This window comes from Neoarius graeffei, chromosome 7, assembly GCF_027579695.1.
Source record: "Neoarius graeffei isolate fNeoGra1 chromosome 7, fNeoGra1.pri, whole genome shotgun sequence".
Classification (NCBI taxonomy): domain Eukaryota; kingdom Metazoa; phylum Chordata; class Actinopteri; order Siluriformes; family Ariidae; genus Neoarius; species Neoarius graeffei.
In genome coordinates, this window is record NC_083575.1 from 55,421,639 (window position 1) to 55,565,817 (window position 144,179).

Below are 144,179 nucleotides of genomic sequence, written 5' to 3' on the forward strand. Positions count from 1 at the left end.
CCGCCGTTGCCAGCTAAAACTCTATAGTTCAAAGAAGAAGCCGTATCTAAACATGATCCAGAAGCGCAGACGTCTTCTCTGGGCCAAGGCTCATTTAAAATGGACTGTGGCAAAGTGGAAAACTGTTCTGTGGTCAGACGAATCAAAATTTGAAGTTCTTCATGGAAATCAGGGACGCCGTGTCATTCGGACTAGAGAGGAGAAGGACGACCCAAGTTATCAGCGCTCAGTTCAGAAGCCTGCATCTCTGATGGTATGGGGTTGCATTAGTGCGTGTGGCATGGGCAGCTTACACATCTGGAAAGACACCATCAATGCTGAAAGGTATATCCAGGTTCTAGAGCAACATATGCTCCCATCCCGACGACATCTCTTTCAGGGAAGACCTTGCATTTTCCAACATGACAATGCCAAACCACATACTGCATCAATTACAGCATCATGGCTGCGTAGAAGAAGGGTCCGGGTACTGAACTGGCCAGCCTGCAGTCCAGATCTTTCATCCATAGAAAACATTTGGCGCATCATAAAATGGAAGATACGACAAAAAAGACCTAAGACAGTTGAGCAACTAGAATCCTACATTAGACAAGAATGGGTTAACATTCCTATCCCTAAACTTGAGCAACTTGTCTCCTCAGTCCCCAGACGTTTACAGACTGTTGTAAAGAGAAAAGGGGATGTCTCACAGTGGTAAACATGGCCTTGTCCCAACTTTTTTGAGATGTGTTGTCATGAAATTTAAAATCACCTAATTTTTCTCTTTAAATGATACATTTTCTCAGTTTAAACATTTGATATGTCATCTATGTTCTATTCTAAATAAAATATGGAATTTTGAAACTTCCACATCATTGCATTCCGTTTTTATTTACAATTTGTATTTTGTCCCAACTTTTTTGGTATCAGGGTTGTATTACAGTAGGTTTGTAATGGCTGGATGTGTGCGTTTGTATTTTACTGTTATAACAATGGTTGCTGCTTTCTTGGCCAGGTCACTCGTGAAAGTGATTTTAATCTCAATGAGTTTTTTACCTGGTTAAATAAAGGATGATGATGATGTATACGTGCTGACTCGTGCCATTTTTCTGAGTTTAAACTGACATTGACTGTTAAAGATAGCTGAGGTGAAATATTCTGAGGTCAAGGAGGTGACATTGAAGAAGGCATATAAAATACCCTTGAAAGCTTTCTCACAGCCTGAATACCTAGGCATGGCATGGCTTATTTGTTTCTGTGTATTTGGTGCAGTAATCGTAGTGGCACTTTATCTGGGGAAAATCCATGGCTTTCTGGTAGATGATAGAGCTCCTCCAAACCTTCCTTCTCTCCCAATTATCGGGAGTCTTCTGAGCCTAAGGAGTGACAGCCCGCCACATATTTTCTTTCAGCAGCTGCAGAAGAAATATGGAGATATTTATTCGCTTATGATGGGCTCCCATAAAGTTATCATCATCAACAATCACCACCATGCAAAAGAGGTCCTGCTTAAGAAAGGGAAAATATTTGCAGGAAGACCACGCACTGTAAGTAACCTTTATTAGTCTGAGATCTCTGGAAAAAAAAATCAATCTGTTGGGCAACCAGAGATGAAGTCATTCTTAAAATTCCTCTTTTCAAGATTACTACAGACATTTTAACACGAAATGGGAGAGACATAGCATTTGCTGACTATAGTGCTACATGGAAGTTTCATCGAAAAATCGTACACGGGGCTCTGTGCTTGTTTGGAGAAGGAACTGCATCTATCGAGAAAATAAGTATGTGAAAAATATATAAACGTCTGATATAGTAAAACTCCATAGCGTCATATAAACCCTTCAATCCACATGCTAAAGACATTTATTGATATTCTTGAGAATTATGTAATGTTACCGTACAAGACTCATCACCTTTCTTCTTATTCCTCCTAGTTTGCCGAGAAGCGAGCTCTATGTGTGAAATCCTGACTAACCTGCAGAGCTCTGCAGTAGACCTGGCCCCGGAGCTGACCCGTGCTGTCACAAATGTAGTATGTACCCTCTGTTTTAGCTCCTCATATAAACGTGGAGATCCTGAGTTTGAAGCTATGCTCCAGTACAGCCAGGGAATTGTGGATACAGTTGCCAAGGACAGTTTGGTGGATATCTTTCCATGGCTCCAGGTGAACCTTCCTCTCAAAATGTTCCTCACACACTACTGTATATACAATACGCACTTCACACCAGAATATCTATGAACCACTCATTGTTTTGTGTGTAGCTCTTTCCAAATCAAGACCTCAGAATCCTCAGGTGTTGCGTCTCCATTAGAGACAAACTCCTTCAAAAGAAATATGATGAACACAAGGTAAAATACACCTATCGACACGTTCCTTTGAGTCACTTTCTGGCGTATTGACTTTACCTTACTTGAGATGTGTCTCCATCTGCAGGCAGACTTTAGTGATAACATCCAGCGAGACCTGTTGGATGCTCTACTGCACGCCAAACACAGCTCAGAGAATAACAACACGAGCACTCAGGATGTTGGTCTTACTGATGATCATCTACTCATGACTGTAGGGGATGTTTTTGGCGCTGGGGTGGAGACTACAACCACTGTGCTGAAATGGTCCATTCTTTATCTTATACATCATCCACAGGTAACTGGTTATTTCCCCATTATGTCTAATTAGTCACGAAATTCCAAATAATAATGAGTCTAAAAACACACGGCACCATTCTAATCAGTATCTCCTTTCAACCATTACTAATACAGCTGGATGACCCCATCACATCCAACATGCACCACACAAGTGCCAGTGGGAAAGTGATTTATTATACAGTATAAAGTCAGTCAGTATTCTCTTTGTATGGTTTCTAGGTTCAGAGGAAGATTCAGGAGGAGTTGGACACTAAGATTGGGAGGGACCGGCACCCCCAGATTAATGACAGAGGAAATCTGCCCTACTTGGAAGCCACCATCAGGGAAGTGCTCCGAATCCGGCCAGTCTCGCCACTTCTCATCCCTCACGTAGCTCTCTCAGATGCCAAGTAATTCCACAGAACAGTACTCACAGTAAAACAGGAGAAATATGTTGCCACTTCAGACATGCGCATATCTCTAATCCTGTGTGCTGTGTTACAGTATAGGAGGGTACACGGTGCAGAAAGGGACACGAGTCATTGTCAATCTGTGGTCTTTGCACCACGATGAAAAGGAGTGGAAAAACCCAGAACTATTTAACCCAGGTAAGTAAAACAGAATTGCAAATTAAGTGTTCTATCCAGTCTAGAGCTGTTGTGGTCTGTAAAATATTCTCCAGAGTGATGGTTTTGCCTAATTCACTCTTTATTTTACACCCAGAGCGGTTCCTGGATGGGGAAGGCAAGAGTCTGTGCTGCCCGTCACTCAGTTATTTACCGTTTGGTGCTGGAGTGCGTGTGTGTCTTGGTGAGGCTCTGGCCAAGTTGGAGCTCTTCCTCTTCCTGTCATGGATTCTGCAAAGGTTCACTCTGGAGGTGCCCACTGGTCAACCTCTGCCAGAGCTGCAGGGTAAATTCGGAGTCGTTCTTCAACCCCAGAGATATAAAGTCCTTGCCACACTCAGAACAGGCTGGGAAAAGAAGCTACAGAGCCAAGAGTCTGAGTCAGCCTAAGATGTAATCGTTTCTTTTTATACTCCAACTACTTTCAGAGATTGGCTAGTAAAAGATTAGAACAGAAGAGTTTTGTTTTTACAGATTGACTTAACCCTTGCATTCAATTCGCTTCTTCGCAGTGGATGTGCTGGTCATGGGTCGTATTGACTTTGGGCAGCCGAGACAGAAAACAATATGAGAAACAGCCAACCTTGTAAAACAAACCCACTTCTCATGCCTGGAATCACTCCTACTAGCAGGCGTGTGTAACCAGGTATGAGTGCAAATGAGACATGGAGGTAGGGTAATACAGTAACGGTGAATTCACCAATTTGTTTTATTTTTGCAAAAAGCAGTTGGTGTGGCTTGATATTTTCACTACTTTTGTAATCTGCTTTATTCTCAGGCCAAAATGACCAGAAAATAATCTGTGTAATATATGCAAGAGACTCATCTTTAATAGAGAAGAATGAGCCAATCTGCTCCAAATCACGAGCCAATATCATGGTGTGGGTTTTGATTTCATTATTTACATAATATGAACAACAGGCTTAATCCCCCCCCCCCCGACTTCAGGTCTTGTTCTGTTTGCCATATTTGTCTGAATTCAGAGAACATAACCATGAGTAAAACAGTTATCACAAAACAATTATATGGCATTTAAAGTTGTTTTATTTATAATGTACATTATTTGATGTTCATTCATTTGGTTGAGGCTTTATACAAAAAAATGTTACCCATAGCAGAAAATGCAGTTTTATAAAAGGCAACTACAGATACAAAACTAAAATATAGTACCAAGTCTCATATCAGAGCGAAACTTAAAGAGCAATTTGAAGAAGTTGGCTTCTAAAGCCTTCGTCACCTTTGAGCAAATCAACTCTGCAGCGATTTAAAAAAACAGTGCAATGACACCTTATTAAGGCCCCCCAAAAAAGAAAAAAAATTATTGCAAATGATGAACTAATTTTGATTTCCTTTTTTTTAAAAAAAACAATAGGTATTTTTGGTCTCAAGATATGAAATGGGGAAAATGGACACGAGTACATAACCATTTTAACATACTATACAGCATAAGCACCAACAAGAACAAAAAAAAAAAAACGAAACAAGTCCATCTATAATGACATGAATGCTTCCAAACACAAAAGACTTGGTGTACAAGGGAATTACATCTTTAAAATGTTTGAACAAGTCTTTTAGGTTTCATTTTAATTTATTTGCAGAATTTTTGTCTCCGGCAAACTCTGCATGAGGAGGAAGCTACAGTATCTGCTGTATAATGTTTAAGATGTTTGTCCTTCACTTATTCAGACACCCTCACCTGGCACTATCTGAGGCCAACGTGTGCCCTTTGAACTGAGCACTATCTAAAACACCCTGTATCGCTGGAAGCCTTACTGATTATTCACACCAAAAGGTTAAAAAAAAAACCTACCTCAAAGAACAAGCAACTGTAAATTGCTTCTCGAGCTCGGTCTGTCTCCTACTCTCACTCATACACACACACACACACACTGTAGGAATGCAGTGAACAGCTTTGAGCAGTCTCTATTGCCACAGAAGCACAATAACCAATGTCTTCATGACCACCTTTAAAAAAAAAACGGGGGGGGGGGGTGTTTACAGCACCAAAAGTTACCCTATGTCGATGCGTTCCAATTAAAGAAACAAGCTGTATAACCTCTTCTGCGATCAGCATAAACTGCTGTTTATAGCACCGGTACACTTTCAAGCTGGGGGGGGGAGGCATTACTGAATCAGTACCATTACAAGGCTGCTATTTTCGAAACTGGTGTATGGAGAAAAATAAATTACATTACTCCTTAAATCAAGTTAACTATTCAGCTGAGAACACAGTCTTGATAAGATTACAGCAATCAACACCTGATACACTCCGCTTGACTGAATCTTGTATATGAAGCTCTGTTAACCCTCACTGGATTTGAATTCTGATTTCTAGACGAATCCTTTTGAAAATGTTCCATTAAAGCGAATGGGACAACCACAACAAAGGCACCAAACTACACAAGCCATGTTATCAGCATATAAGCGAACACAGCGTAAGGGTTGTTTTACAATCAGGGTACGCAAGCTAAAAATCACATTTAACACTTATCTTCAATATCAAAAGGCTTGACTAAATAAACGCGGTTGTTTATTGTAGCCCTGTGATGGCTCTATTTACCATGCAAAAAAAAAAATTGTGATAACATTATTTTTGGTGAATGTATGGCAATGTGTGTCATATTTAGCAAAATTACTCGTGTCATTTAGAAAAAGTGCTTTTTTGACCACAGGTAGCTCCAAAAGGGATGCACTTACATCATTCTTTATACCATAAAACAAATATTTGGCTCCATATCATTGGAAACATAGTTAAGTTTTAATGTTGAATGCCAGTAAGTTTTCAGACTATTTTGATCAAATTAGTATGTAATTGTGTCAAAAAAAAAGTCCTCTCCGAGACAGCTAATTTTTCAATATAAAATAACATATCTAAAATGATTATTTTCATCCTAAAATGTGGTCAAGATATTGGGACATAAATATTAGCGACAACTAACACAAAGCCTACAGCCTTATATTTAAAAGCACTATGGAAGTAGTGGATTCTGAATTGTCAAAAAAAAAAAAAAAAAGTCCTCTCTCTGAGAATCACTTCATTTGTTTCTCCCAGCCCTGCTTAAAGCTACACTTAATCTTGTTATAATACAAACTATTACACATGCCTATCTGTTCTTTAACTTGTCCTTCACTTAAAAACTGGTACAAGAACCAGTTTGAATCAATTTGAATTTTGGACCCATGTGACACAAACTTTGTACCCTGATTGTAAAACAACCCTCATGCAATTTTGATTTGAATTGCTCTGCTTAATTAATGCCAGCCTTTACTGCTCACTTACTGAATGCAATAAAGTCAGATTCTTTAGAAGGTACTATTAAAACAATGTCAAAGCCTCGTCCACATATGTGCACACAAAAAGAAACATAAGACCAGCCAAATTAAGAGCACATATACCAAATACATTAATCCTGAAAGGAAGCGTTACCAGGCCACTGTTACAGTTCTGTCTAACCTCCGAGTGTCTATTACAAGGAGACGGGGAACCTTAACTGACAGGAACGGAGAGGCTACACAGTAGTTCTGCAGTCTGGAAAACTGTGTGATCTGCAGAGACCGTCCCTCACATTTCTTTTATTCCCCCCTGCCTTGCATTTACACAGTGCATAATCTTGTGCCTTTGAGAGGGGCATGGCTAAATATTCATATTCAAATATCAGATTTGTTATTCCTCTTCATATTCCTTGTTGAGATGTGACCTTTTTTAAAATAGCAAAGATCCAGTTAGATTGTTTACGATTTAGATCAGATTTTTGTTGAACACACACTACATGGCCAAAAGAAATGTGGACACCTAATCACCCTCCCCTTTGCTGTTATAATAACCCTCACTCTTCTGGAAAGGCTTTCCAGTACATTTTGGAAGGTGGACGTTAGGACTCGGCCATACAACCACAAAAAGCAGCCGTGAGGTCTGGCGCTGATGTCAAGTGAGGAAGTCTGGTATGCTGTCAGGTGTTCAGTGGGGTTGAGGTCAGGGATCTGTGCAGTTCACTTGAGCTCTTGCACGTCAACCTTGGCAAACCATGTCTGTGCATAAAGGTGGTCCATAAATTCATTAAAAGAGGCAGATTTGGGCCTCTTTGCTCCAATGAAGGGAAATTGTAATTCTACAGCATGCATAGGAATCCTATACAATGGTGCGCTTCATATTTTGGCCATATGCTGCATGATAAAATTCAGATTACAGCGCTGAAGAAAAGTGTCAACATTTCAGAAACCATTGTACCAATTACAGTGTTGGACCGATATACTGGGGCAGATTTAAAAAAAAAAAACCCAAACCAACAGCTTGTACATACACAGCTAGCAGCTCGTTTCCATAGTCGTTTGTGAAAACTTGTATTTGCTTTGCCTAACTTTATAAAAACCTTAAAGAGGGAATAACAAACTGAATGCCAAAAAAATGCATGTATTAGGGGTTTAAATAAATTAATTCCAGTTTAACATTTAGACTGAATTTCCCTGTACAAACAATGTCAGCTTTCAACAGCAGCTTCTAAATTACACATTAGTTAAATACGTATCTGTATCAGCCTTTGAAACCCCTTGTTTGTTGACCATGAGCAGTGATGCTTATTGGGTCTATTACATGGAAAATAAAACTACTTACACCTTGTTCAGAATGGTAAGCAAAGTTTGTAAGCCTAGCAAATGGAGTTTCTTTTGTGCAGTGTCCTTGAGCATAGCCCGTCTTTGAAAACATCTTTACTGGATTCTTAGATGAATAACAACACTGCGCAACATTCACACTTCCAACATAGCCAAAGCAAAAGTACAGTGAGAAATTAAAGGGAGACATCACACCACAGAGAGTCACTTTATTGCATTGTGGTGCTTAGCTTTGGGGATCTGCACTGTTGCCATGCTGAGGAGCCTCCTGTTCAGTGATGGTGTGTAAATGAAGGCTGATAGGGAGACGCTGGAGAGGAGGTTCCCTGTGCTCAGAGCTCCTCTCTGGGCCAGCAAAGCCCTGCTCCTCATCATCTGGCTCTTGAAGGCTATCATTATGGGGATTACAACTATCACAGAAGTCCTGCTTCTGTAACTCCTCTCTGTCCAGAAGTCCCTCAAGTTCCTTCATCTCATCCTCTTCCTCATCCTCTCCTTCCCCTGGTCCGCGGCTACAAACGCACACCTCGATTCCTGAGTCTCCGGTAAAGCGTCTATGGCGCCCCACTGTCTTGTCCTTGCTCTCGGGACAACCATCAAGCCCTTGATCCCCAGACTTTGACGGCTCTTTGCCATTCTTGGTTATCTCGGGCGAAGTGGCTGATGCAACCTGCTGCTGCTGGCTATCGTCCTCAAAGCTCAGGTAGGGTTTGTGCGCATCACCCGTTGGCCGATGAGCAGGAGGACAATTGGTCTCATCAATGCAATGCACAGTGGAGTTGCTCTCTGATGCAGTGGCTGTGGAGCCTGCCTGTAGTGATGGGCACAGCTCATCGGCTTGCTCAGGGCTGACTGAATCTGTGCTTTGACCTGGTTGAGAGGCAGTGTATGGAGGAGGAGGAGACGGGGGTCTGTTCTCGACCTCCTCATATGCAGGTAAGAGGTAGCTTGGCAGAAACCCTGCAAAGCAAAATAATAGTTTTCAAGTAACATTTTTAAAAATTGCCAACCAACACGCTGTATACTTAGCCATTTTGGTGATTACCCCTTATGTACATTTCCACTGATCAACAAAAATTCTTACATAGCAACCCCAACAACCCCAGGAAATTTCATATTTTCATTAAAATATCACAAAACCCCCACAATCTTAGAATGCAGCATTCTCTCTTAGTTTTCATGTCTGACTTTTACTAACACGCGTTCCCGCCCCCCCATGTTAAAAATTAGGGCTTTGGATGAGAGTCAGAGACAGTAAAGTCTACTGGTACACCAAATGGAAGCACAGGCTTATTTCCTTCACATCCTGTATAAAGATCTTTTTGCTCGTCTCCTCACCATTATTTAGACAATGCTGAAAATCAGCCCACATAAAAATATTGTTTGAGAGGGTCAGGTAGCGATCAGGTTTACTGACAAGTTATAAGCGAAAAGCTACCGATGTATTTGTATCAGTACATAAATTGTTGCAAAACTTGTGTTCTTTTTTTAATTTAATATTTTTCTAATGGATTACTTCATTTTCCTGAATACGGTATAATACAGTTGGCTCTATGTTCCAACATGAACACTTTGCATGCTGCATGCGTGGATACTGATGACAAAGTCCACGGAAAATGCTGCAGGGCTCGACATTAACGGTTGTCCGCTTGTCCGGGACAAGTGATACTTAATGTCAGACAAGTTCATCGTCTCAGTTACTTGTCCGATCGGACAAGTGCCAAAATACGCCGATATTCGGGTTACATATCAGATTTATCAGTTTATTCACATGATTTCCGAAGCATCTCACTCGACATATTGTTTTGATGAATTGCTGGATGTTTCTATTCGGAAAGAGCGATGTGCGCATGTGCAATACTCCACTTGCGAAACCAGCCAATACCGCTTCATTTATTTGAGCTGAAAAGTAAACGGTCATTTATGATTGGTTTTAATCATGTCATACACGTGGATTTGTTAACATTTCTGTTGGCGGGATATTATTCAACTGTATATTTACACTAAGTATGTGGTAATTTCCAAATCTTTTAATTGTTGTTGATGGTGTTCATTATATAGCCGAGCGTGTGGCAGAGTATGCTGGGCTTGGAATGTGCGCCTGCGTGCATGTGGATTGACAGGGAGTGAGGTAGAAGTGGGGAAAGTTATCTATGAAATACCAAGCTGTCAAATGGCTGCTAATTAGGTTACCGGCTGTATTAATTAACTAATTAGTAATGGGGGTTTAGGAATTTGAGACAGGGCTCTATAATTTAGCTATAATTATGGATTATTTGAAGTTATCTTTTTTTGACCATTAAATACCATACAGGAGCCACACTGAATAATTAGACAACAACAATTAATCAGTGGAGGATATATATTCAAAATTAATAATTTAAAAATGAAAATATATATAATTTTAATTTTCTGGTTTTCAATTTCTCAAAATAAATTAATGATTGATGGAGTCCAATTGATGGAGCAGAACTCAAGGGTTGATGGATGAAGATGAATAGACACTTTATTTGTATCCATTCATCTGTGAGTCAATAGAGGTGTGGAGGTTTCCATAAGATATATTATCTTGTCATTTGATGACTAGATTTCAGTGTATAATAATCAGTGATTTACAGTATGTCAATTTTGTTATCAGTTGTTTTTATTTGTAGCATTGTTGTTTGTTTCTCTTGTCCAAACTAGTGATATCTCATCAAGTCATAAATTTTGTGTTACTTTTTGTGATATTTGTTACTGAACTGCAGAGTACTGATGTGTATATATAATGGTTAGTGTTTCTGGATCTCATAGTAGTTATTTTGTTCTTAATTTTATGTTCATAATTTCTATTCTATTGGAATATATTGCTTCTGAACTTCAGCATAATAATTGGTGAATTATGGTATCAGTCAGTCTGTTTTACTATATTTTTGAACTTTTGCCTCAGTATATCAAGTATTGATTACTTTTGATTCATAGATGATATGCATATATGTTGTGAATTTGGAAACAAATGCCATAAAGATTGCTGGGTTACAAATATACTAAGTAACTTTAAAAACGCACAATGGAATTCAACACGATATCACTTTAGATCCATGCATATATTTGAAATTTATGATATTGTATGTAATGCACACATCTTGAAACATCGATAAAGGACATTTATTGTCAAACTCAAGAATTAATTCACAATAAAAAAATTCAAAGTGACAGTTGGTCCATGTTCGGACCGTCATGCTGGAGATTCTGGGTCTGTGTCGTCCAGGGGTCTCAGCAGCAGTGACTGAGGGTGTCAGGAATCTGTCACGGAGGTAAGCTAGCCTGATGTGCTGATCCTGAACTGGCGTCGTGACTCGAGGCTGACCAGGGCGTGGACGATCCCTGGTGCTCCCTGTCTGTCTGTAACGCTGACTCAAACGGGAAATGGTCGAATGATGAACACCGAAGTGCCGGGCGACCTCTGTCTGTGTACTTCCGGCACGCAACATCCCGATGGCCTGTTCACGTTGATTTTGGCTTAGGCGTGGCATCTTCAATAATGACAATTTTCCCATCATTTCCCCCGGGTATTTATAGGCAAGATTGTGTGTGTACAGTGTATGCAAAATTTGTTTGAAAATTAAAGCCTGTCCATGTCATTGACTACCCGAGTCATATTGTACGTTATTGAGTACAACTCCCTTAAATTCTGATTTGAGCACAGATTTGGAACTTATTCGGGCGGAACGAAGTTATTTTTCCATTGTGATATATTTCTTTTCTTCTTGAGATAAACTCAGCACGAATTCAGCAAGTTTTATCAATGTGCGTTTTTAAAGTTACTTAGTGTAGTTTATTTGTGTTTTTTTTTTTTTCTCAAATATTTCTTCGGACAAGCCAACTTCACATTCGGACAAGTAAATTTCCTTTCAACTTGCCCAACAGGACAAGTGGTTTCAAAAGTTAATGTAGAGCCCTGTGTTGTGTGGAAAATCTTTTACCATAATGGGTGGTTTTTTTTTTTTTATTTAAAATTTCTCTTATTTGGGTGTTTATTCACAAAGGTTATTGTTTTCATAATTAATTGATCATGTTGTGGGTTTCCCCCCCCCCTTTTATTTGGGTACCTTCTGGCGTATGTTCCATCATTTTTGACTGGACTGGCATTAAAATAATTTTTACTACATGTTAATTTTATTACAATTTCCATATTTTCCCCTGATATCCTGATTTGTAGCTAAGGCAGAGAATGTTTTATTGCTGAAGCCCTACACCAGGGAAAAGACCACTGTTGTTCCTATTATAATACAGCTCACTGCTCAATAAACACTGTACTAACATACAAAAGATAAAGCCCTATTAGCACCGTACAAAAAGTTTAGTTAATTTATTACCTCTTTTGCTTTACTTGAAATATAGCTGAAATGTTGCCGTTTTAAGATGTTCAACACAAACACAGATATTGAGTGACATCCTGATAGCACACCCTACACAATGGGCAAAGGAATGTGTAGTGGGGGGGGGGGGGGGGGGGGAAGAGCAGAAATCATCAAGTTACTCACTGAAGTAAAAGGGCAGTGAGGTGTAGTTGTGAACCTCTCTGTAGGCAATGAGGTTGATTTCATGCTGCCGCTGCTGTTGTTGCAGGCGATGTTTGCTGCGACGATGGTGGCACACACAGCAGCAGCTCAAGATGATGATGACCGTCCATACCAACCAGAACCCTAAAAAAAAAAGATTAATATGCCTCGTGTTTGCTAGTACTGTACATTCCTTTCATTTTCACTAACTGCCTTTTCCTTTATATCATTTATAATTACATTTTAATGTTACGGAACACCCATGAAACAGGTTAATGCCAGTTATCATGTAACAGCTATTAACGATAGGTTATGCCCTATATATCATGGCTGACTACTGGATGAACAGCATGAGAGCACGACTCTGATCTCTGCTATGCTGTGCTTTTCACCACACTCTTGGACATCCGGATCGATTCCTTAGAGGTTCTCTGTGAGGAATCTTTGCCCTTGGGCCTCACCATCAGCTGGGCAAAGACAAAACTTTAGTCCTGGTCTGACTTCCTGCCACCACAGGTAGTCAACATGAAAACTGAGGTGGTCGAGGTGATCAACGAATTTGTCAACTGTGGTTCTATGATCACCAGCAACTGCTCATCAGCCCCTGAGACAGATCACCACCTCCAACTGGCCCACAGAACCTTTGGCTGACTTGTCCAAGTGTGGCACAGCAGCAACATACACACGGTCCTCATCTTCAAACACCCATGTCCCTCAGGTCCTTCTCTATAGCTGGGAAACATGGACCCACTCCACTGCAACTAGTCGCTGCCTTGGTGCCTACCACCAAACCTGCCTACGCTACAGCCTAGGTACCCACTGGTACGAGGTCTATTCAAGTGGCGATGAAGGGCCCTCGTACCTCTGATGCCATCACAAGATTAACACAACAATTAAGAGTTAGTTTTTTAGGAAGCATGCAAAATACCTCCTTACATCAGTGAATTAACAAACACCGTTAACACATTCTAACCACATAAACCGACATAGTGACCCTTGTCTGGAATGGGGTTCAAGTCCCGGCTGTGCCCTTGCTTATAAAAGTGGCTAAATTATTAAGTACAATTTCTTAACATTTCCCAGTTACACCACACATCATGCTCAAACCACTTGCTGAGGTACTGGCAACCAAATATGAATGTTACTGTTAAATTTCATGTTCATTTGCCTCTTAAGACAATATAAACATCGGTGTCATGATGCAATATAAACAAAGCATCATAGCTTTACTGGGTTAAAAGAGTCAGTTTTTAATTAGCTGGTGAATTAGAATGGTGACTTCGCAACATTGCTCATATCATGCTATAAACAGAATCATCACACTGGGTGACGTCATGACCTAAGCACGTCTAGACCAACCCCCAAGCTACTCATTCATTGATTCGTTGAAATCCTGGTCAGTTATCAAACTAATAACCTGAAAAATCTGTTGAAAGGTACCCAAATTCATCCTGTTCCCATGACTACATTGTTCAATATATCAAAAATCCCTTCACAGTATAAAGTCAGGAGACTTGTCGCTTCGTGTCCACCAAATCGGACACAAATCTGATGAACCGTCTGAGAGGAGCATAGCCAAGATGGGTGAAAAAAACCACTCTTTCTATTGCCAAATGGTGGCGCTATACCAGGGTATCACTCGACATGTGGATATCATATCATAACCAATAACCTGTGAAGTTTGAGCTGTATCAAGCAATGTATGGAAAATTTATGAGGCACTTCCTGTTTGCCGGGCGAGACGTAAATTCATCATGTCACCATTTCAACACCTTGCAAGATATCAAAAATCCCTTCACAATTTAATCATCTTGATATTATGTATACCAAATCTGACATGAATCCAATGAACCGCTGAGGAGGATTTCAAAACGTAACGCGTCAAAACGCACAAAATCCAAAATAACTCACTTCCTACTGGGCATGACGAAAGCAATGTATAATTAAATGTTAGGGAGGCTCACGTGTGTACCAAATCTGGTGCATGTACGTGAAACTATATGCCAAGCACAAGACTCAACTCCAAATAGTGGTACTATGGTCTCACTGGACCACACCCAGGGCCAAAGCTTGGTCCCTGATTAACTATCACAAGCCGTGGGGGGAGCCAAATTTCATGAGTTTTCACACATGGGAACCACCTCAAAAATGGTCAAGTCTTGAAGAAAAGAGAGAAATCTTGACAAAACCAATTCAATCCTTGGTGCTCCTACGGTGCACAGGCCCGAATTAACCAAATATGGTTGTGTGTCAACTTGTAGCAAGATAAAGAGATTAATTAAATACGGTAAGTGCTTTCTGATAGTAAAACAAGCCACTTTATGGGTTTTAAGAGTGAGCAAAGAGCTTAAATTATTACCCTGTATACTGAAAAGCCTTTTCAATAAATATGGTACTGGCTGGTGTGCGCACACAAGTTTTGCTAAGATAGGGAAGAATTTCCTGTTTGTTTTCCTTTCCATTAATTACAAATTAACCATGTTCTTCTTGCAATCTTTCTACCATTACATCACAGCATGTTAGTTTATTGCATACTTCAGTTTTATTAACAAATACTGAGGAAATCTTTATATGTTAAAAACTTGTGTTAAAAAACCTTCTGTAATTTTCTTCTGGTCCCAAGAAGCATTGTTAATAAGTAATAAGTTAATGCGGATCGCAGCGAATTTCTGTTCGGCAATTTTCGTGACCACTCTGTGCGTGACGCCATTCAAGACAAACAAACAGCTTAAGTTGAGTCCACTTCCGTTTACTTGCACTGCTGTTCAGCTTGAGTGCAGACATGCGTTCGGGAATTTCCAAAGAAAAACCATGCCTTATTGTTGTGCAGTGAACTGTAACAACGGGACCGGTTCAGGAAGAAGTTTTTACCTTTTTCCGAGAGAGAAGAGGCAGAGAGAGTGGATCTCATCCACCCCCGGTGCCTTGCCACCGAGGAGCTTGCAAACCACCTCAGTGACTTCAGCTTGGGTAATGGATGAGTCCACCTCTGAGTCATCAGCCTCAGTCTCCTCAGTGGAAGACATGACGGTGGGATTGAGGAGATCCTCAAAGTATTCCTTCCACCGCCCGACAATGTCCCCAGTCGAGGTCAACAGCTCCCCACCCGCACTGTAAACAGTGTTGGCAGAGTACTGCTTCCCCCTCCTGAGGCGCCGGACGGTTTGCCAGAATTTCTTCGAGGCCGACCGATAGTCCTTCTCCATGGCCTCCCCGAACTCCTCCCAGTTCCAAGTTTTTGCCTCCGCAACTGCCCGAGCTGCAGCACGCCTGGCCTGCCGATACCCGTCAGCTGCCTCAGGAGTCCCGGAGGTCAACATGGCCCGATAGGATTCCTTCTTCAGCTTGACGGCATCCCTTACTTCCGGTGTCCACCACCGGGTTCGGGGATTGCCGCCACGACAGGCACCGGAGACCTTGCGGCCACAGCTCCGAACAGCTGCGTCCACAATGGAGGTAGAGAACATGGTCCACTCAGACTCAATGTCCCCCGCCTCCCTCGGAAGCTGGGAAAAGCTCTCCCGTTGGTGGGAGTTAAAGACCTCCCCAACAGAGTGCTAGGCCAGACGTTCCCAGCAGACCCTCACCATACGTTTGGGCCTGCCAGGTCTGTCCAGCTTCCTCCTCCGCCAGCGGATCCAACTCACCACCAGGTGGTGATCAGTTGACAGCTCAGCCCCTCTCTTCACCCGAGTGTCCAAGACATGGGGCCGGAGATCAGATGAAACAACTACAAAGTTGATCATCGACCTCAGGTGTCCTGGTGCCACGTGCACTTATGGACACCCCTATGCTCAAACATGGTGTTCGTTATGGACAAACCGTGACTAGCACAGAAGTCCAATAACAAAACACCACTCGGGTTCAGATCGGGGAGGCCGTTCCTCCCAACCACGCCCCTCCAGGTGTCACTGTCGTCGCCCACATGAGCATTGAAGTCCCCCAGTAGCACAATGGAGTCCCCAGTCTGAGCACTATATTTTAACCATTTTATTTAATTTTAGGGTGCAAATTAGACACTAGGAAGACTGAATTCGCTTTTTGGGTTGTTCTTCTAGACAAAGTTGATATTCTACGTTTCACCTCCGACCACTGCCTATGACCTTTAAAAAGGTAAATGCAGACTTGTCAGACTGTAATTTCACAATAATCTGAATAAATCCTTCAACAACAAGCATACCATGCTATTTTTAGGCACTGTGATGCAAATGACTAGCCCAAAAAAACAAAACAAAAAAACGACAGAGTAAAACAAAAGTATGAAACATACTACTGATATTGTAACATGTACAGTAAGAATGATGGGTTGTTAAATTTTTATGATGCTTTCAAATAAAAGGTCGTAACTCATGATTTCCAACCAGGAAAAAAACAAAACAAAAAAACCCCCCGCTCAACTCAGAATTCTTACTCAGTAACAAAGTTTCCTCAACCCCAAGTTCAGCAAGTGGCATCATATTAACACTGGCTGTTAATATAACACTAACTATACAGTGTTTTTAAGGAGATGATTAAAAACATCACAGTTAACCCACACAAACATGGAGGTGTCCTTGGTTTTTCTCCCCTACTCTGTTGCTTGAACGCATTAAGGTTGAAAATGATGTAATGCTGTCATCTAAGTTCCCACTTCTGAGGTAAGTCGAATGCAGCATTAAATCAGCAACAACCTTGAACCAAAATAGCAACTTTCTGCATCAGATAGCTTGTTTCTTTCTGGACTGACTACAAATAGCAGGATAGCTTTAACTTACCATAAAGTGCCTAAAGACAAAGACAAGTAAAATACTGTCATAGAGTGGCAATTTCATCCATAATAAATGAGACATCCTCCTGAATAAGCTTGGATCCACAACTGGTATCAAAATCACTGGGGTGGGGGGGAGAAGGAAATGTGCTTAATGTTGAGCAGGAATCCTTGCTAGCCAGTGGAAAAGCTAGGGTAGGTCAATGACATCATGAGACCCAAGTGAGTGAAACGTCCCAATAGAGCACAGCCATTTCTGGTGAGTGGGCTTGACTTCTACAAATAGACAGGCTCAAGGCATCTGTTTACAGGAACTTGACCTGATTGAGTTTCACTTGGACAAGCCCATCTGGACCAGCTGTATTAGCTGATAAATGAAAAACAACAAAGTGTAGCCCCTGACTCAGCAGATGACATGCCAAAATTATCACAGAGATGCGACTGGTCTCTATGATAACCTAGTCTCTACAGTAATCTGATAATACTGCAGGTTTGCCAGTGGGTATGAACAGCACTGATCAACAAATGTCAGAGGGAGTCAGTCACATGAAAGAGTGAGGTGCATCCTTCTACAGATGAGTGTTAACATCTCACACAGTGTCAGTTCCAAAGTTCAACTGGTGCTACATTTGGGCATAAATACGGTAGCTTGGGCTCGCCCATCCTAAGCATGACGCAACACAAGGGCCTGTTGCGAGCTTAGTCTGGCCAGGCAAGCTATCTACAGCGCTTCCAAGCTCCCGAAAAATCGGGAACCAATCAACTTTGAGCATCTCCAACGGCCCTGGGTAGAGGCGTGTTCAAGGCAGTGACGTAGTAGAACTGCGACCGGAAGCCATAGATTGTTTACAGAATCTATGCCGGAAGCACTTCATTCACATCACAAACATGGAACAGCGGCAAGCCTTTAACACAGCGGTAGATGCTGTATTGAAAGCATTCAATGGGAAGTTCTCATTGAAAACGGAGCAAAGAGCAGCCCTGGAGGTATTTATTCAAAGGAAGGACGCTTTCGCCTTGCTCCCGACCGGCTTCGGTAATCCTATCGTCACGTCACATATGTCAGAGGAAAGAGTGATGTGATTGGTTTAAGCTTCATCACAGCCTTTTCTGGCTTCGACCAGTAGCATTTCAGGGAGGCGGGTCAACCACGGGCTCTGGGAAACGGTTGGGCTTAATATCTTGGCCAGACCAATAGCTCGTAGAGCTTTGAAGTCGCGTCAGCCAGGCTATAAATACGGGGTAATTTAGGATACCCATTATCTAGACTTGAGCAAAATCCATGTTTTAGTAGAACATTAGGGGAAATGTGATAAGGACCCCTTTGAAAGTGACAGAATTCCTAAAGTCTTTTGCATAGTTTGTCCACTAAAGTCTCACACACACACACACACACACACACACACACACACACACACACACACTTCAACATGTTGAAAATATAAATTTGCATAACTGATTTTAAAGGTCATAGGCAATGGTCAGAGGTGAAATGTAGAATATCAACTTTATTGTCTAGAAGAACGACCCAAAAAACGAATTCAATTTTCCTAGTGTTTAATTTGCACCCTAAAATTGAATAAAACTTAAAATATACTCTTTTGCCCAATTTCCGAAGGTTTGTTTACATCTCACTTATGCGCGCTTTCACTGCCAGGGGACCGTCATCGTGACATCATTTAAGCCAAACAGACCAGGAGCAGTTCTGTGTTTACCTGTGAACCGAGCACTTTGGTCGTGAGAGGTTGTGTAAAATGTCTGAAAGCGATAGTGATTTTGAAGTAGGAACTCTCCAAATTAAATATTGAGAGGTGAAACCATATATGTATGAACCTATGGCCGTTGTGAAGCAATCGGTGAATGCGGCTCACTCAGTGCGTTTACACGCACATCCAAATCGAGCTACTGTCGGTAACCGAGCTAAGGGTCCCAGCAGGGGTGCCAGAGAAATCCAATCCTACATGCACACAAGGAAATCGAGCTATTGTGTGAGGTACATTGTGCACCCGAGCCACAGGTGGCGCTACACGCCCCATCGTGTTGGTACACTTCCGGTTGTCGTCATGAAGAAGAGCTATTCAAGAGTATAAACAAAGTTATCAGTTCCGTGTTCACAAGAAGAACGACGACGAGGACAGCAACCAGGGCTTAATTTGAGCCGGAACATGACGGAACAAGATCCGTAACCTCCGTTGTCGGATCTGGCAACTATTTAAATGGATCAGATCACCTCTGTGACCATCACAAAGGGAAAAAAAAAAAAAAACAAATTAAATAAGTAAATAAAAATTTGTTTAGTGTTCGGTTTTGATTTTGATATCTGTTGTTGATTTCTCTCCTATGACATCCACAAAATCTATGTGAAAGGGGAAGAGGGAGGGACATGGGGTGTATACTTCCGCTCAATAGAACACCGGGTTTTTTGTAGCCGTTAGCTTGCGCTGTGGAAAAAATGGCAAAAATAACAAGAAAGCTTACTAAAATTTTGAAAATGAATTCTCCAACTTGTTTTGTAAACCCTTTATTTCTTAACTATTACTTGAATTGATTGCACTTATGTTTGCTGGCACTGCTTTTAAATTATTCTCTTTTTTGGGCTTTTTCCACCTTTATTGGATAGGACGGTGTAGAGAAAGGAAATGAGCAGGAGAAAAACAGGGAGAGCTCGGAAAATGACCGCAGGTTGGAATCGAACCCGGGTCCCCGGGCAGAAATTCGATTTTCTCTATGTGCATGTAAATGCACTGACCGTGCGGCCTCGGAATCAGACAGTGACTCGGCCGACTCTGATCACGGTGACCCCGGACCTCAACAAAACTCGCACCCAAACGATTTATCCTGGTAGTTATGATAAATTCCTACTTTTGTCGTAATACTAAATAAGAGCCCTTTTGAAGAATAATTAAACCGCCCTCCCTAGTGGATATAGGCAACGATTACTTGACAGTGCGGCGGTAGGCCACATTAGCCTGCCATCCGTGGCATTATACTATTTATAGCCTACTCTAAGCGAGGAAATATCCCTTTGTCTCATTTCCACAGTGATTGTACAGAATCCCTCAGGATTCTTGACTTGTCAATTGCAAGCAAAAGTAAAAATGTTTACCTCCAATCTTCTTTTTGCTTGAGCGTTGCTGCTCCGTTTCTTCTTTGACTGCTTGATTTAGTTTCACGCGCACAATCTACTCTCTCCGCCTCTTCTCCTCTTCCGGGGAAAAAAAAAAAAAAACAGCCCTCTGGCTTCACGCGCACAATCCACTCTCTCTGCCTCTTCTCCTCTTTCGGAAAAAGCCAATCCTCTCGCTCTGCCTCTTCTCTTCTGGAAAAAGCCAATCCACTCTCTCTGCCTCTTCTCTCTTGGAAAAAGGTAAAAACTTCTTCCTGAACTGGTCCCATTGTTACAGTTCACTGCACAACAATAAGGCATGGTTTTTCTTTGGAAATGCCTGAATGCACGCCTGCACTCAAGCCGAATGGCAATGTAAGTAAACGGAAGTGGACTCAACTCGAGCGGTTTGTTTGGCTTAAATGACATCACGCGCCGAGTGGTCACGAAAATAGCCAAACAGAAATTCGCGCTAACTTATTTTAATTATTACTTATTAACAATACTTCTTGGGACCAGAAGAAAATTACATAGGGTTTAACAACATATAAAGTTTCAAATGTCTCGTCTCGTCTTCTTCCGCTTATCCAGGACCGGGTCGCGGAGGCAGCAGTCTAAGCATGGAAGCCCAAACTTCCCTTTCCCCAGACACCTCGGCCAGCTCCTCGGGAAGAACACCGAGGCGTTCCCAGGCCAGCCGAGAGACATAGTCCCAGTTGAGCTTTGGGTAATGACAGAAAGAACAAGATCGCGGATACAAGCGGCTGAAATGAGTTTCCTTCGCAGGGTGGCTGGGCGCTCCCTTAGAGATAGGGTGAGAAGCACAGTCACTCGGGAGGAGCTCGGAGTAGAGCCGCTGCTCCTCCACATCGAGAGGAACCAGCTGAGGTGGCTCGGGCATCTTTTTCGGATGCCTCCTGGACGCCTCCCTGGGGAGGTGTTCCAGGCATGTCCCCCCGGGAGGAGGCCCCGGGGGGGGGGGGGGAGTTTCAAATGTGCATAAAATTAAAACCGTTGCCTATGACCTTTAAGTGTTTCAATATGTTTGGGTGATGCTAAACTGAATAAAGCACAGTAATGCAAATGTCATATTCTCTAACTCATAATTGATTTAATACACAGATACTAAAAGAGAAACAGAAAATAAAAGTGCTTAGCTTAGATCAGCTTTTACTTTCCTTATCAGAAATAACCATCTTGCTGACTACAGAAAGACACAGCATAGCATGACTAGCATTACATAACCAGTAATAAAATGTGTCTTGTGACTTGATTTGATCTACGAGGTCATGCAGTAAATAACCAAGGAGCATGAGTAAAGAAAATGCACAAAAACAGGTGAGTGTTTATAATTAATCTTTGAATTTTATGAAAGCCTTCATAAATTGATGATTAAAACTGTGGGAAAGAATCATGAACTTAAATTAAAGCTTAATTATTATAACAGATATTCAGTGGAGAATCACCAGGGACAACGATGCCAATAATTCACAGCTGATGAAATTCAAAGATAGAAGGAAGAAACTCTTATTCTAACTTAATTTAAATTAAAAAAAAAAAACAACATACATAGAAATGTGTTCAGTGTTAAATTCATACGTTTACACAGGGTCAACCACAGGATTTGTTGACGTAGATGTATTAGTCTCTGTTGCCACTCCTACACCCCTCTGTTTGAAAATTCCTTAAGGTATAAAGGAATCCTGAATAAAAAAAAAACACTCTGGGCTGGGAGCACTGCTTCTTCAAACAGGACATATAAAATCACTCAAAACACGTACGTTACAATTACTATGGAGCACTTGCATGTGACGTCACAGCCGATCCAGATTGTGACAGACGCCATCTTGTCAGTCAAACGCCATATTCCACCTTCTACTTCTGGGTCTACTTCTGCTTTTACTTCTACCTTTTCTTCTGGAAAACCCTACTATATACAATTCTACTACAATGGCTGCGGCTACAAGCTCTCCCTACCTGTGCACGTTTATGTTTTTTGTGTGTATTTTTGCGTGTTGTTCGTCTGTACCGGACTTCAATATCCACTACAACCGTATGGACTTACTGGACATTGGTTTCCATCAGAAAATGACGGTTTGTAGCGATTTCCATCGCATGCACAACATTCCGGACTAGGGAAAAAAAAAAAATTCCGGACGAGATAGCGAGACCAGTGGGGTCTCCGTGGATTGTTATCGGAAGCAAAGCGAAGGAGGCGGCGCCGGGAGCGGAAGCAAAAGCGAGGCTGCAGAGCCGGCCTGTTGACTAAGCTCAGAAAACAGCTACTCAAATCTCCACTGCCAAGCCTCTACCTCTCCAACGCCAGATCCATGTAAACAAGACGGACGAGCTGGAATTACCTTATTCTATTATCGGCTGGTCAGTGCTATACTCAATACTTAAGTGACTTACCCGTCCAATGAGGATTCTTGTTTACAAGATGCCACATCTGAGTCGCTGACAAATCCTGAATTTCTGTAGAGATAACTGTCCAGAGATTTATAAGCACGCAGTGCTTCACCACTGAACAGCGAGGGAAAGTTAATGAGGTAATTATACATGTCCGGGTATTTCGCTGGCAGTTCAAAATCCGGTCGTGAAAACTCCGTCCGGTAAGCCATAAGGGTCACTAATCTGTAGATCGTTTATTTTAGACATATATCTAGTTATCTGTTCATTAGAAAAATGAGCCGTGTAGTCCGTCGGTTGAAATTGATCCATTCTGCACACGAGTGCAGCAGTATTCATCGGTGTTTTTGACCGACAAGATGGCGGTTGTGTACTTTCCGGTCACGTGACTGCAAGATCTCTATAGACTCACCTGATCCTAAGCAATAAGAAAGCAGTAGTAATACTTACACCACAGCTCGTAGTAGTAGCTGCAGCACTGAGACTCTCCACAGCAGTGTCCCGACTCACAGATATACGTCTGGTTGTTCACACCAAAACACAGCAGCTTGCTCTACAAAAAAAAAAAAAAAAAAAAAAAAAAAAAAAAAGCATTACACCTACTTTCTTCAGGACTCCAGTTTTCACCAACACTTCACGAATCCATCTGGCTGCAAGTCGGACCTAATAAGAACGCAATTAAAAATAAATATTTTTTTAATACTGGGATACACTACACAAAGAATCCATAAGTAGTACGATTCACAAATGTGAATAACATTTTATGGGCACAGGATGACCTGAAAAAGCAGCTCTGTTTAAAATAAACACCTTGTCCCCTGATCAGGAGTTGAGACACACATTAAACGATCAGCATTAGCTGACTTAAGTATTTTATCAAGCACAGCTATCACACCACAAAATCATTATTCCACTATAGAAAAATAATCTGTATAATTACACAAGGATCATTATTTGCCAGCTAAAATAACACGAAGAGAGACCTTGCAATTCAGTCCCGGATTACCTGGTGGAGACCCGTATGAAAAGACATAACGTATTCCTGAAAGAATGAAAGAGCTACTTTAGCTTCGAGAGAGACGGACATGAAAGGAAGGTTAAGTCAAGGCTATTCTTCAGCCACACAGTACAGTGCAGTTTGTTCTCTCAGTCTAATGGCTGGTCTCAAGTTAAGCGCACACAAACACATCCCACTCCCAGCATTTAGAATGCAGTGATCCATGCCAGGGAATGCAAGTAAACAGGATGACAGTGCTGCCTCTCCCCGTCAGTCTGTCAGACACTTGGGGGACACACAGACAGACAAAAATTACTCTAGGGTGTTTTAATATAGTTTTATATAAAACAATAATATATTAAAAAACAAAACCCTGTCCTCCATCAAGCAATATCACACAACAATTAACCGATACTTGCATACTGGCCTGAGCAAAGCTGAGAGACTAACAGATGACAATAAATAATTACTTTTGCTAACAATGACACTTAAAAAACTTGGTCCTGAAAGTTCTCAATTTGTCACAACCAAGTCACCTTTAAAGAGCAGTTACAGTGAATTTCATTTACAGCCCCAGATTGAAAAAAGTTGGGACAGTATGTTAAAATTGAAATTAAAGTGCTAGTCTTACAAAAATTACATCACCCTTGGAAATTATACTTTATAAAACTAGACATGTTAAATAGTCTCATCTCATTATCTCTAGCCGCTCCATCCTGTTCTACAGGGTCGCAGGCAAGCTGGAGCCTATCCCAGCTGACTACGGGCGAAAGGCGGGGTACACCCTGGACAAGTCCCCAGGTCATCACAGGGCTGACACATAGACACAGACAACCATTCACACCTACGGTCAATTTAGAGTCACCAGTTAACCTAACCTGCATGTCTTTGGACTGTGGGGGAAACCGGAGCACCCGGAGGAAACCCACGCGGACACGGGGAGAACATGCAGACTCCACACAGAAAGGCCCTCGCCGGCCACAGGGCTCGAACCTGGACCTTCTTGCTGTGAGGTGACAGCGCTAACCACTACACCACCATGTTAAATAGTTTAGTGTCTAAATTGTACTTTAATACAAGACCGGGAACATGTTCTATTTAGCCGGTAAAGTTCGGCTCTTTGAGCCCGCCATTACACGAATGCGTTTCTCGTTATTGTTTATTCAAAGGAAGTGACGTCATATGCGCAACGCTTGAAAGTTCACGACATTTCTGGCTTCGTCTGCTTTGCAAAGGGTAGCATGTTAACGATTTTTTTTTTTTTAATTCCAAAACAAAATTAAAACCAAAGCATGCCTCCCAAGAGGTGGGTCGTTCAAGGCTGTTCAAACGTAGCTGATTTAAAAATAAATAAATAAAACAGAATTTTGATCCATTATAGCCCAGAGTTCGCAGGACACTTATGGAATGAATAGGTTGGATTTGTACGGACAGGATGGTTTGGTGTCTGCTCCATACATTTTGAAAAAGAAATTTGTGAGGCAGATTCACATAGAAGAATTTGAGTGACGTCTGGTGCGTGGAGCAGTTCCTTCGATCTGGAAACAAGTGTCAGAAGCGCCATCCCAAAGAGCTCGCCGCACAGGAAGTGTCAAGCTTGTGTTAGGCACCTTCACTTTCAGCGCTGGAGCCAGCAAAGAGAGTGACGTGTTGTGCCATATGCACCAAGCGCGCAGCAGCCAGGAATTTGAGAGGCTTCACTCCAAAACTAAAGTTGCTCACATAACTACAACCTTTTCTGGTTCAAACAGTGCCAATTAAGACCATGTAGACCCTTTCTATTTTGTGCTATGTTGGGGGGTCAGCACGCAATTACCATTATTGATTTTTACTAAAATCACCGCATCTCTGCAACCAGAGAAGGTTTTTACAACTCCACTCTTTCAACTCTCACTCCAGACTTTACAAGATGGCCATTGTCATCAAGTCCACCTTTTTCCTCCAATTTACAGTCAGTACGTTTACATGCACGTCCAAATCGAGCTACTGTCGGTAATCGATCAAAGGGTCCCAGCAGGGGTGCCAGAGAAATCCAATCCTACATGCACAAGTGAAATCGGGCTATTGTGCACCCGAGCCACACGTGGCGCTACACGCCCCATCGTGTTGGTACACTTCCGGTTGTCGTCATGAAGAGCTATAGTGTTGCCAGATACTGCTGACGTATTCGAGCCCAAAACATGTTCAAATCCGCTAAAATGCACTTAAAACCCCCCAATCTGGCAACACTGGCAGTTCCGTGTTCAAGCTGTTCGGCTTGCTCTAACAGACTGTATGGCTACAAACTGTCCGGCGCAGACCACTGTTTTGTAAGACAACTTATTTTGCACAATAATATTTTTCTAAAGTCCATTTTTTGCTTACAAAAATATATATATATATTTTTTTGCTTACAATTTAACTTATGTCTTAATAAACACACAAAAAGTTCAATTGTTTTGTTTTTATTGACATTCTTCAGGTGTTGGACATGTGTGTGTGTGTGTGTGTGTGTGTGTGTGTGTGTATGTATATATATATATATATATATATATATATATATATATATATATATATATATATATACACATACACACAAATACACATACATGTACACACACACATTTTTTATATTTTATATATATATATATATATATATATATATATATATACACATACATATACACACACATATATATATATATATATATATATACACACACACACACACAAATACACATATATACACACACACAAATACAATGACTTGTTTATGTACACAATTCACAGCTATGCAACAGCTGTACAGATGTATTTGGTGATACAGTAAGTGAGCTAAATTTTAACAGTGCAAACAATGCCACAAAAAGAAAAGATTCATGATTCGTTGTCATGCCGACCGAGGCTGTTGTGTTTCCCTTGTGGTCTCGTCACTTCCGGAAGGGGCAGTGCTGAAGTAAGTAGCTCGAATACGTAGCTCAATAGGGTATACATGCACTAAGTAGCTCGGCAGAACTCGCATAATCTAGGTCGTGTAGCTCGATTCCGAGAAATCAAGTTCGGTTCAATTTCAGCCGAATTAAGGTGTATACATGGCATTTTGAACTTCGATTTCAGTCGAGCAACGGCAGAAATTTGATTCTCTCTATGTGCATGTAAACACACTGAGTGTGATAACTGCCCAACTCTGAAATCAGATAAGAAAGCTCTGCGGTCCAAAATTCAAAGGCTGTAATGTAAAGTAAAGGAAACAAGTGTCAATCAGAGCAACTGGGTGAATACATTTAAAACTATGGTTGATTCTACAATAACTGTTTTATCAGGTACATATACAGGTTTTATTTCTTTATTTGTGCCATTTTTTATTTCCTTTATTTAACTGAACTTTAAATCCACTGCATTCCTAAGACTGTAATGGATCTGGTGTGCCTAAAGGCCCAGCCCCACAATACTGATAACTAAAACTACAACTATAAATAAATCAGTCCCCTGCAGTCTGTGGTCACACCAGGATGATAACGATACCTATAGCCCAGGCCTGGGTTTATCAGTGAGATTGCCTTTGGATCGATTTTTCCAGGCCTGGACCTGATCCGATAAAACATCTGACCAACCAGGTAACTGTTTACATGTTGTCTGAGCATGTGCTATTCCCCCCCCCCGAACATCTTTGCTGCATCAATGGAGAAGCCGATTAGAGAAGAAGTGTCAAAGAATCTCATACTTTATGACAAAAAGCACAAGCTGTACAAAGATAGAGCCAAAAAAGAAAATGTATGGAAGATCACCGGCAGGAGAGTGGGTATGACTAAAGTTCACCGATAAATGGAAAAAATTGGTTCGAAAAAAATTTTTGCCTCCGAATTCTGTTCCAAAAATCACTTAAAGCTTGTTGGCCATTAGATCGCAGTGATTTATATGAGCCTATTTGAGCATATCACACAGAGAAAACCTGGGATTTTATGAGGTCATAAGACTAGCACTTTAAAACTGAAAACAATGATTTGTAAATAATCTTTGACCTGTATTGCACTCAGAACAATACAATGGGTACATTAAATAAATGTTTTACCTCGAACACACACACACAACCCCGAATCCAAAAAAGTTGGGACAAAGTACAAATTGTAAATAAAAACAGAATGCAATGATGTGGAAGTTTCAAAATTCCATATTTTATTTAGAATAGAACATAGATGACATATCAAATGTTTAAACTGAGAAAATGTATCATTTAAAGAGAAAAATTAGGTGATTTTAAATTTCATGACAACAACACATCTCAAAAAAGTTGGGACAAGGCCATGTTTACCACTGTGAGACATCCCCTTTTCTCTTTACAACAGTCTGTAAACGTCTGGGGACTGAGGAGACAAGTTGCTCAAGTTTAGGGATAGGAATGTTAACCCATTCTTGTCTAATGTAGGATTCTAGTTGCTCAACTGTCTTAGGTCTTTTTTGTCGTATCTTCCGTTTTATGATGCGCCAAATGTTTTCTATGGGTGAAAGATCTGGACTGCAGGCTGGCCAGTTCAGTATCCGGACCCTTCTTCTACGCAGCCATGATGCTGTAATTGATGCAGTATGTGGTTTGGCATTGTCATGTTGGAAAATGCAAGGTCTTCCCTGAAAGAGACGTCATCTGGATGGGAGCATATGTTGCTCTAGAACCTGGATATACCTTTCAGCATTGATGGTGTCTTTCCAGATGTGTAAGCTGCCCATGCCACACGCACTAATGCAACCCCATACCATCAGAGATGCAGGCTTCTGAACTGAGCGCTGATAACAACTTGGGTCGTCCTTCTCCTCTTTAGTCCGAATGACACTGCGTCCCCGATTTCCATAAATAACTTCACATTTTGATTTGTCTGACCACAGAACAGTTTTCCACTTTGCCACAGTCCATTTTAAATGAGCCTTGGCCCAGAGAAGACGTCTGCGCTTCTGGATCATGTTTAGATACGGCTTCTTCTTTGAACTATAGAGTTTTAGCTGGCAACAGCGGATGGCACGGTGAATTGTGTTCACAGATAATGTTCTCTGGAAATATTCCTGAGCCCATTTTGTGATTTCCAATACAGAAGCATGCCTGTATGTGATGCAGTGCCGTCTAAGGGCCCGAAGATCACGGGCACCCAGTATGGTTTTCCGGCCTTGACCCTTACGCACAGAGATTCTTCCAGATTCTCTGAATCTTTTGATGATATTATGCACTGTAGATGATGATATGTTCAAACTCTTTGCAATTTTACACTGTCGAACTCCTTTCTGATATTGCTCCACTATTTGTCGGCGCAGAATTAGGGGGATTGGTGACCCTCTTCCGATCTTTACTTCTGAGAGCCGCTGCCACTCCAAGATGCTCTTTTTATACCCAGTCATGTTAATGACCTATTGCCAATTGACCTAATGAGTTGCAATTTGGTCCTCCAGCTGTTCCTTTTTTGTACCTTTGACTTTTCCAGCCTCTTACTGCCCCTGTCCCAACTTTTTTGAGATGTGTTGCCGTCATGAAATTTCAAATGAGCCAATATTTGACATGAAACTTTCAAAATGTCTCACTTTCGACATTTGATACGTTGTCTATGTTCTATTGTGAATACAATATACTTTTTTGAGATTTGTAAATTATTGCATTCCGTTTTTATTTACAATTTGTACTTTGTCCCAACTTTTTTGGAATTGGGGTTGGTTTATAAAAAAAGAATTGGGACAAGAAAACATTTACCACTTTCTTCTCACAGAAGAAAGTGCTGTTCCTTCTCACAATACTTAAAAGATGTTTAAAGGAGAAAACGTGAAGTGTCAGCCAGGTGTCAGTACCGCCATTTTGAAAACTGTTTTCCAAAGGAAACATTGCATAAAAATGAGTCTATGAGAAGATTGCTGCCTACTTTTTTCAAACTTTCCTGATTGTCATCAAAACAAACAAAACTTCCAGCTTGATTACATCAGCATTCAAAAGAGGGCACGCACGTCTTTTGACAACGTTGGCAGATGTTGGTCACTTTGATTTTCGCTGTACATTTTACTTCCATCCTACGATGTCTCGCACAGGTCTCAGCGAATCTCGTTTATGGACATTGCTTTGACATATGGACTGATATATTACGTACAGTGGTGCTTGAAAGTTTATGAACCCTTTAGAATCTTCTATATTTTTACATAAATATGACCTAAAACATCAGATTTTCACACAAGTCCTAAAAGTAGATAAAGAGAACCCAGTTAAATAAATGAGACAAATTATACTTGGTCATTTATTTATTGAGGAAAATGATCCAACATTACATATCTGTGAGTGGCAAAAGTATGTGAACCTCTAGGATTAGCAGTTCATTTGAAGGTGAAATTAGAGTCAGGTGTTTTCAATCAATGGGATGACAATCAGGTGTGAGTGGGCACCCTGTTTTATTTAAAGAACAGGGATCTATCAAAGTCTGATCTTCACAACACATGGTTGTGGAAGTGTATCATGGCACGAACAAAGGAGATTTCTGAGGACCTCAGAAAAAGCGTTGTTGATGCTCATCAGGCTGGAAAAGGTTACAAAACCATCTCTAAAGAGTTTGGACTCCACCAATCCACAGTCAGACAGATTGTGTACAAATGGAGGAAATTCAAGACCATTGTTACCCTCCCCAGGAATGGTCGACCAACAAAGACCACTTCAAGAGCAAGGCGTATAATAGTCGGCGAGGTCACAAAGGACCCCAGGGTAACTTCTAAGTAACTGAAGGCCTCTCTCACATTGGCTAATGTTTATGTTCATGAGTCCACCATCAGAAGAACACTGAACAACAAATGGTGTGCATGGCAGGGTTGCAAGGAGAAAGCCACTGCTCTCCAAAAAGAACATTGCTGCTTGTCTGCAGTTTGCTAAAAATCACGTAGACAAGCCAGAAGGCTATTGGAAAAATGTTTTGTGGACGGATGAGACCAAAATAGAACTTTTGGGTTTAAATGAGAAACGTTATGTTTGGAGAAAGGAAAACACTGCATTCCAGCATAAGAACCTTATTCCATCTGTGAAACATGGTGGTGGTAGTATCACGGTTTGGGCCTGTTTTGCTGCATCTGGGCCAGGACGGCTTGCCATCATTGATGGAACAATGAATTCTGAATTATACCAGCAAATTCTAAAGGACAATGTCAGGACATCTGTCCATGAACTGAATCTCAAGAGAAGGTGGGTCATGCAGCAAGACAATGACCGTAAGCACACAAGTCGTTCTACCAAAGAATGGTTAAAGAAGAATAAAGTTAATGTTTTGGAATGGCCAAGTCAAAGTCCTGACCTTAATCCAATCAAAATGTTGTAGAAGGACCTGAAGCGAGCAGTTCATGTGAGGAAACCCACCAACATACCAGAGTTGAAGCTGTTCTGTACGGAGGAATGGGCTAAAATTCCTCCAAGCCGGTGTGCAGGACTGATCAACAGTTACCGCAAATGTTTAGTTGCAGTTATTGCTGCACAAGGGGGTCACACCAGATACTGAAAGCAAAGGTTCACATACTTTTGCCACTCACAGATAAGTAATATTGGATCATTTTCCTCAATAAATAAATGACCAAGTATAATATTTTTGTCTCATTTGTTTAACTGGGTTCTCTTTATCTACTTTTAGGACTTGTGTGAAAATCTGATGTTTTAGGTCATATTCATGCAGAAATATAGAAAATTCTAAAGGGTTCCCAAACTTACAAGCACTACTGTAGCATATTTTAAAACACTCAACTTGCTATAGCAGCTATTTTGTCACTATCAAAAATGCATTCCTATATTTAATAAAATGAGATAAATTGAATTTATGATTTAAAAAAAAAAAGGCCTTCAGTTCCCCCTTCACTGGCATTTGTGGATGTAACTCCTTACTGCATAGCCTCTCATCACCAGTTTCTCCTTCTGAATCACTATTGCAGTTCACGGACTGATTTAAAGAATCATGAATGGAGGTGATTATTTCTTTATGCGTTATTGAAATGACAGAGGTTACCAGTGTATCGTTGTCAATGTCCACCCACTGAGGCTACATCCACACAACAACGAGATTTTATTTAAATAAATAAATATTTTATACACACACACACACACACACACACATAAATACACACATATATATATATATATATATATATATATATATATATATATATATATATATATATATATATATATTTTTTTTTTTTCATTCCACATGGGCAACGGATCAGTAAAATATCAGGTACATATGGCAACGCAACGCTTGCTGAAAACGATGCAATACACATGCCACACCTCTACGTGCGCTGTAACACGGTCCCATCGGAGACACCAGAACAACAGAAGTAGGACGCATGCGCATAAACCCCTTCTTCTACCCGGCGTGAAGCACTCACAGGAACAAACACAACAATAACAACAAGATGGCTGTGACTACGCGAGGAAATCGTGCCTTCTGTGTGTACAAATTAGTTTTATTAGTGTGCATAGTTTTATATAACTTAATTTTCTTATTGTGTGTGAACATTTTGAAAAGCATTTTTATATAATTTATATAACTTTTTATATTGTGTGTGAACATTTTGAAAAGCAGTCTTATCCAATAAAAAAAAAATTCAAGAAATGGTTCAGTTACTTGTTTATTTAAAAGAAAAGCTGTATACAAAAGTGAATGCAATGCAGTGGTTCATACAAAACAGCGAGAGTGCTGCTTGTTCTAGTCATGTGGTTGTGACGTCATCGTAAACAAATCCGTTCTACTCATCCAGACGACTTCGCAACGGCGCCGTTGCCAGATTTTTCCACTCTGGAACCCGTTCTCAAAAAATATCGTTTCGGGGCACCCAAAACGCCGGTGCCGTGTGGACGCCAGGCCGAAATGGTGCCATGTGGACAGCCTTTTAGTTAAACCTTTGTTTCATGCCGTTAACTTGACTGCAGACTTTATTGCTTATCGTCTGTCTGTGGTGGGAAGAGGAGCGCATGGTTTTGTGACCTTTTTTTTTTTTGGAAGACTAACTCATTGTCACTGAAGACGGGGGACGCAAAATTACTTTATGTGAAAGTTTGTAGTAAAAGCGTTCAATTATAGTGGAGTTTCAGTACAATTCCATATATTTTTCATGTGTTATTTTATAGTTTCAATGTCTTCAGTATTGTTCTACAATGTAGAAAATAGTTAAAATACAGAAAAACCTGTGAATGAGTAGGTGTACCCAAACTTTTGACTGGTACTGTAACTACATCGAATCAATGATTAGAATATTTACTCCCCTATGAGACTAAAATAATCTCACTGATTTCTGCATCAAAATCACCACATTGTGGACTAGTTCCCTTACATACACGATTCTTCAAACAAATAATACCAGAAGCAATCAAACCTCTTATAAAAATAATCAATTCTTCCCTTAGTGCTGGCTATGTAACTAAATCCCTTAAACTAGCAGTTATCAAACCTCTGATTAAAAAAACCCTTACCTTTCACCCCGTAAGCTGTCCTACTCTTGGCCAATATCAAACCTTCCTGTTATCTCCAAGATCGTAGAAAAGACAGTGGCACAACAGTTATGCTCATAGCTACATAGAAATAACAATCCTAACCTCATGAAATGCATCAGTCAGGAATTAGACCGCATCAGAGCACAGAAATAGCACTCGTTGGTTAAAGCAGCAAATGATCTACTACTGGCCTCAGATACGGGTTGTCTCTCCTTGCTTGAACTTAGTGCAGCTTTTGACACCAGTGATTATACGATTCTCCTTGACAGACTAGAAAATGTTGTTAGAGTTAAGGGAACAGCCCTCTTTTGGCTCAGGTCTTATTTCACTGATTGTTATCAGTTTGTAATGTAAATATTGACTTCTCTATGCATAATAAGGTAAAGTTTGGTGTTCCACAAGGTTCTGATTTAGGTTCAATGCTTTTTCCTTTATACATGCTCCCTCTCTAATATTCTTCGTAAGCATGGTATTAGCTTCCACTGTTATGCTGAAGACACACTTGTACATTTAAAAAAAAAACAACCCAAAAAGCCAGATGAGAGACTCCAGCTTAATAAACCTGAGGAATGTGTGAAGGACATTAGACACTGGATGCTGATTAACTTCCTTCTACTTAATTATAACAAGACTCCATGTTGGATTATTGTAATGACTTATTGTCTGGATATTCTAGCTGGCACATAAACAAGTTCTAGTTAGTCCAGAAGGCAGCAGAGAGTGACCTTACTAGAACTAGAGGACATGACCCTTCGAAGACATCACCCCCTCTTATCCACATTGCGTCGGCTCCCAGTCAAATTTTACATCAATTATAAAACACTACTATTGACCTATAAAGCACTGAATGGTCTTGCGCTACAGTACCTGCATGAACTTCTGGTCTTACGACCCACCATCCATGTAGATCAAAAGGCGCAGGCTGTTTGTTGGTAACTCCGATAGTGAAGACTACAGCAAGGGGGTAGAGCTTCCTCTTTAAAAGCCCCACAGTTATGCAACAGTCTTCAGGACTCAGACATGGTCTCAGTGTTTAACAAGGCACCCAACCCCCAACTGCTCTGGATGATGTACGTCATATAACGCATGTTGTACGTCACTGTGGATAACAGCATCTGCTAAATGTAATGCAGTGTAATAGCTGCACAAGTTGTTTTCAGCTTCCTGAAATTCTCCCACAACACCCCATTACTCTGCTCCTCCCCCACTCATTTCCTGTAACTACCCACATCAGATTTGAAACACCGATGCTTGCCCAAAAATGCCGCTTTTCCACTACAAACGCGGCTGAGTCAGGCTGAGCCGTGCCGTGCTGAGTCGGGCTGAGCGGGGCTGTTGGAGTTGCATTTCGACTACAACCGCGCTGAACCGTGCTGGCTGGAAGTGGGTGGACACATTGGGTGGAGTTAGCGAAAGTGGGTGGACGTCAGGTGATGTCGTTAAGCAGCGCAAACAGTGACATCAGTGAGCTTTTAAGCGGTAGTCTCACGACCCGAATAGTAAACAATAAACATGGAGGACATGGAGTCGTTAGTGTTGCTGGTCTTGGTGCTGTGGCTTGTTGTCACCGACAACGCCAACAGATACTGGCAAGAGCATATAGATGAGGCGAGGCGCATAAGGCTTCAGAAATTCTCGTAATAATTCTTCTTCCGGGTTTGCGGTGTTTACAGATCCCAGCGCGCTCGCGGGGCGTGTGTGGGCATGTGAGGACACTCCTCCTCACCAATCAGTGCACAGGGGAGTGTCTGCTCAAGCCCCCAGCCTCACTCGGCACGGTTTGGCTCGCTTCAGCCCCACTCCAAAACCGTGCGAGTTTTAGGGGCTAAGCAGGGCTGAAGCGAGCTGAGTCGTGCTGGTTTTTGGTAGTCGAAACGCAAGCCGTGTCGGGCTGAAGTGAGCTGAAGCGAGCTGAAGTGAGCTGAAAAAGGGTAGTGGAAAAGGGCCAAAAGCCAACAATGTACCAGTGTCTTGCTACTTCAAAGCTTCCCACCCGACTCTGTAGCACACTCCCTCAGAGGCTCTAGCATTTTTCCATTAGGGCCACCATCCCTCAGGGAACAAGAAAACCATGCATCAGGGTTCTTCTCTGTCCTGACACCCAGGTGGTGGAATGAACTTCCTATCAGTCTGAACAGATGATTCACTTGCTGTCTTCAAACAAAGACAGGTACAAAGACCTACCTTTTCACGATGCATTTACATTAGCACTTTGTTTAAAAACAATCCTGGCCTTGTTCTTTCCCGTACTGTACAAAACCCTCAGAGGGTTTAGGGCCTGACCGAGTGAACTAGCATGAGGATGTGTTTTTGATAGAGATGCTACATGCTATAAATACAGTCAAGCTGGAAAGTCTGCACACCCCTTTCACCTTCTCCATGTTTTATTACATTACAGACTTATTCTACAATACATTTGTTTTTTGTCAAAAAATTCTACACAAAATAGCCCATAATGACAGTGAAAGCAGGTTTTTAGACATTTGTGCCAATTTATTAAAAATCAAAATGTAAAATATGTACACAAGTGTGCACACCCTTTGATATGACACCCAAAAGTGAGCTGAGGTGCATTTTGTTTCCACTGATACTGCTCGAGATGTTTCTACAACTTAAAGGTGCCCTTCCACCAAATCGTTTAATACTGGCTCTTCTTGAAATACCATACTTCACTCCGAGTTGCATATGCATGCTGCATGTGAAAATGTAATTCTACTCCCATTCCCTGTATTAGCTTATGAAAGAAAATAGTCGGAAAAACGAGCGAATCTGAAAAAGCCCTACGAACTTGCGTCACTTCGAAAATTAGTATTCATGGCCTCACCCACCTTGGCTTGCAACTGCCCACGGGAAGAAAGTTTGGATTTAAGCACGAGGAGAGATAGCAGAGCCCATCTCGTCAGTAGCTAAAGCTGGGCATACACTGATTTTTGGCCCGATTCTGACACGATTTTCACTCGTGCGACTATTTTGGAGATCGGGCCGAGTTTTGGCTCAATCGTGCGTCTCGGATCGTGTAGTATACATGGGGTAACGACAAGCGATTAACACTTCACGACCTCCTCCCGATCGATCGGATGAAAATCAAACCTGTTTGAAATCCTGAGCATTGCATCCGAGCATCAGATCGTATAATGTGAGAACAGGAATCGTAAGCTGCGTGCTGTTTACCCCTGCGATTCACTTGTACAGTTTGAGCAGCAGCTGAATACCGCGATTGAAAAAAAACAAAACAAAAAAAACCACAGTATGCCCAGCTTAACGAAGAGGACCTAACAGCAAGTCTGTGAAGATTCTCTATGGGTTGAAAACATGTCTGAACAAGTTTGTGCCTGTGTTATTTTTGGCAGTAACAGATCAACGTTGCATGTTTGGGGAGGCTGGGACCTCCCCTGCGCGAGTTACGAGCGTTCAAAATCGGGCTGGTGCCGCCGACAAACGAAACCTAAGCGGAGCGCCGCGGCTCGCCTCGGGGCGAATTACGTCCCGAGGCACAGGGCTAGCCCACCCTGGCAGCACTGGTTCGTTGGGGAGAGGGCAGAGGTCTCTGGCTGCCAAGTTTGGGGAGGCTGGGACCTCCCCTGCCCGAGTTACGAGTGTCCAAAGTCGGGCTGGAGCTGCTGACAGAAACAAAACCTAAGCGGAGTAACGTTGCAAGTTCGAAGAGGTGAAGAAGAAATGGTTGGAATTTATCTTTGGAACACCACCAGCGAAGTATAATGCAGCGTTAGTACTGTGTTCTGATCATTTCAACCACAGTGACTTTTCCAACTTCGGTGCCTTCAGTAGTGGTTTTGCTTCGAGGTTGTTTTTAATACCTGGATCTGTACGATCGACCACCAGCTCACAAGCTGTAAGTAAAACAAACTTTTTGTTCAAAAGGTTTTTGTTACAAAATAGCATGTTCATATTCTCCACGTTAGCATGCATGACATGGTCACAAGCTAGGCAGGGATGAGAGAGTTTTCCGCTTTTCGGCGGATTTCCGCTTTTTCTGAGTAAAAAAAAAAAAAACAAACCTTTTTATATTATGCCAAATCCGTTGAGAATTTTTTTTTAAATTAATTTCAGGGGGTTGGGGTATGTTCCTTCATGCTGTTCAAACTTTAACTCCAATGATGTTTACACATTATTTGTAAGTCGCCATCTTTAGTTTTGTTTAAATCTTGTTGAATGTGATGTAAAATTCGTGTTATCTACATTGTTATTGGTCAAAACATCGATGTCGAGACCATAATAGCCAATCAAAACAGTTTTTACAAAGACACCCACATCCGCTTGTTTTGACCCACTGAAGGTAGCGTCACAGTGCTGTTAGCCAATCAGAGGTAACACGTTTACTGATTGGCTAACAGCAATCAGAGGTAACACGTTTACGTCATGAATATTAATGAGTAAGACCTGAAATCCTGTCCTTCTCCTGCCACCCACTCCTCCACCAAACTAGAACAGCCTGAAACAGGAGAACCACAGCATTTTTTTTTTTTTTTTCACCAAAACCAGCTCACAGGGCATTCATTCATACTAGAGACCACCGCACAATTAATGAAAAAACGATGCAATGAGACCTTTAACTGGAGTCCACCTGTGGTAAAAATTCAATTGATTGGACATGATTGGGGATTGCCAACACCTGCCTATTTTAGGTTCCACAGTTGACAGTGCATATCAGAGCAAACTCCAAGCCATGGGGTCAAAGAAATTATCTGCAGACCTCAGAAACAGGATTGTGTCAAGGCATAGATCTGGAGAAGGGTACAGAAAAATTCCTGCAGCTTTACAGGTCCCAAAGAGCATGGTGGCCACCATCACTCGTAAATGGAAGAAGTTTGGAACCACCAAGAATCTTCCTAGACCTGGCTGCCCAGCCAAACTGAGCAATCAGGGAAGACGAGCCTTGGCTAGGGAGGTCAGCAGGAACCCAAGGGTCACTCTGACAGAATTCCAGTGTATCCTTGTGGAAATGGGAGAACCTTTCAGAAGATCAACCATCTAGGCAGCACTCCACAAATCAGGCCATTATGGTAGAGTGGCCAGACGGAAGCCACTCCTTAGTAAAAGGCACGAAAGCCTGCTTGGAGTTTGCCAAAAGGCACCTAGAGGACTCTCAAACTATGAGAAGCAAGATTCTCTTGTCTGATGAAACCAAAATTGAACTTTCTGGCCTGAATACCAAGCATCACCTCTGGAGGAGACCAGGCACCGCTCATCACCTGGCTAATGCCATCCCTACAGTGAAGCATGGGGGTGGCAGCATTATGATGTGGAGATGGGCCGACTAGTCCTGATAGAGGGAAAGATGAATGCAGCCAAGTACACCGAGATCCTTGAACAAAACCTGCTCTGGACCTCAGACTGGAATGAAGGCTTACCTTCCAACATGACCCAAAGCACACAGCCAAGAGAACAAAGGAGTGGCTTCGGAGAAAGTCTGTGAATGTCCTTGAGTGGCCCAGCCAGAGCTCAGACCTGAACCCAATTGAACATCTGTGGAAGGAGCTGAAAATGGCCATGTACTGATGCGCCCCATCCAACCTGATGGAGCTTGCAAGGATATGCCAAGAGGAATGGGCAAAAATGTCCAGAAACAAGTGTGCCAAGCTCGTAGCTTCTTTCCCAAGACGCCTTGAAGCTGTAATTGCTGCCAAAGGTGCATCAATTGAGTATTAGGCTAAGGGTATGTACAGATATGTAACCCCTACATAACCCATTTTTGTCAGTGAAATAAAATTGCATATTTTCTAAAAACTTGCTTTCACTTGGTCATTATGGGCTATTTTGTGTAGAATTTTGTGACAAAAAAATGAACTCAATCTATTATAGAATAAGTCTGTAACGTAATAAAATGTGGAGGAGGTGAAAGGGGTGTGCAGACTTTCTGGTTTGACTGTATAAGCAAACAATCGTTCCCTCATCAAGACCAATATATTTCTTTGCTAAATAAAAACACATTTTTAAATCCATTTATTATTAGACTCAGATTACGTGTACAATTTGCCATGCAAGTCAGCACTACTTAGAGAAAAGTAATCGATACCTTCTGACTAGCACTGCAACAAAAACAAAACTGATCTATAAAATTGATAAAATAAAGAAAATACAAATAGCTGCCAACAAATTGAACTCATTATTGAATAGCTGGACTGTTTTATGAAGCATGCTGTGGCACACTTTCATTTAGACTTAAAAAAAAAAATTTGATGGAAATGACAGCACGTTATTACAAAAAATGACCTCCTCTGACATATGGGAACACTTTCCATAATTCTACATTGCTGGATTAATGACATTTTAATCTGGAAAAAAAATTGATTTGTAACCATTTGTCTGCGATCAATGTAAGAAACATTGGAAGCACAATCCATCATTGGAACCATTGTTATTGACTATTGTGTACTTTCTTGGGTTATCCTACCTTATCTGGTTTTTCGAAGTGTATCACACATTCATGGTCGTATGCCTCAAGCATTCCTGCCCTATCTGAAAAGATTATTTTGTGCTACTCTGGCTAAAAAGTTGAAACTTTGTATGACAACGTGATGAATTCAAAATGAGCATGGTCTCAAATGAATGATTAGTCTACAAGACGAATGTTTTCCTCACTTCAAAAACACCGCTCATGCAGAGATGTCCACAAGCACTGGCAACCGGTGGTTTTCTCCGCCTACACAGACTGTCTGTGCCGGCTACTCGATCCCAGAAAGAACAATAAATAAAAAGAAATAAATAATTGCCTTTCAATGTTCATGCAATTTATATAGTCTCTGCTGCCCATAATTTGCTGTAAATCCAATTATATTCACCACAAAACTGTCTTTGACTCAAGTCTAGCATGACCAAAAGCAGCACCATATTTGTTGATCAATTCTCCCGTTCTGACTGGCTGAGCTGAACCACGTCGTAGCAGGTGGTAAAGACGCAATCGTTGGTTATTGCAGATGATTTCACTCGGGTTTCACAAAATGCCACCAAAGAGCAGCTAAAACCTTCCATGGAACAAATAAAGCCCGTTTTCTGCAGGTTTGTACATACAAGCCGTAATTAATATTTCCATCAGTGCGTTTACATGCACATCCAAATCGAGCTACTGTCGGTAATCGAGCTAGGGGTCCCAGCAGGGGTGCCAGAGAAATCCAATCCTACATGCACACAAGGAAATCGAGCTCTTGTGTGAGGTACATCGTGCACCCGAGCCACAGGTGGCGCTACACGCCCCATCGTGTTGGTACACTTCCGGTTGTCGTCATGAAGAGCTATTCAAGTGTATAAACAAAGTTATCAGCAGTGTTGCCAGATACTGCTGACGTTTTCCAGCCCAAAACATGTTCAAATCCGCCAAAATGCACTTAAAACCGCCCAGTCTGGCAACACTGGCAGTTCCATGTTCACAAGTTCCGTGCTCAAGCTGTTAGGCTTGATCTAACAGACTGTATGGCTACAAACTGTCCTGCACAGACAACTGTTTTGTAAGACAACTTATTTTGCACAATTGTATATTTTTCTAAAGTCAATTTTTTGCTTACAAAAAATATTTCTCTAAAGTCCATTTTTTGCTTACAATTTAACTTATGTCTTAATAAACACACAAAAAGTTCAATTGTTTTGTTTTTATTGACATTCTTCAGATGTTTTATATATATATATATATATATATATATATATATATATATATATATATATATATATACACACACACAGACTTGTTTATGTACACAATTCACAGCTATGCAACAGCTGTACAGATGTATTTGGTGATACAGTAAGTGAGCTAAATTTTAACAGTGCAAACAATGCCACAAAAAGAAAAGATTCATGCCGTTGTCATGATTTGTTGTCATGCCGACCGAGGCTGTTGTGTTTCCCGCTTGTGGTCTCGTCACTCGTCACTTCCGGAAGGGGCAGTGCTGAAGTAAGTAGCTCGACTACGTAGCTCGATAGGGTTACATGCACTAAGTAGCTCGGCTAAAATCGCATAATCTAGGTCGCGTAGCTCGATTACGAGAAATCAAGTTCGGTTCGATTTCAGCCGAGCTAAGGTGTTTCCATGGCATTTAGACCTTCGATTTCAGTCGAGCAATGGCAGAAATTCGATTTTCTCTATGTGCATGTAAACGCACTGCATATCTAGGAATTGTTTTCTTCATATCCAGAAGCTACCTGGAGTGTTCAAGTTTCCATAGAGATGTATGGGCCCTTAGCCAAGGCTTTATAAAAAGTGCAAATAACTAACGTGTAAATCTTTATGCTGAAATTAAAATTATACACAATACCACACCAGAAGCACATCAAGTACATTACACATACACCAAATAAGCTCACCATGTAGCTACGTTATAGAGCCAGGCAGCGTACTACAGAGGGTGACTGAGAAAGCCAAGCACACACACATCTGCAGAGAAATTCCATACATATTTTGCAAGTATTTTACAGGGAAATGGTTAGTTATTTATTAGCTGAGAATGCACCAGAAGGCATGCAAATCACAAAATTTTCTGGAGGGCATGCACCCAAACCCCTCTAGCATTAGCACGCCTTTGGTGGGTCACGACAGCTTTCTCTCCACAAATTACAGACACACCTACTATTTTTTTCCCCCCTCCTAGCCGGCTACTTCAGATTTTCTGGAGAAGCCCGTCATGTCATGAAGCATGTGCATTATGCAGTGCTCAGCAGCGAATGGCCAAGATATTTGAATCAATTATTTTGTAAATAACTTTTTTTTGACCCAGTAGATGTGATAAGCAATACATTGTTTAATTTTCATAGCTTACACAATATATAATTTTTAATAGATCTTGCTTGTCATGTTGCCACATTGCTTTCGGTTCACACTGAAGTTCCAAAATGAGTCGATTCAATGCCAGGCATTGAAACCCAAGAGTCAACGACAAGCTTTTGTCAACTCCACACACTGACAAACGATTCGCACAAACCCAACATGCAAAATTAATGTTTCACTTCACAAGACAACGGATATTTATTTTGCCTTGACTTTGAATTGGCCTATACGTTCAATTTAACAAGCCAGGACATGAAATACTGGTAGGACAGGTACACTACAGGGCAAAAGTATTTGGACATCTGATCATCATACCCATATGTGCTTTCTGAACAGTTAATTCCAGATTTCGCTCCCCTTTGCTGTTTTAACAAAACACCATTCTTCTGGGAAGGTTGTCCACTAGATTTTGGAAGATTTGTGGCTGTGGATATTTGCCCAATTTGCCACCAGAGAATTGGTGAATTCAGACACTGATGCTGGGCGAGGAGGGCTGGGGAGCAGTCTGCGCTCCAGTTCATCCCAAAGGCGTTCAGTGGGGTTGAGGTGAGGGCTCTGTACAGGCCACTTGAATTCTTCCATTCTAACCTTGGGATGTCAACATGGACCTCACTTTGTGCACAAGGGCATGGTCATGATTAAACCGGTTTGTGCCGCTTACCCCCAGTGCAGGGAAATTGAATGCTACAGCATACAAAGACATCCTCTATAATTGTGTGCTACCAACTCTGTGGCAACAGTTTGGGGAACTACATATGGGTGTGATAGTCAGGCGTCTACAAACTTTTGATCATATATGCCGCTTTTCCACTACAAACGCGGCTGAGTCGGGCTGTTGGAGTTGCATTTCAACTACAACCGCGCTGAACCGTGCTGGCTGGAAGTGGGTGGACACATTGGGTGGAGTTAGCGAAAGTGGGTGGACGTCAGGTGATGTCGTTATGCGGCGCAGTGACATCAGTGATCTTTTAAGCGGTAGTCTCACGACCCGGATAGTAAACAATAAACATGGAGGACACGGAGTCGTTAGTGTTGCTGGTCTTGGTGCTGTGGCTTGTTGTCACCGACAACGCGGACAGATACTGGCAAGAGCGTATAGATGAGGCGAGGCGCATAAGGCTTCAGAAATTCTCGTAATTCGTAATTATTCTCCTTCCGGGTTTGCGGTGTTTACAGATCCCAGCGCGCTCGCGGGGCGTGTGTGGGCATGTGAGGACACTCCTCCTCACCAATCAGTGCACAGGGGAGTGTCTGCTCACGCCCCCAGCCTCACTCGGCTCGCTTTGGCTCGCTTCAGCCCCACTCCAAAACGGTGCGAGTTTTAGGGGCTAAGCAGGGCTGAAGTGAGCTGAGTCGTGCTGGTTTTTGGTAGTCGAAACGCGAGCCGTGTCGGGCTGAAGTGAGCTGAAAAAGGGTAGTGGAAAAGGGCCAATAGAGTAGTTGCAAAAGAATGGTGTAGAACAAGAAAAAAAAACCCCTCATCTTTCATTATTCTAGGTGTCTCATTTGGTTGACAAGCACCTTCATATTGTCACGGATTTTCTGATGTCAGTAATACTGCCCTGCAGATAGTGACCTGTTATTTAATTAAGTCTGGTCTTTAGTAGCACGAGTTGATTAAAATATTGCAAATAAAAACATTCAAATATTTTGGTTTTTAATACACTTGTTTAAATAATTGATAGGTTCATCAATTATCAAAAGAATTATTGGTTCCAGCCCGACTTCTGACCAATCAGCACTGTCAGCATAAATAAGTTTTCATAGTATACAGAATATTCAGCCAAACTTCAAACAGTACAAGAGCAAAATGCTAAAAATTAGAAGCTGAATACAGGTGAAAAGCAGACATGCTTTTCCATTAAACCATTGGGAATAAGTCAGTTGAAACACAGTGTTACAGACGGCTCCTAGTTAAACAAAGTTGCTTTTGAATAATAAATCCTAAGACTGGAAGTGATATACTCAAAAAGCATCAAATACAACAGAGATACTCATTCCGCGGCTCGTGAGCCACATGCAGCTCGTCAAGCTTTAATTGGTGGCTAGCACTCGCATAGTAGCTTATAACAATATGGTAACACAGCCAATAAATTTTTTCAAATGTGCTACATAAACATACAATGAACACTGCACTACAAAAATGCAAACATCCGCAGTATACTTAATGCAGTTGTTTGCGTTTTTGTAGTATTAAGTATTTTTATTAAGTATTAAGGCTTGATGGTGGTTCCTAAAGGGGGCACTGTTAAACCTGGCCGCAGTGCACGCTAGCTCCGCTAGCCAGCGTGAGATGCAGGCACAATGGAAAGGTTTTTAGTTAAAAAAAGGGCAAAAACCAGCACAAAAACCAAACGAAAAATCAGCATGAAGACGCCGGAGAGGGGACGAGCAGGCAAACGACGGGTGTACCCAGTAAAAAACGAAAGGTACGAAGCATACAAGATGAGCACAGGAAATTAAGGAAAGTGGACAGAGGAATTCTTATTTACTGTATTCATGGCATGAACCCTCTGTACTTAATATGCAAACAAACCCACGCTTGTTTCAAACGAAGCAACTTGGAGCGCCATTTCAAAACTGCGCATCCAAATTTCAATGAAAGTTATCCGCCTGGCAGTGAAATAAGAAAGGGGAAAATAGCACAGCTCACTGCTTCACTTTGTGAGCAGCAAAATCTTATCCACAGGACAACCTCCACTGCAGAGCGTTTAACAGAGGCATCTTTTGAGATAGCTTGGATTTTGGTGCGGGCCAAAAAAAAAAACGTTCTCAGACTCAAATAGTAAAAGACTGCTTTTTGGCTTCAGCAGAAATACTGCTCACAGACTTTGACAAGGATGCGATCCTTAAACAACAGGATTACAGTTGTCTGATTCAACAATAATGAGGCGGATGGAAGACATCGGAAAGGACGTGCATGACCAGTTGTTGGCTGATCTGCGCGCCGCACCTTGTTTCAGCATCGCAGTGGACGAAAGCACAGCCGTCACCGATGTTGCTCAGCTGTGCATTTGGGTGAGGTTCCCAAAAGAAAACCCTTTTCAAGAGGAAATGTTGTGCTTACTACCACTCCATGGCCAAACAAGAGGTGAGGATATTCTGAATGCACTTTTGGTATTTTTTGAGGAAAATCATCTCAGCTGGTCCAAACTTGCAAGTGTATGTACTGATGGTGCCCCAAGCATGCGAGGCAAAGAGAAGGGTCTTGTTGGCCTCATGGAGGAAAAAGAGATGAAATTCCCAATTTCATCAGCTTCCACTGCATCATCCATCAGGAGGCACTGGTATCAAAGCTCAGAAACAATGAATTCAAAAATGTGACGCAAAGGGTTGTGCATGTGGTCAATTACATTGTTTCAAGAGCACTAAAGCACAGACAGTTCAGACTAGGGCTGTGCGATATGGGAAAAAATGAATATCCCGATACATTTTCTCCATTTCACGATATATATCTCGATATATTTAAATCTCCTCTAAAGGACCCCATGAAATCTAACTTTTACTCTTTACTGTTTTACTCTTTACTACAATCCTTGCAGATCAAATAACATTCTTGGTTAACTTTACAGGTGGTTTTCAACAACACATTTTAAATTTTCATGTTCGTCATTAATCACAATTGAATTGAAATAAGACTATTTTTATTCAACAAAGATGTGGCACAAACTGCAAAAACAATCTTGAAAATTGCTACAAAGGGGCAAGACAAGACAGAGCTGCTCAGAGCTCAAACCAATAAAGTGCAAGCTCAACACTGAGAAAGACATTTAGCCTAAATAAGAAAAGTGCTCATTCATTAAATTATTTTAAAAAAATAGATCTCCAAGCTATTAACCTGACTACTGAGAACCACTGGAACATTCACAAGAGAGAGAGAGAGATTGATGGAGAGAAGAGAGAGAGCTGCAAAACAATTTTTCTCTTTGCACACTTTTGAACTGAATGTTTTCTGGCTCTGCCTCTCAGATGTGTATAATTCCGGCTGCTGCCTTTCATGATGACAGGTTTTTTTTGCACACTTTACAAACTGGCATTTGCTGTTCCACGTCCTCCTCGCGATATCCAAAAAAAAAAAAAAAAAATGCCAGATGACTGACCCCTTACTAGTTCTTTTAGGAACCAATTCGTCCGCTTCCATTTTTAATTTGTCGCTGAAATTGACAGAGCTTACACGGTAGCCTATGCAGCACCAGCAATTGCACGAACTGAGTCAGCGCTGTAAACCGGAACCAGGAAATCTTCCCGCCGCAGTGTTGCCAGATACTGCTGACGTTTTCCAGCCCAAAATATGTTCAAAACCCGCCAAAACGCACTTAAAACCGCCCAATCTGGCAACACAACCGAAACTAGAAAATCTTCCCGGAAGTTCCTTTCAGCACCGAGATGTCGCCCGGGATTGGTTGGCGAGTGCGTGACGTTATTGTTTTCTTTACCCTTAGGCAGCCTCTCACGTTACTGCCTGAGGGACAGGGAGAAAACCACTGGGAAATGTTTTAAACAAACACGAAACGAACGCAAGTCGGAAGATGATCATAAAATACTCGATAGTTACGATATAATATTTTTATGTATCGCACACAGAATTTTTGGCGATATATCGAGTATATTCGATATATCGCACAGCCCTAGTTCAGACAGTTAATTCAAGACTATGACACAGAGTACAGCGATTTAGTGTTACACAGTGAAGTGAGATGGTTGTCCTGTGGAAAGGTGCTGGAGCGGTTCCTGAGCCTCCTTCCTGAAATCAACACATTCTTGGACAGCAAGGGGAAACACCAGCCAGAGTTGAAAGAGCCACACTGGATCATACAGCTGGCCCTCCTTACTGACATTACCTGTCACCTGAACGCTCTCAACTTGCAGCTCCAAGGGAGACACAAGCTTCCAAGGTGACATGCTGAGGGCAGTCAGAGCATTCCAAAACAAAATAACTGCTCTGTGGATACCTGACAGAGAAATCATCCACTTCCCAAAACTCAGAGCAACAACCACAAGTGACCCATCTCTGCAGCAGCACTTCAGCTACAGAGGATTTGTTGAAGTTTTGGAGGAACTGAAGGGCGAGTTTGAGTCCAGATTCAGTGATGTGACTGAACATAAGGAGATTTTCAATTTTATTGAAAACCCCTTCCATGTGGATGCATCCTCTCCTCACTCCAACCATCACACAGCTCTGCCCTGGTAATCGTACTGCTCTGGAGAGTGAAATAATAGAGCTGCAAACAAATACCATTCTCCAAGTTGAACTCAGAGCAGGTGTTGGCCACTTCTGGAGTTTGGTCTCTGAAGCAGACTTTCCCAGTTTGAAAACACTTGCACAGAAAGTGACTGCTTTCTTCATGAGCACATACACCTGTGAGCAGGGCTTTGAACCGGTTCAAGGAACGAAAACCGGGAACTTTTTCTATTTCACATGGAACAGAAACGAAACCAGAAACTTTATTATTTTTTCTGTTCCGGAACAGAAACGCTTATTAAAAATAATGGTAACCGGTTAATACCGGTTTTTATTTCGTTCCTCAAAGTTTCCGTAGCCTACAAATAAAAAAAAAGTCATTCTTCTCCTGCGCAAGTTTCTATGACCCGCTGGGGTTCACTTCCTGTGTGACGTTCGCTGACTGAATGGAGAGAGCGGGAAGGTGGACTGCTATCACGTCTCCATTACTGAGTGTCCGAGCAAAGAAGAGCCTGAACGTTGTAACCTCCCTATTGGCTGTTTGTAAAAATGTATCAGTTGTTGCCCTTCCCACGGGAATCATCGCGGGCTCGAGAGACGAGACCTGACGAGTTAGTTCGTTGGTAGCAGAACAAAATGTCTGGACACAAATCGGGTTTTCAGAAAAGGAAAGAAAATAAACGGAGGGTCGAAAATACAAAAAAGGAGGCAGAAAATGCAAAATGAGTTTTAAGGTAGGACAAATGGTTACTTTTCTGAGGCAGCCCGCCGTGGCTGCAGGCTTTCAGTTGTGTCATTGAATGGTTACTTTTCTGAGGCAGCCCGCCGTGGCTGCCTGCAGGCTTATTTATTATAGCCCATTTAGTTAAAATAGTTGATATAAAATGTTTATAGTTATAGTTATGTGATGGTTGTCCTGATTTAGACTGTTGTTTTGTTTTTGGTTTTTTTTTTGGGGGGGGGGGGGGGGGGGGGGTGTTGCGCGATGTTGCACCCGGGTCCAGATTAGGGCAGAACCGGCCCTGGCTACATTTCAGCTGTAGTTTGTTATGAATGTATGTACTTGCATAGATGTGTACTTCCAATATGGCGCCTAACAAAATCTCGCGGCGCGGTGACGTCATGCGGTAGCCCTCTATAGGGCCTGACTCGCCTTTGGTAACACACTAAATGAATTCTCTGTCATTTTTGGCACTTTTTCTGTTTGTGTAGATGGGAAGACATACTGAGAATCCAAATCGCCAACATTTGAAATAATAATTGTTTTGAATTATTTCTTGTCTTATTTAATGAAGGTTGTAATAGAATTAGCCTACATTTGGCTTAAGCTGGATGAGACAGAGACATAACTTTATAGCCATTTGTTAAACCGCTGACAGGGAACGTAATTAACCGTTCCGGGAACGAAATTTTTTTGTTCTAACCGGTTCGGGAACGTCTATTTAATGGTGGAACCCCAAACCGGAAACGTTAAAATTCCGTTTCTGTTCGGAACGAACCAATAGGAAAAAAATTCTGGTTCAAAGCCCTGCCTGAGAGTCAACATTTTCAATCATGAACACTATCAAGAGGAAACAGACAAACCGACTGAAGCTGGGCCTACACTGTGCGATTTTTTCAATCGCGGTATTCAGCTGCTGCTCACACTGTACGAGTGAATCGCAGGGGTAAACAGCACACAGCTTACGATTCCTGTTCTCACACTATACGATCCGATGCTCGGATGCGATGCTCAGGATTTCAATCAGGTTTGATTTTCATCCGATCGATCGGGAGGAGGTCGTGAGGTGTTAATCGCTTGTCGTTACCCCATGTATACTACACGATCCAAGACGCACGATTGAGCCAAAACTCGGCCCGATCTCCAAAATAGTCGCACGAGTGAAAATTGTGTCAAAATCAGGCCAAAAATCGCACAGTGTACGCCCAGCTTGACCCATGCTCATCTTGAATGCCTCACTGTGATTGCAACAACAAACTACAAATACAACATGAAGAAAGTCAAGGACATGCATGCCAGCTTCCGCTCATCCCAGTATTAAGGTAAATGTGGTCTTAATTGAAAATGTATTGGCTGTGTTTTCTTTTTTGTGTGATGTCCAATTTATATGTAGAAATGCACATTTGCAAAAGGGGACTTGGTACACTACCGTTCAAAAGTTTGGGGTCACTTTGAAATGTCGTTATTTTTGAAAGAAAAGCACTGTTCTTTTCAATGAAGATCACTTTAAACTAATCAGAAATCCACTCTATACACTGCTAATGTGCTAAATGACTATTCTAGCTGCAAATGTGTGGTTTTTGGTGCAATATCTCCATAGGTGTATAGAGGCCCATTTCCAGCAACTCTCACTCCAGTGTTCTAATGGTACAATGTGTTTGCTCATTGCCTCAGAAGGCTAATGGATGATTAGAAAACCCTTGTACAATCATGTTAGCACAGCTGAAAACAGTTGAGCTCTTTAGAGAAGCTATAAAACTGACCTTCCTTTGAGCAGATTGACTTTCTGGAGCATCACATTTGTGGGGTCGATTAAATGCTCAAAATGGCCAGAAAAATGTCTTGACTATATTTTCTATTCATTTTACAACTTATGGTGGTAAATAAAAGTGTGACTTTTCATTTCATAGAAAACACAAAATTGTCTGGGCGACCCCAAACTTTTGAACGGTAGCGCATGTTGTCGTGAAAGTGGCTCTTCCCTCTGCCAATGTGGCTCTTGTGAAAAATATAGTGAGCATCACTGAAATACAATAACAGGCTGCTGACATAAATATACATAATGCTGATTTTCTTTGAACAGACATGTTTCAGTAAAATCAGTGTCATTACGCAAGCACTTTCTGGAGCTGCCTCATCAAAGCATGTTGTTTTAGGCTGAACTCTGACTTTACCAGAAAGATCCACAACCTGATGGACAAGGCATGAAACCTTTTGTATTACAGTCAGCCTCAGCCAAGTCTGCCTCAACACTCCCCCCCAGTAGATTTTGGAAAACTTCATCCATTTCTAATATAAATTTCAGTTTGGGAAGCGCTACTATAGTACGCGTCATGGTTTGTGGTGGTTTAGCCCCCAGTGCATTAGCCCAATCTTCAGGTGTTTTAGCCCCGTCATTGAATTGAACCAAGTTTGATCATAACTTTGCCTTCTCAGATCAGCAAAAGCCAAAATATAACAAAGTAGGAGAAGTGATAATGCTTTTGTGATTTACTAAGAAATGAGTGGTTTTGATTCTGTTCTTTACATGCATGTCCAGATCATGTTGAAGGAAATAATGCCAGCAACAAAATCTTGACATGAAGCACTTCAGTTCGACTTTTCGTCACACTTTGGAGGAAAGATTATTGCTTGTGTTTGTTGAACATCTGATGTGAGACACGACAACATACTAAAAGGCAAGAAGAATTCAAAATCGCTCCAAATTATTAACGCCAATTATTCACGTCAGCCGGTACTAAAGATGAGAATTCGACATTGTGCTGAATTAACATTATAATGTTGGGCGGCACGGTGGTGTAAGTGGTTAGCATGGTTGCCTCACAGCAAGAAGGTTCTGGGTTCGAGCCCAGTGGCCGGTGAGGGCCTTTCTGTGTGGAGTTTGCATGTTCTCCCCATGTACATGTGGGTTTCCTCCTGGTGCTCCGGTTTCCCCCACAGTCCAAAGACATGCGGTTAGGTTAATATGGGACGACCTTGGGCTGAGGTGCGCTTGAGCGAGGCACCTAACTCCCAACTGCTCCCCAGGTGCTGTTAGCATGGCTGCCCACTGCTCTGGGTATGTGTGTGTGCTCATTGCTCACATGTGCGCGTTCACTGCTTCAGATGGGTTAAATGCAGAGAGGAATTTCACAAGCATGTGATGAATAAAGTTGTTATTATTACCGACAACCATAGGCTTAGCTCGCGAGCCATGCAGGTGTGTCTTACACGGCCATTTCTCAAAACACACGGCCTATACATTTTATACTAACCCATGCTAAACAAAATTTTGTAATTTTGTGCATTTCTGTGGACATTTGTGTCAAAGGTCAGTGGTTTCCCAGGGTGTGCCCGGCACGCGTGCTTTCCATATCTCATCTCATTATCTGTAGCCGCTTTATCCTGTTCTACAGGGTTGCAGGCAAGCTGGAGCCTATCCCAGCTGACTACGGGCGAAAGGCGGGGTACACCCTGGACAAGTCGCCAGGTCATCACAGGGCTGACACATAGACACAGACAACCATTCACACTCACATTCACACCTACGCTCAATTTAGAGTCACCAGTTAACCTAACCTGCATGTCTTTGGACTGTGGGGGAAACCGGAGCACCCGGAGGAAACCCATGCGGACACGGGGAGAACATGCAAACTCCACACAGAAAGGCCCTCGCTGGCCACGGGGCTCAAACCCGGACCTTCTTGCTGTGAGGCGACAGCGCTAACCACTACACCACCGTGCCGCCCGTGCTTTCCATATATGGAAGTTAAATCGAGAAAATCAACTTTACTGCCAAAAATGTAGCGTTCTTATTGGTCAGACTTCCGAAACGAGGCTTGAATGGAAACAAAATACCACGAGTTTTGAGAGCTTTGCTGGCGAAGCTCAGCAGGTTTAGAATGAGTAGGTCATGTACTTAGATAAACATCTTCGCAAGTTTATCAACATACAAGCATGATAAACATATTGACAAACTTTATACTTTACGCTTCCCTATGAGCTCACTGCTAAATAATGTAGTTTTTAAATGACCCAAATTAGATGAAACAAACTTGTCTCCTTCCTCAGTCTCACTGGACTCGGCGTGCTGAGAGCCCACTTCCGCATTCATAAAAGACTGTTCCCATGGTAACAGCATGATAACCACTTTCACTCTTTCAGTTTTGATGGGTTTCTTTTTCGCCAAGATTTATAGTATCTTAAACAGTACTTTTCATAAACTACCATTATTGTTGAGGGTTTTTATTGTTTACAGTATTTACATTTCAAGTAACTACAGGAAAATTTCCTTTCATTTGTAACAATTTCACTTATTTTTAACTCCCGTTTACTGCACTTAACAGAATCAAAATGATTCCTAACATTTTGTGATGCAAGATCTACATTATGTATATTTCGCAAAATCAAAACTTGTTAAAGGTATCTTATTTTCAGTTGAATACATTTCATAATATTAATCTTCAGAGTCGGCTGAATCTCATTTGTTATCGTTGTTGTATAGTAAAGATGTAGTCTGTGTAATACGACTCGATTGCAGCAATTTGTCTGTCTTAAGTGCACTAGAAATTATCATTTAAGGTTTCTGCTTTTATTGCAGGAATTTATAGAAGATTTTATTGATAATTACAGTGATTTGTAAAGTTCTGGTTAATGAATAAGAAAGTTAATTTAAACTTTATAACATTTTATTAAGTTAGTAAATAAAATGTGTTAGATGCCTAATAAAATATAAACTCACATTTAAAATGAACGCTTTTTCATTTCTTTTTAAGGCTCAACTGCAGCTCCATAAGTCACCAGATTACCCCAAAAAGATGATTTTTTTTTTTTGTAAACATGTTGCAAGAATCAAAACTGAAGTGTTTTTATTTTGAAAAACAATAAAATTCCAGAAGTAAAACATTAAAAATAATGTACCTGTTTAGGCCCGTCACCATAAATTTTGTTGGACGATATATTGTCTCAGAAATTATTGCGATAAACGATATCTTTTCAAGATAATTTTATGCCACTAGTAAAATAATGATTATGCAAATAAACTCTTTCAAAGAACAGTAAACTTTTTAATTAAGTCAACATATTCAATTCAACAGTGGAACGTAAAAAATATAAATAAATAACCTAAAGAAATAGTCACCCATAGTCAGCTGGGATAGGCTCCAGCTTGCCTGCAACCCTGTAGAACAGGATAAAGCAGCTACAGATAATGAGATGAGAATGAGAGAAATAAAACAAACAAATCCACTCAACAAAAACAAATAAAATACAAATCTACGGCTCTTAAAAATTGCACTAAGTAAATATTAACTTGCCACAGGGTAAATAAGACATTTTTCTTCACAGTCAACATTCTGCTAATCCAGTTTCTCAAACATAAGCACCCAGATAAACAAAGTGCAAAATAACGTACTGCTAGCTGTCATTTGGATAAAAGTAACAATTAGAACGAGATAACATGTAGGCAAGAGCGTAGGTTTGGTATTAACACTGGTGGGGACAAAAACCCAATGCCAACCCCCAGTTGCGCCAACTTCAGGTCAACATTAGAGGGTCACAATATTTTGCTCTGTTGTGTTCCACCAAAAGAGATCCATCATCTCTCCAAAGTCCAGACTTTTAAAATGTGAAGTTCAGAACTGTAGTAAGTCATGAATAATAATAATAATAATAATAATAATAATAATAATAATAAAACAATTCATTTGATTAACTGCAAATCTTGCATGTGATGATTAACTCATTCCACCAATTTGCAAAAGTGTTTTATAAGTGAATAACACATTGACTATCAGGAGGGTGTATGTTCTTTTCCCCTCAGAAATGGAAGTAAAACACATACGGGGCCTTAAACACTGCGTTCCCTGAGGCTGGCAGGAGGAGTGGGCTCTCTTCTGTGTGATCTTTAACTAGTTTTAGAACGCTAGTTTAAGCTGATATGTGATTGATCTAACGGTAAAACAGGACGAGGGCTCGAGAATTTTGACACATTGAAAGGTTACAATTTTACTTGGCAGCAGAATGCATCTGAATTCTGATTGGTTGTTGTATCTGATTCTGATTGGTTGTTGTATTATTGCCCTTTTGTTGCCTTCTTGAGCGGAGAGGGGAGGGAGAGGAGGGAGTGACGGGGTTCTACAGAGAAGTTTTTAGCCTACCGCTTTCAAATGAACCCCCTCGAAAACCAATCAGTTCAGCGTATGTATGTACTCGGTATGTGGCGTTTTCAAAAGAGAGGCAGGAAGAACCAAAAATTTCTGATCAAGAAGGTGGAGGCTGTTTTGCTGATTACATGAAAATGTTTGATTTGATTAAAAGGTGTCTGGGCCACGAACAATGTCCACATCACCATTGGGTTGTTGTTTACATGTGTCATGTTACCCGAACTCTGTCAGGGCTCTGCAGGTCTTAACTGAAGCACTTCAAATTCAGGGTTAGCGGGCTGCTAAAGTTTGCAGGCACTTCACAAGCAAGACTCGGTGCAATATTAGCCAATATTAGCATAATCCGATATGATTTAATAATGTCTTTGTGACCTTTATGAACACCAGTTGTCGGTATCAAGTTGAATTATTTACATGCCACAAAAACTTAGAAAACAGTCATATTCCTATGTTGTTTTTACACACTGAACACGAACTGTTGTTAATGGATTCATTTTACGAGCTAATCTAACATTACGTTCCTCAAGGACAGTTTACTAGCGAGCAGCCGGTCACTGCACTGCAACCGCACTTGCTAACTGACATGGTAGCCAAACTTGTTTGTTTTTGCGACCATGCCCCCAGATCGGATATTCATGAGTGAATTTTGTATGGTGTTTCACCCAGTGGAAACCGACAGTAACCATTTGTGTACCGCGCATGGAGCGTGATTTCTCCCCCCCCCTTCTTCAATCAGAAATATTGGTAGGGACACGTCCATACCCAATTCTACACCTATGGTCTGTACAACGGAGCAACGTCTTGTCTTTTCCCCCATTCAATGGATACCCTGGCTGGATAACTGTTGCATGCTGGGAGGCCCCGCTTCTGACAGACAGCACGTTTTATTCAATCAATGGGGCAACTTCCCGATGTAGATGTACAGCGTGTAAATGCTAAAATTGCGGTAAAAAAAAAAAAATTTACCGAGTTCATTTTCATTTGCCGTACGATAAGTTGGTATATCGATTATCACAACAGGCCTATACCCCTTGTATTATTCTGAGTGCAATACAGGTCAAAGATTAATTACAAATCATTGTTTTCAGTTTAAAGCAGGGCTTTGAACCGGTTCAAGGAACGAAAACCGGGAACTTTTTCTATTTCACATGGAACAGAAACGAAACCAGAAACTTTATTTTTTATGTTCCGGAACAGAAACGCTTATTAAAAATAATGGTAACCAGTTAATACCGGTTTTTATTTCGTTCCTCAAAGTTTCTGTAGCCTACAAATAGTCATTCTTCTCCTGCGCAAGTTTCTATGACCCGCTGGGGTTCACTTCCTGTGTGACGTTCGCTGATTGAATGGAGAGAGCGGGAAGGTGGACTGCTAGTGAGTAAGTGCATTACTGAGTGTCTGAGCAAAGAAGAGCCTGAACGATGTAACCTCCCTATTGGCTGTTTATTGGTTGTTTGTAAAAATGTATCAGTTGTTGCCCTTCCCACGGGAATCATCGCGGGCTCGAGAGACGAGACCTGACGAGTTAGTTCGTTGGTAGCAGAACAAAATGTCTGGACACAAATCGGGTTTTCAGAAAAGGAAAGAAAATAAACGGAGGGTCGAAAATACAAAAAAGGAGGCAGAAAATGCAAAACGAGTTAAGGTAGGACAAATGGTTAGTTTTCTGAGGCAGCCCGCCGTGGCTGCAGGCTTTCAGTTGTGTCATTGAATGGTTACTTTTCTGAGGCAGCCCGCCGTGGCTGCCTGCAGGCTTATTTATTATAGCCCATTTAGTTAAAATAGTTGATATAAAATGTTTATAGTTATAGTTATGTGATGGTTGTCCTGATTTAGACTGATTTTTTTTTTTTGGGGGGGGGGTTTGCGCAATGTTGCACCCGGGTCCAGATTAGGGCAGAACCGGCCCTGGCTACATTTCAGGAGTAGTTTGTTTTATGTATGTACTTGCATAGATGTGTACTTGGTCTTCCAATATGGCGCCTAACAAAATCTCGCGGCGCGGTGACGTCATGCGGTAGCCCTCTATAGGGCCTGACTAGCCTTTGGTAACACACTAAACGAATTATCTTTCATTTTTGGCACTTTTTCTGTTTGTGTAGATGGGAAGACATACTGAGAATCCAAATCGCCAACATTTGAAATAATAATTGTTTTGAATTATTTCTTGTCTTATTTAATGAAGGTTGTAATAGAATTAGTCTACATTTGGCTTAAGCTGGATGAGACAGAGACATAATTTTATAGCCATTTGTTAAACAGCTGACAGGGAACGTAATTAACCGTTCCGAGAACAAAATTTTTTTTGTTCTAACCGGTTCGGGAACGTCTATTTAATGGTGGAACCCAAAACCGGAAACGTTAAAATTCCGTTTCTGTTCGGAACGAACCAATAGGAAAAAAATTCCGGTTCAAAGCCCTGGTTTAAAGTGCTATTCTTATGAAAATGACATCATAAAATCCCGGGTTTTCTGTGTGTGATATGTTCAAATAGGTTGTAAAGTTCACCGATAAATAAAAAATTGGTTTGAAAAAGAAGTTTTTTTGCATCTGAACTCTGTTCCAAAAATCACTAAAAACTTGCCTGCCATTAGATCGCAGAGATGTATGTCGCCGGCGCTGCATGTGTGACATCATATGCACCACTGCCGCATACTTTCACCATAAATGTTTATTTATATAACTTTGGTCTATAGCTGGAAAAGGCTTCGGCCTTAAAGTACATATTCTGGACCAATTTCGTGTTTTTTTTTTTATATGAAAGTATGTCCTTTTACACACTCATCCAGAAGGGTAATTTTGCACAAGGCCATCTGTCTACAGCAGGGGAAAAAAAAAACACGCATCTGGAAAAATCCCAAGGGAGTCTGGAGCCAGATTTGTGACGTTACCTGCGGAAGCGCCAGCAGGCTGCGCGAGCTTTGCACGGTTTCAGTGCACAGCCTGTGTAGACCAAGCGCTCCCATTTCTCTCTCATTGTCCGGTCTTTTGGGAAACGATGAGTACTAATCCCATCAAGATTGGTGTTGCTACACCCTCCTACGATACATCTGTTAACCATTTTAATAAATTACGTGATAACGTTGAAGAAATTTGCAGAAAACCACCAGGTCGTTTTCTCAAACAAACCAGCGCTGACGTAGGATTCAGAGGGAGGCGTCCCGCACGCGACGTCACGAAAATCAATGTTTCCCGGAAAATCCAAATGCCAAGTTTTTTCAGAGGTGGACCAATTCGCCTCAAATGGCTTGATTTCAACTGAATATTTCAGGTGTTGCGCAAGGTAAAAAAAATTGCAGAAAATGCAAAGTGTGACAGATATTTAACCAAAGTTTAATATAAAATAGGAGGATTACATTGATCTTGCTCCTGAATTTGCCCATGATATGCCCTTTAAAACCGGTTCCTGCTGTGACGTCATGCACTACCAACTTTGCGGTCGATTTTAACTCTCAAAAAATTGTTGTTATTTTATATATATAAAAATTTTTATTTTTTTTATATATATATATATATATATATATATATATATATATATATATATATATATATATATATATATATATATATATAAAAATTTCATATATATGAGTGATTCCACACTTATGGGTACTGAAATGGGGACATGAACTTATTTTTAAAAATTCACCTAAAACCATTTCTTTTTTTACCATCAGGTCACAAAACATGTAATCTTTAATGAATGATATGTTAAAAGATAACTTTAATTTTCTGAGATGTAATAAAAACATATTTATATGCCAAAGTCAAGCCTATGAGTTCCAAAATGATGTCTGTTACATTACTTCTGTTACGATTGTCCATCTCGCGTCTGTTACAAATTAATTACAATCTAGCTATATACCATGTTAATCTTATTGAAAGAATGTGTATGTTTATTCTACTACACATGTTTATTAATTATATTTGCTAAAACATCACCTTCCTATGTTTCAAAAAGTAATTCTACATTGTTAAAATTGAGAATATATATGTCCACAACACTTCTGTTACGTTCTGACTTTGGCATATAAATGTTTTTATTACATCTCAGAAAATTAGAAAGTTATCTTTTAACATATCATTCATTAAAGATTACATGTTTTGTGACCTGATGGTAAAAAAAGAAATGGTTTTAGGTGAATTTTTAAAAATAAGTTCATGTCCCCATTTCAGTACCCATAAGCGTGGAATCACTCATATATAAAATTATATATAAAAAAAAAATTTCACATACACACACATACATACATATTATATATATACACATACATATATATATATATATATATATATATATATATATATATATATATATATATATATATATATATAGCGGCACGGTGTAGTGGTTAGCGCTGTCACCTCACAGCAAGCAGGTCTGGGGTCGAGCCCCGTGGCCGGCGAGGGCCTTTCTGTGCGGAGTTTGCATGTTCTCCCCGTGTCCGTGTGGGTTTCCTCCGGGTGCTCCGGTTTCCCCCACAGTCCAAAGACATGCAGGTTAGGTTAACTGGTGACTCTAAATTGACCGTAGGTGTGAATGTGAGTGTGAATGGTTGTCTGTGTTTATGGTGGTGTTTACATTAGACCGTATCCATCTCGTTTTCGTCGCGGATGCACTGTCCGTTCACATTAAAACGCCGGGAAACGACTCCACAGGCGGAACAACTTGAATCCGCCAGGGCCCACGTATTCAATCCATTACGTATCTGATCCGGTGCTGTGTAAACATTGAGAAACGAGGATACGCTGTGCTGAGCTCTAGCTGACGTCGTCACTGGACAACGTCCACCTTCCTGATTCGCTGGCGTTGGTCATGCCACGCTGGTCATGTGACGCGACTGCTGAAAAACGGCGCGGACTTTCACTTCCTGCTATTTGTCCCGAATCACTGCTCGTGCGCTTCACTCGCGCACTCTGTGAGCTGCGCAGGGCCGGAGTGCGCACCCTCCAAAGGGCACTCGCTGTTCAGGGCGGAGTGATTTGGAGCGCAGGATGCCTGCGGAGCCGAGCATATCCGTGTATTGGCGTTGCTGTGTGCACGCAAATCGTTTTAAAAACGTTAATCTGATGATCCGCTGATACGGTCTAATGTAAACACCACCTATGTGTCAGCCCTGTGATGACCTGGCGACTTGTCCAGGGTGTACCCCGCCTTTCGCCCGTAGTCAGCTGGGATAGGCTCCAGCTTGCCCGCGACCCTGTAGAACAGGATAAAGCGGCTAGAGCGCATACAAGTCAAGGCATATCTGCGTATCTGCTTTAAATCTCGAATGATCAATCATGCTTGATTGACTTAAACATGAGGCTAAACCACATGAAGATGGGGCCAAGACACTGGGGGCTAAACCACCGGATACCTGCATCACACTGTCAATTCAGGATGTTCATCTCATATCTCTAGCCGCTTTATCCTGTTCTACAGGGTCACAGGCAAGCTGGAGCCTATCCCAGCTGACTATGGGTGAAAGGCGGGGTACACCCTGGACAAGTCGCCAGGTCATCACAGGGCTGACACAAAGACACAGACAACCATTCACACTCACATTCACACCTACGGTCAATTTAGAGTCACCAGTTAACCTAACCTGCATGTCTTTGGACTGTGGGGGAAACCGGAGCACCCGGAGGAAACCCATGCGGACACGGGGAGAACATGCAAACTCCACACAGAAAGGCCCTCGCCGGCCACGGGGCTCGAACCCAGACCTTCTTGCTGTGAGGCAACAGCGCTAACCACTACACCACCTGTGTTCAGGCGTCTGAAAGTATAATTCAACAAAAACAGATAAAAAGGACCTACAGCTATTTTGAAGAGATTATATACCTATAGGCAACTGCTTTGCCTCCACTTAAAACTAATGACACTCTCGTCACTCCTTTCCACACAGAGTCGCTTTGTGTAAACTGATCTCGAGTCATGTTTTTGAAGATAACGCCATTTAAACTTCCACATACACAGGAAACTTACTGAACAGCCATAAAAAAAGACAGATAATCAGATCAGATCAGAGTTAACAAGCTAGTATGAGAAGACAATCCAGTGTTTATAATATGACTCAAAGTGTAAAGCTTTTGAGCGTTTATTTAATAATAATAATAATAATAATAATAGCAGCTGGAGGAAGGGGGGGAGGTCTTTGTTTCCTGGACTAAAATGCTACCGTTAGCTAAGCTGCTAAAGCTAGCACTCTGGACTTATCTGGCTTTGTAAGAACCACAACAACTTTTAAACAATTCATAAGGTCAGATAAGTCTAGGCATGAAAAGTTGACAAAGTGCCATATAATATAATAAAGAAGAAAATGATGCGTCTTGTTGACTGACTGTATGTTCAGAAGAGTTTGCAAATAAGAGAAATAGACAAATAAATAAATCCCTCAGAGCTCCAGCACAACAGAGCAGAGATGCAGCCGGTTGTGTTGTTCCAGCTAACGTTACCTCCGCGATTCCTCCCTCGACCGTTCCCGAGCTCACGGCTCCAACCACGGCGTTCATGATGAACAGGCCCATTTTCAGCGCTGTGCATTCACTCTCCCACACCCCGCACTTCCTGGTGGCTGCCGGTACATCTGCGCTGCGGTATGACATTGAGCTCACAAACGAGCCACCTTCGTTGTTTACTTGTTTTTATCTTTAATTCTTATTTCTTTAATCAGCTAGCTCGCTCACTCACTACTCACACAACTCTGAAAGTCTACTCTCAAGCCCCGCCTCCTTCTCACTCTAACATTGGACAGTTTAAGAGGAAACTTCCGGGTGGGCCAGTAATAGCGTTACGGCATTGGCTTCCTGACGTGTCAATCAGAAACCAGCTGCGCTGACGTCACGGCTTGTGAGTTTGGACAGGGTGTGACTTGATAGCGAAACTCTCTACTGCAGAGAAACCAGATGATGAGTTAAAAGGAAGGAAGAAAGGAAGGCAGACTTTAAACGTGACGTTAGTAGGGTTTACTTCTGGTTACATGAACTGATTTTTTTTTTGATTGAGTTTGTTTGTTTAAAAAAAAAACAAGACTAGAATACATAAATTTGTAGCATTTTCTACATTGTGACTGAAACCATAACTGGAATTAAAGAAAAGAAAAGAAAGCACAACTTTTATTCATCACACACTTGTGAAATTTCCTCTCTGCATTTAACCCATCTGAAGCAGTGAACACAGAAAATCAGAAATCAGAAACACTTTAATTGCCAGGTATGTGGACACACATGATGAATTTGACTCCGGTTCACTTAGCTCTCATAGTACAAAACAGATAAAAAAGCATATACACACACAAACAAACAAACAACAACAACAAAAATAGGTGCATAGTGCAAAGTAATCCAGGTAAGTCAAGTATGGAATAGTTAAATAAATATAAAGTATACAGTGTGCACAGAATGACGGTATAAGTGTTCAGATATTTTACAAGTGATATTACTGATATGTGAATCTGGATTTTAGCTGTTCAACACAGAAAGGATTTCCCTTTTGGTGCAATATGGTGCATAGTGCAAAGATGAAATAGTAAATATAAATAAGTATAAATATAAGTAACAGTGAGCACAGAATGACAGTATGAGTGTGCAGATATTTTGCAAGTGATATTACTGATATATGAATCTGGATTTTAGCTGTTCATCACAGAAAGGATTTCCCTTTTGGTGCAATATGGTGCATAGTGCAAAGATCTCATCTCATCTCATTATCTCTAGCCACTTTATCCTGTTCTACAGGGTCGCAGGCAAGCTGGAGCCTATCCCAGCTGACTACGGGCGAAAGGCGGGGTACACCCTGGACAAGTCGCCCGGTCATCACAGGGCTGACACACAGACACAGACAACCATTCACACTCACATTCACACCTACGGTCAATTTAGAGTCACCAGTTAACCTAACCTGCATGTCTTTGGACTGTGGGGGAAACCGGAGCACCCGGAGGAAACCCACGTGGACACGGGGAGAACATGCAAACTCCACACAGAAAGGCCCTCGCCGGCCCCGGGGCTCGAACCCAGGACCTTCTTGCTGTGAGGCGACAGCGCTAACCACTACACCACCGTGCAGCCCTAGTGCAAAGATGAAATAGTTAATATAAATAAGTATAAATATAAGTAACAGTGAGCACAGAATGACAGTATGAGTGTGCAGATATTTTGCAAGTGATATTACTGATATATGAATCAGGATTTTAGCTGTTCATCACAGAGACAGCCTGAGGGGACAAAACTGTTCTTGTGTCTGGTTGTTTTTGCATACAGTGATCTATATCGCCTCCCTGAGGGGAGAAGATTAAACAGATTGTGACCAGGGTGTGATGGGTCTGCAGAGATGTTACCTGCCCGTTTCCTGACTCTGGACAAGTATAGGTCTTGGATGTGAGCAATGAGCACACACACATACCCAGAGCAGTGGGCAGACAGGCTAACAGCACCCAGGGAGCAGTTGGGAGTTAGGTGCCTCGCTCAAGGGCACCTCAGCCCAAGGCCATCCCATACTAACCTAACCTGCATATCTTTGGATTGTGGGGGAAACCTATGCAGACATGGGGAGAACATGCAAACTCCACACAGAAAGGCCCTCTCCGGCCACTGGGCTCGAACCCAGAACCTTCTTGCTGTGAGGCGACCGTGCTAACCACTACACCACCATGCCGCCCGGTGTCAATTATGTCATTTTAGGGCTAAAGTACTAATGTAACCAAATGTGGTCAGGAATAAAACACAGTAGGTAGAATTCCTCAGTAAAGTGGAATATTTTTCAAAAACAGCATTTTTAAAAATACATTTCTCATACTGAGGTGAGCTTTCCTGCGATCCTTTAGAATAGGATAAGCAGCTACAGATAATGGATGGATGATTGTATTTTGATTAATATATAACCATTTTATATTTTGGGTGGCACGGTGGTGTAAGTGGTTAGCATGGTTGCCTCACAGCAAGAAGGTTCTGGGTTCGTGGCCAGCAAGGGCCTTTCTGTGTGGAGTTTGCATGTTCTCCCTGTGGGTTTCCTCCGGGTGCTCCGGTTTCCCCCACAGTTCAAAGACATGTGGTGAGGTTAATATGGGATGGCCTTGGGCTGAGGTGCCCTTGAGCGAGGCACCAAACTCCCAACTGCTTCCCGGGTGCTGTTAGCATGGCTGCCCACTGCTCTGGGTATGTGTGTGCGCTCATTGCTCACATGTGTGTGCGCGCATGTGTGTTTTCACTGCTTCAGATGGGTTAAATGCAGAGAGGAATTTCATAAGTGTGTGATGAATCTGTACCTATCCAGAGTCAGGAAACGGGCAGGTAACATCTTTGCAGACCCATCACACCCTGGTCACAAATTGTTTAAACTTCTCCCCTCTGGGAGATGCTACAGATCACTGTACGCAAAACCAACCAGACACAAGAACAGTTTTTTCCCTCAGGCTGTCTCTGTGATGAACAGCTAAAACCAGACTCAAATATCAGTAACATCAACTGTGAAATATCTGCACACTCATACCGTCATTCTGTGCACACTGGATATTTATATTTACTAAGTCATCCTTGCACTATGCACCATTTTGCACCAAAAGATTCTACATGTACATAGCTTTTTGTGTGTGTGTTTATGCTTTATCTGTTTGCACAAAGAGAGCTAAGTGAAACCGGAGTCAAATTCCTCATGTGTGTTCACATACCTGGCAATAAAAGCGATTCTGATTCAAGTTGTGCTTTCTTTCTTTCTTTCTTTCTTTCTTTCTTTCTTTCTTTCTTTCTTTCTTTTTTTATATCCTTAACGTAACAACTGTTATTTAACAACGCATGTAACCATGCACACATGCCTTGATGTCATCATACAAGCCATAATTTGGTTTATGATTATTGTATTTTGATTCATATATAACCACACACACCTTGATGTAATCACATAAGCAATAATTTGGTTTATGATGATTGTATTTTGTGGTGGCATGGTGGTGTAGTGGTTAGCGCTGTCGCCTCACAGTAAGAAGGTCCTGGGTTTGAGCCCAACAGCCGACAAGGGCCTTTCTGTGCGGACTTTGCATGTTCTCCCCGTGTCTGTGTGGGTTTCCTCCGGGTGCTCCGGTTTCCCCCACAGTCCAAAGAAATGCAGGTTAGGTTAACTGGTGACTCTAAATTGACCATAGGTGTGAATGTGAGTGTGAATGGTTGTCTGTGTCTATGTGTCAGCCCTGTGATGACATGGCGACTTGTCCAGGGTGTATCCCGCCTTTCGCCCGTAGTCAGCTGGGATAGGCTCCAGCTTGCCTGCGACCCTGTAGAACAGGATAAAGCGGCTAGAGATAATGAGATGAGATGAGATGAGATGATTGTATTTTGATTCAAAGCCAGTCATACTGATTTTTAGTAAAGAGTTAATGAAGTTGATATTACAAATAGATTGGTCAAAGCTTTATACTGTTAATGGAACCCCGAAGCATGTGTTGAACTAGAAATAACCTTAAACCAGAGCCAAGCCTTATTTGGATGTATATTATTGGAATGACCTTAAAAGCCTTGTTTGGATACATACTTGTCACTTAGCACAGGTGGTTTGTTTTAATATTAAGACTAATCAGGAAAGTCTGTCCATGAACTAAGAACAGTGCAGTTCACTTTGGGGATATTGGAAGAGAGAGGCGGAAATGTATCCTTATATATTGTAAGTCTGACATCGGTGGAATACTATGAAAATGGATGATTTGAGATTTGGAACCGGTTTACTCTGCAGCCCAAACTCAGCCTTTGATAATTGAGTTAATAAAGGTCTGAACTTTTCTACACTCTCTTTGACTTTGAATCATTCTTGCTTGGGAGAGTTTAAGTTTTGAGAGTTTCCATGACAATACCTCAGCAATTTGTAAACTATAACAATTATTCATTTATTAGTGAAAAACACGTTTTTAAGCGTTTCTGGTTATATTTAATGTTGTGAAACATCCACAGGACAAGTTAGTTCCTGTTATCACTTACCTTATAGCAGTTATAGTCCCTCATCAGTTCATGCTGGTGAGAAACCCAAAACTTCAAATTCCTCTGGCCTGAACACTCTCTTGTGGCAGAAACTTACTGATTATTACAAAGCACTAACACTGGAGACTCATCTCATCTCATTATCTCTAGCCACTTTATCCTGTTCTACAGGGTTGCAGGCAAGCTGAAGCCTATCCCAGCTGACTACGGGCGAAAGGCGGGGTACACCCTGGACAAGTCGCCAGGTCATCACAGGGCTGACACATAGACACAGACAACCATTCACACTCACATTCACACCTACGGTCAATTTAGAGCCACCAGTTAACCTAACCTGCATGTCTTTGGACTGTGGGGGAAACCCACGCGGACACGGGGAGAACATGCAAAGTCCGTACAGAAAGGCCCTCGTAGGCTGTTGGGCTCGAACCCGGACCTTCTTGCTGTGAGGCGACAGTGCTAACCACTACACCACCGTGCCGCCCCTTTACAGAAATCTTCATCGTACAGTATTAATGATTATACATGTTTATTAGTTAAATAACACATTTTTCCATTTATTATCAGACTTCGATTATATGGAGTATGGGTGGCACCATGGTGCAGTGGTTAGCATTGTCTCCTCACACCAAGGAAGTTCTGAGTTCGAGCCTAGCGGCTGACGGGGGCCTTTCCGTGTGGAGTTTGCATGTTCTCCCTGTGTCTGTGTGGGTTTCCTCCAGGTGCTCCAGTTTCCTCCACAGTCTAAAGACATACGGTAAAGGCCCGGTCCCACTGCACTTACGGATGCAAAGAGGATGTAAAACGTAAAAAAATATTTGCCATCCGTTGGAAAACGCTATGCATCTGTTGTGTACTCATTGCATACGTGCTTCATACGCTCTATCCATCGAGCATCCGTCCACTGTGATTTCATCCGCGCAAAAAGTTTTGAGCTGCACAAAACTTTTAGAACGGATGAACTTTCCGCCGTGTACGATGTAAATCCGCGACATATACGAGCAACAAACGTTCTATGTCCGTTATCATCCGTTAAACGTCTGCTGTATCCTCTCTGCATCCTCTGGGCATCCTCGCAACTCACATCCGCTGCAGCTGAAAACGGAAAGAGGGAGGAAAGATAAGGTACATGAAACGTCTATTCATCGTTAGTAGCACGGAAATAGAAAGGATGTAAGCGTATGCATCTCGTATATAAAGTATTCAAAACGGACAAAGCGTTTATATCTGGGATGTATCTCATATATTTAGGATGTCTGGAGTATGTCTAGAGTATGTAGAAGGACACCTAGCGGACAATCGATATTTTGTATAAAAAGGGGGAGAAAATCATCTAGTAGTAGAGATGTATCGATGTAGCCGCCAGCACGTCTTTCCGCTTTATGCTGACGGCGTGCGTGCTGCATCCCTTTATATCCGCGGAGCAGACGCAATTCATACCCCCCGCATGCGCAGTGAACGGTCTGCATCCGATATACATCCGCGCAACATCCCCTTTGTTTCCGTTAGGCGTACGTGATGCATCCCCTTCATCCGCTATGCATCCACTCTTTCTGCTATGCGTCCGCTTCTCAGTTATCACCGGTAACCCCTTCGGAGCTGTCATCCACTTTCATCCGCTAGGCTTCCTATGAACATGCGTTTAACATCCCCGCTATATACTACCCACGTCCGTTCTTTTCCGTTCTGTTTTCGCCAATTTTCGCCAATTTTGTCCATTTCTGGAGCGGATGAAAACGGATAGAGCCACCCCCGAAATTTTGCTCGTCCGCTGTGTCCTTTTTGCATATGTTTTGTGTCCATCGGCCAGTGGGACCGGGCCTTTAGGTTAACTGGCTACTCTAAATTGCCCATAGGTGTGAATATGCATGTGACTGTGTAGAAAGGAACTGGCCACCCTACTGCTGCAATTCTGGCCAAGTCAACCAAACATGGTTTGCCTCAAGCCCAGCTTGGGTACGACAACGACAATAGGTGGCACCATGGTGCAGCATGGTTCTCACTGTCTCCTCACAGCAAGCAGGTTCCAGATTTGAACCTGCCAGGTGATTGGGTCTTTCTGTGTGAAGTTTGCATGCGCTCCTTGTGTCTGTGTAGGTTTCCTCTGGGTGCTCCGGTTTCCTCCCACAATCCAAAGACATGTGGATTAGCTCAACTGGCTGCTCTAAATTGCCCATAGGTGTGAACATGAGAGTGAATGTCTGTCTGTCTCTGTGCTAGCCCTACAATAGAGCGGCGACCTGTGTTGCCTGTCTCTCACCAAAAGTCAGCTGGGATTGGCTCCAGTTCACCCATGACACAATGGATAAGCAGCAAAGAAACTGAGTAAATATATGGAGTATTACAAGTGAATTAATTGTTACTATAAAAATGATTACTTATTAAAGCAAGTACATTAATATAAACTTGTGATTTGTATTACAGTCAGCTCTACTAGCCATGCTGTTAGAAAATCAATCCACACTAGATAAAAGTGTAGTTAACACTCCTTCTCTCATTTCAGACTTGCATTCAAATGTTTCACGTTAAATGTTTCATGTTCATCTATATGTTAAGACACATAGAGGAGAAACAGTACAGTATATCACAGCACGGACTAATCCTGCATGTGCTAAGGACAAGGGAATATTCCGATCAATTATGGAAAGAATATACTTTGTTATAATGGGCATGACATCAGCATAACTACACTATAAACTGTAAAAATAAACATTAAACTACACACAAGTGTAAGCAAACATTGGAAGACACAATGTTAAACTTGCCATTATTCTAAAGTAAAATGCAGTTGTAAAATAAAAATGGGATTCAAATACAGTCAAGATGGTGGCATGGTGGTGTAGTGGTTAGCACTGTCGCCTCACAGCAAGAAGGTCTGGGTTCGAGCCCCGCAGCCAACGGGGACCTTTCTGTGTGGAGTTTGCATGTTCTCCCTGTGTCTGTGTGGGTTTCCTCCGGGTGCTCCGGTTTCCCCCACAGTCCAAAGACATGCGGTGAAGTTAATGTGGGGAGGCCTTGGGCTAACTCCCAATTGCTCCCCGGGTGCTGCAGCATGGCTGCCCGCTGCTCTGGGTATGTAGGTGTGCTCATTGATCACGTGTGTGTTCACTGCTTCAGATGGGTTAAATGCAGAGACAAATTTCACCGTGCTTAAGTGTCTCATCTCATCTCATCTCATTATCTCTAGCCGCTCCATCCTGTTCTACAGGGTCACAGGCAAGCTGGAGCCTATCCCAGCTGACTACGGGCGAAAGGCGGAGTACACCCTGGACAAGTCGCCAGGTCATCACAGGGCTGACACATAGACACAGACAACCATTCACACTCACATTCACACCTACGGTCAATTTAGAGTCACCAGTTAACCTAACCTGCATGTCTTTGGACTGTGGGGGAAACCGGAGCACCCGGAGGAAACCCACGCGGACACGGGGAGAACATGCAAACTCCATACAGAAAGGCCCTCGAACCCGGACCTTCTTGCTGTGAGGCGACAGTGCTAACCACTACACCACCGTGCCGCCCTGTGCTTAAGTGTACGTGTGATAAATTAAGTTGTTGTTCTTCAATGCCAGAATTACTGGCTACCTTCAAGAATGATTGCATAAATGAATGTGTAAGTAAGTAAATAGATATATATCTAGATAGATAGAATTAAGAAATAGCTTACTTGTCACTCATAAAAACCTTTATTCAAGTAATACTATTTGTACTCAAAAGTATATGTCAAAATATTTGATGCTCTGACATTATAACTCTGAAATACTTAAATATGGACTCTACACACTCTTGCCATCTGGCAGAAAGCAGCAGAGTCTCTGTGTTGCCATCACCATTCTCTGAAATAGCTTCTTCCTTACGGCAGTCATATTACTCATCACACTGATGGTTTCCATCACTTACTTGGACTATTCAAACCTTTCCCAACACCCACCACTGAACATTGTTGTACTCATCTCACACTGTCATACTGTACATATATTTCCATTTTATGCAGTCCTGTGTGCTGTGTTGCACCATGGTTTTGAAGGGAACAACATTTTCTTCTAATATATAGTACCAGTCAAAAGTTTGGACACCCCTACTCATTCATAGGTTTTTCTGTATTCTGACTATTTTCTACATTGTAGAACAATACTGAAGACATTGAAACTATGAAATAGCATATGGAACATATATGGAATTATGTGGTAAACAAAAAAGTGTTAAATAAAATGTTTCATATTTTAAATTCTTCAAAGTAGCCACTGTTTACCTTGATGACACTTAAGATAAGATAGCCTTTTATTATCCCACAAGGGGAAATTTACACTGTTACAGTAGCAAAATATACAACCCCGATTCCACAAAAGTTGGGACAAAGTACAAATTGTAAATAAAAACGAATGCAATAATTTACAAATCTCAAAAACTGATATTGTATTCACAATAGAACATAGACAACATATCAAATGTCGAAAGTGAGACATTTCGAAATTTCATGACAGCAACACATCTCAAAAAAGTTGGGACAGGGGCAATAAGAGGCTGGAAAAGTCAAAGGTACAAAAAAGGAACAGCTGGAGGACCAAATTGCAACTCATTAGGTCAATTGGCAATAGATCATTAACATGACTGGGTATAGACCCTTTTCAGTCACGTGACCTTCGTAAACGCGACCGCCATTTTGGACATGTAGTGGACTTCGGCTCAAATCGGTTTGAATGCGAGGAAGGCGACAAACATAAAAGAAAAAGGAGCGAGATGCAGAAAACTGTATTTATTAGTTTACTGTAATTATGATCTGGCAGCTATTTACACCGGATCCAGTGTAAATAGCTGCCGGAGCCAACGTCCGAGCTTGCCGGAGCGCGCTAGCTCGCGGCCGGCCGGAGCGCGCTCCGGCAAGCTCGGACGTTGGCTCCGGCAGCTATTTACACTGGATCCGGTGTAAATAGCTGCCAGATCATAATTACAGTAAACTAGAATGGAATGTTAACAGCAATGTAATGCCTTTTCTGGCTAATTTTATTCGTCTTACCTCCAACAAAGTGGTCACTACACAAGCGTTGGTATGCCGCTATCCATCTTCTCTGTCGGTCAGCATCTACCGGGATCCGATAAAATGATAACCCTTGCCTTGTTTGTTGATGGTTACTACATCCAGGTGCACAACAATATAGTGGCATGATGGAAGTCTTGCTGAAAATAAACACTTTCTTTGCTGCCGTTCTTCAATGTTGGCTGTGGTAAACTACTGGTAGTACATGTCCAAAATGGCGGCCGCGTTTGTCGTGACATCACGTGAAAAGGGTCCATAAAAAGAGCATCTTGGAGCAGCAGCGGCTCTCAGAAGTAAAGATGGGAAGAGGATCACCAGTCCCCCTAATTCTGTGCTGACAAATAGTGGAGCAATATCAGAAAGGAGTTCGACAGTGTAAAATTGCAAGGAGTTTGAACATATCATCTACAGTGCATAATATCATCAAAAGATTCAGAGAATCTGGAAGAATCTCTGTGCGTAAGGGTCAAGGCCGGAAAACCATACTGGGTGCCCGTGATCTTTGGGCCCTTAGACGCCACTGCATCACATACAGGCATGCTTCTGTATTGGGAATCACAAAATGGGCTCAGGAATATTTCCAGAGAACATTATCTGTGAACACAATTCACCGTGCCATCCGCCGTTGCCAGCTAAAACTCGATAGTTCAAAGAAGAAGCCATATCTAAACATGATCCAGAAGCGCAGACGTCTTCTCTGGGCCAAGGCTCATTTAAAATGGACTGTGGCAAAGTGGAAAACTGTTCTGTGGTCAGACGAATCAAAATTTGAAGTTCTTTATGGAAATCAGGGACACCGTGTCATTCGGACTAAAGAGGAGAAGGACGACCCAAGTTGTTATCAGCGCTCAGTTCAGAAGCCTGCATCTCTGATGGTATGGGGTTGCATTGGTTTTTACTTTTTATTTATTTTTTTTAATTATCTTTTTATTTATTTATTTTTCTTTCCTTGTCTATAATTGTAAAGCGTCCTTGGGTTTTTTGAAAGGCGCCATATAAATTTAACTTATTATTATTATTATTATTAGTGCGTGTGGCATGGGCAGCTTACACATCTGGAAAGACACCATCAATGCTGAAAGGTATATCCAGGTTCTACAGCAACATATGCTCCCATCCAGACGACGTCTCTTTCAGGGAAGACCTTGCATTTTCCAACATGACAATGCCAAACCACATACTGCATCAATTACAGCATCATGGCTGCGTAGAAGAAGGGTCCGGGTACTGAACTGGCCAGCCTGCAGTCCAGATCTTTCACGCATAGAAAACATTTGGCGCATCATAAAACGGAAGATACGACAAAAAAGACCTAAGACAGTTGAGCAACTAGAATCCTACATTAGACAAGAATGGGTTAACATTCCTATCCCTAAACTTGAGCAACTTGTTTCCTCAGTCCCCAGACGTTTACAGACTGTTGTAAAGAGAAAAGGGGATGTCTCACAGTGGTAAACATGGCCTTGTCCCAACTTTTTTGAGATGTGTTGTTGTCATGAAATTTAAAATCACCTAATTTTTCTCTTTAAATGATACATTTTCTCAGTTTAAACATTTGATATGTCATCTATGTTATATTCTGAATAAAATATGGAATTTTGAAACTTCCACATCATTGCATTCCGTTTTTATTTGCAATTTGTACTTTGTCCCAACTTTTTTGGAATCGGGGTTGTATATGAAAGTATGTTCCTTTACACACTCATCCAGAAAGGTAATTTTGCACAAGGCCATCTGTCTACAGCAGAAAAAAATAAAATAAAACGCATCTGGAAAAATCCCAAGGGAGTCTGGAGCCAGATTTGTGACGTTATCTGCGGAAGTGCCAGCAGGCTGCGAGAGCTTTGCACGGTTTCAGTGCACAGCCTGTGTAGACCAAGCGCTCCCATTTTTCTCTCATTGTCCGGTCTTTTGGGAAACGATCAGTACTAATCCCATCAAGATTGGTGTTGCTACACCCTCCTATGATACATCTGTTAACCATTTTAATAATTACGCGATAACGTTGAAGAAATTTGCAGAACACCACCAGGTTGTTTTCTCATAAACAAACCAGCGCTGACGTAGGATTCAGAGGGAGGCGTCGCGCAGATGACGTCACGAAAATCAGTGTTTCCCGGGAAATTCAAATGCCAAAGTTTTTTCAGAGGCGGACCAATTCGCCTCAAATGGCTTGATTTCAACTGAATTTTTCTGGTATTGTGCAAGGTAAAAAAATTGCAGAGAATGCAGAATGTTACAGATATTTGACCAAAGTGTAATATAAAATAGGAGAATTACATTGATCTCGCTCCTGAATTTACCTGTGATATGCACTTTAATGTAGAGCCCTGCACTCCCGTGGGAGTCCCGCGGGACCCGCCGCAAAGCAGTGCGGCGCGGGACAAATTTTGAAAGCTCATTGCGGGAAGTGCACATATGCGGCGCGGGCGGAAGCGGTGATAAGCTGCAGTCCCACTAACTTAAAACGTGTTTGAAATAAAATTTATAAATTATTAATTTATGTCTATCATATATAATTTGTGCTGGATATTTTATTTGGCATTAATAAAAACATTTCAAGATGCCTAAATTTGCAGAGAGAGAGAGTCAGATTGCCAGATTGAGTGAGGAATGGCATCTTAAATTTGCCATTGATCAGCCTAACGGGAAATCCTTTGACCACTCTCATGACTCACAGTTCACACCCAGCTAGCAAGAGAACCCTGAGTGAAGTGATTTACTGCTTGCGTTAGTCTACAACTCTAATTAGAGAGACAGGTTACACAGTGACGGTAGGCTTGACTCAATGCTATCCCAGAAATCCTTCCTGTAATATGCAAATTTGGCTGTCCAATCAGAGGCAGCCAAATTTGCATATTACAGGAAGGATTTCTGGGATAGCATTGAGTCAAGCCTACCGTCACTGTGTAACCTGTCTCTCTGATTAGAGTTGTAGACTAACTCAAGCAGTAAATCAATTTACTTCTCTTACTAGCTCTGCTTTGCAATAAAAAAACAAAAACAAAACACACACACACCACTGGTACAAAGCAAGCCCATTCACTTTTTTATGCTGATCAGAGAATTACAATGGTTTCTCATGATAAAAAATGTGCGATTTGCGATTAAATATTTTAATTGCTTGACAGCACTTATTATTATTAGAGACACTACATGCTGAATTCAGAAACAAGGTAAATAATAACAAACGTGAACGTGAGCTGTAGATATTTATGCTCAAATCCACTCAAAGTAGGGGGCGGGGCACCATCACGCTGTGTCAAGACAAGAACTTTCCTGAGAAATAATGCGAACGTCTGCATCATGCGGGATTTGCGGGCAGGAGCAGGACTGAAAATCATAATTCTTTGCGGGCGGGAGCGGGACTGAAAAATCCGACCCGCGCAGACCTCTACTTTAATGTTCATGAGTCCACCATCAGGAGAACACTGAACAACAATGGTGTGCATGGCAGGGTTGCAAGGAGAAAGCCACTGCTCTCCAAAAAGAACATTGATACTCATCTGCAGTTTGCTAAAGATCACGTGGACAAGCCAGAAGGCTATTGGGAAAATGTTTTGTGGATGGATGAGACCAAAATAGAACTTTTTGGTTTAAATGAGAAGCGTTATGTTTGGAGAAAGGAAAACACTGCATTCAAGCATAAGAACCTTATCCCATCTGCAGTGGTCGAAATACTTTTTTCCAGCGTTCTGCAATATTGCAGAATGTCAAAATTTTATTCTGCAATTTGGAAATAGTTTCTGCAAATACACAAGCCTCCATACTACACCCTTCTCAACCTAATAATGCCTATATTTACATCATAGCTAGCTTTACAATTCATAGCATTACTGTAATTCTTTATTCTCTCACTCTATTTTTAATTTCAGTCTTCACAGATCCTTCTCTGCAGCAAAGTTATCATTCCATGATACCTCCACAGGTCTTTCATCCCCCTCGCCCTGACACTACGGGCTACTACAACTTGAAGTATACCAACTAATTCATGAATGTACTAGTTATCACACCCACACATTATCCTTCCACACAACATACTAATAAAGGTATCACCACAATAAAAAATAGAACACAACTGTTCTTCAAGAAACAAAACATTCATTCTCATGTTACGTCATGTTACATTTTGTCAAGATTAAGTTTCTAGCTTGAACGATTTGGGCGTATCTCGGCAAAACTGGCAGCCGGCATTGTTACCCAAAATGTACTTCATTCACAGTGTTTGCATCTGCAACCTGTAGTTTTAAATTGAAAGCAAGGTTTCAGTTCTACACTCTGTTACATCTTACGATGATCCAAAGAATTGATGCCATTAAAGAATAAAACCCAACTGGCAAATGGAAAGACGTTTGGGTTCATGGTGTTTGCCTGGCTTCTAAAGTGCAAGGTCATGAACTGAACTGAGAACTACTGCAGGGGCTTCACTGCTCTAAACTAACAACAGAGAACTGGGTACAAACTAATCATGGCAGAACTGAGAGCTACAGAACTACTGAGAGCTACAGAACTGAACCCATGAGCTTTGTCTTACAGGGCAACTGTTTTACTTTGTGCTAGTCTGCACCACAGGCAAGACAGCACTAGTAAAAAAAATAGAACATGTACACAAAACATGTATTAGTGTAGCTTATGAGAAAAAATATTCAAAAGTATCTATGAATAAAGGTAAAATACTATTGCTGTCTTCAAAAGGGATATAATATCAGTATAATTTTGCATGATTCAACAATACAATATATACAAACCTATACAATTTATCAATATATATGTATGCAAGATAAGAACTAGTCAGCAGCGACCGTCTTCATTTTTGTCACCCTCGCGGACGTGCGATCTGTCGCTGTTGTTGCAGTCATGCCGGCTGCCAGTTTTGCCGAGATACGCCCAAATCGTCCTTGTTTTCTTGGCGTTTTTGTCGGACTCTTGCCCCAAAGAAACAATCCTCTTCTTGGGAGCCATGTTTGTTGTGCCATATTGAATTCTGGGAGATGCATGGCGGAAACAGCCGAATACTGCCGAGGTAGTTGTCGGGTCCTCCTGGCGGGTATTAAAAGTGATGAAATCTTACATCAGAAAATGGCAACTGCCCTTATTTGGTTGTCGTCGCCTTTCGTTGGTATTACGTAAATATTGTTCAACTTTGACATGGAAAACGCCGTCAGGTTCGTGCGGCGCAGGTTTCAGTTTATTTACAGCGCCGCTAGTTTGCTAAATTGAAAACCATTGAATCCCAAGCCTGATTTTTTCATTCTGCAAAATTGCAGGTTGTTTAATTTTTCTTCTGCAATCTTGAAAATCATTCTGCAAAATGCAGACTGCAGACGGGTATTTCAAACACTGCATCTGTGAAACATGGTGGTGGTAGTATCATGGTTTGGGCCTGTTTTGCTGCGTCTGGGCCAGGATGGCTTGCCATCATTGATGGAACAATGAATTCTGAATTATACCAGCAAATTCTAAAGGAAAATGTCAGGACATCCGTCCATGAACTGAATCTCAAGAGAAGGTGGGTCATGCAGCAAGACGACCCTAAGCATACAAATCGTTTTATCAAAGAATGGTTAAAGAAGAATAAAGTTAATGTTTTGGAATGGCCAAGCCAAAGTCCTGACCTTAATCCAATCGAAATGTTGTGGAAGGACCTGAAGTGAGCAGTTCATGTGAGGAAACCCACCAACATCCCAGAGTTGAAGCTGTTCTGTACGGAGGAATGGGCTAAAATTCCTCCAAGCCGGTGTGCAGGACTGATCAACAGTTACCGGAAATGTTTAGTTGCGGTTATTACAAGGGGGTCACACCAGATACTGAACGCAAAGGTTCACATACTTTTGCCACTCACAGATATGTAATATTGGATTATTTTCCTCAACAAATAAATGACCAAATATAATTTTGTCTCATTTGTTTAACTGGGTTTTCTTTATCTACTTTTAGGACTTGTGTGAAAATCTGATGTTGTTTTAGGTCATTTATGCAGAAATATAGAAAATTCTAAAGGGTTCACAAGCTTTCAAGCACCACTGTACATTCCTCAGGACCTAAGCTTTTAGACAGTGCCAAAATATCTGTATTTATCTGTGCCTGTACCTTACATGGTTGTAGATCTAATTCTAAATACCTCATTTTTGTGCCTACACTAATAAATAGTTCTTTATTCAGTTAAGAGTTCTTAGCTTCCTAAAACAGTTCTACTTAAAAAAGTTCTACTGTTAAAAACCAACAGGAGAAGGGGCGCAAGGCGGGTCACTGGCGCCTTAAAACCAGTTGTTCCTGTTCCTTTAGAGTTTAATGTCATCTACTCATCTCCTCATTCTCTCTCTCTCATTATCTCTAGCCGCTTTATCCTTCTACAGGGTCACAGGCAAGCTGGAGCCTATCCCAGCTGACTACGGGCGAAAGGCGGGGTACACCCTGGACAAGTCGCCAGGTCATCACAGGGCTGACACATAGACACAGACAACCATTCACACCTACGGTCAATTTAGAGTCACCAGTTAACCTAACCTGCATGTCTTTGGACTGTGGGGGAAACCGGAGCACCCGGAGGAAACCCACGCGGACACGGGGAGAACATGCAAACTCCACACAGAAAGGCCCTTGCTGGACCCGGGGTTCGAACCTAGGACCTTCTTGCTGTGAGGCAACAGCGCTAACCACTACACCACCGTGCCGCCCCTACTCATCTCCTATAACGCCTATTTTCTAGATAACCCTTAGAACCCAGTTCCTGGTTGCTGTAGATCCAGGTTGGTGGTAGGAAGGGCATCCAGCCGTAAAAATTTTGCTTCAATTCAAGTCATGGAGGTTCACAGTAGTAGTTTAGAAGTAGACGGGACTCCTAGATGTACCAGGAGTGTCGTGAACGGTAGGGTGGGTGTTATGCGTGGGCAACACCAGATCGACATCCTGCGACCACGCAAGAAATGTCAGAAATTTCGACTTGCGACTTTGAATGTGGGCACTATGAGAGGTAGAGGAAGTGAGGTTGTAGAGACTGTTTCGAGAAGGAAGATTGATTTATGTTGTCTGCAAGAGACAAGGTGGCGAGGTGGATCAGTTCGAATGATTACGGGCAAGGACTCAAAATATAAATTCTTCTGGGTCGGCAATGATAAGGGTACAGGAGGAGTGGGTATTCTCCTGGCTGAAAAGTGGGTTGAGCATGTGTTGGATATCAACCGGATCTCTGACAGAATCTGTCTTATTAAGATCATTGTGGGGTCAAATATCTTATCAATATTTACAATCTATGCTCCCCAAGTTGGGCTGTGCGAAGCTGCAAAGGATGCCTTCTATGACGAACTTCAGAATTTAGTGATCAAAATTGGCACAAATGAAACCCTCCTCATCTGTGGTGACTTCAACGGTCACATTGGGGCCTCATCCTCCGGGTACGAGGGGATACATGGTGGTTTTGGTTATGGGGAGCGCAATCTTGAAGGTGAAAGGATCTTAGAGTTCTCTGTGGCTAATGAGCTTATTATCTGCAACTCTCTTTTCAAGAAGAGAAGCACTCATTTGGTCACCTACAAGTCTAGCGAGTGTTCTACCCAGGTGGATTACATCTTGACTAGGCATAGTCACCGCAGATTTGTGACTAATGTAAAGATACTACCTAATGAGGAATGTGCCCCACAACACAGACTTCTGTTATGTGACTTGGCAGTTAGTCCAATTAAGTGCAAAAGATCAACCTTTAAACCCAAGCTCCGTGTTTGGAAGCTTCGTGACCCTGAAACCCAGGCGAAATATCAAGAGGAGGTTGAGAAGGAGCTGCATGAATTACTAAATTCATCTGCAGAGGCCCCATCAGTGGAAGGAACGTGGCATGCCCTAAAAGGTGGCCTGTTGAAGGTAGCGGAAAAACTATGTGGTTCGACCAAGAAAGCCAGTGGCTGGAGAAAGGAAACATGGTGGTGGGACGAGACAGTGAGCTCTGCGGTGGACGAAAAGAGGCGGTTATGGAAAAGATGGCATAAAGAGGGTGGCAGTAAAGAGGAATATCTCGCAGCTAAGCGTAACGCTAGGCGTGTGGTCTTTGACGCTAAGAAACGTGCCGAGAATCAAAGGTTTCAGAATGTGGAGAAAAATGAGATGGACATCTACCGCATTGCTAAGCAAATGAGAAGAGTGAATCGGGATATTGTTGGTGAAAGTGCTGTGAGAAACGACCTTGGCTGTCTGGCAGTAGATGACGATGCTAAGAAGGAAGCCTGGAAGGAGCACTACGAGCATCTCCTTAACATAGAATTTCCATGGTCTGTAGAGGATTTACCAACTGCTGAGCCTGTTGCAGGACCTCCAGTGCAGGTGACCCCTGTAATGATAGCTGAGAGCCTGACAAAGATGAAAACTGGCAAAGCTCCCGGACCTTCTGGCATTGCCACTGAAATGCTAAAATCTTCTTCTGAAGTTACATGCCAAGTGTTAAGTAATCTTGCCAACTCGATCATAGCAGAAAGGAAAATACCAGCTGACTGGGATGATAGCTATATTGTCAACTTGTATAAGGGGAAAGGCGATGCTGCAGAGAGAGGTAGTTATAGAGGTCTTAAACTCACCGAACACTGTCTTAAAGTCATCGAAAGAGTCATTGAGGAAATATGCCGTGGCATTGTTGACATCAATGAAATGCAGTTAGGATTTGTGAGTGGCAGAAGTACAACTGATGCTGTTTTCGTTGTTCGTCAGCTACAAGAGAAATATCTTGCGAGAGACTGAAGGCTTTACCTCATCTTTGTGGATCTCGAGAAGGCATTCGACCGTGTCCCCCATGAGGTATTGTGGTGGGCCATGAGGTGGCTAGGACTGCCTGAATGGTTAGTTGGAACAGTGCAGGCCATGTATGCTCATGCCAGAAGTAGAGTACGTATTAACAACTCGTACAGCGAGGAGTTTAATGTTCGGGTTGGAGTTCACCAAGGCTCTGTCCTCAGTCCTCTTCTGTTCATCATCATCCTTGAGGCTCTTTCAAGAGACTTCCGTACGGGCTGCCCCTGGGAGCTACTCTATGCAGACGACCTGGTTCTGATATCTGAATCTCTCGAGGATGTGCTCAATAAATTCCAACGTTGGAAGGCAGGGCTCGAGTCCAAGGGCCTGCGAGTGAATGTGGACAAGACAAAGGTGATGTTTCTTGGCCCCAATCTAAACCCCCTAAAAGACTCGGGAAAGTTCCCGTGTGGTGTTTGCCGGAGTGGCGTGGGTAGCAACTCTATCTTCTGCACAGGCTGTTCTCATTGGATCCATAAAAGGTGTAGCGACATCAAAGGAAGGCTCACTGCTGACCCATGCTTCAGATGTAGAAGGTGTCTAGGAACAGCCCGCCCAATTGACAACAGGCCATGCAAACATGTCACTGTTGACAGTCAGATGCTTGGAGTCGTTGACTCCTTTTGCTATCTGGGTGACACCATCACATCGGGTGGTGGCTGTGAGGCTGCTACTATTACAAGAACTAGATGTGCATGGGGCAAGTTCAGAGAACTTCTCCCAGTCCTGACATGCAGGTGTTTGTCTCTATCAACATGTGGGAAAGTGTACGAAAGCTGCGTAAGGAGTGCTATGCTTTATGCTAGCGAGTGTTGGCCCCTGAAAAGTTGTGAGCTCGGAAGATTAGAAAGAAACGAGAGGGCCATGCTGCATTGGATTTTGCATACCAAGCCTGACAATAGATCGAGCACATCTATCTTGAGAAGGAGGCTCGGTCTGACAGACCTGGAGTCTACCCTCAGGCGTCGGCGACTTCGCTGGTTTGGCCATGTGCAGCGTAGCAACTTCATCATCAATCGCGCATGCCACCTCGAAGTCGCCGGGCGTAAACGTCCTGGCAGGCCCCAGAAGTCCTGGCAGGAATGCGTGAAAAATGATCTGAAGGCTGCTGGTCTGTCTGCCAGCGACACCCAAGACAGAGCTCGATGGCATGCTGCTGTTCTCCATGCGACGTCCGACCCACTCTGAAGTGGATACACGGACGCTAATTTCCGGATAGTGAGTGAGTGGACTTAGAACCCTTTCTAATTGGGACACACACTGTTGTAGGTTTATACACACATAAGGGTTCCTTCAGAGGAAGAGCCAAAGAGGGATTCTGTACTTTATCTGTTGTTTTCAAGAGTTTACAGTAAGTAAGCTATTCTTGCTCTTGCTGTACATTTGCATTTAAATAATTCTTGTGAAATGATATGTGTGGAAATATACGATTAAGGAAAGTGTAGCCTATTTCTTTGGACTTATTTTGTAGACATTGTTATTTTGAGAGATATAAAAATGGGCTCACACCAACTTTCCCAAGATATATTTTTCCTTCCATCTCTGGACTACTGCTCCTTCAGTGAGACTCTTTGAACCTTTCCATCAAGTTTAAAGGAACACAAGCAAACAAATCACATTGTTCTTTCAGGAATTCTTCTTGTTCACTGCCTTTCATTTCTCCCCCCTTTTAGACACGTCTCATTCTGAACAGAGAAGTCAATGGTTTCTTATATCCAGGCTTGACAAGTTAGGAGGATACAAGCTAATCCCCTTAATCTGTCTATTCTCCCATGCAGTGCCAAAGGGGAGTGGGACCTGGCGCAAGTAATCCTATAGAAACACAAAAGGATTATTCCACAACTCTTAGAGTGACAATCAGGTATCTACTGCCTGATTTGAAAAGTGGGTTTGAGTTTCTTAAAAAAAAAAAAATTCTTCTCCCTCTTCCTAGTAAGGGCTGGCTTTCACCAAATGGATTCCATGAGAAGAAACACTGAGGTCTGTATGAAAGGCATTTATTCTTCAGGTCTTACACTAGCAGATGATTGACAGCTCCTGGGCTTCTCCCACAACAGAAATGATGGAGAGGTGGAGAAGCATAGTGGGCTCAAGCTGGGCCATCTCTTCACCCTCTGCATAAAACCTATTATAATGCAAGTCTCGTCACATCTAAAGAGACAAGTCTGACAGATCGATCAAACTGATTTGCTTCTTATATTATCTATTCTGTATAGCAAATCAACTTATTTCAATTAGTTCTGAATGGCACAAAAAATTTTTTTCATAAGAAATTTGTTCGTATAACTTAAGAATAATCCAGAGTATTAAAAAAATTTAAAAAATTGTTAAATAAGTCTTCCCATCAGCTTAAATACACAGGTGCATCTCAAAAAATTAGAATATCATGGAAAGATTCTTTTTTTTGGTAATTTAATTTAAAAAGGTAAACTTTCATATATCCTCTATTCATTACATGTAAAGGGAAATATTTCAAGCCTTTTTTGTTTTAATTTTGAGGATTATGGCTTATAGCTCATGAAAATCAGAAATCTAGTGTCTTAAATTGTTAGAATATTTCCTAAGATCAATAAAAAAAAAATGTACAATACAGAAACGTCCAACTTCTGAAAAGTATGTTAATTTTTATACACTCAATACTTAGTTGGGGCTCCTTTACCATGAATTACTGCATCAGTGCGGCGTGGCATGGAGGCGATCAGCCTGTGGCACTGCTGAAGTGTTATTGAAACCCAGATTGCTTTGATAATGGCCTTCAGTTCATCTGTATTTTTGGGTCAGGTGTTTCTCATCTTCCCCATAGATTCTCTATGAGATTCAGGTCAGGCGAGTTGGCTGGCCAATCAAGCACAGTAATATCATGATCAACAAACCATTTGGTAGTAGTTTTGGCACTGTGGGCAGGTGCTAAGTCCTGCTGGAAAAGGAAATCAGCATCTCCATCAAGCTTGTCAGCAGATGGAAGCATGAAGAGCTCTAAAATCTCCTGGTAGATGGCTGCGTTGACTTTGGACTTGATAAAACACAGTGGACCAACACCAGCAGATGACATGACACCTCAAATCATCACAGACTGCAGAAACTTCACACTGGAGTTCAAACACCTTAGATTCTGTGCCTCAACACTCTTCTTCCCGGCTCTCGGAACATGACTTTCCAAATGAAATGCAAAATTTACTTTCATCTGAAAAGTGGACTTTGGACCACTTTTTATTGGTCCAGTTCTTTCTCTCAGGTAAGACACTTCTGATGTTGTCTCTGGTTTCGGAGTGGCTTGATATTAGAAATGCAACAGTTGTTGCCCCTTTCCTGAAGACGTGTGCGTGTGGTGCCTCTTGATCCACTGACACCAGCCTCTGTCCATTCCTTGTGAAGCTCTCCCAAGTTCTTGAATTGATTTTTCTTGACAATCCTCTCAAGGCTGCGGTCATCCCTGTTTCTTGTGCACCTTTTCCCGCCAGCCTTTTCAGCAATGACCTTCTGTGACTTACCCTCCTTGTGGAGGGCGTCTTCTGGACAACTGTCAAGTCAGCAGTCTTCCCCATGATTGTGGTTGCGTGTACTGAACTAGACTGAGAGATACATGGTATTTATACCATTTTACTCAAATTCAAAATTAAATATTCTAATAATTTGATATACTGGATCTCTGATTTTCATGAGGTATAAGCCATGATCATCAAAATTAAAACAAAAAAGGCTTGAAATATTTCACTTTACATGTAATGAATATAGAATGTGAAAGTTTACCTTTTTGAGTTTAATTTTTTCCAGAATTTTTCGAGATGCACTAGTACAGTAACATGTACCTTGAAAACCAGTCCTAAATTTAGTGTTAAAATAAAGTGAAGTAAAACGGTCCACTCCATACAGATATGCTGTGAATTATATTTGACTTACTTGACTTATTGCCCTTCCAGTGTGTTCTGGGTTGGGTCCCTTGAATTATATTTACAATGCAGTTACAGGGCACTTAAGACTGTCACATCCTTATAAACATAGTTCTAGGTGAAAGGTTCTCGGGTTCTTTTGCAAGTTTTTGCAAACCATGTACGTTTCTTGTAGAAACATAGTTCTAGGTGAAAGGTTCTCGGGTTCTTTTGCACGTTTTTGCAAACCATGTACGTTTCTTGTAGAAACATAGTTCTAGGTGAAAAGTTCTCGGGTTCTTTTGCACGTTTTTGCAAACCATGTACGTTCCTTGTAGAAACATAGTTCTAGGTGAAAGGTTCTCGGGTTCTTTTGCACGTTTTTGCAAACCATGTACGTTTCTTGTATAACCTTTAGATGGCACCATTGTGTAAAATTACCACAATGTCGAAGACGCTTGAGTGGGCTGAAGCCTGTTGCTGGTTGTGTGATTAGACACAGTGACACCGGATACTGTGACCACAAGTTAATGCAGCTTGGTAGAGGCATCATCCTGTAGGAAACAGGGGTCACCTGCTCTAGAAAGGAAGTTCTTGATTCCATTTAAGTCCAGTGAACTTGGCCAAACAAAACATGGTGTAACTCTTAACGTATCCTCATGTTACAGCTTCCATTCTCTGCACTGTGGCTAAGGAGAACAACAGGTGAATGCAGGTGAAAAATGTATGAAATTAGGGTACATGTATCTTTAGTTTCCAGATTTGGTAGTGATTGCAATCATTAATCCTCTGCACTTTTCATGGTCTGTTCTAAGAAGTACTTAAAATTGGGGTTTTTGCAAAGCTTTCATTCTTTATTTAACAATTTATAGTGGTGTCCTCTGGAACTATTACCATATAACTGGCTGACAAAGTGTGTGTTCACTCTTTTGAGGTAGCCTATAACATAACATGGAGGATAGTGTTTCACCTGCTAAATACTTGGTGCTCTTTGCCTAGTTGCTTCCCACTGTTCTTCCAACATCTGATGAGGAAATCACGGTATAATTAACACATTGAAGAGGAATGCCTGAATACTGGTCAGAGGTATTATTCATTTTTAGAAAAAAGGTCCCTATGTGGCTTTTGGATAGTTAACATCTCTGGCTTTATAATTGTGTTCTACTTGGAATAATGAATTTTATAAACCTTTAAGGAAAATCCAGAAGGACGGCTCAAAGAACCCTTTAGTGTGCTGAGTGTACTTTAAATACACATCTGTTTTAATTAAATGGGGGAAAGTGGCTTAGTGTGGTGGTGTATTTCAAAAGTGCGAAGCAGATTTTTGTCTCCGTACTTAGGTTTACATTGAACATATTATCTCTGATCAAAATACATTGTACAGGGGCCTGATAGAAGTGAGGCTATTACTCATACACACAAAAAAAAGTGACATGCAGATGTATACTATGAAGCGTTCCATGTTTTTAAGGAGAAAGAAATAATGACTGGAAATAGGGTGTATATTGTTGGAGTTGATGTATGTATGTGCATGGCTGAGAATGTCCGGATTAGATGGATGCTGTAGTGTAGAACAATCTTTTACATAAGTTTGGGAACTCCATTGATGTCCCAATGACATCACTTCCTGTAACAGCCTGTAGTCAAATACTTTTTACTTTGACGTTGAAAACAAACAAACAAACCACTTGTGTTTGAAACATTTTCCTTTCCCACAACACTTTTATTTGCATGTCAAACCTTCGCGCATTTTTCCCCTCACCAAGTGAGAAAACCTTAGGCCTAATGATTATTGTATTTATACATCATGGATTTTCAGAACATTAATGAATAAATAATAATGGAATATATCTATTTAGGACAGCCCAATTATTTGCACAGTTCACAATCTCATAAACTGCCACCATGAACATCTTTTCAGTAAGGTCCTCATATAGTCATACAAACGCAAACCTAACTGCATGTCTTTGGACTGTGGGGGAAACCTGAGCACCCTGAGGAAACCCACGCAGACAATATGCAAACTCCACAGAGAAAGGCCCCTGTTGGCCGGTGGGCTTGAACTCAACCTTCTTGCTGTGAGGCGACAGCACTGACCACTACACCAGCCGGTTCCACCATTTTTTAAACATGCACAGCGAATCTCCCAATGAGACAACGCTGGTCACATGACATGACGTAGGCTACATTTTAAGTGCTTAAGCTTAACATCAACTAAAGCAGTCATGATCTTTTCTGTAATTAAAGAAATAAATACTTCTGTCTCCTTAATACAGTTGCACTGTGTGCAAATCTCCCCTCTTCCTTTTTAAGTGTTTATTTGAAAATATTCCAAATAACCGATTGACAAAACCCTATTCCAATAATATGAAATGCAGGATAGGAGATTATATCTTCTCTGATTCAAGGCTTAGGAAATGTACTCAGACCTATAAAGCTGCATGCGTCTATGACTCCTTTCCCACTGTCCCATAACCAATTAAACGGTTGGCCTATCGATATAGTAGTCGGCTAAATGTTAGAAATAGCACAATATTACAAGCTCTTGTAATGGTGAACATGAGTGGGTAGGGATATATTAGGTGTGTGTGTGTGTGTGAGAGAGAGAGAATGAGAATACAGTTAGCGGAAATGGAGACGGCGCGCATTTATGCGGCACAGCCCCGATGTCCTGCTTTTCCCGCTGCTGTTTCATTGGTTTGTTGTAGCAGAGACAGACAGTCAATAAAGGTCACATGACACAAAACTTTTCCCTCAATGCGGTAGTTTGTTTTCCTTCGGGGACATTTTCTCACAGCTTTTCACGTGTCGACAACTTATCCACTCAAGTCGTTATATATTACCGATAAATGCTGTTTGGAGCCTAATGCAAACATTTCAAATTGATTAAAAACCTTTATTGGGGATTAAAAAACAAAAACAAAACACTTGGATGGTAACGCAGGAGTGTTCTCCATTTCTGCTGTAAACAATATTAGGTGGTTGCTCCAGAATCCTACAGCTAAGCTAGGGCGCAATACACTTTGAGTTTGTCCTCATACTCTGGAGCCTATGTGATGTTTAAAACGTGTATAGCTGCTTTATGTTCACTAAAATAATGAATGTCCCCATACTGAAAATCCTGAATATCTGAACATGATCCCATGCACATGTGAATGAAAGTAAACATACTGTACATGACGACATCATGTGAATACTTTGATCACATATGAAGAATTAGCCTACTTACTCATGAGAACAAAAATCACACCTGAACTAGAAGGGCACTCGGTAGATTGCATTTCTCCACCAAGCCACATATCAACATAAAAATCAAAATCACTTGAACCTGGGCTAATACTAAAGCTGTACAACGAATTTCATCAAAATCTGTTCACTACTTTTAGAGTTACATTCAGAATAGAAAAAAAAATCCTGGATCCACATACATACCCAGATTTACATCAAAATCTGAATAATTGTTCCTTGGCCCATGGCTCACCTTTCCTCAAAATTTCATCAAAATTTGTTCACTACTTTTTGCGTTACATTGGGAACAAACAAACAAAGGCAAAAACATAACCTCCTCCAACAAAGCTGGCAGAGGTAAAAATGAAATCACATGCCCTACATCTGAAAACAAACTGTACATCAAATGAGAAAAATCTGATCTCATTATCTCTAGCCGCTTTATCCTGTTCTACAGGGTTGCAGGCAAGCTGGAGCCTATCCCAGCTGACTACGGGCGAAAGGCGGGGTACACCCTGGACAAGTCGCCAGGTCATCACAGGGCTGACACATAGATACAGACAACCATTCACACTCACATTCACACCTACGGTCAATTTAGAGTCACCAGTTAACCTAACCTGCATGTCTTTGGACTGTGGGGGAAACCGGAGCACCCGGAGGAAACCCACGCGGACACGGGGAGAACATGCAAACTCTGCACAGAAAGGCCCTCGCCGGCCACGGGGCTCGAACCCCGACCTTCTTGCTGTGAGGCGACAGCGCTAACCACTACACCACCGTGCCGCCCCCGAATCATTTATTTACATGTAAAATCCATGTGCCTTTTCTGGAAGAGTCAAAACCTTAAGCCACTTATCATAATTTAATATTGATTCACTTCGAGAATTTAGTTTCAAAGTGGATGCTGTTATGTGTCATTTGGATGATTTATATAGTAGGAAAAATAATCACCTACTCTAATCATTTTCACTTTATGTTAAAAGGCTGATTCAGCTACACTTCTATGTGTGCTTTACAACAAAGGCTGGAGGAAATATAAATAGGGACATGTGGGAGAGGACGGGGAGAACAGTGTAAAGGTCAGACAGGTGGCTGTAGTCAAACAGTAGGGTACAATGGAAAAAATACAAAGAAGCAAAGAGGTTACAAAAAGATATTTAAAAAAAAATAAAAATGAAAGCAAAAACAGTACATATATGCATGCAGGTAAATCCAAATTGTTAGTAATGAGATGATGTGTACTAATGAGAAATATGGGCATGAGAACTCATTTCCATCTGATTCAAAGGCAGTAGATTATTATTTATTTAACTGACCGCTGTTTCATGCCCCAAGAGGCTATATTTCCTGCATTACTGTAAAGTCCCTGCTCTGAGGTGTAGACATACCTTTCATGTTAAATGGGAAAATCAGCTAATGGATTGTCCCAGTTTGAATATGATCTCATTTGTTCCATCACTGTCCATAAATTACACCCCCAATGTATTTCCAATACTAAGCATCCCTCTGCTACTAATCTTTAAAGCAGCTCTCCAGGTTTTTGGATATAGTGTTTAGATGCATAACAGCATATTAAAGTAGTATATTTTGAACATATTTGGGTGGATAACATACTATTTGAACTTGTATCCAGTACATGTACCAGAATCAAAAAGATCCTGAAGCTCAAGAACGTGCATTATAAATACATACATTAAAATGTTCATAAAACTGCATCAGTGTGTGGATTTTATTTGATCTCATTATTATGATTTACGTACGCTTTCTGTTGGCTTTCTACGGACCGTGTTTCTGTGGAACATCACAGAATCACTATGAGACTTTGATGTAATTTTTAAGGTCTGGCTCACATTTGAGGTTTTCCAAGCAACCTGGGAGAAAAAAAAAAGAAAAAAGTGGACCTGAGTAGTGTTATGGGGCAACACCTTTCTAACGTGATCCTCTGTCAGGTCAAATCCAGGGGCTTTAACATTAAAGGAAAGAGGCATTCGTTTTGGGAAGGTTTGTGAATTAACTGTGTCAGTGCAGGCCCCTGCTCGCTCGCTCTGGATGGTCAGACACTCAGACACAGTGCGATGTAAAACAGCATTTAGTGCACACTGAGAAGACACTTGCACTTCACTCTGTCTTCTTCCCTCCGGCAGATGTCTGCGCTCTAACATCATGACCACCAGAGATCCCACGGCCACACACAGGCATTAAGACCGCTGCTGCAAGAATGATCACTTTCTTTTCAACAAAACCTTCAGCAGAGGTATCCAAGCTTTCTGATGTGTAAGGGATGGCATTCAGTGAAAAACCTAACAAGCAATCCCGACAAACCTTCTTAACACATTCAACAGCGGTTTTCAGCGTACTCTCTCTCTCAGCTTGCATGTTACAACAGGGTGAGTCATTTCCTTTGAAGCTCTCAAGCCCATTCAATGTTAAACGTTTCAAAACGTATATATTACAACTCAAATGAAACATGCATTAGCAGTAGAGGGGAAAGCATGCACACGCCTTATCCAATCTGATCTCTGATATTTCGTAATTTTCAGACAAATAAAAGACTAATATTATTACATTCTTTCAAAACCCAGGTAGGTGAACACTGTAAAATTAAAACAGTGCTGAGGTGTTAAAATTGAACATTAAGAGGCTGTCCACACGGCAACGGATTCAGGTGAATCTGATAAAATAGTTTATCGTTTCGGCCTGGCGTCCACACGGCACCGGCGTTTTGGGTGCCCCAAAACGATATTTTTTGAGAACGGGTTCCAAAGTGGAAAAATCTGGCAACGGCGCCGTTGCGAAGTCGTCTGGATGAGTAGAACGGATTTGTTTACGATGACGTCACAACCACATGACTAGAACAAGCAGCACTCTCGCTGTTTTGTATGAACCACTGCATTGCATTCACTTTTGTATACAGCTTTTCTTTTAAATAAACAAGTAACTGAACCATTTCTTGAATTTCTTTTTTTTTATTGGATAAGACTGCTTTTCAAAATGTTCACACACAATATAAAAAGTTATATAAATTATATAAAAATGCTTTTCAAAATGTTCACACACAATAAGAAAATTAAGTTATATAAAACTATGCACACTAATAAAACTAATTTGTACACACAGAAGGCACAATTTCCTCGCGTAGTCGCAGCCATCTTCTTCTTGTTGTTGTGTGTGTTCCTGTGAGTGCTTCACGCCGGGTAGAAGAAGGGGTTTATGCGCATGCGTCCTACTTCTTCTATTGTTCTGGTGTCTCCGATGGGACCGTCTTACAGCGCACGTAGAGGTGTGGCATGCATATTTCATCGTTTTCAGCAAGCTTTGCGTTGCCATATGTACCTGATATTTTATTGATCCGTTGCCCATGTGGACGCGATATTTTTTTAAAATAAAATCTCGTTGCCGTTGTCGTGTGGATGTAGCCTGACTGTATTTCATGCTAACTGTAATTATCTCATCTCATCTCATCTCATTATCTCTAGCCGCTTTATCCTTCTACAGGGTCGCAGGCAAGCTGGAGCCTATCCCAGCCGACCACGGGCGAAAGGCGGGGTACACCCTGGACAAGTCGCCAGGTCATCACAGGGCTGACACATAGACACAGACAACCATTCACACTCACATTCACACCTACGGTCAATTTAGAGTCACCAGTTAACCTAACCTGCATGTCTTTGGACTGTGGGGGAAACCGGAGCACCCGGAGGAAACCCACGCAGACACGGGGAGAACATGCAAACTCCACACAGAAAGGCCCTCGCCGGACCCGGGGTTCGAACCCAGGACCTTCTTGCTGTGAGGCGACAGCGCTAACCACTACACCACCGTGCCGCCAACTGTAATTATTATTATTATTATTATTATTTTTTAAATGTCTCTAAATTAAAGTCTTTGGCATGCTACAAGATTCCAAACAGAACAGAACTAAGGAGACATACTGTATAACTGTATTGACCATATAAAAATCTTTATTTGCCTAAAGTGGCATCTATACAGAACAGCTTCTGAATAAAAGCAACACCTTCACAACATCTGTTAGCTGTGATCTGAAGAAATACAAAAAGCACAAAGTCAAGTCAACCAATTTAACAGACTCTCCCTCTCTCTTTTTTTTTGAGGGGAAAAAATGAACAGCACAAGCACAGCAGAAAAAAGAAAGCTATTGTACTGTATTTGCTTCAGTGTAAATACCCACGGGGCAATCGGGCAGCTCTGAGCAGTGTTTGTTTTATAATCCCACAGGTCGCTGGCAATGTGTTAAATCCGTTAAAGCTCAGGTCACAGAAGGTCATGAACCCTGCTCCCTCTGCTCCTCTCAACAGCCAGTGACACAGATTAGTGAAGAAATGACAACTATCTGCTACGATCTGTGGCACCAATTCAAGGCCACACTGGGTACAGATATTTTAATGGGGTTCCTGAAGTTCTAAGCTGAGGTTTTGGAAGGGTAAAAGGTCAAAAGCTCGATGTCAGAGCTGGAGGGAAAAGGTACTGAAGTTGTGTAATGTGGACTTAAAAGCCAAGGCACATGTAACTCTGTGTGTGTGTGTGTGTGTGTGTGTGTGTGTGTGTGTGTGTGTGTGTGGTGTTTTTTTTTTTTATCTCTTGGGCCTGGGCCCTGAGGTTCTAAAGTCCAGTGAGTAGAGGGCTGAGTCGAGGGCGGCGTACAGGTGTGTGGCATTGAAGCACAGGCTGTACACTGGGCTACTGGTGTTGGAGGTGAGCTGGAACATCTGGAATGTTAACCACACTGGGACATTACACACAGCTGAACAAAAGCACTATACACATCACATTTCGCTACATATAAACAAAGGAAATAAAAATGTAAAAAACACACACTCACCTGTAAACAGCGGGTTTGCCGTTTGTCCCACAGCCGCACCACTCCATAGTAGGAAGAACCACTGGCGATCATATAATTCTTATCGGTCTTCATACAGTAAAGTGCATTGTCATGAGGCTCCTCCCACTCCATCACACTCTTCCTGTTGACCAGAGCAGTTTACTATGTTTACTTATAGAGTTCTGCTAAATGATAAGTAATACAAAATTTTGATTGCACATGCTGTGCTCTACACTGACTGTCACAACAATCCATACCACACTTCACCATTTTCTCAGTGCAGGACCAAAACCACTGTAACTGCTTCCTTGTGCATCTTATGGACGACTGTTTTATTTAAAAATAAATAAATAAATAAATAAATAAGTGTGGAATGAACTTCTTTACTGAAAAGTCCAAGCTGATAAAATAGGCGAGATATGAGATGTGCGAACCCTATTGAGATCAATTCTCCATTAATAGTGGTGCTGAATAAGAGGCTGTCCACACGGCAATGGATTCAGGTGAATCTGATAAAATTGTTTATCGTTTCGGCCTGGCGTCCACACGGCACCGGTGTTTTGGGTGCCCCAAAACGATATTTTTTGAGAACGGGTTCCAGAGTGGAAAAATCTGGCAACGGCGCCGTTGCGAAGTCGTCTGGATGAGTAGAACGGATTTGTTTAGGATGACGTCACAACCACATGACTAGAACAAGCAGCACTCTCGCTGTTTTGTATGAACCACTGCATTGCATTCACTTTTGTATACAGCTCTTCTTTTAAATAAACAAGTAACTGAACCATTTCTTGAATTTCTTTTTTTTATTGGATAAGACTGCTTTTCAAAATGTTCACACACAATATAAAAAGTTATATAAATGATATAAAAATGCTTTTCAAAATGTTCACACACAATAAGAAAATTAAGTTATATAAAACTATGCACACTAATAAAACTAATTTGTACACACAGAAGGCATGATTTCCTCGCGTAGTCGCAGCCATCTTCTTGTTGTTGTTGTGTGTTTGTTCCTGTGAGTGCTTCACGCTGGGTAGAAGAAGGGGTTTATGCACATGCGTCCTACTTCTGTTGTTCTGGTGTCTCTGATGGGACCGTCTTACAGCGCACATAGAGGTGTGGCATGTGTATTGCATCGTTTTCAGCAAGCGTTGTGTTGCCATATGTACCTGATATTTTACTGATCCGTTGCCCATGTGGCCGCGATTTTTTTTAAAATAAAATCTCGTTGCCGTTGTCGTGTGGATGTAGCCTAAATCATGGGATAAAAGTGTGGCTGATGTACGCAACACGTATTAGGGCAGGAGGACCAAATGGGGATGAAATGTCTGGACTCTCTCTAGGTTTCCTGCATGCACACACAGTCATACACTCTTACTGCAAATAATTTTAATCCCCTTCAACCTCTTCTTCCTGCGGTGTAAACAAATATGAACATTTTGACTATAGTATCAACAGAGGAAACCGCAACCTCAAGTTTATAGCCCTTTGAGTACACAATTGCTTTAGATAATGGTGTCTGCCAAATGCTATAAATGTAAATAGACAGACGCAAGTAGGAGTGAACTACTTTTTTTTTGTCAGGAAAAAACAATTAGCGTAATGACACTGACAATGGCTGTCACTGTTCGTTTCACACTCACACCTGTCACTAGCATTTCACACAGTGTGTATTAACTATTCCCTTTCTAGTAATGAGAACGACTTTCACATGACTACTCACTCCGCCTGAGGACTGACCACATACTGGCCCCTGACTGGTCACACTGTGAATTATTGATATCTTAAAAGGGGACGTTTGCACCTCCCTGAACTCTCCAGGGCCTCTTTCAATCATGTCTGATTTGTGTTACATGACTGCCCATATGCGATTGTGTGTGGGTGTGTCCCCTGCCATGGCCCGACATAGGGGCCCAGTCTGCCTCACAAACGGCTCAGTGATCCCTCGAGCTCGCCTCGTTGCCCTGGAGATGCACAGCATCACATCAATATGGCCACCGAGTGGTGGAGACCTGGGTTGGTCAGAGTCCTACAGTGAGAGTCCTTCTTAAAGAGGGGGTCCCTTTCAGCAGCCCACAGGAACAATGGTGTCCACCGAGCCAAGAGGAGTCTCAGGCCTGGCTCCTTTTTTGTCTAAATGGTGCTCTATGCACAGGAGAGCTTATTAGATTAACTGAGAACACTAATCTTCCTCACAAGCTCTCAGAGAGAGAGAGAGAGATTCACTAACTAACTTTATTACTCTGCGCAGACAAGCCGGGTTCTGCTGACGGCACAATTCACTCCAAGTCCAATTCAATCCGTGCAGTGCAGGAGAAGTAGTACTTAGCATTCGACTGTACAAAATGTTATTCAGTAGTACACCGACACCTCAGAACACTCTGTTTTCAGGATAGGGGAGATCCCCTTCTCCTCCCACCTCACGTACCTGGAGCAGACACGCAGATCCCAGTAGCGGATAAAGGTGTCATATCCACAGGTGAGGAGCTGGAAGGGAGACTCATACACAATATCCAACACACCTGCGCCTCTGCGGAACTTTGTGCCAAGACACGTCACCAGGTCGCACCTGAGGAGAAGACAACAGTAGATAAGTTATAGACTATTCCTCATCAAATATCATGAAAGAAATTGCAGGCATCAAAAAAATTACAGGGACTGGCTTCAAAGTTGACACAGGAGAATAAATCCAGCGTGCTTGCTCGAGGCCAAAAACAAGTTGTTTAAAAAGCACGATTTGGAAAGGGAAGTTATTTAACACCTCAGTGCTTGTCCAACGTATTAGATGCACTCATAAGGTTGTCTCAAGGTCTTATGTCTCAGTTGGTATGTTAGTGTGACCAATCCATCAGTTGTCAATTCAGACCAAATGCCTTAATTTGCCCAGTTAATTACCTCTTAATCCCACTATATTCCCATATTCCCATCATTCATAGACCACACAAAGGATAACTAAAATCCTAGGAGATGGAGGAAAAAAGTAAACACCTAGCTGAATGGGGTGAGAAAGCAGATTACGACCAATGCTGGGCTCCATTCTTAGATGTGTATGGGAACAAAAAAGGAGGACAGAGAGAAGAGAGGGTCTGAGGAGGAGAAGGAGAGATAGAGGGGGGATGCCCATGTTCGCACCACGCTCCTATGATCACAGGCTGAACAGGCCTGCTGCGCCCTCCTCGCCTCCCTGACCCACACCGCAGAAGCCAGATTATTGTAGAATAACAATTTCATTGTTGCTGTTTAATTCCCTTCATGACCGTGACTGTGTGCGACTTGTGGACCTTTGATACCTGGTCCCTAGCAACTATTTAGAGGAGTCCAATGCCCATAGCGACCACCCCCCACGTTTGGGGTCTCCTGTGAGCTTGTTCACCAAGGGCAGACTGGTAATCCCCAACCTTCGCTCCAGGGAACAAGGGGGGGGGGTGTCTTATTAGACACAGCCTTTTTAAAAGATAGGCCTCCAGAACTCAAGGCAATACCCCTGGTGGGCCTAACAGACAAACTGCCCCTTTGGCCCATGGGTGTCTATGTTAAGTAAGAACTCATCATTTACCCCTTACTGCTAAAACAGCAGCTTTTCGACTACCTACAGTTGTAGACAGAGTAGTGAACAATGAAAAGAGTCAATTGGTCTTGACAAAAAAAAAAAACCAACAACAACTTCTCATTACAGTGCTTCGCCTCATATGGTTTTATGGACTGGTTCGGAATAATGTGTAAACTCATGTCAATACGGCACATCCGGTGTCTGCCTGGCCTTCTGCAAATGTCAAAGCGTGAAGCGAGAAAAACAAGCATCGTAAAAGGAGTCCTCACATCTGTGCTCTGATTTTAAAGCTAGTAATAGCACTGTTCCACGCAGAGGAGCAAACACCAGGATTCTTAAATTGTTAGGTCACAGGTTTTATGTGTGCCATTTTTTTTCCCTTGAGAGGACCTATGAAGATTACAGGATGGAGGATAACCGTGTAATCTTTCAAATTGCTGCATCTGCATGGCGGCCAGCCTTGTTCTCTCCACAGCCGGCCCAGTGTCTGATCTGACAGCATCACAAAGTATGTCAGGCAAGCTCTGAGAGCTCTGCAAATGTCAGGTGAAACCAGACCTGTCCTTCTAGCTGTATGATGACAGGGAAGAATGGGAATTTGACTAAAACAGGTGCTTTTGATTACGAAAGAAGGGCTTTAGCCTGTTGAAAAGCACAAGTTAAACTAATTCTGCTATACAGTAGCAAGACTCATTTTTTTAAAAGTATTTTATAAAGCTAATCGATATATAATAGAAAGTTCTGGATTAACGGTTTTACAACTTGTAGTTTGTATTACAGAGGGTCTACAGAAACTCAATAGAAATCAGAGATGATATCGGACCACACACAACGGTGGTTTTACTATTATACACCGATAAGATTGCAGAGGCAATGTGAGTTTTATTTGAGGGTGGAAAACCACATTGAGTAGTCTTCTTTCCCTCATGCGCTTTTATACCTCAAGTGCACAAAGACATGCAGCTTCTCCGATTAAGCATAACCAAAGAGCAGAAAGGATTAGGACTTTATCATTTTGCCGCCCTGTGCTGCTTGCTGAGGGAGATGTCCAACACCCAAACATGTGGGGGAGTTAAGAGGTCACACGTTGACCAGTTAGCGGCATTTGAGATGTGCAACCTGTTAAAGTGATCACAGACGAAATTACCACCAAATGCAGCAAGACAAACTAGAGGGGAAAATACTTGATATTCTAGGCTCTTTTAAATCACTCCTTGGAGGCTCCTGACCTCACCCTAATCCTATTTGACCCCGGAGGCATTTAAGTCAGGGCTGAAAAGCACCGATTCCCACCTATATTTTAGTAAAAGGGACTAATATATTTGTAAACGTATGGATCTCTTTTAGCCCAGGAGTTCTTCTGATTCGTTTCGTTTCTATGTGCATTAATGCTATGCATTTCCGGACGTTTCTGGACGCGTGTAATAAAACAAACTGACAAGCAGTCCGTCCATTTTTATGTCCTGATATGGTTGAAAAGCTGTTAAATAATAATTCTGGGCTATAAAGAATGACATGTGGTAGTGATTAGTTGTGAGTTATGGTCTCGGAGCAATGAAGCAAAATGAAGGGGCTGGTCTCTTCATGCAGTCCTTACGTTCTCTGTTGCCATTTGGGCCACACACACACACCCCTTATGAAAGGGACCTTTAATGAATTGATGGATTTTAAAAAAGGGAGAGGCTAAGGGCATTTCTTTGGCCACAGAAAAGGTAATTTTTCCATTGACGCTCTTGTAAGGTTAAGTATAGAGGGTAAACTGGGAGAGGGAAGCTATGGGAAACAGTCAGTGCCCTGAAAGGATGTGAGACAGGTACATAAAGAACCCTGCTGGGGTTTTCAGTGCCTAAAACAAACAGAAATAACATTGCACCGTCTGTTCATCAACCAATTTAGCTGAGAGTTGAAATCACCGCAAGCCAAGAGAGAGCGAAAAGAAGGAAAGGGAAAAAAAAAAAAGCCCAGTATGGAATGTCAGGGGGCTGGACAATGGAGACTTTTAAATGTCACGCGCGTTCTCTTAAAAAACAATGAGATTGCAATTTGTAAAACACAGCTCCTGCCAGATCTAGACATTTAACCCTCTCTTTCAGGGAAGAATGTGTGGAATTTCAGTGCAATTGTATGGTTCTTTGATGGCCTTTCTCTCGGTTTATCCATGACCGACGGCCTCATGAAAAGTTAGGGGTGCCTTTAAAGCACCACTTGTGTGGGACTCGGGGCGATCACAGACCTCTGTACCATACAGGCAGAGAAGAAAAGATGTGAACCATAAAAATACATTTCTGATCAAGTGTGGTCACCAATTTAAGGGTCAGGAAAAATAAAACACAGAATGCATAATTCATGTTTTGCACCGGTATCAAAATAGATCGTTTCCTGTCATTTAGTTAATTTTCTGAATGGAAACATGGCCGCTCCGTGTATTTGTTCATTAGTTTTGCAAAGACAAAAGGAGGTCATCAGTAAAGTAACTGACTGCACAATATTCCCTGCCATCCGAATACCGCGTGTTGCTCACTCATTCTGTCATAACTCCTCAGTCTGCTTCCCCACCAGCTGGTCAGCTGCGCTGCGGAAACATGAGGGTGAGAGAGATCTTGGCCTGTACATGTCTCCTCTATTATTCTCTTTTCCAGTCAGCATGCAGTGTTCAAAAAGGTGCCCCCATCTTTTGTGAAAAATGTCAGGGACACTTGTCATTATACTTAAAGTGGTTCTTGAGGTAACCAGATAAACAAAAGATGGGAATACAAGATCTCTCATCGTTCTAATTGCCCTGCAAACACGACTGCTGCACAACACTTTGATTATATAAAGCCAGGAAGGAAAAAAAAAAAAAAGCATGCAGGCCTTTGGCTATGAAGCATTATTATGCTCTTAAAAACAAGTGCTTGTGATAGTAATTTTCTTTTTTTTTTACATGATATTCCACAAGAACTAACTAAAAATATGCCACATTTCTGATAGAAATACATTTATTACATAAATACATTTAGCTGTTTACTGCTTTGATTGTTTTGATCATCACTTATGTGTGTTGCACCCAACACCGTAATGGTGTTTACGATCTGATGTCTGCCTTTATCACGAATACTGTTGCCATCCTAATGTGCTGTCTTATGTTGGTAGTGGCTGTCTGAAGAATATGCTGGTGGTCTGTCTGGGAAATGTTGAAAAAAAAAAAAAGGGACACACATACGCACACATCCCCCATTCCACCGCCCCTTCGCTCATGGCTGTTTTCTCGAGCCCCTGTGACTGGGGGCTTTGTGCGCCGCACAAGGTGCACCTGATTACCAGACAGGAACACATTAGGGCAGGACACATCTACCCTGAATGTGGCAGACCAAAGATGAGAGGAAAGAGAATACGACACATTGGGAGACAGGTCATGCAATGCTACTGAGACCATGTTTCATAATGCATTGAAACTATAACAAAAAGAATATACGAAGAAAAACCCTTTCAGGTCTATTCAAACAAATGGGGGGAAAAAACAAACAAACAAACAAACAAACAAACAAACAAACAAACAAACAAAAAACAACCCAACAACAATGCACGAAGGCCTGTTTATCATTTTACCAGTATGTTTGCAACATGAAATGATTTCCATAGCAGTGATATGCAAGCAGGCTTTTAGCTCCCATAATTTATAAGGAAAATCTGCCTGTACACAGGCCCATGAGCTTGACACGACCTATCCACACTTCACAGATCAAACCTCAGCCCCAGCCTTTGCCCATCTAAATCCTGACCAAATTTTCTGTTTCTCCTCCTCTTTTGTAAAATGTGATTCCCAGGGATATACATGGTGAATCGCCCCTCCTCCTTCCCAGCAACCATTCTCAAATTTCCTTGTCATTTGGTACCGGAACCTACCACTTTTTCCCCCCTTCTTAATTTTTCCTCCCCTGGACTGACAACATGTAAGCAGGCTGAATTCTGCAGGTAAAGCAGGGGAATTACAGAAGCCAGTCAGGCTGTATCAGGTTTAAGCCAGGCCTTTCATGATAGGAATTTTGAAGTTAGCTTTGAACTTCTCAAAAAGCCTAGTAAGGTAGCTCAGAAGCTTATGAACAACAACTATCATTATCATGCGTTTACTTGTGTTATTAATTATACTGACAAATAGTAAAGGGTGTTAAGACCGAACAGCACCCTGTATTGTCTGATTCTGTCAGGCTGCAACTCTAATCTCTGGAGAAAATACTGTGTAGCTACACACAGCATATTCAAGAAGAACTGCATCAGGACAAAAAAAAAAAAACATTGTAATAGTAATATATGAACAAATATCAAAAACTTGCAGGTTAGATGACAAGAATGAAGGGTTGAGGTGCCAACTACCTTTCTGTGTCCCATATTCGAAGAGGAGCAAAGTTTTCACAGCATGCTGTTCCAGTCACAAAGGTGCTGTTGAGAGAGATACACAAACAAGTGTTTATTAATATCATCCAGGCATATATTTAGGCACAGACTGTCAGTCTCTCTCTCTCTCTCTCTCTCTCTCTCTCACACACACACACACACACACACACACACACAACCCCATTTCCAAAAAGGTTGGGGTGCTGTGTAAAACAAACAAAAAACAGAACTAATGATTTGCAAAAATCATGGAAACCCTACATTTCCTATATTTGAAAATAATACAAACACAACATACCAGATGCTGAAACCGAGAAATTCTATTTTTTAAAAAAATATATGCTCATTTTGAATTTGATGCCAACAACACATTTAAAAAAAGTTGGGACGGGGCATGTTTACCACTATTGCATCACCTCTTTTAACAACACTCTGTAAATGTTTGGGAACTGAGGAGACCAATTGCTGTAGTTTTGAAAGAGAAATGTTGTCCCATTCTTGCCTGACATACAATTTCAGTTGCTCAACAGTTCGGGGTCTCCTTTGTCGTATTTTGCGCTTCGTAATCCGCCAAATGTTTTCAATGGGAGACTGATCTGGGCTGCAGGCAGGCCAGTTTAGCACCTGGACTCTTTTACTACAGAGCCATGCAGTTTTAATATGTGCAGAAAGCGGTTTGGCATTGTCTTGCTGAAATAAGCAAGGCCTTCCCTGAAAAAGATTTTGTCTGGATGGCAGCATGTTGCTCCAAAACCTGTATCATTCAGCATTAATGGCACCTTCAAAGATGGGCAAGCTACGCATGTCAGGTTCTCTAATGCCCCCCATACCATCACAGATGTTGGCTTTTGAACTGTGCACTGATGATAACCTGGATGATACCTCTCCTCTTTAGTCCCAAGGATGCAGTGTTCATGATTTCCAAAAAGAATTTCTACTTTTGAATCGTCAGGCCACAGGACAGATTTCTAATTTGCTTCAGTCCACTGTAAACGAGCTTGGGTCTAGAGAAGGCGGTGACATTTCTGGATACTGTTTATATATAGTTTTAACTTGGATTTGTGGATACAGTGATGAACTGTGTTCACAGATGATGGTTTTCTGACGTGTTTGTGAGCCGTTACAGCAATTGGAATACAGAATCAGGTCTGTTTTTAATGCAGTGTCACCTGAGGGCCAGAAGATGACAGGCATCCAGTGTTGATTTTCAGCCTTGTCCCTTGTGTACAGAGATTTCCCCAGATTCTCTCAATGATATGATGTACCATAGATGATGTTATCCCCAAATTATTTGCAATTTTACATTGAGGAACGTTATTCTTAAATTGCTGCACTATTTGCCTATGCAGTTTTTCGCAGAGTAGTGAACCCCTCCCTATCTTTACTTCTGAGAGACTCAGCCACTCCTGGATGCTCTTTTTATACCCAATCATATTCCTGACCTGTTGCCAATTAACCTAATTCGATTTTTTTTTTTTTTAACATTACACAACTTTCTCTTGTCTTTTGTTGTCCCGTCCCAACTTTTTTGGAACGTGTTGCTGGCACTAAATTCAAAATGAGCATATACTTTTCAAAAAACAATAAGATTTCCCAGTTTCAACATTTGATATATTGCCTTTGTACCATTTTCAATGAAATATAGGGTTTCCATGATTTGCAAATCATCACATTCTGTTTTTAGTTGTGTTTTATACAGCGTCCCGATTGTTTTTGGAATTAGGGTTGTATCTCAAGCAAAATGTGTCATTAGCTCAGAAGTGATAACAGATGATAGGCTATTAGAAATATAGTGCATTTATACAGTTGTGGTTAAGGTAGAACTGCTCAAATCTCTTATCTCTTCGTGCAAGTGCAAAACCGATAAAACCTTTACCAAACAAATAACAAGGTCAGAATACTGAAGGTGCAAGAAAAGCTGAGCGGTAAGATAAGACAGATGACTTTGTTCAAAGATGTGCATTCTTTCACCAAGCTGTTAGGGGGTGGCTAAGTAAGAGAAACAAAAACACTTTGGTACCCCCTTTGATTTGGATGACAGGTTGAAATTAGTTGGAACAGGTAGGGAGGAGGGTGTGAGTGCATGTGTGTGCACCATGGTTTTGACCTGCTTGATAGTTAGGGATTAAAGCCCTCCTGGACAGCTGGGATTGGCAGGTGAGGCTCCAGGCCTCCACTGCTCCCTGCATTGTGTGTATAGGTGAGGTGCACAATAGGACTCCCACACTACTGAACAGCCAAGAATGTGGTGGCTTTAGTGCCCAGGTATTCCTACAACGTCCTGCTGGGATGAATTCTTCCCCCATAGCTCAATTGACTTCTTAGTCTTATGCCTAGCTTTAAAAGACAACCCACAGTTTGTGCGTTCACATGCACAGGTCTGTGTGAGCCTAAATTCAATTCAAATATAGATTTTGACTAATAGTGTGTCAGATTTGAGAGGCTCTGAAAGCATGCCCCACACAATGAATCCCAAAGCTGCTTACTGAAACTCTCACTCTTTCTTTAACATACTTTCATACCTCCACATACCTCCAGAGAACACCCGAGCAGTGGGCTCTCCGCCCCCAACACCAAAAAAAAACCCCGGACTCCACAATGGAATACCAGTGTGGCCTCAAATTAACAGCCAGCCTGTGTGAATAAGCTCTCTAGAGCCTGGGGTCCAACTCTAAACCCCGAGCACAAAAACAGAATGAGAGACAGTGACCCTAAACCACAGCCAGTAAGATTTGAAAAAAGAGAGAGAGAGAGAGAGAGAGAGAGAGAGAGAGAGAGAGAGAGAGAGAGAGAGGATTCAGGATTTGAAGGTCACCTTTTACACCAAGGTCATAGTAAGACAAGGCCAAGAACCCATCAATAGAAAGAACAGTAGACTAAAAAAAAAAAAAAAAACTTTTCTGATTTTCTGCAAGATACAGGCAAATAGGTAAGCTGATAAAAAAAAATCACTTTTCTGAGACATAAGAAGAATTTGAGTGATCTGTGTAATAAAATAACAGGCACCACACTCATTCTGAATTACATGCTAACCAATAATACAATATTGAAGCCACATATGGGGGAAAAAGAGACACTGCGAGTAGAAGAGAGGGAGCAGGCGTTCCTGCTTCTGATGGCTTTGGCTAGTTTCTTCACTGTGGGCCCAAGCCTATTGGCAAAGACAGCCATGGCAGCTGTCAACCCAGTTAGCAGTGGCCCATCAACCATATTCAGCTTGCTGGGCCAGTGCTGGCATTTTAATTACTGTTGGGTAAACTCATTTGCCCCAATGAAGGCTATGTGTCCTAATAGAATATGCAGGCTGCATGACCTCTGAACCTGTGTGACACAAGATACAATAGGGGCAAAGCCAAGCTCTCTCTTCCCAGCCCTTATTACTCTCTATTACTTCAATTACTCATCCCTCACTGCGTCTGATTGTAGAGAAAAAAGAAAAGAGAGAAAATGAACGAGGCAAAAACACTATAATTAAATACAGTTTTGTTCTCCAAACTTCTGACTAATATGAAAATGAGTCCGAGTAATATTATAGCTGTAAAAGGTCAAAGCCTGTACCTCGCCTCCCATACACCCACCCACCCCCAAACCCATTTCGACCTCATAACTACCCGTGCTCCTTTGAATTGAAGATTGAATTGGCGCAGTCAACACCACCACCATGGGCTGTGCTACCCCCTCCGAATGACCTGCAAACCCGAACTACTCCCCTAACCCAACAGACACAGTGCCCCTCAGGATCATTAGAACATGTCAGGGGTTCACTGCTAACACAACCATTTTGGTAACCTAATCAGCTGACATCATTATTCGTGGAACTGTGTAGCATGAAATTAGTGCTGGGGTCACACAAACTTTAATCCACTTCCTGCTGAGAGAAGAACTCCAACAGTAACAACATTGTTAGGGCCAAAGCAACATAACCAACTCTACATATCAGGTTAAGATTACTGTATAAGCAGAGACTATTTTAAATAAATAAATAAATAAATAAATAAATAAAATCACTGTGTAAAACAGAAGCGCCAAGGCTCATCATGTAAAGGATTTCTGAATCAAATAGGTCATTTTGTAATCTTCCTATTTTTACAGACAAATTTTTTTTGAAGTGACCTTAATGGTAACATATATGGGCATGTGACCTTTAAGATATGATATGAAGACAGCAAGAACCAAAAAAAAGATTTAAAAAAAAAAAAAAAAAAAGCGAAATGTCCTGATGTGTCTTTTACTTGGACACTCTACTGACAGTAATAGTTAGGGATGTGCCGATCCGATACTGAGTATTAGTTTTGGGATTGATATCCTCTTTATCAATAGAATCAATATGGATTTATCTCATTATCTCTAGCCGCTTTATCCTGTTCTACAGGGTCGCAGGCAAGCTGGAGCCTATCCCAGCTGACTACGGGCGAAAGGCGGGGTACACCCTGGACAAGTCGCCAGGTCATCACAGGGCTGACACATAGACTCAGACAACCATTCACACTCACATTCACACCTACGCTCAATTTAGAGTCACCAGTTAACCTAACCTGCATGTCTTTGGACTGTGGGGGAAACCGGAGCACCCAGAGGAAACCCACGCGGACACGGGAAGAACATGCAAACTCCGCACAGAAAGGCCCTCGCCGGCCACGGGGCTCGAACCCGGACCTTCTTGCTGTGAGGCGACAGCGCTAACCACTACACCACCGTGCCGCCCCAATATGGATTTATCTCATCTCATCTCATCATCTCTAGCCGCTTTATCCTTCTACAGGGTCACAGGCAAGCTGGAGCCTATCCCAGCTGACTACGGGCGAAAGGCGGGGTACACCCTGGACAAGTCGCCAGGTCATCACAGGGCTGACACATAGACACACAACCATTCACACTCACATTCACACCTACGGCCAATTTAGAGTCACCAGTTAACCTAACCTGCATGTCTTTGGACTGTGGGGGAAACCGGAGCACCCAGAGGAAACCCACGCGGACACGGGGAGAACATGCAAACTCCACACAGAAAGGCCCTCGCCGGCCACAGAGCTCGAACCCGGAGCTTCTTGCTGTGAGGCGACAGCGCTAACCACTACACCACCATGCCGCCCCAATATGGATTTATATTTAACGTATTTTCAGAACTGATCTTCTGCCATTTTTATACAATGAAAGTGTGTTATGTTGACTTATACCGATCCAGAGAGCTGAATGACACAAACTAGCTGCATCATACCTGTGATATTTCATATACTCCAGCAACAAAAACTTGTGGGTGGCATGGTGGTGTAGTGGTTAGCGCTGTTGCCACAGCAAGAAGGTTCTGGGTTCGAGCCCAGTGGTGGATGGGAGCCTTTCTGTGCGGAGTTTGCATGTTCTCCCCGTGTCCGCGTGGGTTTCCTCCGGGTGCTCCGGTTTCCCCCACAGTCCAAAGACATGCAGGTTAGGTTAACTGGTGGCTCTAAATTAACCGTAGGTGTGAATGTGAGTGTGAATGGTTGTGAAGCTGCGACAGGCCTAGCAAGCCAGCGGTAGATTAAGTGTGCTCTCGATAGACACAGACAGCCTCCTAACAGGCTGGCAACTGACAGGCCAATTGGCCTACAGGGTGTCAGGATGAGGGAGAAAAAACAAAACAAACAACTTGTAAACAGCAAGTTCATTTTCTAAGAGAATGGCTGATCAAATTGAAAAGAGAAATTTCAAATGGAAGAAGAAAACGTCTAAAATCCACAAATCTCCATCCACTTTATTAGGAACACCTGTACACCTGCTCATTTATGCAGTTAGCCAATCATGTGGAAGCAGCACAATGCAAAAATCATGCAGATACAGGTCAAGAGCTTTAGTTCAAGTTCACATGAGACATCAAAATGGGTATATGATCCCTGTGGCTTTAACCATGGCATTGTTGTTGCTGCCAGATGAGTGCTGTGGTGAGCAGAAAAGCACATCAGAACACACCTTGACGTGGATGAGCTACAACAGCAGAAGACCACATCAGGTTCCACTCTGGTCAGGCAAGAACATGAAGCTGAAGCTATCTAGGACTCGGACTCACCCAAACTGGACAGCTGAAGACTAGAAAAAGAGCAGGTGATATTTTTAAATCTTCAGCCCAGTCCATCCACCTCAAGGTGATCATTTGAGTTGCAATGTCCTTCCTGGCAGCTTGAAACAATCTGGCCATTTTCCACTCACCTCTCTTATTAAAAGGCGTGTCCACCCACAGAACTGTCTCTCACTTAATGTTTTTTGTTTTTCCTCACTATTCCTTGTAAACTCTAGAGACTGATATGTGTAAATCCCAGATCATCATTTTCTAAAATACTCACCCAAGCCCATCAGGCACCAACAATCGGGCCATGGTTAAAGTCACAGACATCACACTTTTTCTTCATTCTAAATGTTTGATGTGAACATTAACTGAAACCTTTGACCTGTATCTGCATGATTTTATACATTTTGCTGCGGTCACATGATTGGTTGCTTGGATAGTTGCATAAATGCACAATTATACAGGTGTTCCTAATAACATGGTAGAGCTTGACAATAGCACGATTATGGATTATACTAAATCATTTGCAGAAAAAAATGTATTCATATTGAAATAGTTTTATCTGAAGACAACTTAACTCTACAATACACGCTTTTTTTTTTTAAAAGGAAAATACATACTTTTTAAAAACACATAATACAACCCCAATTCTAAAAGAAGTTGGGACACTGTGCAAACTGTAAATAAAAACAGAATGCAATAATTTGCAAATCATGGAAACCCTATATTTAATTGAAAATAGTACAAAGACAACATATCAAATGCTGAAACAGAAATTTTTTTGTTTTTTGAAAAATATATGCTCATTTTGAATTTGACGTCAGCAACACGTTTCAGAAAATTTGGGACGGGGCAACAAGAGACTGAAAAAGTTGTGTAATGCTTAAAAAAGAAAAACAAAGAAACAAAAACTCCACACAATACAACTAAGTTGGTTGTCAACAGGTCAGTAAGATGATTGGGTATACAACCCCGATTCCAAAAAAGTTGGGACAAAGTACAAATTGTAAATAAAAACGGAATGCAATAATTTACAAATCTCAAAAACTGATATTGTATTCACAATAAAACATCGACAACATATCAAATGTCGAAAGTGAGACATTTTGAAATTTCATGCCAAATATTGGCTCATTTGAAATTTCATGACAGCAACACATCTCACAAAAGTTGGGACAGGGGCAATAAGAGGCTGGAAAAGTTAAAGGTACAAAAAAGGAACAGCTGGAGGACCAAATTGCAACTCATTAAGTCAATTGGTAATAGGTCATTAACACGACTGGGTATAAAAAGAGCATCTTGGAGTGGCAGCGGCTCTCAGAAGTAAAGATGGGAAGAGGATCACCAATCCCCCTAATTCTGCGCCGACAAATAGTGGAGCAATATCAGAAAGGAGTTCGACAGTGTAAAATTGCAAAGAGTTTGAACATATCATCATCTACAGTGCATAATATCATCAAAAGATTTAGAGAATCTGGAAGAATCTCTGTGCGTAAGGGTCAAGGCCGGAAAACCATACTGGGTGCCCGTGATCTTCGGGCCCTTAGACGGCACTGCATCACATACAGGCATGCTTCTGTATTGGAAATCACAAAATGGGCTCAGGAATATTTCCAGAGAACATTATCTGTGAACACAATTCACCGTGCCATCTGCTGTTGCCAGCTAAAACTCTATAGTTCAAAGAAGAAGCCGTATCTAAACATGATCCAGAAGCGCAGACGTCTTCTCTGGGCCAAGGCTCATTTAAAATGGACTGTGGCAAAGTGGAAAACTGTTCTGTGGTCAGACGAATCAAAATTTGAAGTTCTTTATGGAAATCAGGGACGCCGTGTCATTCGGACTAAAGAGGAGAAGGACGACCCAAGTTGTTATCAGCGCTCAGTTCAGAAGCCTGCATCTCTGATGGTATGGGGTTGCATTAGTGCATGTGGCATGGGCAGCTTACACATCTGGAAAGACACCATCAATGCTGAAAGGTATATCCAGGTTCTAGAGCAACATATGCTCCCATCCAGACGACGTCTCTTTCAGGGAAGACCTTGCATTTTCCAACATGACAATGCCAAACCACATACTGCATCAATTACAGCATCATGGCTGCATAGAAGAAGGGTCCGGGTACTGAACTGGCCAGCCTGCAGTCCAAATCTTTCACCCATAGAAAACATCTGGCGCATCATAAAACAGAAGATACGACAAAAAAAGACCTAAGACAGTTGAGCAACTAGAATCCTACATTAGACAAGACATTCCTATCCCTAAACTTGAGCAACTTGTCTGTTGTAAAGAGAAAAGGGGATGTCTCACAGTGGTAAACATGGCCTTGTCCCAACTTTTTTGAGATGTGTTGTTGTCATGAAATTTAAAATCACCTAATTTTTCTCTTTAAATGACACGTTTTCTCAGTTTAAACATTTGATATGTCATCTATGTTCTATTCTGAATAAAATATGGAATTTTGAAACTTCCACATCATTGCATTCTGTTTTTATTTACAATTTGTACTTTGTCCCAACTTTTTTGGAATTGTGGGTTGTAAAAAGAGCATCCCAGAGAGGCGGAGTCTCTCAGAAGTAAAGATGGGGAGGGGTTCACCGCTCTGTGAAAGACTGTGTGGGCAAACAGTGAAACAAACAATTCAAGAATAACACTCCTCAATGTAAAGTTGCAAAGAATTTGGGGATCACATCATCTACAGCATATATCATTGAAAGATTCAGAAAATCTGGTGAAATCCCTGTATGCAAGAGACAAGGCTGAAAACTGGCCTTGGATGCCTGTGATCTTCAGGCCCTCAGGTGACACTACATTAAAATCAGACATGTGTCTGTAGTGGAAATCACTGTATGGGCTCAGGAACACTTCAGAAAACCACAGTCTGTGAAAACAATTAATTACTGCATCCACAAATGCAAGTTAAAACCAGATATAAACAATATCCAGAAACACTGCCACCTTCTCTGAGCCCGAGCTCTTTTACGATGGACTGAGGCGAAGTGGAAAATTGTCCCAAGGTCTGATGAATCAAAAGCAGAAATTCTTTTTAGAAATCATGGACACCACGTCCTCCAGGCTAAAGAGGAGAGGGACCATCTGGCTTTTTATCAGTGCACAGTTCAAAAGCCAACATCTGTGATGGTATGAGGGTGCATTAGTGCACACGAGATGGGTAGCTTGTACATCTGGGAAGGCATCATTAATGGTGAATGATATATACACGTTTCAGAGCAATATATGCTGCCATCCAGACAAAATCTTTTTCAGGGAAGGTCTTGCATATTTCAGCAAGACCATGACAAACTACTTTCTGCACATATTAAAACTGCATGACTCCATAGTAAAAGAGTCCAGGTGCTAAACTGGCCTGCCTGCAGTCCAGACTTGTCTCCCACTGAAAGCATTTGGTGCATTATGAAGCGCAAAATATGACAAAGGAGACCCTGAACTGCTGAGCAACTGAAATTGTATATAAGCCAAGAATAGGACAACATTTCTCTTTCAAAACTACAGCCATTGATCATCTCAGTTCCCAAATGTTTACAGTGTGTTGTTAAAAGAGGTGATGCAATAGTGGTAAACATGTCCTGCCCCAACTTTTTTTTTTAAATGCATTGTTGGCATTAAATTCAAAATGAGCATATGTTTTTCAAAAAATAATAAAAATTTTCAGTTTCAACATCCAATATGTTGTCTTTGTACTATTTTCAATGAAATATAGGGTTTCCATGATTTGCAAATTATAGCATTCTGTTTTTATTTACAGTTTACACAGCATCCCAACTTTTTTGGAAGTGGGGTTGTATAAAATGATATCAGTCACTGTGAACAGTGAGTAACACAGGGGTACAAATGAGGTTCACAGCGAGTGTAAGCCCTGCACATCAGCATGTCTTTTAAGTGGGATAGCTTTAGGCCTGGAGGAGGTTGTTCATTTGTTATGGTTGACCCCTGGCTTTGTAAGAAGGGATGTATCTAGTTTGTAAAAGTGCTTTCATCTCAGCCCCTAAATATGTTTGAATTGAAAAGGGTTATGATGTATTTATATCGCTCTGAAAAGGACAATAGGTCTCCCTCGCTCTTTCTCTCTTGCTCTCTGTGTCTGTGCTCTCGCCCTCTCCCCCCCACTTCAACTCACACCCGAGTTCACAGACCTTTTGGCTTTCTGTTCATGTCCCCTGTGTCTGAGGTCAGAGGAACATTCCACACACCGCCTTTTGCTTAGCTGGGTGGAACAGCCCCAGATCAATTTGGACAAAATACAACAGAAAATTCATGAGAAGCTCAGCATCCCACTGTCGTTATTACTGCAGGCCATTAGTCACCTGACTCATTATGTCTTATTACGACACATGCAAGGTGCAATGAAACAGTCTGCAGTGCTTAGGAAGAATTACCAAGCCACTTTTGTTAACACTGTTATTTCCTTCTGGAATTTACAATCCCATTTTTTGAATGTTTCTTCCCATTTGGAGCTGCAGGAAGTCCTGGAAGAATCATGGCTGTTTAGTCACATTGTTTGCATTCTATTAAGGAGCACTTGAGATTAACTGAACATAAATTTTCTCTGGTCAACCTATTAAAAATCAGATCAAATGAACATTTGGCACCACTCTCATCATTATAGATATTACATATTTACAAATGTTCTGAAGACAAACTCTACTGCAGGTATGTGCTGTATGTCTCAATGGCCCAGATGCAAAAAGGAGCCGAGAGGAGTATAAATACTCACCGCACAGCATCTAAGGGAAAAATGCTTTTTAGCAAGTACCAGAAGTTTCCATCTCAAATGCACCCAGGGAACACCTGTATGTGGCATGTGTCTAATGATCTGCTTCTGCAAAGCCTGCATAGAAGGGGCATATTGACTGCAATTATTCAGGACACCACCTGCAGTCAGGGGCTATAGCTCCCATGCAGTGCTTTCAGTAGTAAGCGCCCTGTATTTAACATGTGGGAACGCGCATTCTGTCCGTTATCGCTTTATTGTTGCAGCCTTTTTTCTCCTTCTTTCACTTGCTTTTTTTTTTTTAAACTAATTGAATTCTTGACTCCTAAGACACAGCTCGCTCTACTAGACTTGAGAAACCAACAGAGAAGGGGGGGGAATGAAAGATGCAAGTTTCAGGATTTTTTTTCGACTCTTTCTCTTTTTTGTGTTTGAGTGGGGTGGAGCAATGGGGGTGAAATTGTGGCAGGAGAAGTTGGGGCAGTATAGAGGGGTGAGTCTCCATGTACTTTGATACGAAGGGTCAGAGGTCATGCTCCCTCCGTTTGCCAGAGAGAGGCGATTTAGGGGCGGTTTATCCAACAATCATTTTCTTTGGAAAGTTTCAAAGGCAGTACCCCTGCAACATCTTTGTAGTTGTGCTTGACCAACTCTAGACAAAACAGGTTCTGCCAAAAAGGACCCTTTCTCACCTCTCCTCGGGGTTGCTTCTCTCTTCGATGCCTTGCACCCCTCCCCCTTCATCTCCCATGGTCTGATCAATGTAGACTCACTACAACTGCTGAGGCATTGTCTACTCTGCTCTTTGACGCACACAGATCAACTGTCACGGGCTCTACCAATCGTGCTTATAGCACAACGCCCAAGGGACCATATGCACCAACTTTTGTACTTCAGCTTATGAGAAATCATTCACAGACACACACATGAAGGTATGCGTGTTGCAAAGCATGTTTCCTGAATATTACACTGACTGGCTATAGTCCGAATGTTCAAGAACAACTGTCATGGCTGTCATCATAGTACCATGGAAAGCAGCGTATCTGATCACTCACATACAGTTGTGTTCAAAATAATAGCAGTGTGTTTAAAAACGTGAGTAAAGCTCAAAATCCTTATAATAGTTTTTATTTCCATGCATTGGGAACAATGCACATTATATTCTACATCAAAACATGAAGAAAAATGTATGAATATTTTAATTACTTTACAGAAAATGAAGAAAAATGAACATTGGGCTGTTCAAAAAAATAGCAGTGTCTGCATTTTTCATTACAAACTCCAAATATTTACTGTATAAACTGAAAAAATCTTAAGGATTTAGTATTCCTGTGAATCACTAAACTAATATTTAGTTGTATAACCACGGTTTCTGAGAACTTCTGGCACCTGTGAACAGGTATTCCAGCCCAGGATGATTTGACAACATTCCACAATTCCTCTGCATTTCTTGGTTTTGCCTCAGAAACAGCATTTTTGATGTCACCCCACAAGTTTTCTATCGGATTAAGGTCCGGGGATTGGGCTGGCCACTCCATAACTTTCATTTCGTTGGTCTTGAACCCTGATGCTGCTCGCTTACTGGTGTGTTTGGGGTCATTGTCTTGTTGAAACACCCATTTCAAGGGCATTTCCTCTTCAGCATAAGGCAACATGACCTCCTCAAGTATTTTGATATATGCAAACTGATCCATGATCCCTGGTATGCGATAAATGGGCCCAACACCACAGTAAGAGAAACATTCCCATATCATGATGCTTGCACCACCATGCTTCACTGTCTTCAGAGTGTACTGTGGCTTGAATTCAGTGTTTGGGGGTCGTCTGAAAAACTGTCTGCGGCTCTTGGACCCAAAAAGAACAATTTTACTTTCATCAGTCCACAAAATGTTTTTCCATTTCTGTTTAGGCCAGTCGATGTGTTCTTTGGCAAATTGTATCCTCTTCAGCACGTCTTTTTTTTAACAGTGGAACTTTGCGGGAGCTTCTTGCCGATAGATTAGCTTCACACAGGCATCTTCTAATTGTCACAGTACTCACAGGTAACTTCAGACCGTCTTTGATCACCCTGGAGCTGATCATTGGCTGAGTCTTTGCCATTCTAGCTATTCTTCGATCCATTCGAATGGTAGTCTTCTGTTTTCTTCCACGTCTCTCTGGCTTTGCTGTCCATTTTAAAGCACTGGAGATCATTTTAGTTGAGCAGCCCATCATTTTCTGCACTTCTTTACAGTATACGTTTTACCTCTCCAATCAACGTTTTAATCAAAGCACGCTGTTCTTCTGAACAATGTCTGGAACGACCCATGTTTCTCATGTTTTCAGAGAGAAATGGATGTACAACATGTGCTGGCTTCATCCTTAAATTAGGGCCACCTGACTGACATCTGTTTTTTCACAGAATGAATGATCTCACTAATTAAACTCCACACTGCTATTATTTTGAACACGTCCCTTTCACTTAATTATTCGATTACACAGACTCAGGAGCATGCATATCATGGATGTTGGGTCTGTTGGTTTTCTATGACTCTACTACACCTACTGGTAAATTATTTGCCATGTAGTAATATAATTTCCACCAAAAATGGTGATTGATCTGGTTAGTCATGTTGGACTGCTATTATTTTGAACACAAGTGTATATCTATAGTGCTGTAATACGCTACCATTTTCCCAGCAAAACATAATATATGAATGTTCTTAGAGAAATTATGAATGAATTCAGAGACAAACTCTGTAGATCATGAGTAGTGCAGAGCAATCAGATTATTATAGTAGGGTATTTAAAAATCAATGAAGACAGAGTTCCCAAAATGACACTAACTTCAGGACCGTCATGCCATGATCTAAGAACTATGATGCTCATGGAAAGTTTTAACACAGAAGAGTAACATGCCGTGGCAAAATCAGCTTTATTTTGCAAATTAAAAATCACTAATGTCTTAACATCTGTCACAGTCACTTGAACTCAAAAGTAATTTTAGCTTGTGTGAAGACTAGCATAAACCAAAAGAAAGCCCTTGTATCTTCAGAACAAATGATTGGGTGAGATGAGTGTACACACATCGGCTAGGGTTACATTCCCTTGGATGGAGTCTTCCAGAATCTACAAGCCCTAGCTTGTTAGCAAGGGTCTGACATGTTTGACATTACAGGAAACAATTTAGCTGACTATTAGTCACACTCACAAATGCTTCCTTATAATTCACCAGTAAAACAGAATAAGAGAAAAACAGGTAGCTCAAACAGGAAAGAAGCTGTTGCAGTGTGGTGAACTGTCCTAAATACAGTAGGCCAGAACAGTGGTTCTCAAAGTGGGGTCCGTGAGGCATAGCCAGGAGGTCCATGAATTTTATTTTTCCTCTCATTTTGTTACACTGGTGGAAATCACAAATGGCCCTTTTCCACTACCCTTTTTCAGCTCACTTCAGCCCGACACGGCTCGCGTTTCGACTACCTCAGAGCAGCACGACTCAGCTCGCTTCAGCCTTACTCAGCCCCCAAAACGCGGTTTTGGAGTGGGGCTGAAGCGAGCCAAAATGCGGTTTTGGAGTGGGGCTGAAGCGAGCCAAAATGCGGTTTTGGAGTGGGGCTGAAGCGAGCCAAAATGCGGTTTTGGAGTGGGGCTGAAGCGAGCCAAACCGAGCCGAGTGGGGCTAGGGGCGTGAGGAGACACTCCACTGTGCACTGATTGGTGAGGAGGAGTGTCCTCACATGCCCACACATGCCCCGCGAGCACGCTGGGATCTGTAAACACCGTAAACCCGGAAGAAGAAGAATTACGAATTACGAGAATTTCTGAAGCCTTATGCGCCTCGCCTCATCTATACGCTCTTGCCAGTATCTGTTGGCATTGTCGGTGACAACAAGCCACAGCACCAAGACCAGCAACACTAACGACTCCATGTCCTCCATGTTTATTGTTTACTCTCCGGGTCGTGAGACTACCGCTTAAAAGATCACTGATGTCACTGTTTGCGCCGCCTAACGACATCACGTGACATCCACCCACTTTCACTAACTCCACCCAATGTGTCCACCCACTTCCAGCCAGCACAGTTCAGCGCGGTTGTAGTCGAAATGCAACTCCAACAGCCCCGCTCAGCTCGACTCAGCCCAACTCAGCACGGCACGGCTCAGCCCAACTCAGCCGCGTTGGTAGTGGAAAAGCGGCAAAAGTTATTATGTTTAGGGGTCCAAGCACCAAAGTCAACTCGGGCCTAATGTGATAAATCAGTGGAAATTTCAGGAATAGAAAGTTCTACGGCTCCAAACAATATAAATTAAAAATTGCAATATTTTCATGAAATAAATCTCTACTCTGGGGATCTGTAGAAATTATTTTACAGTTTAAGGGATCCCTGGATACAAAACGCTTGAGAACCACTGGGCTATAACAGGTCAGGTCTATTACCATACTGCCTGTCTTACAGCCTTTACGCTAGTCTTCTTCAACTAAGTGAGTCATTAGTGCAAAAAATAAACACCAGTTATGTATCATATAATCACGTTTAACCTAGTATTAAATGTGAGTGTTTTATGGCATGATCATGACATTTTTTGAGATGCTTTTAATTGTAAACTCAGGGATTTCAGATAAACAATGAGTCCCTCAATAAAAGTCATCAGCTGGGATCTAAATGTCTGAGTAGATTCATGCTGTTCTGAAGACCAAAGGCTGCTCAGCACACTACTGCGTCTATTAAACTGCCAACTCCGTGTGTGTGTGTGTGTGTGTGTGTGTGTGAGAGGAGTACAATATCTGAGCATGTGAATATCATTTAATTTATTTCTCATTATGATATTATCCTATGATTTCTCATTATAGTATTACAATAAAACAAATACAAGATTCAACCTATTTCTTGAAAGGCTTAATTTTAAGCTTGAAATGGTCTTGTTCTATTGGCAACTGAACTTATTCCAAGCACTTTCAATACAAGTCAAAAGTTTGGACACACCTACGGTAATTCAGAAAATAAAAAATTCTTTATTTTTATTCATTAAAAGACACGTCATGTCTTAAAGTAATGATGGACTGTTGTTTCTCTTTCCTTAGTTGAGCGGCTCTTGACATAATATGGATTACTACAGTTGTGGAACAGGGCTATTTACTGTGTTTTCATTATTTACTGTTTGAGCTCAAACGCATTAAGGCGGCAAGGAATTGCACTAATTAACTTTTGACGAGGCACACCTGTTAATTGAAAAGCGTTCCAGGTGACTACCTCATTGAAGCTGGTTAAGATAATGCCAATAGTGTGCAAAGTGTCAAGGTAAACGGTGGCTACTCTGAAGAATCTAAAATACGAAACATTTTTGTTTACCACATAATTCCAGATGCTCCATATGCTATTTCATAGTTCCGATGTCTTCAGTATTGTTCTACAATGTAGGAAAAAGTCAAAATACAGAAAACCTATGAATGAATAAAAGGTGTCCAAACTTTTGACTGGTACTGTATTTCTAGAAGCAAGCAAAATCTACCAGTAGAACGCCACAATTTCAAGTATTCATAAAATTGTATTATGTATAAAAAAGTATTCATGATTCAATAAAGAAAAGAATAAAAGTGTGTTATAACCCTGCCTAGCATGATAACAAATTCAACTGTGAAAAGCAATCCTGGGAAAAGGAGTAGCCAGAACACTGCTGAGATCAATCATGTTCACAGCAAAGTGACATGAGACGGAGAAGAATCAACTTTGGCATTTTTTTCTCCAGCCACAATATCCCTGTAATAAACCTTGAGATGATGTTCAGTGGAAAAATTGACAAAAAAAAAAGAGTGGGAGGAGAGAGACAGAGAGAGAGAGAGGAATAGACAGATGGACAGAAGGGTAGCCAGTAAGTCGAAAGAGACAAAAGAAGAAGAAAGAATGTATAGAGAGAGGAATAACAGGAGCACAAGAAGAATAGTGAGAAGCACAGTCGCATTTAAAGTTATACTACTGCCGTTTTGCACTTGGCGCGTACAATAAAACGTACGACACATCAGTGTTAAAAGCACACCCACACTTCCCTTTCTCATGCTCTTCTTTCCCTGCTCTCCTTTTCTTTAGGACGCTGTCGTTCTCTGTGCCTCCTGTCTCACTCCCTGTCCTTTAGATACCTCAGGCGTGAAGCTGGAACAATTACATTTGCAACACAAGGGGCTCTTCGTCACCCAGCTTCCCAAATTAAAACACACACATTTGTACAATCAGTATTTTGTAACCCTCTACTACCGCCTTTAACATATTGCAAGACAAGTCTCGGGTCCTTGATTATGACTTACAGGTTACGATTACAGGTAATCCTAACAAATCAAGCAGGTGTTGCAGTTATCCTGACAAGTTAAGCAGTAAAAAAAAAAAAAAAAAAGGCTTACAAGAGCTACTAATGTCAAATTTCTTTATTATTTGACCATTTTAAGCAAATTAATGAGGTTTTTTTTAATTCATTTCACTTATCCTTGAGATTATTTCAAGAACACTGAACACATCCTAATGCTAAAAAACGATGCAACTTAAAGTCTTTGTCCTCCTCACCACTGCCAATATCCAACAAATAGATGTGGTTTGAAGCCAAACTAGCTGACACCTTTTAGAGCATTAAATTAACTTCTCCCACTGTCAATGTATTAAAAAGAGGTTGGTCTATTATTTGGGTGCAGCAGTCTGTTTCAGAGGCCTGCTATTTCAGCCATCAAATTGGAGAATTAATGATGTGGATAATCGTTTCTTATTCAGAAATCTAAATTCGTGGATGAATGATCAGGGCACCAGGGTTTAATCATTTAGCCGAATTGCTAGAACAGCACCGAGCCGCCGTGTTTGCTTTAGTCGCACACAGGATGTGCTCTGAAAAGATGAAGAAGAAAAGTATGAAGAACCCAGCACTGTTGTTTAGTTGCTTCAAGTGCCGGATTATTGCATTCAAATCAGCAGCGCTGGGAAGGTGCGCTTGATAGATCAGCTGCCCGACACGCAGAGGCAGGTGGAGGCTCAGTACTAGTGTTACAGCTTCATGCGGCTGTGTGTCATTAAGTGAGTGGGTGTATACATGGCTGAGCAATCAAAGGCAACAGAAGTGAAGGCAACCCTGCTTCGACATTATATCCTGCCTCGGTTTTTCCCCCTTTCATGTCCCTCACTGCCTTTGTCTCACTTTTTTTTTTTACCTTGCTCATCACATTAAGAAAAAAAATGGATTTGCTAGCTGTAACTGGGTCAAGCTCCAAAACAATCTGACATCTCTCAGCCTAAATATGTTAATATTTGTCTAAATCCTGTTTGGGTTCTCAAAGAAAGCCACAGCTTATAAAATATAATAACGATCATTTAGATTCAAACCCAAAAACAAAAACAGAGATCAACTATCCTATCAAAATTTCAACGGTCAGGCAGATACAGTAAAGCAATTAAAACAACCTTAAAAAAAAAAACCCTGCATGTTCTACACCATGAGGGGGCACAATTCTGCTCTCTAATCATTTAGAGCCGAGATCCTGTTCTTCTCCATCTGCATTTCAGAGGTGTTAGCTGACTGACTTCAAAGCAACAGCATGGCAATAAATTGAAGAGTACATTAAAAAAAAAAACAAGAAAGAAAAAAAAAAGTCTGGCCACCTGCATTGGTGCACCCTGCCTCTGACCATTTCACCCCTCTGTCCGTAATGCTGCCCTCAGCCCCCTTTCCCAAACCACTGGACACATGCTTTATTTGGACAATCTCAAATTCACCCTGATGAAATGTAGCAGGTCGATGTTGGGGGTCCCATGCTGATATGGTCCAGAGTACTACAAAAACCGACTAAGATGAAGCAGGAAACAGATGAGAAGGAGGATGTGTCACATAGGTGAATTACATCCTTGTATCTTTGTAACAAACACTAATATGACTAGTGAAACGTATGCTAGGTAAGGAATAAAACACCATGGGGCATGCTGTTATAGAAAGATCATCAGTGATGGGGTGGTGTGATGCCATTGCCATGCCCAAGATTATTTTCCAAAAACAGCTAGTGTTTTATTCCTCTTATTCCACAGCAATCTGCCAATGATTACAATTTTAATTTACTAATAGAGGACAGGCCATTCCGTTAACCATTTACAGTTAATAGTGTCCATAAGACAAGTTAAATCTCATCATCACTTATGTTAATATTACTATAAACAGCTGTTCCGTCACCAGCCGCTCTTTTTCTCTCTCTCGAAGTTAACAAGACAAAGAAGAAAACAAAAAAACCCCACAAAACTAAGAAACCACAATACCAAACCAGAAATTGCAACATGTGTCTATCCTGAAGACCCCTGTGGTGGAAAACTGACCAGCCATTACAAAATGTTGACACCCGAGACTCCTTCCATACATGTAATAAACATCTTTTAGAAAATTTCACCAACAAGTATACACTTTCTTTAAAAAAAAACAAGAGTCATCAGGAGATGACATATCCCCCCGGCCCCCACATGAAACCCCACTCCAAATTTTCCTAAGTTGAATTGGTTGCCATGGAAATATGGAAAAATAAAAATCAAAGAAATCCCAAAATGTCAAAAGGCACAACTCCTCTAGTCACTTAAGCCTAGGTCACAACCGGACGTACGATTTTTTGGCCGTGCGATTTTTGGCGTTTCCCAAATCGCTGCGGTTTTTTTGTTCATGGAGAAAGATGCATGTTGGCCGTAAGTTTGTCTTGCAACCTGAAAAAAACGTAAGCGCCCGTAGAGTTTGTTTGACATGACAAAGAACCTCTGCGGCCAGTCTACGGCTCGAAAATCAGCATGTCACACGCGCGCCCTCCGTGCGTTTCACGCGTTTTTTGCACGTAGACCGGCTGTAGGAGCACGTACGGCCGGTTGTGACCGAGGCTTTAACAGAACTGTGAGGTTTTCTCATCTCATCTCATCTCATCTCATTATCTCAAGCCGCTTTATCCTTCTACAGGGTCGCAGGCAAGCTGGAGCCTATCCCAGCTGACTACGGGCGAAAGGCGGGGTACACCCTGGACAAGTCGCCAGGTCATCACAGGGCTGACACATAGACACAGACAACCATTCACACTCACATTCACACCTACGGTCAATTTAGAGTCACCAGTTAACCTAACCTGCATGTCTTTGGACTGTGGGGGAAACCGGAGCACCCGGAGGAAACCCACACGGACACGGGGAGAACATGCAAACTCCACACAGAAAGGCCCTCGCCGGCCCCGGGGCTCGAACCCAGGACCTTCTTGCTGTGAGGCGACAGCGCTAACCACTACGCCACCGTGCCGCCCCAACTGTGAGGTTTTGTGAAAAAAAAATCCTAATAGTTTTTTGAGTTATGCTCTGGAAAATAAAATGTTTACAGACGGACAGAGCAATAGCTATATCCCTCAGCGTATAATGCCGGGGGGGTTGCCAAAAAAACCCCACCATGTTTAAATTCCATCTTAGATTATACACGTCTCTGTGAACAAGTTGTTACTATAGAAAGGATAATATGTTAAAACGCACGTTAATATAAATCTGCAATTTGCAGCTGGCACTACTGTCCAAGCCATGCGGTTATAGGAAATTTATCAACACCTTCTGACCTCAAGCATCAGGTTTAAGAATTCAAAAGTGCTTTGGTATAAAACGTTTAAGTTTGTGTAATGTTAATGAGCAAAATGTCCCAACTGTTACATTCTTCATGTATCAAATACAAAACCCAGCTTTCTATATCCGGTCATGATGGACTCATGCGTGTTGCTCAAACTGTTAATCACAAATAAAACTCTGACTGATTCATCTGACTGACTGAAGAGAAGAACATCATCAGAAACAAGAACACAGACTCACCACAGAGAGGGACTGATGGCCACTGACCACACTCTGTCATACATAGAGATGGTATGAAGACATTTGCCCAACTGGTCTGGATTTAATGTCCATACCTGAAAAAAAAAAAAACACCCAAGAACGAGACAACAATGCCTACGATGCAAGTTTGTTGACAAACATCTTTAACAAAACATGAAATAAAACATGTCCCGAGTTTTCTGGGATATACAGACTTACTTTCCTTCGTCCTAACACACCTAAACAAAGCAATCAAGAGCCGAATATATGATACAGATGTGTTGGGACCTGACCGAAAATAAAAACACAGACTGTCTGGGGATCCCTAAACACCAGTTTAGGAAACAAGGCATTAGACATTGATTACAGTCTTTTAGTTACCCATCATGTGCTTCAGTCAAGATGAAACTGGTCTGCTATATCTTAGGCTGGAATAAATGCTTTACAACACACTTTGTTTTGAAAGGCTTACAAATATATGGTGTCTTCTTCTTACCTTAGCAGTCTTGTCTCTCGAGCCACTAATGATCAATTCACCCCTGCAGTCAATACAGTTCACCTCCTGATTATGGCCATAATACTCCACAGAATAATCACGGTTTTTGTAATGGACAATGATCTTCCCGTCGCTGTCAAACACAACAAAATGTATTAAGTTCATGAAATAAAGGCTGAGTGTACATGTTTTTTCTTTTCATCTTTTTAGGTATAGAAATGCCATTCACTGGTAAAGAAAAGGCGTTTTGTGTGTGTGTTAGCGTGCACCCGAACACAGTCGAACAAGACTGCATTTATGAGAGAATTCTCTAAAAATGCACCAGCTGCAATGCAGATTTGGACACGGCACAAAAAGTTCAAAAAAAGCCTTTGAGATATCGCGTTCACAAGGTTTCAGGACGGACGCACGCATGCACGCAAAAAGGCTGAGCCAAAAGGCGAAGCTTTCAATTTACCAGTCGATCTACATTCCGACTCTCACCTATGGTCATGAGCTTTGGGTAATGACCGAAAGAACAAGATCGCGGATACAAGCGGCCGAAATGAGTTTCCTTCGCAGGGTGGCTGGGCGCTCCCTTAGAGATAGGGTGAGAAGCACAGTCACTCGGGAGGAGCTCGGAGTAGAGCCGCTGCTCCTCCACATCGAGAGGAATCAGCTGAGGTGGCTCAGGCATCTTTTTCGGATGCCTCCTGGACGCCTCCCTGGGGAGGTGTTCCAGGCATGTCCCCCCGGGAGGAGGCCCCGGGGAAGACCCAGGACACACTGGAGGGACTATGTCTTTCGGTTGGCCTGGGAACGCCTCGGTGTTCTTCCCGAGGAGCTGGCCGAGGTGTCTGGGGAAAGGGAAGTTTGGGCTTCCATGCTCAGACTGCTGCCTCCGTGACCCGGCCCCGGATAAAGCGGAAGAAGACGAGACGAGATGAGACAAAAAGTTCAAAGAGGAAGGCTGTCTGTGCAGGGCAAAAGGATCTGGACGACCACCAGCATCGGAAAAGACGGTCGAGCAGGTTCGTGAAATTGTTCATGGAGTCTACATACTTTTGAATTTCTCATTCAAATTTTGAGGAATACATCTTATATTGCTCAACATTAAGGCTGTTCAGTTTCATTTGCCTAGACTGTGTATTTTCTGGGATATTTACATCTCAAACAATATCAAATTTTTTAAAACACCTGGACTGTTCAACATGTGGCACACTTTTTTTTTTTTTTTGGCAAGCTAATCCAACTGGCCAGTAGTAGGTGAGGACCCTGCAGATCAGTGGCAGCTTGCACCTCTTTTCAGCCACATCATCAGTGCTTTTACACAATGGAAAATTAAAAGTTCAGCATTGTACATAAAGCTTCCAGAGAAACATTTTGCAAACATTTGCAAAGCATGCTTTAAGCCAAATTCTCACTTGGAGTTTCAATTAGGGTAATGGAGCCCTTAAACAATCACTGGCCACTTTAATAGGAACACCCATACACCTCATTTTATGCATTGCGCTGCTGTCACATGACTAGCTGATTGGATCAAAATATAAATGAGCAGGTGTTCCTAATATACTGGTCAGTGAGTATATACTGTACACTTAAAGGAACAGTCCACCGTACTTCCATAATGAAATATGCTCTTATCTGAATTGAGACGAGCTGCTCCGTACCTCTCCGAGCTTTGCGCGACCTCCCAGTCAGTCAGACGCAGTCAGACGCGCTGTCACTCCTTTTAGCAATGTAGCTAGGCTCAGCATGGCCAACGGTATTTTTTGGGGCTGTAGTTAGATGCGACCAAACTCTTCCACGTTTTTCCTGTTTACATAGGTTTATATGACCAGTGATATGAAACAAGTTCAGTTACACAAACTGAAACGTAGCGATTTTCTATGCTATGGAAAGTGCGCACTATAATGACAGGCGTACTAACACCTTCTGCACGCTTCAGCAGCGTATTGATATCTGAGCTCCGTATCAATGCGCTGCCAAAGCGCACAGAAGGTGTTAGTACGCCCGTCATTATAGTGCGGACTTTCCATAGCATAGAAAATCGCTACGTTTCAATTTGTGTAACTGAACTTGTTTCATATCACTGGTCATATAAACCTATGTAAACAGGAAAAACGCAGAAGAGTTTGGTCGCATCTAACTACACAGGGGTGATAGCGTTCCGGCGCGCCGCGCTGGATTTCTGGCGCGCCGTGGCTGGGAAAAAAAAAAAATCTAGTTCGCCCATTGTCCTGTGTCATTCTGAGATGCGCAGATAGACAGTAAAGGGAATTCTCCCTTTACTGTCTATCTGCGCATCTCAGAATGACACAGGACAATGGGCGAACTAGATTTTTTTTTTCCCCCCAGCCACGGCGCGCCGGAAATCCGGCGCGGCGCGCCGGAACGCTATCACCCCTGAACTACAGCCCCAAAAAATACCATTGGCCATGCTGAGCCTAGCTACATTGCTAACAGGAGTGACAGCGCGTCTGACTGACTGGGAGGTCGCGCAAAGCTCGGAGAGGTACGGAGCAGCTCGTCTCAATTCAGATAAGAGCGTATTTCATTATGGAAGTATGGTGGACTGTTCCTTTAAAAAAAACTAGATAGAACTCGACGCCAACGGCGTCGATGGGGATGCCTCCGCCCGGTAGACTACACGCCTTATTAAGTTGTGATTTGGGGATGGACATTTGACCTCACAGTAATCGTGACCTGGTGAAATTACTTATATCAGCCTTGGAGATATTGTGTTCACAAGGTTTTCGGACAGACACTTGACCTCACAGTGACCTTGACCTTAGACCTTTTGATCTCAAAATCTAATGAGTTTATCTTTGTCCCCAAATCCACAAATGGTGAAAGTTTGGTGAAATTCCTTTCATTTGCCTTGAAGATATTGTGTTCACAAGGTTTTCGAACAGACATTTGACCTCACAGTGACCTTGACCTTAGACCTTTTGATCTCAAAATCTAATCAGTTCATGTTTGTCCCAAAGGGCACAAATGGTGAAAGTTTGGTGAAATTCCTTTCATTTGCCTTTGAGATATCGCGTTCACAAGGTTTCGGGACGGACGGACGCGGACGGACATTTGACCTCACAGTGACCTTGACCTTAGACCTTTTGATCTCAAAATCTAATCAGTTTATCTTTGTCCCCAAATCCACAAATGGTGAAAGTTTGGTGAAATTCCTTTCATTAGCCTTTGAGATATCGTGTTCACAAGGTTTCGGGACGGACAGACGCACGCACGGACAGATGGACAACCTGAAAATATAATGCCTCCTGCACCTTACGGTGGTGGAGGCATAAAAAAAAACTTTTTCAAAGTCAAAATTTTTTTGTAGTGCTATATATTTTTTTTTAACAAATTATTTCAACTCTTGCAAGGCTGTAGATGTGACTCCATGGGTACAGATAAAGGATAAACCAGTACGTCAGTTAAATTGTAAGGGGAGTTTCCTGCCAAAGTTTGGGTCCATTTGTCCACTTAAGGCCAATTTATGCTGACAACCCAGTCCTCGCAGATAGCGTCGCAGACAGTGTCTGCGTAGCCCCCCCACCTTCGCAGACGCTCTGCGCGCACCTCCCAAAAATTGTGACCACCGCAGAAGCCTCGCAGACAGCGTCGCAGACAAGAGGGCTCTGATTGGTCCACTCTACATCCACTGTACACGCACTTCCGCTTCCCTACTTTCCCGGGTTGGTTTGTTTTCACGACCGCCATTTTTAAAAACACGAGTGAAGATGGAGCAGCACGAAGAGCGGTTGATCGAGGAAGTGAGGAAGTACGTACATCTATACGACTCCAGTTCTAGTCATTATAAGTAACCGGAGGATAAACACTCCACTAACCACACCCACCAACTACTCCTAGCGATTTCGCGACTTCGCGCCCCCTTGCGTTGTGGCGGTGAATAACGTCGCGCACGCCTATTACTCCCCGCTCAACGATAAATTACAACTGTCTGCGAAAAGCTATCTGCGAAAGCCTTGTCGCAAGAGCATGCAGAGGCCTTTAGAGGGAAGAGTCATTGCAAATCAATACAAAGTTATTCTGATTGATCACTTTTATCCTATAATGAAACATTTCTTTCTTGACAGGAGTAGTCTCTTCCAGGATGACAATGTCCCCATTCACAGGACACGAGGGCTCACTGAATGGTTCAAGTATAAAAATTATTTAAATCATATGCTACAGCCTTCACAGTCACCAGATCTCAACCAGTTTAACACCTGGGAGAATTTGGAGTCACATGTTCTACAGTGCTCTTCACCACTATCAGCAAAATACCAACTGCGAGATGATCTTTTGAAAGAATTAGTACAGACGCCACCGCTAAGTGGATTGAAGCTAATCTGGCAGATTATGGTAGATGAACATCTTACTAAAACAAACAGTTTTTCCTTGTTATGTTCCTGAAACGTATTATAGGTGCAAATTACTAAATATTCAAAAAGACTAGGTATCAAAGAGGCTGCTGATACTATATCCAATGAATGATCTAAAATAAATGCTTCATCAGGTCATTAAAAACCAACTATAAATTACCCTCCAGCGCTGATGAGATGCGCATCCGTCAGTGTGAATCGACACACGTCTTCACGGTGTCCTGAAAAAACGTCCACCTTATTATGCTGAAACCTCCCTCTCTCAGCCCCCTTGAGATCGTAGGCTCCAATGTCCGCTGCTTGAGAGAGATACAGCACATCACCATCCAGCTGTAGCCACGGTAACAAGCTGTGGGGGAAAAATTAAGGGATGGAAATTACTCCTACACATGTAGCTCAATCAGACTTCTAGGGTCTTAAAAGTGATAAAGTGGAAAATAAACATGACAATGATTTCTTGGGGCGGCACGGTGGTGTAGTGGTTAGCGCTGTCGCCTCACAGCAAGAAGGTCCTGGGTTCGAGCCCCGTGGCCGGCGAGAGCCTTTCTGTGCGGACTTTGCATGTTCTCCCCGTGTCCGCGTGGGTTTCCTCCGGGTGCTCCGGTTTCCCCCACAGTCCAAAGACATGCAGGTTAGGTTAACTGGTGACTCTAAATTGACTGTAGGTGTGAATGTGAGTGTGAATGGTTGTCTGTGTCTATGTGTCAGCCCTGTGATGACCTGGCGACTTGTCCAGGGTGTACCCCGCCTTTCGCCCGTAGTCAGCTGGGATAGGCTCCAGCTTGCCTGCGACCCTGTAGAAGGATAAAGCGGCTAGAGATAATGAGATGAGATGATTTCTTGTTCCAGCCGGTAATGTCAGTGACACACCCACAATAACAGTGAAAAAAATTATTTCATCATGGGATGGACAATAATAAAACATTCTCCAGTCATGCATGGAGAAAAAGAAACGACACAGTTAACCAAAACATACCTGTATGCTGGTCATGTTATTTCTTTGACATAATTGATTTGATTCATTGATTAAAACACAATCTCTGGCTTCAATACATATCCAATAGTGACTACCATAATAAACAAACAAGAGTGCTTGGACAGCACAATATCCCCTGCTACAATATATTGCAAACGAAATTGCAATATGTGTATTACTGTCCTATAACAAAGCCTTTTGCCAAGTTTCATGAAAGTCATCCAAAAACCGTGAGAGGAGTTGATTTCAGAAAGTGAGAACCCTTTCCGGGACGGACGGACTTCGCCATGACATAATCCCCCTGCGGGCCTTTCGGCCAGTGGGGGATAAAAAGCTTTTTTTTCCAATATTTTCTAATGAGTTTACTGACAAATCCAATACCTAAAAGAAATATATGACAGTGGTGCTTGAAAGTTTGTGACCCCTTTAGAATTTTCTATATTTCTGCATAAATATGACCTAAAACATCATCAGATTTTCACACAAGTCCTAAAAGTAGATAAAGAGAACCCAGTTAAACGAATGAGATAAAAACATTATACTTGGTCATTTATTCATTGAGGAAAACGATCCAATATTACATATCTGTGAGTGGCAAAAGTATGTGAACTTTTGCTTTCAGTATCTGGTGTGACCCCCTTGTGCAGCAATAACTGCAACTAAACATTTCCGGTAACTGTTGATCAGTCCTGCACACCGGCTTGGAGGAATTTTAGCCCATTCCTCCATACAGAACAGCTTCAGCTCTGGGATGTTGGTGGGTTTCCTCACATGAACTGCTCGCTTCAGGTCCTTCCACAACATTTCGATTGGATTAAGGTCAGGACTTTGACTTGGCCATTCCAAAACATTAACTTTATTCTTCTTTAACCATTCTTTGGTAGAACGACTTGTGTGCTTAGGGTCGTTGTCTTGCTGCATGACCCACCTTCTCTTGAGATTCAGTTCATGGACAGATGTCCTGACATTTTCCTTTAGAATTTGCTGGTATAATTCAGAATTCATCAATGATGGCAAGCCGTCCTGGCCCAGATGCAGCAAAACAGGCCTTCACCTTCAAATTAACTGCTAATCCTAAAGGTTCACATACTTTTGCCACTCACAGATATGTAATATTGGATCATTTTCCTTAATAAATAAATGACCAAGTATAATCTTTTTGTCTCATTTGTTTAACTGGGTTCTCTTTATCTACTTTTAAGACTTGTGTGAAAATCTGATAGGCCATCTTTATGCAGAAATATAGAAAATTCTAAAGGGTTCACAAACTTTCAAGCAAACCCATATGTGAGCAAAAGTATTGGAACAGACAGTCTCAGTGTAAATAACACTTAATACTTGGTTACATATCCCTTGCTTGTAAAAACTGCATCAAGCCAGCAATCAACTGACATCACCAAGCGTTTGCCTTCTTATTTTACTTTTCCAGGCTTGTACCATTGCTTCTTTCATTGTTGTTTCTTTCTTCTTTTTTTTAGCTTCATTCTCTTCTTCAGGAGGTGAAATGCATGCCTAATTGGGTTAAGATCTGGTGAATCACTTGATGCATATCCTGCATGATGGATTTCCTCCCAATTAGACTGGATGCATGTCTCTGTTAATTTGGCAGACAGAATGTTTCTGTAGACTTCTGAATTCATTCTGTTGCTACCATCATGAGTTACAGCATCAATAAAGATTAGGGATCCCATTCCAGAAGCAGCCGTGCAAGCCCAAGCCATGACACTACCTCCACCATGCTTGACCAATGAGCTTTGCATGTTTTGGATCATGAGAAAATCCTTTCTTTCTCCATACTTTGGCTTTTCATCACTTTGGGAGAGGTTAATCTTGTTTTCAGAAGTTTTGTGGCTCATCTCTGGCCTTCAGATTCTTATTGCTGATGATTGGTTTGCAATTTGTGGTCTCACTTCTACATTCCTACTCTTGAAATTTCCTTTGAGTGGTGGATTGTGATACCTTCACCTCTGCCCTGTGGAGGTTGTTGGTGATGTCCCTGACTGTTGTTTTTGGGTTTTGACCTGATTGTCATCCCATTGATTGAAAACACCTGACTCTAATTTCACCTTCAAATTAACTGCTAATCCTAGAGGTTCACATACTTTTGCCACTCACAGATATGTAATATTGGATCATTTTCCTCAATAAATAAATGACCAAGTATAATATTTTTGTCTCATTTGTTTAACTGGGTTCTCTTTATCTACTTTTAGGACTTGTGTGAAAATCTGATGATGTTTTAGGTCATATTTATGCAGAAATATAGAAAATTCTAAAGGGTTCACAAACTTTCAAGCACCACTGTAACAGACCTATTTAGGTAGGTATTAGTTCAAGCTTTAGAAGCTCTGCTCATGGGCCACGGAGCATCTGATATCCTTTGAACACTTTTCTGGCCACAAGCTTCAGAATTGTGATTATTTTTTGTGACTAATGGTTTGCCGTCACTATTACGAAGTTGATCTTAATTATTTTTAACATGTTAAAGTAAAATTTTTTAAAATGAGATTTTGTTTTCGGTGAAGGCTTCAAATAAGCCTGTTGGAATTTCTGCCTCTCCCTGCACTATATTGTTTACTTTTATCTTTTTTGTTTAATGTGTTTTTTTTAAATTGTGCTAAATAAAAAAAAAATCATGATTTTTTTTTTTTAATCCTGAAGGTTAAAATCTGACTGACTCTCCGCATTTCTGTGTGAAGCACATCCGTGAAAATGCACTTTCTTGCACCAGTGACCAGCAGGAAAATTACCTTATTACATATTTAAATTTGCATATTTAAAATTAATTGCATAGTTACAAGCTATTTTTTTAAACCAACAAAATCTCTTGCATGTTTGCTGACAGGGTACAGGAAAAGATGCACGACTGGCTATCTGACATGTCAGTCAAATTGCCTCTTCCCTGAAAGTAGGTGGTTCTTGGTTATGTTTATTGACAAAATATACCTGACTCTCTAGCACGTCATAAGAATCACAAGGGATTTCAAGGTGTTCTACGAAGTAAAATGAACTTACTTAATCTTCCACTTGAGAAGGATATTCTTCCGACAAACACCATGACTCCAATTTTGGGAAATCCTCACTCTGTCCTTTAGTGGAATGGCAGGATATCTAAAAGAACATGTTATTTTCAATTTAATAACACATGCTCACAGCAAGATGCATAATTTAATAGAAAAAAAATATATGAGTGATTCCACGCTTATGGGTACTGAAATGGGGACATGAACTTATTCACCTAAAACCATTTCTTTTTTTACCATCAGGTCACAAAACATGTAATCTTTAATGAATGATATGTTAAAAGATAACTTTAATTTTCTGAGATGTAATAAAAGCATTTATATGCCAAAGTCAAGCCTATGAGTTCCAAAATGATGTCTGTTACATTACTTCTGTTACGATTGTCCATCTCGCGTCTGTTACAAATTAATTACAATCTAGCTCTATACCATGTTAATCTTATTGAAAGAATGTGCATGTTTATTCTACTACACATGTTTATTAATTATATTTGCTAAAACATCACCTTCCTATGTTTCAAAAAGTAATTCTACATTGTTAAAATTGAGAATATATATGTCCACAACACTTCTGTTACATTCTGACTTTGGCATATAAATATGTTTTTATTACATCTCAGAAAATTAAAGTTATCTTTTAACATATCATTCATTAAAGATTACATGTTTTGTGACCTGATGGTAAAAAAAAAAAGAAATGGTTTTAGGCGAATTTTTAAAAATAAGTTCATGTCCCCATTTCAGTACCCATAAGCGTGGAATCATTCATATATTAAAAAAAAAGTCAGTTATAGCTGTCTTTAGATACTACGAAATACATTTGGTTATTTTTTCTCGGTGCGGTTTCCATCAAATCCTGCGCTCTGATTGGCTGGCGAGCGGGTCCGTATCCTACGATACCGACCCCAGTTACGGACCCCAGTTATGGACCTCTGGCAACTCGCTCGTTCACAACAACAATAAACATCGTAGCATTTTTTGCCAACATTTAGCTTTTTTTAATAAGATTTATTTATAAAATTATCAAAAATCTTATAAATTTTTGCCAGCATTTCTCAGGAGAATAGCATTAATTTTACAGCATGGATAGCGATAACGACAGTGTTCACAGCGAAAGCGAGTTTTACTACCCTGAGGAAGAAGAAATAAAATAAAACATTTCAGGAGAAAGCTAAAAATCTCTAACTTGCTAACACCGAGCAAAAACATGGCTGAATCCTGAATGACTCCTATTTGTATAAATAGGGGACTACATAGGCGGCAAAATGTAGTTTTTTTCCTGCCATGGAAGTGCACTTGTATACCGAGGACAAAGCAATTTGCATTACAGCCATGAATGAGGATTCAAAATGGCGGCTTGGCTCGGTTTTCCCTTTCAGGAGCTCTCCTTTTCTGTTAGAATTTGGTAAAGAAAAAAATTAATATATTATTTACCAGCTTAAGGTCGGTCTGTATGGTGAAATACCCTGACCTCGGCCCAGAGGGCCTCGCTCAGTACTTTCAAGACCTCGGTCACGGTATTTCACCATACGGACCTCCCAGCTGGGAAATAACACGTATGTAATTTATAAGAGTTACTCATTCTCTTTGAGCTCCCATCAATTACAGGATTTTTTATTTCAGTAAAGGCAATGCCTTTTTGTGCCGATATGCACAAAGCACATTGTAACTATAACATCATTCATGTGTTTGGATGCAGAAAAGGAGGAGAGTCTAGTCTGTGTAACTAGACTGTGGAACCATGACATCATGTACCATGGACAGTGAAAAATAGCCACGTCGTTATTTTTAGCTCGATTGCAACAATGGAATATTAGCAGTGAAGTCGTTTTGATTCACAGTGTCAGCTTATATTAGCTCACGAACAATTTTTTAAAACAACATGGAATGGATCACTTCTGTAAACATCAGAAAACAGCTCTTGTGCGATAATTAACTACAGGTACTGAACGGGGGCTGTGTCAGAGAGCAGAAGAAGAGAAAGGTAAAACACTGAGTGCGTTTACATGCACATAGAGAAAATCGAATTTCTGCCGTTACTCGACTGAAATCGAAGTTCTAAATGGCATGGAAACACCTTAGCTAGGCTGAAATTGAACCGAACTTGATTTCTCGTACTCGAGTTACACGACCTAGATTATGCGATTTTTGCCGAGCTACTTAGTGCATGTAAACCCTATCGAGCTACGTAGTCAAGCTACTTACTTCAGCACTGCCCCTTCCGGAAGTGACGAGTGACGAGACCACAAGCGGGAAACACAACCGTCTCGGTCGAAAAAAAAAACAAAAAACAGCCTCGGTCGGCATGACACTTCACCTTAGCCGCCCACTTTATTGGGAACACTTCTGTTCGTACATACAAACTAGGGATGTTAACCGATGACCGTTTGACCGGTGGTTGACCGAATCAACGTCAACCAGTTAATTTTTTTTGGTTGTCGGTTAAAAAAAAAAATCAATCGTTTTGAAGCTGCCGATTTTGGACCGGACAGCTGACAGCGGACAGTGACAGAAACACCCATTCAGTCATGTCCCGCCCCAGTTAAAGACAGCTGACAAATCAGAAACACCCATTCAGTCATGTCCCGCCCCAGTTAAAGACAGCTGACAAATCAGAAACACCCATTCAGTCATGTCCCGCCCCAGTTAAAGACAGCTGACAAATCAGAAACACCCATTCAGTCATGTCCCGCCCCAGTTAAAGACAGCTGACAAATCAGAAACACCCATTCAGTCATGTCCCGCCCCAGTTAAAGACAGCTGACAAATCAGAAACACCCATTCAGTCATGTCCCGCCCCAGTTAAAGACAGCTGACAAATCAGAAACACCCATTCAGTCATGTCCCGCCCCAGTTAAAGACAGCTGACAAATCAGAAACACCCATTCAGTCATGTCCCGCCCAGCTACCACTCGGTGAAAGAAAAGTGTAGACACCGGCTTTTTAGCTTACAAATTACTATTGTTTTTTTTTTGTTTTTAATTATTAGAAGGCACATGGAGTTTCGTCCTGCCTTGGCCAGTGCATTCTGAAAGTATGTTTCGGTCTGTAGCCAACAATGCATGTTATTGCAGATCATATCTCTCCACACAAACTAAAGGCGCAGATGCTGACTTTTTTTTTTTTTTAATCACGCAGACCCATTTGTTTTTTTTTTTTTTTGGGGGGGGGGGGGGGGGGGGGGGCGTTGGAGTGTCCGATTGTAATTTCAAGGTGGATTCTGTATTAAAATTACTAAATAGGCGGGTGCTGTTGCAGTCCATGAGGCGGGCAGTGGATCGGGGGGCTGCGCGCGTTTGCGCGGAAGCTGCGTAATCAGTAGATCAGAATGCGCACAAATTTTGCGCGGGCGCGTGGCTTTCTGATTTGCTGTTTTCTTCTCGTGCTTGTACTTCCTGTGTTTCGTGGACTGTGGCGGCATTTGCTTATATGCAGAATTTGCTTTGATGAAGTTGTGGTCGGACGCTCCAACGCCCCCCCCTTGGGAAAGGAAGGTCGGATCTGCGCGATTCAGCCGTGGAGAGGGCGGCATCCGCCAAAAGGCGCGCCGTTTGCATCCCTGTAATAATTCCAATTCTAGAATTTTAAACTCATAGGTTAACCGACTTTAACCAGCTAATGAGGCTCGGTGGTCAGTCAAGATTTTTTTTAGTTTTCGCCATCCCTAATACAAACTACAAACACTCTTCTTAGAGTTTAGAGTTTATTTTATTTTTAAAAGGGACAGTGTACAAATTAAACATTATCCTTGTGGTAAGCACAGATGTCTGTACCAGGTTATAGCAGTACAAGCTAATTTCCGCCTGTAGTCCCTTGGCAGGTGGATGTAATAAAAAGATAAATAAAATGTACAGGAAATGTCATCAAATTTGTCATTAGAGCAATTTGTAGTGATTTAGACCAGTAAAATTTCTTGTGAACACGGAACTGATAACTTTGTTTATACTCTTGAATAGCTCTTCTTCATGACGACAACCGGAAGTGTACCAACACGATGGGGCGTGTAGCGCCACCTGTGGCTCGGGTGCACAATGCACCTCACACAATAGCTCGATTTCCTTGTGTGCATGTAGGATTGGATTTCTCTGGCACCCCTGCTGGGACCCTTAGCTCGATTACCGACAGCAGCTCGATTTGGATGTGCATGTAAACGTACTGAATGAGTGTAGAAACAATCCTTTCTATAGTTTCTTTACAGCTAGTGAGGTAAACAGACCCAGGTGCATCTCTGCAGGGATCCCTTCCATGTTGTCAGACATTATGAGCCTGTCAGTGGCGAAAACAAGCAGTATACTTTGATACACACATTTGTCCTGTAGAATTACACTGTATGAGTTGTTTTACAATCAGGGTACGCAAGCTAAAAATCACATTTAACACTTATTATCTTCAATATCAAAAGGCTTGACTAAATAAACTTGGTTGTTTATTGTAGCCCTCTGATAGCTCTATTTACCATGCAAAAACAAATTTGGTGATAAAGTTATTTTTGGTGAATGTATGGCAATATGTGTCACATTTAGCAAAATTACTCGTGTCATTTAAGGGGTATTCACACGGCAACTTTTACTCCGGTGTAGCACCGGGGCTGCCCCGGTAGAGCGTTCACACGGTACAAAGTTATACTGGTGTAGCCCTAGTCTGGTTAACACCAGACCATATCACAAGTGAAATATAGTCTGGAATCCACCTATTGAATTTCTCGTAGGGGAGGTGTGGTTTACGATTGTCAACGGCCGTTTATTGGACGTTGTGAATGTCTATCATTTGGCGTATACGTAGCCCATGGCCAATCATGGCAGTTGTACCCGGTGATGTAGTTAGAGCGACGAAGAAGACGAAGAGGCGAAGAAGAGAAGGAAAGAGAAAGAGAAGGCAAAACAAAAATAGGAAAACAATGGTACCGAACGATTACTGCCGTTTGTGCAAGACAAAGCTTGATCGAAAGTTTGGTTCGTATCACTCGCCGCCATGTTAAATGTGATCCGTAAACAGTCCCAAATAAACTACAAGCTTCCGTTTGTCGAGTAGTACGCGTCACCGTCTTTCCACCCCTCCCCACTCTCTGATTGGCTCCCTAACTCAGGCGAGCCTTCAGACCATAGTTTCCATGCTGTCTTTTCAGATCGGAACAATTGTGCAAAGCAGCATGGGTTTTCCCAGGCTAATGTAGCCCCTGAAAGTTGCTTAAACCAGTGCAAATCTAACCCTGCTTGGGAGGTGGTTTAAGAAATTTACTCCGGAGTAAATGCTAGTTTGCGGGGCAGCACCGATATAAAATGGGACGTCTGAACGCTACAGGGGTAGACTCGCTACGCGTGAGGAGAGTTGATTACATACGGGCATTGCATAATTTGCATCCTGGTATTTTGCGCTTCCAAAATGGCGAATATCAACAACAATAGAACTGCATGTCTTCCAGTGTTGCCAGATTGGGCGGTTTTAAGTGCATTTTGGAGGATTTGAACATATTTTGGGCTGGAAAACGTCCGCAGTATCTGGCAACACTGGTGTCTTCATCCACATTGTTTTCCCGGCGCTTGGTGATGCCATGACAACCGGGAAAAGGAAGTACATTTTCACGCATGCGCATATTTAATTTCCGCATTTTTACTATCGTATAGCACGGTCGCAAAAACTGCCATGTGAACACAAGTGGGGCTGCACCGGTGCTAACACGCTTCTCTCTAGTAAGCAGGTTTGTGACGTGTGAACGCTCCACAAAATTTACACCGGTGTAAGATATATCGCAACAAAATACATCAGTGCAGCATCAATGTAAATATGTGCCGTGTGAACACCCCTTTAGAAAAAGTGCTTTTTTGACCACAGGTAGCTCCAAAAGGGATGCACTTCAATCATTCTTTATACCATAAAACACATATTTGGTTCCATATCATTGGAAACATAGTTAAGTTTTAATGTTGAATGCCAGTAAGTTTTCAGACTATTTTGATCAAATTAGTATGTAATTGTGTCCAAAAAAAATGTCCTCTCCGAGACAGCTAATTTTTCAATATAAAATAACATATCTAAAATGATTATTTTCATCCTAAAATGTGGTCAAGATATTGGGACATAAATATTAGAGACAACTAACACAAAGCCTACAGCCTTATATTTAAAAGCACTATGGAAGTAGTGGATTCTGAATTGTCCAAAAAAAAAAAAATTTCCTCTCCGAGAATCACTTCATTTGTTTCTCCCAGCCCTGCTTAAAGCGACATTTAATCTTGTTATAATACAAACTATTACACATGCCTATGTTCATATGTGTATTAATTTCCAAAAGTGCAGATTTGATAGGGTTTTTTTTTTTAATTTGAATTTTGGACTCCTGTGACACAAACTTTGTACCCTGATTGTAAAACAACCCGTATAGCAGTTGCCAGTTACAGTGTTGTAATTAAATCATGGACTGATTTCAGTTGTTTTTATCCCTCATAAATATCTGGACACAAAGAGCTGAGAAAAGAGGGCCTAGGTTAAAAAGGGGGGGAAAACCCCCCAGAGTTTTCCTTTAAATGTCAGTATTTTAATGACAATCATAATAGCAATGCTATCAAATTACCCCGTACTACCTAGTACTCTGTGGTAGTGTTTATGGCTACAGTGCGTCACATGATTTTTTTTTCATATACACACATATAAAGGGCGGCACAGTGGTGTAGTGGTTAGCGCTGTCGCCTCACAGCAAGAAGGTCCTGGGTTCAAGCCCCGGGGCCGGCGAGGGCCTTTCTGTGTGGAGTTTGCATGTTCTCCCCGTGTCCGCGTGGGTTTCCTCCGGGTGCTCCGGTTTCCCCCACAGTCCAAAGACATGCAGGTTAGGTTAACTGGTGACTCTAAATTGACCGTAGGTGTGAATGTGAGTGTGAATGGTTGTCTGTGTCTATGTGTCAGCCCTGTGATGACCTGGCGACTTGTCCAGGGTGTACCCCGCCTTTCGCCCGTAGTCAGCTGGGATAGGCTCCAGCTTGCCTGCGACCCTGTAGAAGGATAAAGCGGCTAGAGATAATGAGATGAGACACACATATAAACACAGAAGGTGGTCCAGTCTGCACTTTTTCTGTAGAAAAACACCTGCTGTGAAAGGTTAGCATGTGTACAGTTTTTTTCTTTTACGTATTAGTCAGTCATTCTCATGGTCTTTGTCAATAACTGGCCGGATATTTTTGGTGGATAGACTGCACTCAACCCAGTAGTGACACAGAGCTATTTTAAAAATCTTAGCAATGTTGCTGTGCCTGATACTCATACTACCACAACTTTCACTATTGCGTCACTACCATGTCAGTGTTATTGCTGTGCTGAGAACAGTCCACCCCCCAGTAATATCTGGTCCTATGGTGGTCCCTTTCCATTAATTCATGGAACAACAGATTGCTTACCTACAAAACGCAGCCATGCACCGATCAGCCATAACATTAAACTACTGATAGATGATGTGAATAACACTATCTCATTACAATGGCACCTGTCAAGGGGTGGGATATATTAGGCAGCAAGAGAACAGTCAGATCATGAAGTTGATGTGTTGGAAGCAGGGAAAATGGGCAAGCATAAGGATCTGAGTGACTTTGACAAGGGCCACGTTTTGATGGCTCGATGACTGTGGGTCTGAGCATCTCCAAAACGGCACATCTTGTGGGGTGTTCCTGGTATACAGTGGTTAGAACCTACCAAAAGTGGTCCAAGGAAGGACAACCGGTGAACCAGCGGCAGAGTCTTGAGTGCCCAAGGTTCATTGATGCCCATGGGGAGCGAAGGCCGACCTGTCTGTTCTGATCTCACAGAAGAGCTACTATAGCACAAATTGCTGTCAAAGTTAATGCCGGCTAAAACAGAAACATGTCAAAACACACAGTGCACTGCAGCTTGCTGTATATGGGGCCGCATCATTGCAGAGCGGACAGTGTGTCCATGCTAACTCCTGTCTACTGCTAAAAGTTGTACAATGGGCACAAGAGCATCAGAAGTGGACCACTGAGCAATGGAAGAAAGTGGCCTTGCCTGATGCATCATGTTTTCTTTTACATCATGTGGAAGGCCGGGAGCATGTGTGTTGCTTAGCTGATGATGAGATGGAAGCAGGATGCACTATAGGAAGAAGGCAAGCAGACGGAGGCAGTGTGACGTTGCTTTGGGTAAGGTTCTGCTGGGAAACCTTGGCTCCGGTTTTCAAGTGGATGTTACGTTGGCACACCTACCTAAACACTGTTGCAGACCAAGTATGGCAAGATTATTGTCTAATGGCAGTGTTGACTTGATCTCCAAATTCCCCAGATCTCAATCCAATCAAGCTGGATAAACAAGTCTAATCTATGGAAGCCCCAAGTTCACAACTTGCAGGACTTAAAGGATCTGCTGCAAATGTCTTCATGTCAGATACCACAGCACACCTTCAGAGGTCTTATAGAGTCTGTGTCTCGACAGATCAGAGCTGTTTTGGGAGCATAAAGGGGACTTATACAATATTAGGCAGATGGTTTTAATGCTATGTCTGATCTGTATATACAGCGGTGCTTGAAAGTTTGTGAACCCTTTAGAATTCTCTATATTTCTGTATAAATATGACCTAAAACATCATCAGATTTTCACACAAGTCCTAAAAGTAGATAAAGAGAACCCAGTTAAACAAATGAGACAAAAATATTATACTTGGTCATTTATTTATTGAGGAAAATGATCCAATATTACATATCTGTGAGTGGCAAAAGTATGTGAACCTCTAGGATTAGCAGTTCATTTGAAGGTGAAATTAGAGTCAGGTGTTTTCAATCAATGGGATGACAATCAGGTGTGAGTGGGCACCCTGTTTTATTTAAAGAACAGGGATCTATCAAAGTCTGATCTTCACAACACATGTTTGTGGAAGTGTATCATGGCACGAACAAAGGAGATTTCTGAGGACCTCAGAAAAAGCGTTGTTGATGCTCATCAGGCTGGAAAAGATTACAAAACCATCTCTAAAGAGTTTGGACTCCACCAATCCACAGTCAGACAGATTGTGTACAAATGGAGGAAATTCAAGACCATTGTTACCCTCCCCAGTAATGGTCGACCAACAAAGATCACTCCAAGAACAAGGAGTATAATCGTCGGCAAGGTCACAAAGGACCCCAGGGTAACTTCCAAGCAACTGAAGGCCTCTCTCACATTGGCTAATGTTAATGTTCATGAGTCCACCATCAGGAGAACACTGAACAACAATGGTGTGCATGGCAGGGTTGCAAGGAGAAAGCCACTGCTCTCCAAAAAGAACATTGCTGCTTGTCTGCAGTTTGCTAAAGATCATGTGGACAAGCCAAAAGGCTATTGGAAAAATGTTTTGTGGACAGATGAGACCAAAATAGAACTTTTTGGTTTAAATGAGAAGCGTTATGTTTGGAGAAAGGAAAACACTGCATTCCAGCATAAGAACCTTATCCCATCTGTGAAACATGATGGTGGTAGTGGTATAATGGTTTGGGCCTGTTTTGCTGCATCTGAGCCAGGACGGCTTGCCATCATTGATGGAACAATGAATTCTGAATTATACCAGCGAATTCTAAAGGAAAATGTCAGGACATCTGTCCATGAACTGAATCTCAAGAGAAGGTGGGTCATGCAGCAAGACAACGACCCTAAGCACACAAGTCGTTCTACCAAAGAATGGTTAAAGAAGAATAAAGTTAATGTTTTGGAATGGCCAAGTCAAAGTCCTGACCTTAATCCAATCGAAATGTTGTGGAAGGACCTGAAGCGAGCAGTTCATGTGAGGAAACCCACCAACATCCCAGAGTTGAAGCTGTTCTGTACGGAGGAATGGGCTAAAATTCCTCCAAGCCGGTGTGCAGGACTGATCAACAGTTACCGCAAATGTTTAGTTGCAGTTTGAACTTTACTTAACTTTTATTCTATTTTATTCTGCTGTTTTTTTACTGAACTTTTACTTCATTATTTTATTTCTACTATTGTTTAATTCTTATTATTTTTCTTCACCATTTATTTTATGTAATTTTATTTTCTATTGTTTACTGTTTTGCTTTTACTTCTGTAAAGCACATTGAACTGCCACTGTGTATGAAATGTCTCATCTCATCTCATTCTCTCTAGCCGCTTTATCCTGTTCTACAGGGTCGCAGGCAAGCTGGAGCCTATCCCAGCTGACTACGGGCGAAAGGCGGGGTACACCCTGGACAAGTCGCCAGGTCATCACAGGGCTGACACATAGACACAGACAACCATTCACACTCACATTCACACCTACGGTCAATTTAGAGTCACCAGTTAACCTAACCTGCATGTCTTTGGACTGTGGGGGAAACCGGAGCACCCGGAGGAAACCCACGCGGACACGGGGAGAACATACAAACTCCGCACAGAAAGGCCCTCGCCGGCCACGGGGCTCGAACCCGGACCTTCTTGCTGTGAGGCGACAGCGCTAACCACTCCACCACCGTGCTGCCCTGTATGAAATGTGCTATATAAATAAACTTGCCTTGCTGTTATTGATGCACATTAGATACTGAAAGCAAAGGTTCACATACTTTTGCCACTCACAGATATGTAATATTGGATCATTTTCCTCAATAAATAAATGACCAAGTATAATTTTTTTTTTGCCTCATTTGTTTAACTGGGTTCTCTTTATCTCCTTTCAGGACTTGTGTGAAAATCTGATGATGTTTTAGGTCAGATTTATGCAGAAATATAGAAAATTCTAAAGGGGTCACAAACTTTCAAGCACCCCTGCACCATATGTACTTGATAACGCTGCCAGTGAATATATAAACTGTAGGGAATGCATAGCACATAAAATGGACCCAGTGCTATAACTAAAAATCAAGCTTTTACGTGATTAGAGGCTCACTCAGCCATGGCACCTTTTCAGAAGATAACGAAATGTTCCGAACTGAGAATTATTTTGACAAGAAACGCACTTCGTTATGTCTTTCGTTAGCTCCGGCACATCTAACGCAGGAAACTCAGCTCCCTAGCGACACTGTTTCGGTTCACAACAAGTGCAGCACTGACACCAGTTACTGAATTGGTTGATTTGGGACAACAAGCCGTTGCGTCGGCTTACAGAATTAACAGTTACGCTGTTTCTTTTCGCACCACACACGCTACATCGCGCGCTCTACGGAGATTACGTACCACGCTACGTAATTCACAGAGAAGGCCCAGGTTAACCAGTTAGCATACTAGCTACATATTTATATTTAAATAAATGCTCACAGGTCTGTTCCTTCTCGTGTCATTCCAGTGTTGATACAGTGTTTCGCTGTTCTCCTCCATACGACGTTGCGCAGAGTGAAGTAGTGGCTTCTCTTGCAAACTTGAGAGAGGCGACATAGCGATTTGTAGTCCAGGTACGACAGGATTAGGTAAAGAACATCGTCGGGTAGCTGAAAGAACAACATGCTGGGCTCCTCCAGTCTGTCGCCTTGGCACTCTTCGCTATCACTCCGGATTTAGCGAGACGTCTATTAACGTCTTTATAGTAGATAAATGTGTCTGTTTTCGACACGAGTCTAAAGAATCCCATTTTCTCACAGCGTAGTACAACAGTAAGTGGTGGCAGCCATTACAGTCTGACAGCAGGTCACGTGGTTTGTGTTGTTCACTCAGTCACGTGGGCTGTGTTTAAAAGGGCATGTTTGTGCACTGCGTTCCGAATCAGTGCGCACTGTACACTAGGTGTTCCATCCATCCATCCATCCATCCATTATCTGTAGCCGCTTATCCTGTTCTACAGGGTCGCAGGCAAACTGGAGCCTATCCCAGCTGACTATGGGCGAAAGACGGGGTACACCCTGGACAAGTCATCACAGGGCTGACACATAGACACAAACAACCATTCACACTCACATTCACACCTACAGTCAATTTAGAGCCACTAATTAGCCTAACCTGCATGTTTTTGGGGGAAACCGGAGCAAACCCACGCAGACACGGAGAGAACTCCACACAGAAAGGCCCTTGTCAGCCACTGGGCTCGAACCCAGGACCTTCTTGCTGTGAGGCGACAGCGCTAACCAGTACACCACTGTGCCGCCACACTAGGTGTTCTTTATAAAGCACAAAAGGTCCTTCAAAGTCCTTCCCACGCCATGTGGCGCATAGGGCGGCGCCGAGCCCCGTTTCCGTAGCCCTCGGCCTCTCGCCTACTACATAGCTAGGGTTACAGTGGGGGGCTAGTCCTCTGGTAGCCGCAAAAGTTTGACTCCCTACTCGCATCTGTATTACAGCGTGCCTTGCCAGACGGCAGTAGGTACCATTTTTATGATGGTCTTTGGCATGACCCGACTGTGAGTAGAACTCACGATCTCCCGATCAAGAGGCAGACACGCTAACCACTAGGCCAACTCGAGGTGTAAAGCACAACTTTATTCATCGCACACTTGTGAAATTCCTCTCTGCATTTAACCCATCTGAAGCAGTGAACACACACATGCACACACACGTGAGCAATGAGCACACACACATACCCAGAGCAGTGGGTAGCCATGCTAACAGCGCCTGGGGAGCAGTTGGGAGTTTGGTGCCTCGCTCAAGGGCACCTCAGCTAGGGTGCATCAGTTGCCCTCACTTTCATAAAATCTGATACATTTTTGTTTGGGTGTTCCTTTTCACCAATAAAGGCATCCTGTAAAATTTTTTGACCATATTCAAAAGTCTAATGGTGGCACCATGAGGTTCATTTTTTGCCAAAAAACGCTTATTTTATGTTTTTGCGTAAGGTTTGGATCACAATGTTGGACTCCATTTATTGATTTCTTGTGAGCCAGAGATCATGTTAAGAACCTTTACAAGGGATTGAGAAGCATTAATGTGATTCATAATACATTTGTATTGTTTAAAAGTAGTTGAACAATGATTCAGTGAACAGCTAAAACTCAAACTGCACTTGATAATATATTTAGAATATGTACTAAAAATGTGTATCTAAGATATTGGGTATACTCTATAAGGTGCCATAATGTTTCATGAAAAGTGATCAAAATTTTGTCATAAAAGTCATAAAATAGCAGCTTTTTCCATAACTTTGAGCTCCTGGTGCCACCATTAAACTTTTGAATTTTGTCAAAATATTTCATCCAGTGTGTTTTCTTACCAAAAGGAACATAAAAACAAAAATGCATCATGATCGTAGGAACTTTTAATTTTTAGGGGGCAACTGATGCACCCTAACCTCAGCCCAAGGCTGTCCCATATTAACCTAACCGCATGTCTTTATGTACAAATATAGTATACAGTATCATCTAGTATACTACACAGTCATGTGACCCAAACCCTTGATGGTTAGACAAATAGGAAGTGGTGAAGATGAGAATAAAAGTGAAATCAGTCAAAATAGATATTTTCTTGTTTCGTTCATTCCTATTTATATACAGAAAACAAGTTTAATTTATATAGTGCCTTTTATCAACCCGCTTTACAGAGGAATGATAAACAAATAAAACTGCTACCATAAAAACAAAACCGAACCACAAGCAAACAAAAACAGGAGAAAAAGACAGTCAGCGATCTGGAAAGGAAGGATCGTAGAGAAAGAAAAGAAAAATGCCATATTGGTCTGACACAGTAGACAGGCACATCTAGTAATTAAAAAATAATAAGAGTAAGCATAAATACAGAAGTAATTTACAGGTCAGCTGAGGTAAAAGAGTCTACAGCTATAGGTCTGTGAAGCATAACCACGGGGTCCTGCAATTTTTAAAATGTTGTTGTTACAGTTGCAGAAATCACAACCCTGCGTTATCAAAGTTCATTCAGTCATTCATTTATCTTCTTAACATTTAGTTCTTAACAAAGTTCATTATTAATATTTTACAGTAACATTTTCTGTTACTGTTTTGTCCGGATCAGGGTCGCAGTGGGAAGACTGGGCATAAGGTGGGAGAATTCATCCCTGAACGGGACAACAGTTCTTCACACGGCACCGTGCACAGACACATTCACACAATCACTTACACCTCTGGGCGATTTCACATAGCCATTCCACTTACTAGCATGTTTTTGGAAAGTGGGAGGAAACCGGAGAACCCAGAGGAAACCAACACAGATGTGGGGAGAAATTGCGAAACCAAAGATGACCCTTTTCCACCAACAGGGAACACGTTCCATTCTTGTTTGCACGCCAATTTCTGTGCTCAGAGCATTTTGACCAAAAATAAACTGGTTCAGAACCTTAAAAGTTGGAACCAAAATACAGCTAGTTTTTTTTTTTCAGGGTGAACCATGATAACATCAGCGGGTGTGTCATTAATTTGGAGAGGAAGTGGAGTGCAGCAATGTAGACTGGAACAGAAAAGGATCCTTTTTCAGAAAAAATGGAATGAAATAAATATCTGCAATAATAGAACAAAAGCTTGCATGTAATCAATGCACTACGCCATCTTGCTGCTACTCTTTACTTCCATTGTGTATTGTGCAACGCCCTCTGTTCATGACGCATCTTTGATTACAATGGTTCTGCTCAAAACTGGTGAAAATGTGGGCTGGATCACTAGCTGGCACCAAGGTTCAAAGAATCCTGAATGGAACTAGTTCAAGTACTTGTTCCCTGTTGGTTGAAAAGAGGTAATGACAGTAACCTGAGCTGAGGCTTGAACCAGATACCCTGTAGCTGTGAGATGATAATGTTACCTCATGGACTACTGTGCTACCATTATCAAAGTTATTATATTTATTAACGTTTTATAGCAGTTAGCCTGTTTGACTCGTCACCTCAACTGAATTGAATCCAAACCTCAAAATTCAAAAGCAAGTTGGCCTATAACCATGTCAGCTCTTCTCTAATGATAGTTTTAATATGCGTGTGTTCTGTGAGTGAAAGAAAAGAAAAGCTCAGTGGTTCCAATAAATGGCCAAAATATTGTTATATACGTTCAAATAATGTGCCTATTATTTGAATAGCTGCATCCACAATCTTTGTTTTATAGTTAAGTGACTCTCTGGTGGGAAAATGTTTGAGAGCCCCTAATCTACAGCATTGATCCACATTTCATAATGCAATTAAGGACACTTTTAGGCAAAGCTCTTCTCACATTTCTGCAGCTGTCATTAAATTAGGGGACTTAATTTTTTTCCCCCCATAGTACAGAAACTATAGGAAACTAGCATAACTCTTCCTCTCAATCAAGTATTAAGTATAACAGATTTTTAAAACAGGAAGAAACAGGGTTACCTGTAACATTTAGGTGAAAACATACTGCAGTATAACTTTTATTTACTTATGTAGTTGCTATTGCCTTATTCACATGAATTTTTTGAAGTATATCATGGAATGTGCTGTAATGCAAACACAGCTCTATGCACATACGTGGACATTCAACCCATGTAGCATATCATCATTGTATCCTCACATAATGGAAATATTCATGTTTTTGATGTGCTATGTTTTGGCAGGCTTTAATATAAGAGTTACGAGTAACCTGAGCCATTTTAAGCACACCCCCAGACTACAATAGCCATAAATGCCCAGTGTTAAACACTTTAAAACTGTTACTGCTACTGGAAGCCATGTTGTTGCTTTTAACACTTTTTATAGGCTCATGCGTATGATTGTATCCACATTCACTGGATATGAGCAATCGTATGTTCTGATTGGCTACTCCACTACCAGGCTATCCGCTCATATACCATGAGTAGAGAAAAACGAAATGGCTGAGCGTGTTGCTAAACCAACCAAAGACGAAATAAAACCTCTACTCGAAAATAACCCCCCAAAAAATACAAAAAAGCAACAAAATATGGAATGAAAGTATTTGATGGTAAGAACGTATCTTTTTTAAAATTTTTCAAGAATTATTATCTTAGCATTTTTCACGAATTGCTAATGTCATTTTGGCGGCTTGTTTACATTCTAAGTAGAAATTATTTTGTTGGATGTTTTGTATAAAGTTTTTATCGAATTTGCAAAAAATAAAAATAAAAATGCTCTGTTCCTCAAAATCCAGTGAATCTGAATAGAATAAAGCAGTTATCCATTTAATCTTGTCATACATGGCTTATAGCCAACTCGGTGCTACACGCCTCGTCAGCTATCAGCTCATATCAGACTCAATTTCATGGAATAACTGTTAATTGTACTGTATGGAGGAATATAACACTCCTTATAGTAAACTTCTTAAATTTACTTGCATTTATATAGTTTAGAAATAGTCAGTCACGTATTAGCC

At 41.7% G+C, this 144,179-nt stretch overlaps 3 protein-coding genes across 4 annotated transcripts; 1 reads left to right on the forward strand and 2 right to left on the reverse strand.

Annotated features, from left to right (window-relative positions):
- The first annotated feature begins 1,214 nt into the window (after positions 1-1,214).
- LOC132888873 (steroid 17-alpha-hydroxylase/17,20 lyase) lies at positions 1,215-3,620 on the forward strand. The gene is made up of 8 exons (XM_060924969.1): positions 1,215-1,526; positions 1,622-1,760; positions 1,914-2,143; positions 2,242-2,328; positions 2,414-2,623; positions 2,845-3,014; positions 3,109-3,212; positions 3,328-3,620. Exons 1-8 carry the CDS (start codon positions 1,215-1,217, stop codon positions 3,618-3,620), a joined length of 1,545 nt encoding a protein of 514 aa, XP_060780952.1.
- Positions 3,621-7,636: 4,016 nt separating this feature from the next.
- On the reverse strand, positions 7,637-60,645 carry wbp1la (WW domain binding protein 1-like a). Of its 2 annotated transcripts, none has more exons than XM_060926018.1 (4): positions 60,377-60,645; positions 23,098-23,200; positions 12,368-12,529; positions 7,637-8,801 (listed from the first exon to the last, which is right to left on the reverse strand). In XM_060926018.1, the coding sequence occupies exons 1-4, from the start codon at positions 60,524-60,526 to the stop codon at positions 8,068-8,070; spliced, it is 1,149 nt and encodes a 382-aa protein (XP_060782001.1). In that variant the 5' UTR covers positions 60,527-60,645; the 3' UTR covers positions 7,637-8,067. The 2 variants fall into 2 exon arrangements, with proteins under 2 accessions (XP_060782001.1, XP_060782002.1); XM_060926019.1 differs by lacking the exon at positions 60,377-60,645 and adding an exon at positions 23,654-23,790.
- Positions 60,646-89,743: 29,098 nt separating this feature from the next.
- On the reverse strand, positions 89,744-139,596 carry fbxw4 (F-box and WD repeat domain containing 4). The gene is made up of 9 exons (XM_060926020.1): positions 139,231-139,596; positions 128,003-128,098; positions 124,172-124,360; positions 119,648-119,780; positions 119,152-119,246; positions 98,545-98,610; positions 93,070-93,210; positions 90,642-90,783; positions 89,744-90,528 (listed from the first exon to the last, which is right to left on the reverse strand). The coding sequence occupies exons 1-9, from the start codon at positions 139,413-139,415 to the stop codon at positions 90,394-90,396; spliced, it is 1,182 nt and encodes a 393-aa protein (XP_060782003.1). The 5' UTR covers positions 139,416-139,596; the 3' UTR covers positions 89,744-90,393.
- Positions 139,597-144,179: the final 4,583 nt, after the last annotated feature.

Bases quoted from the DNA above. Each gene is read 5' to 3' on its own strand.
- fbxw4 (XM_060926020.1), bottom strand. From the start codon at position 139,415: ATGTTGTTCTTTCAGCTACCCGACGATGTTCTTTACCTAATCCTGTCG. The intron at 124,361-128,002 runs GTAAGTTCATTT...TTTCCCCCACAG, and splicing joins CTTCTCAAGTGGAAGATTAA to CTTGTTACCGTGGCTACAGC. The intron at 90,784-93,069 runs GTACGTGAGGTG...TCTGGTCAACAG, and splicing joins GATCTGCGTGTCTGCTCCAG to GAAGAGTGTGATGGAGTGGG.
- LOC132888873 (XM_060924969.1), top strand. From the start codon at position 1,215: ATGGCATGGCTTATTTGTTTCTGTGTATTTGGTGCAGTAATCGTAGTG. The intron at 1,527-1,621 runs GTAAGTAACCTT...CCTCTTTTCAAG, and splicing joins TTGCAGGAAGACCACGCACT to ATTACTACAGACATTTTAAC. The intron at 3,015-3,108 runs GTAATTCCACAG...GCTGTGTTACAG, and splicing joins GTAGCTCTCTCAGATGCCAA to TATAGGAGGGTACACGGTGC.
- wbp1la (XM_060926018.1), bottom strand. From the start codon at position 60,526: ATGTCATACCGCAGCGCAGATGTACCGGCAGCCACCAGGAAGTGCGGG. The intron at 23,201-60,376 runs GTAACGTTAGCT...TTTTTTTTGTAG, and splicing joins TCGAGGGAGGAATCGCGGAG to AGCAAGCTGCTGTGTTTTGG. The intron at 8,802-12,367 runs GTGAGTAACTTG...TTTGCTTTGCAG, and splicing joins CTCACTGCCCTTTTACTTCA to GGTTTCTGCCAAGCTACCTC.